General features: G+C 53.3%; 4 protein-coding genes across 5 annotated transcripts; 3 read left to right on the top strand and 1 right to left on the bottom strand.

Annotated features, from left to right (window-relative positions):
• Window positions 1-9609: 9609 nt before the first annotated feature.
• Window positions 9610-24123, top strand: MLYCD (malonyl-CoA decarboxylase). Its single transcript, XM_045818699.1, has 5 exons — window positions 9610-10204; window positions 16710-16822; window positions 17843-17999; window positions 20676-20825; window positions 22891-24123. Exons 1-5 carry the CDS (start codon window positions 9665-9667, stop codon window positions 23422-23424), a joined length of 1494 nt encoding a protein of 497 aa, XP_045674655.1. The 5' UTR covers window positions 9610-9664; the 3' UTR covers window positions 23425-24123.
• A 35292-nt stretch (window positions 24124-59415) lies between these two features.
• On the top strand, window positions 59416-69236 carry OSGIN1 (oxidative stress induced growth inhibitor 1). The gene is made up of 6 exons (XM_045819205.1): window positions 59416-59548; window positions 62942-63046; window positions 64294-64430; window positions 65224-65415; window positions 65657-65748; window positions 67941-69236. The coding sequence occupies exons 2-6, from the start codon at window positions 62980-62982 to the stop codon at window positions 68887-68889; spliced, it is 1437 nt and encodes a 478-aa protein (XP_045675161.1). The 5' UTR covers window positions 59416-59548; window positions 62942-62979; the 3' UTR covers window positions 68890-69236.
• Window positions 69237-70527: 1291 nt separating this feature from the next.
• NECAB2 (N-terminal EF-hand calcium binding protein 2) lies at window positions 70528-99189 on the top strand. Of its 2 annotated transcripts, XM_045818865.1 has the most exons (13): window positions 70528-70761; window positions 73324-73348; window positions 77006-77114; window positions 79224-79249; window positions 79373-79470; window positions 87551-87687; window positions 90120-90238; window positions 90446-90525; window positions 93599-93652; window positions 94268-94380; window positions 97042-97119; window positions 97743-97834; window positions 98599-99189. In XM_045818865.1, exons 1-13 carry the CDS (start codon window positions 70528-70530, stop codon window positions 98625-98627), a joined length of 1194 nt encoding a protein of 397 aa, XP_045674821.1. In that variant the 3' UTR covers window positions 98628-99189. The 2 variants fall into 2 exon arrangements, with proteins under 2 accessions (XP_045674821.1, XP_045674822.1); XM_045818866.1 differs by lacking the exon at window positions 79224-79249 and having other exon boundaries at window positions 70676-70761.
• A 5994-nt stretch (window positions 99190-105183) lies between these two features.
• Window positions 105184-131245, bottom strand: SLC38A8 (solute carrier family 38 member 8). Its single transcript, XM_045819176.1, has 11 exons — window positions 131189-131245; window positions 130598-130782; window positions 127150-127348; window positions 117904-118045; window positions 116915-117016; window positions 113992-114049; window positions 110363-110477; window positions 108682-108829; window positions 108050-108258; window positions 106666-106717; window positions 105184-105277 (listed from the first exon to the last, which is right to left on the bottom strand). Exons 2-11 carry the CDS (start codon window positions 130778-130780, stop codon window positions 105184-105186), a joined length of 1302 nt encoding a protein of 433 aa, XP_045675132.1. The 5' UTR covers window positions 130781-130782; window positions 131189-131245.
• Window positions 131246-139941: the final 8696 nt, after the last annotated feature.

Here is a 139941-nt window from a genome sequence, read left to right as displayed (position 1 = left end):
AGGTGGGACGGAGCCTGGGGGAGAGGCCAAGTGTGACTAGGGCCTCGGACTCCAGGAGAGCTGCAGGAGATGCGGTTGTGGAACTAGACAGCGGTCAGAACACAGCTTGGAGAGCAGGTTTCCTTTTGAATGCAGCCAGCATTAAGCTGGCGAAGAATTATGTGTCTCATGAAGATTTGTGCCTTGTGGGGGGAGGGGTTAGGGAAAGGTCATCTATGGTTACTCAGGTTTCCTACTTTTTCTTGGTCAATTTTCTAAAAAATTTTTGATGCAAAATGTGTACAAAGAGGTGAACCTATCATGATGAGTTTTCAGTAAATGAACACATCTCTGCGTGTTCCAGATGAAGAAACACAACATCACTGCCCTCCCCGAAATGCCCTCGTGTCCCATCCCCCACCCTTGAGAAACCAGCGTCCTGACTTCCAACAGCAGAGACTGGTTTTCACAATTCCTGAACTCGATGTAACGGAGTCACACAGCATGTACTCTCTGTGTCTGGCTTCTTTTGCTTTGTGCTGTTTGGAGATTCACCCACATTGTTGCATGAGGTTGAGAATGCTCCTTGTCACTGCTGTAGAACAGTCCACACTTCATTCACCCATTCTACTGTTGATGCGTGTAGTGAACAGTGTCTGATGTGGCTCCCAGGATTCCCACCTCCTGGCATTCATGTCTCGTGTGGTCCCGCTCTGTGATAGTGGACCAGGCCCATGACTCGATTCCAGCCAATAGTATTCTGCAAGGGTAATGGAAGTCACGTCCATGAATACATTAGGTAGCATTGCAACCTCCATCCTGCAAGGAGACTCTCTCCCTTACTGGCTTTGAGCAGTTCCCTGTGGCGAGGAACTGAGGGCAGCCCCCAGCTGACAGCCAGGAGGAAACTGAGGTCCTGAGTGTTAGGGCCACAAAGACTGAAATGCTGCCAACAACCACATGAGCTTGGAAAGGACCCTTCCCCAGGCAAACCGTGAAATGAGACCACTGCCTGGCAGACACCTGTATTGCACCTTTTGGGGATTCTGAAGTAAAGTCCATGTCCAAAGTCCTGATTCACAGCAACTGTGAATGAATTAATTTAAGCCACTAGTTTTGTGGCAGTGTGTTATGCAGTGACAGAAAATAAATGTAATGAACATTTGGGTAGTACCCAGGGCTGGGTTTTCAAAACCCTGGGCCCCTTTGAGCTTTCTAGTTCACACCTTGTGGTGAGCCCCTCAGCGTGGTCTGTACCTGGAAGGGAAGTGCTGGGTTGTGGGGAATGTGTGTGTCCAGCTTTAGTAGATTCCGCTCACAGTTTTACAAACTAAACTGTATTTACTTTGGTAAAGATGGGATTCAAACCCAGGTACACCCAGCTCAAAAATCTTTGTGTTTTCAATGATCGTATTTGCTTCCTAAGCTAAATGATATGACCCTTGCAACAAGAAAACAAATGTGCTGCTTCTTAGTAGTTTTAAGTGAGCAAAGCTTCCGTGTATATTTGAGGGCAATAAAACTCTCTCATCTTCATATCTCATTGAATTCCCTTAACAGTCCCTTAGAGGAGGCACTACTATGATTATCCCCCATTTACAGAGGAGCCTTAGCCCAGCCAAGATTAAAGCTTTTCCTGACACCAGGCAGCCCACAGGTGTCGGAAGCTGCCGGTAGATCTCCTCACTCCTGGGTTCAGAACCACCTGCCGCCCTAGGCCTCTTTTTTCCTCTCCCTTCCTTTCTCTGTTCTTTCTTTTCATTTCTTCCTTCTGAAGGATATCATAGCCTGTGTCAGAATTTGGGGTGGGCCCAGGAGATGCAAGAACAACCTTTCCTTCCTTAGTATCATTGGCATACACCTTTACAACTGTGTAGACACTGGTCAGGAGACAATACCTTGTGATCATTGTTTCTGCTTATTTGACATTGGGGATTTCCTCATTTAGAGGTTCATAGCTCATGATTTTAATCCAGGTCTTAGAAGTACCTTCTGGTTCTCTTTGAAAGGTATCTTAGAATGGATCCTCATCAGAATTTAATTACAAAGTGTTTTCAATTGCTACACAGTTATTTCTAGGCAGCTCAGAACTCATTCATATTTATCATCTTCCTGAGTGTACAAAGCAGTAACAAAATGTGTATCAAACACCTACTATGTGCCAAGCTCTCAGAGAGTAGCAACGACACTTTAGTATTGTGAAAAATGGCAGGCCCCAGGCTCACTTCCCTCTCTCCACAGTGTGGGGGCGCCACTTATCTATTGCTGAGGAACACATCTGCCCAAAACGCTGTGACTTGAAAAAAATGACAAAAACTGTCTCTTGTAATCTCAGTGGGCTGGGAATTCGGGCAGTTCTGACTGAGGGTCTCTCATGTGGCTTCAGTCCATGACAGAGCTGGAACAGCAGGGCACTGGAGTAAATGGTGGTTGACCATACATATATGTGTGTGTGTGTGTGTGTGTGTGTGTGTGTGTGTGTGTGTATCCTCTGATGTAGTCTTAGGGCCACTCCCTGTGGCCTAGTCTGGGTTTCCTCACAACGTAGTGGCCTCAGGTTTTTAACCTGCTTACAAGGCTTCAAGAGCAAGTGTTTCAGTGATGAAATGTGAATGCCACCTCACCTTTTATACCCCAGTCCCAGGAGTCATACAGTGACGCTTCCACCACATTCTGTTGGTTATAAGACAGCAAGCACTAGGTGGTGCCAGATGCGTCCCTGGGAAGTGGATGCCCAGGCAGAGCTGGGAGTACAAGAGGTTCATTGGGGGTAATGCCTGAGAAGGAACAGGGAGAAGAAGCAGGACGGGGCAGGGAAAGTGTGGATCTGACCCCTGTGAAGGGAAGGGCAGGTGCAAGAAGGGGCAGGAAGTGCCTCAGATGGCAATGCAGACTGGACAGTGGTGGCCCAACCAACCTCATGCTCTGGAGCAAAGACTGTCCACTAAAGACTGCCCAGGTTGGACAGAAGTGGCCAAGACTTGGACCCCAGCCCTGCTGAGTCATTGGTGGGGCTGCCCCAGCAGGGTATGGCCTTAGCGTGAGCACTGAGGTACACACTGCAGGTGCCAACAGTGCCAGGCAGCAGCTGCCCGCATTCCCTGCAGCAGACACTAATTTCTTTCTCGAAGGGAGATCTGAGAAGTGAACGACCTGGCTGCTACAAGCCCACTCAGATTCAAGGGGAGGAAAATAGGCTTTACCCCCAAATGGAGAATCAGTAAGGTACTAGAAAAACATGGGGAATGGGAATTATTATTGCAGCCATCTTTGGGACATACAGGCTGCTGCAGCCCATGAAACATACGATGCACACAGGCAAGTGGTGTGGTGTCTGGGTGAGCATCTAATGCCTGGAAATCAGCCCACAGTGGGTTCAGATCTTGGCACTTCACTGACTAGCTGTGTGACTGTGGGTAAGTTACATAACCTGTCGGGATCGTCTGAGAATTAAATGAGATCAAACTCATGAAAGGCTTAGCCTGTGGTCCGTGCTCAGAGGATACACATATCCTCATTACTATTACTGAGTGGCAAGAAAAACTGAACAGCCTAAGGCCACTGAGTGTGAGGAGTAAGCGACCCCACGTGTTGCAGGAGCCCCCAGGAACATGATGAAAATGCCGTAAAAAATGAATTTATCCTCACAAAGCACTTCACAATAGCGGAGGTCTCGGTGAGAACACTGAGTTATCAAGAAGAGATGGAGTTGTATTTAATATAGTTATCACGGCAGAGAACGTGAGACGGTTACCAACCCCAGCGGCGATGGCCCGCACGGGCGCGCTCCGGAAGCAGGAGGTGCGCTCTATCCGTCTCTGCCGCCAGGGCCCAGAGCGGCTCCGGGGGAGACGCTCTCCAACTGTTCACCGCATCGGATCACCTCCAGTAAAGGGTGCAGCGTAGCTTTCTGGGGGAGGCACCAATTATGAAGCTGGATAAATATAGATTCTTTTTTTCCCATTCAATATGGAAATGGAGGAAATGTGGCTTTTTCATGTTAATAAAAATCCCACGTGCTCATTGTAATAAAAAAAATTGGGCAACTCAAAATATATATCTAAAAGGCAGTTTTTTAAAAAAGAAATACCATCATCCAAAAATAACTACTATTAAGATATTGGCGATCTTTTCCAGAATGCTTCTTTTTTTTCATAATGGCATAGTGGTGTTTGGTACCTGGATATTTTCTCCATGGCAATGTACCAGATCGGCAGGGGCTGCTGTGTGCACCACGGGGACTGGAAGCAGGAGGACAGGGACAGCCACTGGACCTGGAGCAGCCACTTTTCTCTCGCCTTTTGCACCACCACCTCTGTGTAAGCCGTGCAAGGGCCTTGCAGGCTCTGTCGAAGCTCCGGCTGCCCATCCTCTGTCCTAAGAGATGCCTGGTTCTCTGGCCACAGGCCCACCCCTGTCCTGCTCAGCCCTTCCCTCTGGGTCCCTGTCAGCCAGTGCTTCTCACAGGGGCCCTTCTTGCCCCCTCCACACCCACCAGCATCCCTGGGATCCTCCCTCCTGTCTGGGGCAAGAAGAAGGACTGACACCCCCTGAGTTCCTTGAGTCCCCAGCACTATGCCAAGGCTTCGCACACATTGTCCTGATCCATTTCCATAACTGTTCTATGAGCAGGGACAGTCACCCCTGCACCCATTTTACAGATGAGACAGTTGAGGCCAGGGAGGCTGTAACTTGAATACTGTTATAAGAAGCAAATGGTGGCCCTAGGACCTGAACACAGGAACTCAAACTCAGTGTCTCTCTCTTAACCACTTAGTGGTAGTTATACCATCCTGCATTTTAGAACCAGGGAGGGGCAAGAAATGGAAATACATAGGTGAGTGATTTCTCATACTTTTCCTCATGTCACCAAAATGCCAGTCCTGTAAGGTAGAGGTTAAGTAACTGGCCAGGAGTCTCACAGTGGGTAAGCCACAGAACCATGATGTCAACTCTCGCCTGCCCAATAGAGAAGTTTGTTTGCTCTGCAGTCACACAAGCTGGCTCCTCAACACAGTTGTCCCGGTGGTTATACCCTGCCACCTGTCGAGAAGGGCGGCGGTCCTAACCAGAAAGAAACTGACCTTTGAGTAACCACTCACACACGTGGCAGTGTGTTCCATGGACTCTGGAGTGAGACTGCTTGGGCACCCTTAAACAAGACACTTCACCTCTCTGTGTCTCAGTCCACCTTATCAGTAAATTCAGATACAAGCGGAACCTAGCTCTCAGAGTTGTCGTGAGGGTTAAAGCAATGAGTTCATGTGATATGCATAGGATAATGTCTGGCACCTAGCATGTTCAATAGTAAGCTTTTGCTATTCTTATTCATAAAGACCAGAGTTGGATACAAAACATACTTTTTCCCATTGCACTTTCTTTCATCGCAAACAAAGCAAACCCTGGAAGGTGTGTAAATTTCCTATTGCTGCTGTAACAGGTGACCACAAACTTAGTGGCTTAAAACAACACAGATTTATTTTCTTACAGTTTGGAGGTTCTAAGTCCACCCTGAGTCTCATGGAGCTAAAACCACACAGGGCTGGTTCCCCCTGGAGGCTCCAGAGATTTTTTTCCCTGCCTTTTTCAGCTTCTAGAGGCCACTTGCATTCCTTGGCCTGTGGCTCCTTCCTCCATCTTCAGATCTCTCTCTGATTCTAACTCTTCTGCCTCCTCTTCCACCTGGGTAACCCAGATGGCCTCCCCATCTCAAGGTCAACTCATTGGCAACTAAATGAGCTGTGACCTCATTCTACCTGCTACCTCAACTCCTTTTTGCCATGTAACACCCGCAGGTTCCAGTGATGAAGATACAGACATATTTGGGGGGACAGCGTTTTGCTGATCACGGAATGGTACCTAGGAGTCCCTTCACCCCAGTCTCCATCCAACTTCTCTCTGCTCACACCTCCACATCCCAGGCCTGACTCCTTTCTACCAGCACCTCACAGTCCCTCTTTCCTGGCACCACCCCCCCCAACCCTGCTTCAGATAGCGGGGAGTCCTCAGAGGCATCAGAATGAAGCATCTGCAAATCCTCACACTTGGGGACATTGACCACCTTTCTTAGCTCGACACTGGGGAGTGTGTTAGAGGCTCCGTGGGGGTGCTGACTCCCATGTCCAGGCACTTACTTCTGCTTCTCTCCGTCTCAGCTGCAACAACAAGGTCATTTTCAATTGCAGCACAATTATAACTCATTCCCAATCATTCAACAACAAATATACATTAAGCAGCTACTGTGTGCCAACTACTGTGTTAGGCAACAGTTATCTGAAGACAAATGAGGCAGACCCTGCCCGCACTGAGCTCAGTGCTGGAGCAGGGGTGGGGGAGGAAGGCAGACATCAGTGAAAGACAAGGTGGTAGGAAACAGCTTTCCATTTCTCAGTAAAGTGGGGCCCTGCAGCCCAGCAGTTCTCCTCACAGGCATTTACCCCAATGTTTAAATGTAACTGCACATTAGACTCACCTAAGGCGAGTCTAAAATCCCAGTGCCCAGGCCCCATTCCAGACCAATTAAATCAGAACCTCTGGGTTGTGGGCCAGACATCAGAATTTCTTAGAGCTCCCAGGTGATTCCAATGTGCAGGCATTGTGAGAACCAGTGCCAACAGTATGCCCCAGGGGTTCTGATTTAATTGAACTGGCTACAATGTGGACATGGGACATGGAAGATTTTAAAATCTCCCCCGCCACACCACTATGTGATTCTAAAGTGCACCAAAGCTCGAGAACCATTGTTACCTGCCTTCCTCCCACATCCCTGCCTCCACCACGGAGCTCAGGGATGGCAGGGCCTAGAGCAGTGGTTCTCAATGGTGGGAGGGCTGCTTTGTTCCCCACAGGACACTTGGCAATGTCTGGAGATATTTTTCATTGTTGCAAGTGGGATATGCTACTGGCATCTAAGTAGAGGTTAGGGATGCTGCTAAACATCTCACAGTGCACAGGACAGCACCTCTCACAAAGAATGACCTATCCCAAAATGTCTAGTGTGTTAACATTGAGAAACTGGTCTAGAGAGACCCTTGCAAGTGTACCCCAGGACGGAAAGACGTATCTAAGGATGTTCAAAGTAGCACTGTAACAGCAAAAACCAACCAACCTGATCAACCCAAATTAAGAGATAATCTGCATTAGTATATTCAGAGCAGAGATGACTTCATTGAACTACTGGTGGGGAGAGAGGCATAAACACACAGTGAGAACAGAGACCTTCCCGGGGGGAGGAGGAAGTCCCCCGGAATTGTGACTGCATTCCCAGCTAGCTCCGTGAGTTTATGAGTCTCGTTTCTTTCTAGGTTTGTTGTTAGTTTGATATTTCATTGGGGAAAATATATCCCATTTGGTCTTCTAAAGAAATTTAGGAAACTCCAGTAAAGAAAAAAATCAGTATGCATGAAAGCATTTTTTGTGGTATGAATACACACACACACACACACACACACACACACACACACAGATATCCAACAAAAAAATTTAAATCATGTTAATATCTAGAAATGGCAAAGTGATTAAAAGATTATGGTACATCAACTCAGTTGAGTGTTATGCAGCCATTAAAAAGGGTAATTTGAAAGTGATTTGGAAACATGAGAAATGTCTATGATATGATGGAAAGTGAAAACAACAGGAAATAGACAAACAGTGATTACAACTCAAAAAAATATGTTGGCCTGTGTACAAATACTGGAAGGATTTGCAGGAATAAATACTGTTGTAAATAAGATGCCAGAATTATGGGTGATTTTTTTCCCAATATTTTCTTTAATGCTATTTTTTTCTACTTAGACATTTATTGGAACAACTGTCTAACCCATCCCTCTCTCTCTCTGAATACTCTGTCTCCACCCAAAAGGATGACTCTCCCTTGGCCCTGTTTGGTTCAGGTGACCTTATACCCCAGCCTGGGTACCTGATCCAAGCTAGACCAATCAGATTCTACTGAGTAAGTAGAGCAATGCCAATCATTCTGGAGCAGTCTATTTTGCTTTGTTTTTCTTAGATAAAATTTACATAATAAAATTCACCATTTTAGCCATTTAAAAGTGTGTAGTTCAGTGGTTTTTAGTACATTCACAATGTTGTACAATTTTCAGCACTAATTCCAAATAGTTTCATCACTGAAAAGAAACCCCACAGCTATTTTCATTCATTCCCAATTCTCCCCTTTGCAAGTGCTAAGCAACCATTAACCTATTTTGTCTCTATGGATTTGCCCATTCTGGATATTTCATATAAATGGAATCATACAATATGTGGTCCTTTGTTACCCAGCTTCTTTCACTTGGCATAATGTTTTCAAGGTTCATCCATGTTGTAATGTGTATCAGTATTTCATTGTTTTTTATAGATGAATAATATTCCATTGTATAGGTATGCAGCATTCGGCTTATCCCATTTATCAGTTCATTGACATTTTGTTTTTTTCTGCTTCTTGGCTATTACAAATAATGCTGCTATGAAAATTCATGTGCAAGGTTTTCTGTGACTGTATGGTTACAATTCTCTTGTGTACCTAGGAGTGGAATGGCTGGGTCATTTGGTAACTCTATGTGTAACTTCTCCAGGTACTGTTGAAATGATTTCCAGGATGGCTGCACCGCTTTACCTTCCCTTCCCATCAACAGTGTATGAAAGTTCCATTTTCTCAACATCTCACCAACACTCACTTCCCTTTTTAAAAATGTATTATCATCATCATCATCATCATCAGGTCCTACATTAAATGTCACCTTTTCAGAGAAGCCTTCCTGATGACCCTGTCCACAGCAGGAAATCCACCCTGGCCCTGCAATATTATAATATTCCACCCTGTTTATTTTCTTTATAGCACTTGTTACAGTTTTTAGTTATCATTTGTCTCCTTCATTAGACTGTAAACCCCATGGAGCACGATCAGGTCTGTCTGGTTCATTATTTTATTCCTGTGCCTAACCACATACTAGGTGGTTAATAAACATTCTGATGAATGAATGAACGAACGAACGAATACTAAGGGAAGAGGAACAGATTGGGAACAAGGTGCTCAGCAAAGCCCCATTCACCTCACCCATGAAAAGCTCTCTAGCAGGCAGCAGGAAGCTGAGTCCAGGGACCAGGAGAGAGAAGGGCTGCAGCTCTGGGAGTAACTTGGACAATCAGACACTGAGAACGAACTGAGCACCTAGGCTACCTAGTCAGAGAACAACCACCATGAAACTTCTTTAAGCACGCAGAGTCCTGGGCTCCACCCCAGCCACACTGGATCAGAGCCTCTGGGACTGGGTTCCAGGAATCTGCATGCGTAACACGTTCCACAGGTGACTTTGATGCACCTTGAGGTTGGAGAGTTTGGCTCTAGAGAATGGGAGACGCAGAAGAGACGAGGGGCCAAGGCGATGACAACTAGTGACCAGGTGACAGGTCACGAGAGGGGCGTCTGAGGCCGCAGGCAGCCCTCCGGCACTATCAAGACCTTTGATCTCACTTGGTCTCGGGCCGCGCCCCGCCCCGTCTCGCCCCGCCCTCACCAGCCCCGCCCCGTAGCGCCCCGCCCCACACCAGCCCCACAGCTACGCCTTCCGATTGGCTGCTCCCGCCCCCGTCTCCGGGCCTCGGCCAATGGGGTCGGCGTGCGCCGGAAGACGGAAGCACGGCGGCAGTGGTGAAGGTATCTTCTGGATAGTTGCCACCTGTCGCCATGCGAGGCTTTGGGCCAGGTCTAGTGGCGCGGCGACTCCTCCCGCTACGGTTCCCCCGGCAGCCGCGGCGGCCGCTTGGACCCCGGCTGTCGAGCGGGCCAGCGGCGGCGGGCGCTCTGGAGCGGGCCATGGATGAGCTGCTGCAGCGCGCCGTGCCCTCAGTGCCGGCCTACGAGCTTCGCGAGAAGACGCCGGCCCCAGCCGAGGGCCAGTGCGCGGACTTCGTTAGCTTCTACGGCGGCCTGGCCGAGGTGGCCGAACGCGCCGAGCTGCTGGGCCGTCTGGCGCAGGGCTTCGGAGTGGACCACGGCCAAGTGGCCGAACAGAGCGCCAGTGTGCTCCAGCTGCGCGAGCAGCCGCGGGAGGCGGCCGTGCTACTGCAGGCTGAGGACCGGCTGCGCTACGCCCTGGTTCCGCGATACCGCGGCCTCTTCCACCACATCAGCAAGCTGGACGGCGGCGTGCGCTTCCTGGTGCAGCTGCGGGCTGACCTGCTCGAGGCGCAGGCCCTCAAGCTGGTGGAGGGGCCGCACGTCCGGGTAAGGCCCCGCCCGGGCCGCCCCGAACCCCTGGGAGTAAGGGAAAGCCCGGGTCGCCCCCCGCTTTGCGCCCAGGTCCGTGGGCCCTTGGCAGTCCCTATATAGCCCTCACTGCCCCTCAAGCCCCAAACGCTCCGCCTTCCCTCCCTGAAGCCGTTCACACTTCACCACGAGTTACAGAGCCCCAAACCCTGTCCCCATCCTTCCAGGGTTTTCTGAATCCTTATCTCCGTCTAGTCATATCTTGCCCTAGTCCATACCATGTAGTGTTTATTAGATAAGGCAATCGCCTACCTTTAAGATGACTGTCATGCCCCATTCGTGATTAGTATACTTCACAAAGACTTACTATTTTAGCCGAGAGGTCTCCCCTATGTGGTGTACTTGAACAAGTGTCAAAGTCAGCATCAGGCAGCCTTTCTGAAAAACCTGGATTGTGTCCGAAAGTTAACTGTGCACCCACTAGGTGTAAGCCATTGCCATAAGAAACCCTGTCAAACGTACAGAAATGACTAGAACTTGTCTCAGATTCTGGGTGCCTTCTGGAACTTGACTCTTACTGCATAGAAATCTAGAGAATTAGGTAGAATGTTAGCTGTCTCAGAATGAAATCATTCACCTGTCCATCCATCCTTCGACATGCAACATCCAGCGTTTATCTTGTATGGGGCATGCTCTAGGCTCCCAGGTCACTTGGTCCAGGGGCTTTGGATCTAGAATGAGAAGAGTTAAGTAGAGGCATGGTGGTTGGTAAGCGCTTGTCATACATTTGCTCATTTCATCCTCAGCAAGTGATAGGGAACTGTGTTACAGATGAGGTGATTAAAGCTCGTTGAGGTTAAGTGCAATGCCCAGAGCAGAGAGTTGGTAAGAGGGCCACAACTCAAGCCAGTCTCAATGGTTCCACAGCTGAGTACTTCATCACTACACAGTGACTCCTGAAGTTGACTATTTTACTAGATCTAAAATGGATTTGTTCTCTTAGAATTTACCTTTTTCTCTAAAGTGGAGGGCAGACAAAACACTCCAGTTAATTGGTGGCTTTGTTTTATTTAGTTTTACTGAATCAGGAGTTCAGTATTCTCTAGTTGTGACTGTACTTACTTTCTGTGCAAGCTTCTGTCTTACCAGCAGTCTCAGTGCCAGTCTTTCTCTAAAATCACAGGTCAGTCTTGACTCCCTTTTGAAAAACCACCAAGCATCACATGGCAGCAGGATCGCATTTAGTGTCTGTCCTTTGTCATTTACGATGCACACCAAACCATCCTGGACAACATTCCCATCTTTAGTCTCCATTACTTACTCCTCTCCATAGACTCACCTCCAGCCAAGCTGACTCTTGGATAGAAAGTCCCGGAACCCACATCCCTGTGTGATTTCCACTTGGGAGGCCAGTAGAATAAGAGATGCGCCCACCCTTAGCTCATTCACTCAGCTTTTCCAGGCACTCCAGTTCAAAGCCATCTCACTCAGTTTTGAGCTTCCATGGCATACATTTTTATCTGCACCCCTCACTTAGATGTTATACATCAACCACAGAATTTAGTGTTTGAAATGTATATTCCCCCTACCCCCAAATAGATGATCAGCTCCTTGAAAGCTGGGAACCTTGTCTTAAATTTCTTGCATAGTAAAATGATGAATGACACATTAAGATAGACTCCTGGGTGCCCTGCTATAAGACAAAGTCAGCACACTAATCATTCCCATTTGTCTTGATGTCAGATTGCTCTACCCTCAGAATTCTGAGCCTGGAAGGAAGCCCAGAGGGCCTGGGAGGTTTCTGCACAGCCAAGAGAGACATCATGTCAGACATTCAGACTGCCCGTGGCAGATTTCAGCAAGTGTTGGCCCTGGGTGATTTCTAATGCCTCAACCAGTTCTAAAGCCTCTGATTCTCTGACATGTTACTGACTGTGTCCCCTTGCTATTGCCCACATGAGAAAACACGTGGTTCTTGGGCAATGGAAAAGGAATAGTGTGGCAGCTGAAAGCTGTGACATTGAGACTTGGAAGAGAAGAACTCGCCCCAGGGAAATCCAGAGCTGCCAGCAAACCAGATGTTCTCAGATGTTCAGGGTTCCCTTGTTCTTTTAACCAACTGTTCACACACATGGGGGAAAGAAGTTGTATACCTACAGGCAAAAAGCCACATGGAGTAAAGATGTTTTTTGAAGAAAGCATAAATAACCATAGCCTGGCCTTTGCCTCTGCACATGGTCTGGACACATTAGGTCCAAAAGCCTGTTTTAGTGTCTATCATGCCTCTTCCGTTTCCTCTCCCTAGAAAATTTTTCCTTATATTTAGTGTGCTTGTTAGTGGTTGGTGATTCCCTTCTCTTTTGGTCTACATAGTTGCATCACTTTTTAAAAACTCCCTATCATTGAAATCACTCAGAGAATAGTTCTTTTTAAATCCATAGACGTTGTCACTGGGATCTGATATTGTACTCTATCACCAGAGTCACCTAGTGTCTATCTTGATTCTTTTCTACCAAATTCCTGATTTTGCATCCGAGTTAAAGAGGTGACACAGCCAGAACTTTTTGCTTTTAGGAAATCAGTGTTAGGAACCGCCAGAAGTTTGGCATGTGAAGCTTTGGAGCAGGAGTCCCAAGGGGCCTGCGATGCCCCTGATGCTGGGGAAGTGGGGAACCCCTCTGCGTTTGTCCCAGGTGTCAGCACCCCTTCCTGTGTGCACGCAGCAGGTGCCCTGGCACAGACATGCGGGCCCCATTGACCTTAGGACTCGCTGGCACATGCAGGTGAAGACGCCCTGGTTTTCATGAGCTGCTGTGGCCTTGGTCCTGAGCATTCACCTCCGAATGGATTCGGTCCACTGTGTGTATGGCAGGGGTTCTTGCTTACCAGAGCCAGTGGGGTGCAAAGGCACTTTAGAATAACAGCAATGTGAGGCCCAGCGTGCTGATTCAGGGCCTTTGAGCAGACAGTGAGTAGAGCGCAAGAGGCACTGGGTGGGGAGATAGGAGGCAGGTTCTCAGGCCTGTCTCTGCCATCCCCTGGTTAGAGACATGATTTTAGGTGATCTTAACCAGGTCACTCTCCCTGGGCCAGTTGGCTCTGCACTGAGGTGAGATTGTCAGCTGGTAGTTCATTTGCTCAAGGTCAGTCTGCTTCTCTGCTAAGAAACGCCCTAAAGGATGTGGTGGAGCTTTGCTAAGAATTCGTTTTACAAATGAGGGGAGGTTTGTCGAGACCTTGGCTCTGACAGAGGGCTGTGATGATTGGAACTGTGGGAAGAATCTGGGAGGCTGGCACCTCCATTTCAAGTGTAGCCCAGCGTGAAGACCAAAGGCGTGAGGCTAGGCCCGTGTCTCTCTCTCTCCTGAGGTATTTTAAGTCAGACAGGTCTGTTTTCTCTCCCATGGCATCTTAGTCCTTTTTGATAAGTTCAGAGTCAGTTTCAAGTCTCTGCTGGGAACATACAAGTGCTACCTGAAGAAAGTTTTTACAGCCTGCAAAGGTCAAAAATCTGTGTTGTTTCTTGAGACAGCAGATCCAACACACGGATGCTTCCTGAACAGAATGCCCTGTGACCTTGCAGGTGTGCGCCCAGCTGTGCTCATGGGATGGTCAGGGGAGGGCATATGGTTTCTGTGTGTTGGTTTATAGGCTTTTTTTTTCTCCAGAGAAATTCCCAAAGGCACACTTGGGTTGCACAGTTCGGTTTCTTAGATAAAATGCCCAATGGAACTGAATTGACCCCCATTATAGCAGGAGGTCTGAGCACTATTTGGCTATTGGTTGACACCAGAGGGAAGTCAGCATTTAGAAAATGGAAGGGTTTCTTGAGGGGCAATTTAAGCACAGAAATGATGGTGAAATGAGAGGTGTGCAAGCCTTCAAGCAGTGTGGATGGAATCTAAGAGAAGGGACTAAATATGTGTCAGACTGCGGCCAGCATCCCCGCTGTTGCATGCGCAGCCCTGGCAGACACTGTTGCCCAGTCTTTTCTGGTGGCTCGTCCTGCTTTTAAGTTAGTATAGTGGTCATTCTTGGTTCTAAAGTTTGTGTTTAGCTAGACCTAAAAAGGTCTGCTCTGTGGGTAGGAAGTGTGCCCCAGCCGCCTGTGGGGCAGCAGCTTGCACGAGCTGGAACTGCACCTAAAATGTAACCTCGGCACCAGGGCCCTTTCTGATAGCTTTCATTGCCCTTCCCCGGGGCTTCTGAGTGATGGAAAGTAACTCTTCACACACCAAAACTGGGAAGATCTTGATAGCCAAAAACTCCCAAGGAGAGTGTGGGAGACAGCCTTTCATCTGCTGAGAGAGAGAGAGAGTTGGCTGGCCTCCTCAGCAGTGTCATCCAGGATCACTAGAACCGGCAGCACGGGAAAAACAGACCTGATACCTACTTTGGCGCCACCCCAGTATTGCTAGCAGTTGTATTTAGGAGCCTTGGATGGTTGATAAATGACTGCAGGATTAATGGACAGAAAGCATAGTGATTTCTTTCGCTCCTTTTCTCTGTGATCCAGTAACCTTGCTACGTGGGTGGCTAATTCCAGCCTGAACAGCTGTGGAGACGTGTAACCTTTAACCCAGATTCCCAGTTCTTGTGACCAGTGTCACATTTTATAGCTGTCAATAGCCCAAAATAGAATGAAGAGACTTTCAGACAGGGAGCTTTCATCAGCCAAACCATTTCTTTAATAATTAATACTGAATTAATACTGAAACTAGATAGTTCCAGCTTTTCTATTATGAATGTAATAGAGATGCCAGTACACCTTACATGGAACTGGACTAATCTATTTCTAACCATTTAGTGCAGAGGTTCCTAAGCCCGGGGTCCATGAACCCCTGGGGATGACCCAAAAATGTATTTCAAAGGCTCTATGAACTGCAGGCAGTTGCATGCAAAATTTAATTAATGTATTTAGCACCTACCTAAGAGGATGTGCAGACCCCAGGAAGATTAAGAACCATTGTAGTCAAATGCAGTAAATAGTTTTGTAAGGGGCCATTCTGTATTTCCTAGCAAATGAATGACATCTCGTATCTCCCTTCCTGCTACTTCCTAATCCCCATTCTCCAGTTTTTCTTCTTTTTCTTTTTTTTAAGATTTTATTTATTTATTTTTAGAGAGGAGAAGGGAGAAAGAGAGGGAAAGAAACATCAATGTGTGGTTGCCTCTCATGCCTCCCACCACTGGGGATCTGGCCTGCAACCCAGGCATTTGCCTTGACTGGGAATCGAACCAGCGACCCTCTTTGGTTCACATCCACTGAGCGTTCAATCCACTGAGCCACACCAGCCAGGGCTCTTCTATTTTTCATTTGCTGTCTATTAGCCATCTTCCACATGGAAGGTCCCACTGAATGCTTTGGAAACTAGGGAACTAAAGTAGAAATGACCTCTGCCCTTACAGAGCTTAGAGCCGAGTAAAGGAAACTAGATTATGGAATCCATCGAGAGTTCAAAGGCATTGCAAAGGTAATTCTGTCCAACCACTATCAGATACTTAAGTCATTTTTAAAACAGCTTCACCAAGTTCTTGTTGACCCTGTGCTCGGTCACTTCCCACAGGGAGGGTCACACTCTCCCAGGATGAATGACATCTGGCTATTCAGAAGCTCTTGAAGTTCAGTCCGAGTCTGACTCTGTGTCTCTCCCCGTCGGTCCTAGAGCCACCCCCTCTCCTCACCACTCTGGTGACGAAAGGCCTACTGCTGTTGCACGTTCAGCGTGGGCACAGCAGGCAGGCTAACCCAAGGTGGTTCTGCCCCTGTCCTATCCTTGAGCATTTTCAAGCTCTTCTTGCTCGAAAGGTTTCAGTGCAAATGTATCTTGATGGTAAAGCTGACTCAATTTTCAGAAATAGACTAGATATAAGTAAATGAAGTGAAATTAGAATAATTTTATCAAATCTGAGTGCACTGATTGCCAGATACAATATTCCTTTGTGTCCTATTAAGGGAGAGGAAAAAAAAACGCTACCAGGTAAATGGTGACCTGCCATCATTTGAGAGATGCGTCCTGACTTCAGAGATGCTAAAATGCAAAAATGGGCACCTTAGAGCGGATGAAGTGTGGCACCCGGCCCCCGTACTTGCTTCTCCTGGGAGACCAGGAGTGACGTTGTGGCGTATCCAGAATGGTTCCTGCCGGGTGGGGACTTGAGCTCGGTGCGGTCTGTGCCGGTGCTTCCTGAGTACCGTTCATCATTGTGTTCACTTTGGGCATTCAGTTGTGTTCGCTGCGGTGGACGAACTGGACCATGGGATTTCATGTGGGAGACTTCATTCACATTGACTGTTCCCTCTCGGGTATCTTACAGGTTGAAGTAGTAAAGTCTGAATGGAGCTCTGAACTCAGTGTAACTTGATTGAGATACGAGCTCAGTAGCGATATCTCAGAGAAGGCCCTTTAGAGAAGCATCTTGCACAGCCTCCTTTGATCTCACCTCTTGGTGCTTTAACTCAGTGAGCTGAGGATGCAGAGGTGGGCTTGGAAAAGCTGACACTTTCTCCTCTCCCTTCCAGGAAATGAACGGCGTGCTGAAGGGCATGCTCACCGAGTGGTTTTCCTCAGGGTTCCTAAACCTGGAACGGGTGACCTGGCATTCACCGTGTGAAGTGCTGCAGAAAGTCAGTGAGTAAGTCTCAGGTTTTCACCTTCCTGATCTTTTAGCTGCAGGCCAGCCCCCTTTCACACGTCCATTCTGTCCCAAGCCTACGCAGCATTCACAAACACTGTGGCTGTCCTAGCAGGTGATGTCGAGATCGTGGGGGAGGAAAGGTCACAGACAGAAACTGGTCCTTCTGCCGGCACACATGCACACACAGGGTCTCATTTACACCCTCACATTTAAAGCTCGTGGCCCCCTTTTTCCCAGGACCCCATTATCGGAGTTGTAATAATTCACTGGACCAAGTGTTTGCACTAGTCATCCAGACAGCATCTATCTCATCATGAGGTTTAACAACCTCATCTAGTTGTTAAAATTTCTCCCTTGGATACAATCTCTGAATTACCAATATCGTGCATAATTCCCCCATGTCCCACACACAGTGAAGTGCAGGCTAGCACGTCACAGTTGTTCTCACCAGTAGGGGGAGCCCTTTCCACCTCAGGGTCTTCACAGTCCCTTGTCCTACACAGCCAAAGGTTGGGAAACGTGGCAGTATCTGCAGTGTGACCGATTTGAGGGGCCGATGGTGCCGGCTGCCGTTGTGTGTGCTGGAAACAAACAGTGACTGGCTGAGGCTGCTAGTCAAATGGAACCAAGAGATGGTGTCTGCAACATTGACTTCAAACTGCGGAGATTTAAAGGAAATAAAAGACATAGAATGTTCAACCACTAAGCATCTGGTTAGGCCTCTGCGTTACGGCCTGCTGCCTAACTGCTTCCCCCGGGCCTCGCAAACCAGTCTTAAGACCAGGTATTAAAAATTAGAGCACAAATTTGTGTGTAAAATGGTCATTAATTGTAGTTCCTTTCAGGCAGTACCGTTTTGCATTAAAATGATTTTCTTTAAATTTTCCTGAGGAGGCAATTGAAGCTGTACTTAAAGGATTTATTTGACTTGAGTGAATAATATGAATCAGAATCAGCAATGGCTATTTAACGTGTAAATTGAACATTTGTCTTACCTCTTTGTAATCTTCTCACCAGGTCTGAGGCTGTGCATCCTATAAAGAACTGGATGGATATAAAACGGCGTGTCGGGCCATACCGAAGGTGTTACTTCTTTTCTCACTGCGTGAACCCGGAGGAGCCCCTGGTGGTCCTGCACGTGGCGCTGACCAGTGACATCTCCAGCAACATCCAGGTACCTGCGGGCGCCGGTCAAGGGCAAGGCGGGCTCCTGCGGAGTTCCTCAAGGTTTTTTAAACTTGGTTCTATGCCCCCTTTTCAGAAGCTTTAGGCTTTTGTGGATTTTTGAATTGGCTATATAAAATCTCTAGCGTTACAGCTACGCAACGTAGAGGTGTGGTATATGGGCAGTTTTTAAATGAGGAGAGCATTCATCTGGGTTCCTGACTTCAAGTGGAGTCAGGGTTGAAGTCTGTTACAGAATGTTTCTGTGAGGCGGAAGGGTTGTGAGGGCAGAAGAGAAGGAAGGGCGCATGGTTCAACTTTTCCTCGTTTGTGAAGAGCCCGTGGGCAGTTTTGAGTGGAACGGGACTGAGAAAGAGACTCACACTGTGGCCTCTGCCCAGTGAGCAGAAGCCATGGGAGCCAGGTGGACAGGCCTGCCTGTGGCACACGCGGCTGGCTGTCCCCGAGGAGTCGGCGAGAATGTCCGAAACATTCCTGCAGGCTCGTGGGAGGCAGCAGAGCCAGGGCAGGGACTGGGAGTGGGAGAGCAGATCGCAAGGAAGGTTAAGACAGGTGAGGGGACACAGGGACACCTGGGTCACAATGGGTTTGCTCAAACCAGGAGGCTGAGGTGGACGAGGACTTTGGCCTGGGAGCGGCCTGTGTGGCAGCTGGAGAGAGGATAGCAGGTCGCAGGACGGGCCTTCGGGGCAGCGTGCCTACTGTCAGAAGGGGGAGAAGTCGGGCAGGTGGGCAAACAGATGCTATCGATAACCAGGGAGAAACCCCTTATGATTTTGTGTTTGAAAGAGTCGGCACACTGTCACACCAGAATTCATTAAAGCCTTTCTGAGGACAGCTTGCTGATATCTGTTAAACTATTCAATGTGCATTCCTTTGACCTAAAAATGTCATTCTTGGGGATTTATCCTAGAGAGATACTCAGACCTAAGAGTTCAGGAGATTGCAGCGCTGTCTATAGTTTTGGAAGGCTAGAAATAATAACCTAGGTGTCCATCAGGAGGGGACGTGTTAAAGAAGTGAGGGCGTGTACATCTGGTACATCCTCCCATGCATTAGATTTCTATGAATGTATTTAAGTGTTGATGTAGTTTTATATTTTTGACATGGACTAGTGCAAAGTGAGTGCATAAAAAATCAACTTACAGGATAGCATGTATAGTATGATCCTATTGATAATGTTAGTAATATCAATTAAGCATTTGCTCTGTGTCCATTAGTCTGCGAATCACGTTCCATGTATTACTGCTTATTGCAATAGCCAATGAGACAGACCAAAAAGGTGTTTGTCAAATGACTCCTGTGACTCCTGAAGGAGGACTTGGGGTTAGGTTTTGGAATAATCCGTCATTTCTTCTTCATGCAATTATTTTTGCCTCGCACATTATGCATATCTCATTTGCATAACCAAAGAAAGATTCATTTTTATTTTTGAAAACTTAAAAAAAAAGATTTGCTGGAAATTTTTTAATAAGGAACCACAGGTAACCTGCAGACTTCTTGAAAAACCAAGGTGACCATTCACCGAGATGAAGACGGTAGTGACGGCAGCTGAGCCCTGCCCTCTGAGGCTCAGAGTTCTTCCATGGGTGCCGGTGCGGGGGCAGGGCCAGCACGGCCGGCAGGGGTCGCTCAGCCTGGGACGGTGTCTGTCTCGCCGTCTAGCCTGCTACCTTACAGCCGCAGTTCCTAACTTTTCAGGAGTCAGGGAAAAGACCCTGTGAGCATGTGAAGAGGATGAAAGCTGAGGGCGTTTCCCCCAGGGGATGTGCGCAGAGCCGCGCATTCCATCCACAGTTTCAGAGAGTGTGTGGGCTCCCAGACCTCGTCGTGGGTTCTGGGCCAACCACCACAACCTCAAGAAGCCCATGGAGCCGGTGGAAGTCAGAGTAGTGTAAGTGTGCTCTTCAGAAGCAAGCCGGCGTGCCCACATCAAAGCGAACTGAAAGGTAACCACCTGCTACTCCACGATTGGCAAGTGACCTGCCGAGTATTAAGGTTCAGAAACCCTGCAGTCAAAACTGAGAGCTAATAAAATCAGACTTGACTAAGGGACTTCCAGTGCAAGTCCTATCTTAGGTTGCTTTGTGGGTGTGTATTTTCACTGAGGAAAAACAAGAATGTGGGACAAAATCAAAAAGGTACATGGAAAAGTCAGGAAAAGGTAAGCTCCCTCACAGAAAACAGTATATAGGACTCTCAGGTCTCCTGAGAAATCTAAGAATAGGGTTCAGAGAAAAGGACTGAAAATAACTGAAGGGGAGCAAACAGGCCTTTGCAGAGAGTGGAGCCCTGTGGCCTGGACAAGGGGTGGGGGTTCTCTCTGGGGGTCGAAGGGAGAGGAGCAGTCAAGTTTCAGTTTGCACAAAGGCCTGAAGGAGACAAAAGGGACATAAATGCCGCTCACCAAGTTTGCAGAGACCGTCAAAGGGGTGGACATGACACAGCACTGAGCAATCCACCCAGAGGAGTTGTGCTGGTGCCGTCTGCAGGGAGGTCTCAGCACAGACCAGGCAGTGTTTGTAGCCTGGTCCCTGAGCAGGGGGGACGCGGAGGGCTTTCAGCTCCCACCCTGGGAGGGTTTTCTCGTGGCCCGAAGTGAAAGCGTGAGGTGCAAGGACGAGAGCACCCAAGCCCGCTCACCACCGGCATTCATGTTTTGCAGGCGATAGTGAAGGATTATCCTCCCTCGGAAACAGAGGAGAAGAACAAAATTGCCGCTGCCATCTTTTATTCCATCAGCCTGACCCAGCAAGGCCTGCAGGGGGTGGAGCTGGGGACCTTCCTCATAAAGCGGGTGGTGAAGGAGCTGCAGGTGAGTGAGGTGCCACTGTGGGACCACTGGGTCCAAGCCCCTGCTGACCCTGCTGCTGCAGTGCAGTCGGTCACCGGGTTTCAGGGTCGGCAGTGACGGTTTGAACTGAGAGGAAGAAGGACAGGAGAGAAAAGTTCCAGAGGCACTTCCAGGGGCCCTGAGATCGCTCAAGGGAGGAGAAAAGGGCGTCAGGAAAGCAGCTTCTCAGGCACAAATGCAGGGGTTTGGAGGCCTTCAGCTTCCCCGGGGGCCTTGCTCTCCGACCTGCCCGTGTTGTCGCAGCGTAATTGTGGGGAGAGCCGCCTTTCCTTCTCACCCGTCCCAGTTTGGATGATACTTTTGTGTCATTCCAGCCACACCACCCCCCATCCACCCCTGCCCACCCTCTCCAGGTTTCTGGCCCCTATGGTTCATCAGCTTGGGCTTTCTCCTCATTTGAGGGAGTGTCGAGGTCAGACCAGGTAGCTTTAAAGACTGGCTTTTTAAAATGCATATACAACTTTCTTCTCATTGCCCTGGGAGGAACACTTAAACCATTCTGCAGCAACAATGTTGAGGTTCACTCTAGGTCTAGATCCTTTGAAACCATCTTATAAAGGGCTAGGCTAAACTGTAATAAGTAGAATCTAATTATTAGGTAAAATAATTAGATTGTTAATAATTGGTTCTGAGACTGATATTCTCTGCTTTGGGTAGTTTCAACACAGCTGCAGCCAAAGTTCTTCCTTAGAGTGACAGAGTGGAATTAAAATATTTATGTGCTTTGTATTAAATTCATAATCAATTTTCAGTTTGAGAGCTCGAGATTCAGTTGGATATCAGCTTTATTAGAACCACTCTCTGCCCCTTTCCCCAGAGGCAGTAAGAAGCCACGTCTAATTAGTTACCAGCTTCTCCTTGTCTCCTCCTCCTTTGCTAAAGGTGCAGATGAACTGGGCAGAGAGAGGGTGAGCGTGTGGCAGGTGATCCCAGGGGAGTGGAACCGGGGCTCTGGGCCACTCACCCGCGGGCTGTGTTTCTCAGTCAGAGTGGCCCCTGGGCCCGGCGGCCATCCAGACGGCTGGGCTACAAGCCAGGAGATCATCACAGAGAACTCAGAGGGCGTGCAGCCCTCTCTTGCACGGAAGCGTCTGTGGGGGTCTGTAAAGCCAACACTAGCAGCCACGTTCAATGTCCACTGCAAAGAACATGATTAGGAAAACAATGGTATAGTCTCATCTTTAGATACTACTCTGTTAAAGTTGTTTCTGAATTTTAGTGATAATGAGGAAATGGTCATGATACAAGTTCCTGACAGGATATAAAATAAATGTCTCACCCATGTAAAAACTGCCTGGAGAAAGACCAGAAGGAGTTATACTTTAGCAAACTATTCAAAGCAGTTATCTCAGAGTAGAGGAGTGTTATGGTTTTCTTTGCTTCTGTCATAAATCTTTAAACATTGTTCCTATAGGGAGCATATGTATTACATATATAAACCAAAAACCCTGGATTTTTAAAAATGAGCACTGAGAGCTCTGTAATTTGAATAATAATGATTGAGCTGATATGGAGGAAGACCCATTGCCTCCCCTTCTATCCCATCCTCTGCACTCACTGCTTTATAGCTGGGCAGTCAGTTATTCATTCAACAAACAGCCACTGGGCACCTGTGTGCCTGGCACCAAACCAGACTGTGTGGCTGCAAAGATGCCCCTGGGAGGGGAACGGTGTGCCAGAAAGACAAGATCTGTCGTCAGAAGACGGCAAGTCGAGTCCTGCCAGCAGCGGCGCGGTCCGCTGCCTCTGATCAGCAGTGCGAGTGGAGCCTCTGCCGGAAGGGGCTTGCCTCGGGGCCTCAGGGTGCCTCCAGGGCCTGGCACACATCAGAGTCTTTCTAAATGTTCCTTGAAAGAAGAAAAATTAATGCATCTCAAATATCACCTTGTGAAGCAGCATGCACAGTTTAATGACACATAGATGATACATGGAGAGGTGTTCTGTGTCCGTGACTCACCTGTTGAATTGTTTCTCTGTGTGTGTGTTCTCCCCGCCTTCCTTCCCCGACCCAAACTGTGCCTTACAGAAAGAGTTTCCTCACCTGGAGACATTTTCCAGCCTGTCTCCTATCCCCGGCTTCACCAAGTGGCTCCTGGGGCTCCTGAACTCACAAGCAAAGGATCATGGGAGGAATGAATTATTTACAGATTCTGAGTGTAAAGAAATCTCTGAGATCACAGGGGGTTCTACTAATGAGACCCTCAAAGCCTTTCTCAGCAGCAATGAATGGGTGAAGTCTGAAAAGCTGGTCAGGGCCCTCCAGGCCCCCTTGATGCGGCTCTGTGCCTGGTACCTGTACGGAGAGAAGCATCGGGGCTACGCCCTGAACCCCGTGGCAAACTTCCACCTGCAGAACGGGGCTGTGATGTGGCGCATCAACTGGATGGCTGACCTCAGCCTCAAGGGCATCACCAGCTCGTGCGGCCTGATGGTCAACTACCGGTACTACCTGGAGGAGACCGCCACCAACAGCACCAGCTACCTTAGCTCCAAGAACATCAAAGCCTCTGAGCAGGTCCTCAGCCTGGTGGCCCAGTTCCAGAAGAACAGCAAACTCTAAACCTCTCCTGAAGCAGACAGCGATGTCCCTGGCCCGGAAAAACATAACTCTCTGGATGAGTCAGGGGTGATGGGTCAGAAGGAGCTCTCTGGTAAAGCAGTCACACTGCGTTCTCTGCCGCAGCAGGGCCACGCGGGCAGGCCGGGCCGCAGAGTTCGTCGTGCACCAAAAGGTGTGATACCTGGCCATAAGGCGGGGGCAGGTAAGGCGGACACAGACTGGGTGGGGAGGCAGTGCTCTCTCCAGAAGATTCTGTTGTTGCCTTCAGCCTGGCTGCCTGCCCAGGGTCGGCGCTATGGCGCCTCTGTGTTCCGAAAGCCCCGGATCCCCAGCCGGCTGTCATCCCACGTGGGTCGGGCAGCCTCACGGGGACCGGGCAGACAGCCCAGGTGCACATGGATTTTCCTTCGAGCCCAGAACATAGTTCAGCTGTGGCGACTCTCGCCGTTGCTCTCCAGCCACTGCAAAGGGACAGAGGGCTCTGCTCCGTTTTACTGGTCGCATTCTGGAGATCACAAATGTGTGAAATGGTTCGTGACTTTACACACAGTTTTCTGTGCGAAATCACTGCACACAGAAAGTTGCTTAGGGCTTCAATTCAGTTATGGACTTTTAAATTTTTAGTGATTCAAGTTCGTAATGGACTTAATAGTAAAGAACAAGTCTGTTCTGTGAAGCATTAAACACATGGTTATTTAAGATGGCTTGGTGGTTGTCTTTAAGACCTGAGACCTCACAAGCTGGAACCCGCTCTGAAATGCCAGCTGCACCTTGGGCCCCCGGCCCACCTGCACACACGTTTGGGTGCCCCGTGGAGAAGGCCCAAAGCATGCTGCCTTCGTCAGAGACCAGGGGAGGAGCAACGCTGCGGTTAGGGGAAGTGGGGGGATGCACGTGTCTCTGCGTGTCTGCTCACTGTGCTTGCACTGTCCTCAGTTCAGCAGCCAGGTCACCTGGCATTCTTTGGTTTTCATCCTCCACACTCGTCTCCTGGTCCTTCTCTGCCGTCTCCTGCATGTGACTTGTGGCCCGACAACAATCAGCACAGCGGCGATCAGTAGTGGAACTTCTGCTTTTTCTGAATCCTGGTCAAAGCTGTCCCATGCTTCTTCGCAGTGTGTCAAGCTAATTCTGAAAGCCCTTGGGCTCTGGAGTTACTGCAGGACTCTGGTCAGCAGCCCTGGCCTCCTGTTGGGCCCCTTTTACAGACAGAATTCCTCCTGGTGGGTGACATGGCCTGCTAATGTCCCAGGCCCTTTGGGTCTCTGACCTCTACCATGCCAGGGCCTCCACCTGTGCCAGGTGCCCCCCACCCCCTCCTTGGCTCTAGGACCACCTGCCTCTCTGCAGTAGGCATGCCTTAGAGAGGGTGGGTAGGTGTGTATGGTTCTGTAGTCTGAATGTGCTTCCCCCAAAAGTTTACTCGTTGAAATCCTAACCCCCGGAGATAATGGCATCAATGGAAAGGAGCTTTGAGAGGTGATAGCTCATAAGGGTGGAACCATCATGAATGGAAGTAGTGCCCTTATAAAAGAGACCCTTCCAAGTTCCCTCCCCCTGCCCAACCATGGGAGGGTACAGCAAGGAGTCTGCAGCCCAGGAGAGGGCCCTCACCCAATCGTGGTGGCGCCTTGATCTCTAATTTCCAGCCTCCAGAACTGTGAGCAGTGAATCTGCTGTTTATAAGTGCCCCAATCCGGGTGTTTTACAGCAGCCTGAATGGACTGAGGCTGACGGGTGAGGACGAGTGGGTCTCCCTCCCCCGTGCCTCAGCCCGGTCGCTGAAGGGACAGAGTTCTCTCTGATGCCACCCTCATCCTGCACTGAGTGGGAATTGCCCTACTCACAGAGGTTGCAGGGGGCCCCTCATTGCTTGCTTCCCACGCTTGGCCTACAGCTGGTAGAAGGCGGAATGTGGCCGAATGGCCTGGCTCCCACTCCTCTGAGGGATGACGTTGTCTTTTGCGCAGTGCTCACTGCAGAGTGGGAGTCAGCATCGGGCAGCGGCCGGGTCTGGAGGCAGCAAGAAAGTCTCCTCACCGGATCTTAGTGTTGGGAACCTCCATCCTACAGGAGATCACTACACCCTGCCCAGGTGACATCCTCACACGGGGGACCCAGTAGCTGTGGGTGCAGGCACTGTCTCCCAGGCCTGACTTTCATCCCATTTGCTCTTAGGGACCCTGGCAATCACTCTGACCACAGTAGCGTCCTCTGGGAAATGCCCCACAGTGTGGTGGGCTCACAGTAGGTGCTCCATAAATTGTCGTCAATAGTGGTTTCCATAGCTCCCCAGGTTCAAGGCTGAAGTGGTGGTCCATTACCACGGCCACCCCATGGGCCCATGGAGCCTGTTCCTTCTCGAAGTCTCCCACCCACCACCACAACTGTCCTCAACACTCGCTGCTTCAGTATCTGTCATTTAGACAGACCCAGATCTTTATCCCTTCTGGGGAGTTGCACTGGAGGCAGAGTCCTGGGCTCTGCTGGAATGCGGAATAATTCTGATTCAAGGGGTGCTAATGGACTTGGGGCCGGCCTGCTCCGACCAGGTCATGGGTCCCTTTTTGTTCAGAAGGGCAATGTGTGGCATAATGGTTGAGGCCACCAACTTCGGCTGCAGCCAGTGCTGGAGCCAAACCCCAGCCCCACCACTTCCCAGCTGGGTGGCCAGCGGCAAGCCGCCTGCTCTCGCTCTGCCTGAGTTTTCCCATCTGTAAATGTGGGTGGACCACAGCACCGGCCTCAGGGGCTGCTGAGAGGCGCAAAGGAGACAACGTACACAAAGTGCGTAAATTGCGCCAGTTACTGCGCTTATTACAAATGTTCCTACATCTGGGCTTTTGCCTGGGGACTGTGTTGCCCTTACCTTAATGTAGGTTCTGGAACCTGTCATCCCCTTCCTTGGCAGTTAGAGTGTTTGGCAGTTTTCTGGCCCCTGTTCACAATTTCTACAAGGTGACTAAGTGGAGTAATTCATTCCCAAGAGTTTCTACTCTGTGCACTGCATGAGTGCCTGAGGCAGGCTCCCCACCCCCTGATAATGAAGCAGCACCCCACTTCCAGTTGAGGAGCACCAGATTAAACAGCATGGCCCAAGCTCTCCCAGCTGGTACCTTGTCCAACAAGTGCCCAACCAGCTCTGCCTCCCTGGTTGGAGTCATTCTGATACCTGCCTTCCGGTCCCCGCCCCCCCACCCCCCCCCCCTTCCTCCATCTCTCCCCTCCTCTCAGAGGGCTGGATCTTCACCTCCTCCACATGCCTGGCAGCTAAGGGTTGTGTAGCTCTGCCCTCTCTTGGTCACCTGAGGGCATTACACTCCTGCAAGCAGAGGCCACTTTCTCCTTGTTCTGTGTGTGGTTTAAAAGAGGTTGGGGTGTCTCTTTAACATTTTGCAAGCATTGGCTTATTCTGGGCTTTGTTTGAAATTAAGCATAAGGTGCACTTAAGACTTAAATGGAGTGAACATCTCTTTCTGATTTTTAATTGGATTCTAAGACACTCACTGGAATATGAAATCCATTCTTATCTATTCTTAGACAGAAACAAAAGCCTCCCTGTGGTTTCGTTCACCACAGAAATTTCTGCATTATGTGCAGTTTAGCAAATTGATAGAGGTGAACCCAAGTCTCTTTCTCGCCTTTGCTTGTCTTTTTTTTCTGAGTTACATTTGCATTTCTCGAATACCTAATATTTAAAGATCAAGGAAAGAACAAAGAAACAGCATGTGTCTCTGCTCTGGGCTGAATGTTTTCCACACTGAAGTCTGAGGAAGCGTGTTTCTCACTGACAGGTGCGGAGACTGGGGCTCAGAGAGGGCAGAACAGCCGGCAAGGGTGGCCCAGCACCTGGGCATGCTTTGCCCCCACAGGGACCTGCCTCCCACCCAGAGGGCCGGCAGAGCTGCAGAGGAGGAGCCCAAAGGGACTGGCTCAGGAGCTCCTGCCCTCACACAGCTGCTGTGTGACCTGAGGCCTATCAGGGAAGTTCCCTTCAAACATAAAAAAGGGGAAGTTAAAAGGCCACACTTCCAGTCTCACTTACACTTCCCCCAAGCTAGACAGTGTCCCCAACTCGTCCCCAGGTTAAGTGGGGCTCCCCCCTGGCTATGAATGCAGGTCTGAAGCCTCACGTGGTGACTCCTGCACAGCAGGTGACTCCTTGGGTGGTGACAGTACCTTGGCTGGAGAGACCAGGAACTTGCAAATCCCCCTGTTGCATAGGGCCTCTGTCGCACAGGGTCAGAGACTCGTTCTGATGCTAAAAATGTTCTGAGTAGGAACTGGATCTGGAACTGCCATCATGGGCGCTGTCCAACCCATTTGCCACTAGATGGCAGTGTTGTCTGTTCCTTTCCTCACCTTGGAGGTTAACCTAAGTTCTTAACAAGTAACAAAGCGACCTTGGTATTAAACCTGTTGCCCAGATCCCACATGTCAGGCTCCCCCTTGGTTCCCAAGGGCAGGGATCAGAGCTGCCTGCCCAAGCCTGGCTTTCACATAACTCCCCCACAAGTTCCCTGGGGGCTTCCCTAGCCAGAGCCACAAATTCAAAAGGTCCTCAAAAGAGTTTTGAAAGAACAGGAACTGGAAAAGGATGAAATGAGATGACCAGTTTGTCCAAGAGCCACCAGACTAGCACACATCCCACAGGGGAGACACTTTGAAGGGTCTGTCTCTGGGCACACGAAGTGAATTTTCCCCCTGCGCTTCTGCGGCGGGTTCTTCAGACACGTTCTCAGGAGCCCAGCAGTAAGTCCAAGGACCAGCCAGAAAGCTATCTGCAGACAGAACTCAGAACCAGTGTCCTGGCCTGGGGAGCTGCTCTGGGTGGCCAGGAGGTGGTGGCTTCCCCGTGTGACCTGGCAACTGCTTGGCATGGTGATATTGGGGGCCTGGCTGGCCTCCTGGGCCTTCTGGAGCCCCACAAATAGTGTATTAAGCTCTCATATAAAAATTGTATTTGTAACTATTTAACTGCAGTGAAAACAATGTATTCATCAGTGTGATGAATCAAAATATCCATACATTGGCACCACCAACCTATCAGCTTGCGGTACAAGCTGATCTCAACTTCCGCCCTCAGAATACCCCGGCTTCTCCCCAAATCATTGAGCCGAAGCACACTGAGAGACTGCATAAGACTATGACACTGGGCAGCTTGTAATCAGCGTGACTCAGAGCTCGCTCTCTGTCCTGTGCAGTCACGGTGTGATCAGCTTGTCGAAACAAGCACCGGACATCCCAAACCCCTCATTTCCAACCTTTGCTATTTTCAAAACAGCTTCATTGCTGAAAGTTAAAATTTTTACCCAAGATGTCAGGATCATGCAGCCTCCACCTGAGAGCTGAACCTCTGACAAGGAGTGTGATGTATTAAAAACAACGTGGTCCGAGTCCTGGCCTTAGACCTGGGCAGGAGGGGGCCTCACACACCACCAAACACACAGGAGAGAAGCTGATTAACAAGCATGTGATGCCTTTGTCCCTGCAAACGAAATCTCCACTCACGCACCAACGTCAGTCAGGGCCAGAGAACACTCTCCACATCCCTTGCTTTACATCCTTGAATCAAAGGCCCAGGTGCCCAAACATGGGGGAACCTGTGCTGCTGCCATCGGACCCCAGGAGACAGGACACTGCTCCAGGGCAGAGGCGGGATTGGAATGTCCGAAGAGGTTAGGTGAGTGGGAAGTCACATCCATTCAGCCGTCAGGTCCTTCCTTTCTGTGAGAGGTAATCCGAGGAATTCTTTTTTTTTTTTAAGATTTTATTTACTCATTTTTAGAGAGAGGAGAAGGGAGGGAGAAAGAGAGGGAGAGAAACATCAGTGTGTGGTTGCCTCTCACATGGCCCCCACTGAGGACCTGGCCTGAAACCCAGGCATGTGCCCTGACTGGGAATTGAATTGGCGATTCTTTTGTTCACAGCCCGAGCTCAATCCACTGAGCTACACCAGCCAGGGCAATCTGAAGAATTCTTATGAGACAAAGCACAGCCTCCCCTGTAGCCAGTACAGTTGACGAGCTGTGCATGCCTGTGCTTTTTTACTCACCCGGACGCCCCGGCCCAGCCTCTGAACCCCAGACGTGACACTAGTCAGTCATCGTCATTGTATTGACGGCCTTCAGACATACAGACACCGTAGCTTTCACACAGTTGTTTTCAATTTTGTCATTCTAAAGGACTACTTGTTTTTTATTATATTTTATTGATTATGATATTACAGTTGTCCCAATGTTTTTCCCTTTGCCCCCTCCACCCAGCTCCCCCCACGCACACTCCCTCAGGCAATCCCCACACCATTGTTCATGTCCATGGGTCATGTGTATAAGTTCTTTGGCTTCTCTATTTCCTGTACTGTACTTTACTTCCCCTCTGTAACTACCTGTCTATACTTCTTAGTCCCCTCATCTCTCCATTCTCTCCCCCATAACCCCCTCCCATCTGGCAACCACCAAAATGCTCTCTGTATCCATGATTGTCTCTGTTCTTGTTTGCTTAGTTTGTTTTTTAGATTCAATTGTTGATAGATTTGTATTTGTCACCATTTTATTGTTCCTAGTTTTGATTTTCTTCTTTTTCTTAAATAAGTCCCTTTAACATTTCATATAGTAATGGTTTGGTGATGATGAACTCCTTTAGTCTGTTCTCTAGGAAGCTCTTTATCTGCCCTTCCATTCTAAATGATGTCTTTGCTGGGTATAGCAATATTGGGTCCCCACTTTTTGTGACTTTGAATATTTCTTGTCAATCCCTTCTAGCCTACAAAGTTTCTTTTGAGAAATCAGATGACAGTCTTATGGGAATACCCCTGTAGGTAACTAACTGCTTTTTTTCTTCCTGCTTTTAAGATTCTTTATTTATCTTTAACCTTTGACATTTTCATTATGATGTGTCTTGGAGTGGGTCTCTTTGCATACATCATGTTTGGGACACTCTGTGCTTTGTGGACTTTCCTTCACCAAATTAGGGAAGTTTTCTTTCATTATTTTTTCAAATAGGTTTCCAATCTCTTGCTCTTTCTCGTCTCCATCTGTCACCCCTATGATGCGAATGTTGGAACACTTGAAGTTGTCCCAGAGGCTGCTTACACTATCCTCATTTTTTTCTATTCTTTTCTCTTCTTGTTGTTGATTTGTTGTTTTTTGCTTCCTAATGTTCCAAATCAGTCAGTTACCTACTGGGGATTCTCAGCTTCATCCACTCTACTGTTGGTTCCCTGTAAATTGTTCTTTATTTTAATTAGTGTATCCTTCATTTCTGACTGGATCTTTTTTATGCTGCTGAGGTCCTCACTAAGTTCCTTGAGCACCCTTATAACCAGTGTTTTGAACTCTGCATCTGATAGACTTCTTATCTCCATTTTGTTTAGTTTTTTTTCTGGAGTTTTAATCTGTTCTTTCATTTGGGCCATGTTTCTTTGTCTCCTCATTTTGGCAGCTTCCTGGTGTTTGTTTCTATGTATTAGGTAGAGCTGCTATGACTCCCCATCGTCGTAGCATGGCCTAATGTAGTAGGTGTCCTGTAGGGTCTGGTGCACAGCCTCCCCTATCACCCAAGCTGGGTACTCAAGGTGCACCCTTCATGTGGTCTGAGTACCTCCTCCTCTTGTAGTTGAGCCTTGGTTGCTGTTGGCAGATCAATGGGAGGGATTTACTCAGGCCAGTCAGCTGCAAGGACTGGCTGTGACCAGCGACCACCAACCTCTACCCTCTGTGGAGGATCAGCTGTGCAGGGGCAGGGTGGTGGTGCTCTAACGCAGTCTGTAGCTGTCCACTGGGTGCACTGGCTCTGGGGTTTCCCGGGTGGTGTGGGCCAAGGTCAGCCCCCACCTGTGTTGCCTGGGGCCACCCTGCCTGAGCTATAAAGCAATCTGAGATGGCTGCTACTTGTGCTGGGCTTGGTGGCTTCCAGGTGAAACCAAGCTGTGAACTTAGGCTGGCTGCTGCTAGCACTGTACCTGGGGCCACTTAGCAAGAAGTACAGGGGCTGGGGGCTGGCTCAGGACTACTTGTTATGAATGAGGCCCGGACATATTTTATTTAAACCCAGATATGGATTCTAATCATGGTGTCATTACTTACAAGCTGTGTGGCCATTACTTAATTTGCAATAAGTAAATGTATTTATTTTAATTTATAAAATTGATATAAATCAGTAAAATAATTTTTTTAATTTAGAATTCTTCATATTGGCACTCCCAAGTGAGATTTTTTTTTTGTTTATTAAAAGCTTCTGTAGCCCTGGCTGGTGTTGCTCAGTGGATTGAGTGCCAGCCTGTGAACCAAAAGGTTGCAGGTTCAATTCCTGGTCAGGGCACATGCCTGGGTTGTGGGCCAGGTCCCAGTAGGGGGCACACAATGGACAACCACACATTGATGTTTCTCTCCCTCTTTGTCCTTCCCTTCTCTCTAAAAATAAATAAAATCTTGAAAAAATAAGTAAATAAAAAATTTTTAAAAGCCTCTGCAGTTGCTGGGGGAACAAGTTTTAAAATGTTGGACGAGATACTTTGCAGGCCCTTCTGAATGGTAGCAGCGACCCTGCCCTCTGGGCACCTCCTCCCCATGCCCAGCCTGTTCTCACTTCTGCCCTTGAGGCAGCTGCTGGCTCCCGCCTGCTTTTGGAATGCTCGGTGATCTTGTTCTCCGCTGCAACCCTATCCAGAAAGCTCCGGTAAATAGAGAATGGAACCTGCCCTGTTGCAGGTGGGGAGGGCACATAGGCCTGGCATCCTGAGTACAGTCCCATGGGACAGATGAGGAGCCTGCACCTCGCAGAGGTGCAGACCCTGACCCCAGGCCACACCACAAGGAGGCGGTGGCACTGGCTGCCCCCAGTAACGCCTGTCCCCAGGCCGGAGTTCTGAGCACCCAGTTGCAGGGCCTCTCACCAGGCAACCTCTTGCCTTGGGCTCAACTTGGCATGGTGTGCCCACTTTCAAGGTGCCCCCACAGAGTTTGAGTGCTCTGGTGGAGCCACTGTGGGGGGCGGGGCTGGGGCTGGCCAGGCCCCTAGGGCAGAGCCTCTCTGACCCTTCCCCCTCCTGACCCCCAGCCAGACCAGGGCAGGACTTTGTGATGCGACAAACAGCCTGGCCTCCTGGCCCGCACCCCCTTACCCTCCAGCCCCCTCACCACCACCCCCTTTCCTGTTGCCACATCCCAGTGGGGGGGTCCCCTGGGGGCTGGACAGCTCCACTGTGCCCGCTCCTCTCCATCTGGCACTGGTCACCTGTCAGCCCTACAGCACCGGCCTGTTTGTTACCAGGTAAGGAGGGGGCCAGAGGTATGGAGGGGCAGGGCCTTCTTCGGGGGACCTGTGGGGTCTGGTGTGGGGGCCTGATGGGCAGAGAGGAGGAGGGTCTCCAGAGAGGTGGCCCTCTGGCCCTGGAGTGATGAGGGTTAAGCATGTGGGCCGTGGAGTCAGGGAGCCTGGGTGGGAACCCCAGCACCACGCTTGCCATCCTGTGATCTTGGGAAAGTGCTGTGACCCCTGAGCCTCAGTCTCCCCAGTAGTTCAGAGGGCTAACTCTGGTTTCCCCCCTCAAAGTGCTGCCTGAAGGGCGAAGGGCGCCCCTCCCCGGGAGGCCCCAGCATGTGCCCCATACAGAAGGTGCTGGAAACCTGCCATCGGCCATTGTCATCAGGCCACATAAGTGACTCCACTCCCTCCTGCTGCAGCTGGAGTGGAGGCTTTCAGCACACCAGGCCCAGCACCACAGCCTGCTGAGGGGCAGCCCTCCCCAGTGTCCTGCCCACCTGCCACCCTGAGGCCCGCGTGAGAGGGCGGTGCTCCCCTCTGCCCTGGGTTAGGCTGACCAAGATAGGCCATAGGTTTTCTGACTCCACTGGGAGCTTCCAGGGTAGGGCCAGAGCCTGACAGATGGCAAACAGTGAAGGAGCCACCCCCAGCTCCTCGTCACACGCCCCACCCCTACCCCACCTGCAACCTGTGCTTCACAGAGCAGGCCTCTAGTCCTGCAGAGGAGCAGCGGACCTGGCAGAGATGCCAAGGCCCCAGCCCGCCTCTCTACCCCGCCTCGCTGCAGCCGCACTGAGCTTCTAGTTCTCAAAGGCTCACACCTAACCTTTGCTCAGCTGTTCCCCCAGCCCAGGCTTCTCTGTCCATCTAACCCCACTCAAGGCTCATCCCAGGCCCCACTTCCCCCATCCTTCGAATGAGGGTGGGGCTACAGTTTGAACCCTGATTTCTCTGGGTCCTCCACAACCCCGGTTGCTCATGAGAATCACCTGGAACTCAGCTGCCACCCCCAGACCCGAGTCAGAGTCCCTCCCAGCCTTGTCACCCCAGGCTCCCCCAGGAGAACACACAGTAGGCTGGGTAGTGGCCCTGTCCCTGTGGGGTCACTCCAGCCCCACTCCCACCCCTCCCAACCTTGGCCACTGCTCCCCCTGAACCCTTGGCCTCTGCTGTCCCACCCCAGGCCCTGGGCTTGGTCAAGAGCCCTTCTCATGCCTTCTCAGCTACCCTGCCAAGATCAGGCTCCTCGGGGTTCTGAGCCCAGCCCTGCCACTCACACACCTTGGGAAGGAAGCTGAGATGCCCTGTCTTGTAATGCATGTGATGTGCTAAGCTCCATGGGCAGGGTGAATGCTCCGTACATAAACGGTGCCCCCATTTCTCACCCCTGGCCTTGCAGCACCCTCCCACCACCTTCCCAGGGAGCAGCACGGCCCCTGGGATACTGGGGTTCAGCCAGGAGCTGGGCGCCTCCCCCATAATTAGTAGGACTGCACTCTCCTGTGATCTGTTTTCCTGCTTTAAACGGCCTCCAGGACTGACAGCAAAACTTCTGGGCTTCCAGGCCACAGTCACTGGCAGACAAGGTCAAGGGAAGCCAGGCTGCCCCTCACAAGCTCCTCTGTGTGCCCTGGCCCCGTGCAACTCCTCCTTGGGCAAACTCAAAGCCAGGCTCTGGGCGGGAAGGGGCACCTCGCTGCAGGGAACCTCAGGAGGAACCTCCTCCTCTGCCTGTGGGTGCACCACGCCTCCCCAGCTCCCAGGAGGGGGAGCAGGGTGCACAGCTGGGCGGCAACCACACTTAAGCCCAAACCTGAAACTTGGAAGGAAAGGTAACTCTAAACAAGATCACCTTGCAGTCAGGTTTTAATCCCTCTGCAATCCTTCCTGTAGGAGGGTCCTGGGGCTGCTGTCACAGATGGCCGCAGACAGAGCTTAAACAACAAACATTTATTCTCCCTCAGTCTAGAGGCCGGAACATCCTACATCAAGGTGTGGGCAGGGCTGTGCCCTCTCCAGAGGCTCCAGGGAGGAGCCTCCCACCTCTTCCAGCTCCTGGTGGCCCCAGGCTTTCTGGCTTGTGACCGCTTCTCTCCCATCTCTGCAGCCTTCCCTGTGCCTCCAGCCTCCCTCTCTCTGATAGGGACCCTGAACTCAATTGTGTCTGCAAAGACCCTCTTTCCCAATAAGGTCACACTCACAGGTTCCTGGGGTTAGGGCTTCCACGTATCTTTTGAGGGCCACCATTCAGCCCAGTGCTCCCCGTCGTCTCCTCTCCAAGATGTAAGGGTGTCTGAACCCCGGCCAGGAGCCGCATAGGGTTTCAGTGTAACAGTTCACATGGCTAAGCTTACACTGTTACCAGTAATTCTGATTACACACCCCCACCGCTCCCCTAGACACTTGATGCCAGAAAGGGGCAGAGGTGGAAAGTCCCTTGGAGAGAACCCAGGCCAGCTCTGCCGTCCCCGCCCCTCCCAGGAGGCGGTCTTCCTCTCCTCCGGCTCTCTTTGGCGTATGCCTCCGAGTCTTTCCTCTGCACTCCTGCAGAAAGTGTCTCAGCTCTGCTAGCTGGGTCAGAGTCTTCCTCGTTTGTTTTGTATTTGCCTTTTCCTGGTCGCAGTCCCCTTCCCCATCTGTGAGCTTCCCCGACATTGCCTCTGGTTTTATCCCTGACGCTGCCTGAGCAGAGCACTAGTCTTGCTAGCTGGCTGGACGACATGGGACCTGCCCAACAGCGGCCAGCAAGAAGTCCAGCTCCCCGCTCTGGGTTCCCACTCTCGCCGTCTCCTGGGCCTCTGCTGGAGGGAGAGCCAGGGCTTGGAAGGCACCCTCTGACATTGTGTCACCAGGGACAGAAAGGCCAGTCCCAGAGGAAGGAGCCCAGGGAATGTGGTCCCAGTGGTGTCTTGCTTAAGGAATGTACCGATGGCTCAATTCATGGAATAGTATTTGTTGAGCAGCTACTAGGTGTCAGGCCCTATACTAGACTTGCGATGGGCCAGGAAACAGAACTGAAAATAGCCTTTCCTCTGGGAACTTGCACCCCAGTGTGGGGATTCAAACACCGAACAAGTAAGCGTGCAGTCTGTAAAGTGGGGGTAGGGGCCACGCAGGAATGCGGCTGGCTCAGGAGGGTGCTCTGGCCACTGAGAATTCATTTGGGCACAGACCTGAGTGAACAGAGGAATGAGTCGCATGGCAGTCTGGGGGAAGAGCAGTCTAGGCCCAGGGAACAGCACAGGCCATGCCCTGTGGTGGAGTGTTTGGGCGCAGCGAGGGGCCCAGGAAGACCAAGGTGGGAGGGGTCAGACCGGACAGGTTTACACCCTGGGTGAGAGGGAAGTCAGTCACTGCAGGACCAGGGACACCACCAGCTCCCCGTGGTCACCCCAGCGGCTGCCTGGAAGGTCGGCTGAGGATGGGAGGCCTTGCAGCAACCCAGGGCCAACCATGGCAGCAGCAGGGTGGTGCAGAGGGTCACATTCCAGATACCCGTGCACGTGGTCAGTGTGGTCTGCTGCTGGGCTGGGATGTGAAGGAAGAAGAGTCACGGCTGCTTCTCTGAGCAGCTGGGAGAAAGGAAGAGCGATTCCGGGGGCCAGCTTTGGCACTCAGACAGAAGCAGGCTTCCTGGTGCAAGGAGTGGAGGCACCTGGCAGGCCCTGCCTCCCAGTCCCCCCTTCTCCTCCTGGCCGCATCTTCCCTCTGCCAGTTGCTGCCTGCCCTGAGCCAACAGGTCAGGCCAGGGAGTCAGGCACCTACCCAGCGTTCAGCCCCACCCAGTGCCTGTGGAGCTCAGAGGATCATGCAAAGGGGCACCATGTTCCTGAGCACCTGGGAGGCCTCCCCACAGCCCCAGAGCCCCAGCAAGGCCCCCAGGGCCCCTTAGCCATCATGCCGCCAGCGCACAGCCTGGGGCCACTCTCCAGCTCCTTCCCACTCAGAGTGGGAGGTGGTGCCTGCCAGGGCACTGGTGGATAAGCACACCAAGCCCTCTTTCCAGGAATGTGGTCATAGTATTAGAGACACAGAAGCTCCCAATTAGGGGCTTGGACAGCATCCAGACCCTGGACCTCAGCCAGCTGTACACTATTCCAAATTGGGGCGTGTGCAGGGAGAGGTGGGAAGGAGCAGTCAGAATGGAAAAAACACAGAACCCTGAGCCAGGTGACTTGGTTTCTAGGCCTGGCTCTGTCTGATGGGATCCTCCATTAATAATAATAATAATAATAATAATAATAATAATAATAATAATGGCAGCTAGCATTTCTCCAGAGCTTACCATGCACCAGGCACAGTTCTCAGTGTGATGCATCATTCCCAATCCTGTGCAGTGGTCTTGCATCCCCATTTCACCCCTGAGCAAACTAAGGCCCAGATCAGTGAAGTCACTTGTCTGAGGTCACACAGCTGGGAAGTGGCTTCTGAGGCAAGTTCCTCACCCCACTGCCTATCAAAGCCCTGTGCGGTCATCCTTCTGTCTACCTTTTCAACTCCCCCCACATCCTCATCCCCGGAGTTTAGAACCCTGGGCCCCGCTGCCATCTCACACACACCCGCCCTTCCAGCCCCAGGGCCTTTGCCCATGCTGTTCTCTCTGTCGGGAATGCTCTTCCCATTGCTGGCTTCTCACCCATTCTTCAGGTCTCAGTGGAAAGGTCACTTCTTCTGATCAGCCTTCCCTGACCACCCCAGGCCCAAACCCACACCTCCTCCACTTCTCCCACACCCCAGGCGTTCGGGGATCCCCGGCTCCGGGAGCTAGGAATGCAGCAGTGAGCAGCAGAGCGGCCCCCTCGTCCAGCCTGTGCGGGGAAGCAAACTCCACCCCCATCCTGACATCCTGCCTTCGCTCGGGACCACAGAGCACCTCTCGTGTCATTATGTAAAGAGTGGCTGCAAAATGTTCCATTTAAGAATGTGTCAGAACCTAGTTAATGAGTCTCTTTATGATTGACACTGGATTGTATTTGTTTTCAGCTCTCCTAAACAGGACTGTAATGAATAACTTTAGGCAGACATCATTTCACACGGTGTGAGTCAGTCTCTAAGACAAAGAGCTCACGAGGCATTGTCAGGCCCAAGGCCATGTGCACTGTGATCATGACCGATGAGGCCATAGCACCTCCCAACATGGCCATGCCTGCCGGCCATGCCTGGGGTGCAGTCACCTTTGCGGAGTACCTTTGTCTTCCAGAATCCGCCATGCCCCTGTGGTTTTCCGGTCTCAGAATCATTCCTTCCAGTGGCATCTTCTGCAGAAGGCTGATAAGTGAAAGAGAGTGGGAGCGGGCATCTGCTCTGCTGTCCCCCACTCCGGGACACCAGCTTTGGGTTGCCCAACAAAGGAACAAGGAGTGCCCTTGAGGCACACTGGGGACAGCACAGCAGGAAGCCAGGTCTGCCCAGGCAGGGGGGAGGCGGGGGGGAGGGGGGGAGAACGTGCCAGCAGAGCCGGTGCCAGGCTGCCCTGGGTGGGGAGGAGTCACAGGGCTGGAGCAGGCGCAGAGATCCCCCAGATAGGACAGCTAGGGCACCCGGCCCGGTGGGGTGCCCAAACAGGCTCCTGCCCACTTGCAAAAGCTGACTGTTGGCGTTTCGGGAGTTTTGTGAGCCAGTTGTTAAACACACCCCTTACTAAAAATTAAATTATGTAAACTTATAATTAATAAATTATATTCAAAACAAAGATAATACTCAAAAGTCATCACTCAGTGATTTTGCTGATTTTCTACTGGCCATGGTCACGAGGCTATCCGTATCTATGCGTCCGTGTGGTGGAAATACTTCTGCGCATCTATTCACACCACAGGGCTGGGCAAACACGAAAATCAGGACTTTCCACAACCCTCCCTCGAACCAGGTTGTTAAAAGTTTGCGGGCACGCCACTGTACTGACCACCCTATCCTCCTGCCCTCTGACCCCTGCCACTGTCTCCCGTTGATCAAACCCAACCAGGAGCCAGCTGGCCAAGGCACCAGCCTCCCTGAGCTCAGAATGGGGCTGGGACGGCAGGACCTCCCTTTGTGTGGGGCAGGCATCTGTGCTGGGCTCCATCAGCCCTGGCCCGGGTGGTCGGTCAGGACCTAGCTGGGCACCGCAGAGGCCCAAGCAGGTGATCAGATTACGGACCAGACCACGTCAGCCCCGTGTACTGGAGCTGCTCCAAGTTCTTTAGAGCAAGGATGGCACACGTCTGTCTAAAGAAAGTGATGTTCCCATTTTGATTGATTCATCACCATCCTGTTCCTTCTCATATTCTGAGTCAGTCGTTCTCACACTCGAACTGCATCCGAACCCCTGGGGGTTTTGTGGGGCACATTTGCCAGGCCCCACCCCCCAAGTTTCTGATTCAGCGAGTGTGATATTGTCATGTAATAAGAATACGTATTTTGGTCACCATCCCCAGCTCCTGGCCAGAGCTCCAAAAATCTTTATAACTTCCTAAATGATCAAGGTGCTTGGAGCATCTTTTATTCTAATAGTTGATATCAGACCCCAGCTCCTAACACACAGCTCCTAAATCCCTTAGAATTTCCTGGTGACCGTGTCTTTCATTCTAATGATGTGGCTGGTGGGCTCGCAGACCATGGTTAGACACGTAGTACTTTCAGCCCCACTTCCCAGCCTCCAGGGAGGGAGGCCGGAGACTGAGTAACAACCAAGTGTGCCCCCACGGTGAAGCCTCCGTAAACACCCCTGACACCTGAGCTTTGGAGAGCGTCCAGGCTGGCGAGCAGACGGAAGCGGCGGGCGGGTGGTGAGCACCAAGTCTGCCCGCAGGGACAGGCGCTCCTGTGCTCAGGCCCTCGCCCTGTGTATCTTTATCTAGCTGCTCATTTGTATCCTTCCAAATACCCTTTGTTGTAAATCAACAATAGCAAGTAAACTGTCTTCTTCCGCTCTGTGAGCCACTCTATAGCAAATGAGTGACCCTGAGGACAGGGTCATGGGAACCTCCAATTTAAAGCCGAGTTGGACAGAAGTGTGGGTAACCTGGGGACCCACCACCTGTGCAGGCACTTGAAGTGGAGATGGTTGTTAAACACCCACAAGGCCTGTGCCAACTCCAGCTAGGGTCAGAGCTGGTTGCAGGACACCCAGCTGGTGTCTGAAACTTGGTCAGCGTGGGAAAACAGCCACACTTCGGATTGCAGAAGAATTGTGAGTGTGAATGTAAATGAAAGAAACACCGAGTTTTTTCTAGACAGTCTGGGGTGGAGCTCAACAACTTGCATTGCTAAGTTCCCAGGTGGTGCCGAGGCTGCCAGCCCAGGCTCCCCACTTTAAGAACTCAGTGTTCAGATGTGCTGGCCTGCGAGCCCCACCCCCTGCAATAAACATAAAGAGTCTCACTGTGCTCTCACACCAACCAGCCTGCAGGTGAGGGCAGGTGGACCAGGGTGACAGAAAGGCTAAGCGATTATGAAGAGGAGACACGGGGAGGCATAGAGAACAAGGCGGTCCCGGCCCAGTGCTGGGCCGTCTGTCAGCAGGACTGGGACAGTGCCACGGCTCAGGCCCCCTGCATTTCAAGAATAACTTGCTGATAGCAGGAAGAGGTTAAGCCTGCACCTGGGCTGAGGACAGAAACAAGAAGTGGGAAGAGAAGTCTTGGCAGAGAGAGGGAAATGCTCACTCAGGGGTTATCAGAGACACCAGCCACCGAGGCAGAGGTGTCGGCCCAGGCTGTGCCTCTCTGAGCAGGAGTCTGGAACGAGCAAAGAGAGCACCTGTGCGACGCCTTTCAGAGCAAGTTCAAGAGCAGGCAGCACTAATCAGGGACAAAGATCAGAGCGAGAGCTGGACGTTCCCGTGTCTGGACCTGGTGGCAGTCACACCAGCATGCGCATCTGCACAACCTCACCAGGCCGCACACCTAAGATGCCTGGGCCCTGCCATGCGGGGGCCACCCCTCTGCATGTGTCCCCTGCACTCAGCCTCTCTGATTCACTTCTCGCACACCCACCAAGGCTTCCTGTGGGCGAGGCATCTGCTAGGCTATGTGGACAAGGCTGGGAGAAAGAGCCCCCATTCCTGCCTGGCGTACAGACCTCTCTGCCACAGTGCAGACCAGGTGCGCTCGGGAGAGCCCTAGCAAAGACAGCTTAGCGGGGATGGATGCATGGGGACCTGAGGACACAGGTCAGGGCCTGGGAGGCGTCAGCAGGTCACCAAGATGTGACAGGAGGCCGTCCCCAGGAGGGGGTGGAGCAACGTGTGCTCCAGACAGGAAGGACAGCTCATGCAGAAGGACAGAGCTGATGTGTGTTCAGTTGTGGACCTTCAATATGGCTGGGATGTGAGGTTCACGAGGAAGACAGCCAGAGATGTGGTTGAGAGACAGCAGGACTGCTGGTAGAGGGCCCGGAGGCGCTGCTGGGTTTGACCGTTTCCCCAGAAGGCGGGGGCTGCCTTCAGAGCCTGGAGGGGCCAGCCAGGAGGGGGAGGCTACAGAAACCCAGACGGGGGCGGGGCGCACGCCTCTGGAAGGCCGTGCGCAGTTTCTCGTAAACGCACACACTTGCCTTCCCGTGACCTGGCAGTCCTACCTCTAGGCATTTACTCGAAGTAAATGATAGCAGATGTGCACACAAAGCAACACGATGGAAGCAGCCACACGTCCAGGAAACGGGTAAACACGCTGTGGTGCTGGCGGACGGCAGACTCTGCTGAGTAAGGAAAGGGAGGGGAGCCCCCCGCACGGCGACACGGCAGTCCCAGCGCCACAATGGCAAGCAAAAGATCCTGACACAAGAGAGTGTTCTGTATGATCCCTTCGACCTCAAGATCAAGAGCAAGCAACATGTTAGTATGGGGACAAAGGTCAGGATAAGAGGTGGCTGGGGAGACAGTGTGTTCTGTTTCCACTTGGGTGTGTTCACATGGCGTGCATATTTGTACACTTAGGGGGTGTGCACTGTAACCCTGACCGGTGTGGCTCAGTGGGCTGGGCATCTTCCCACAGAGCGCAAGGTCACCAGGTCGATTCCCTGTCAGGGCACAGGCCTGGGTTGCGGGTTTGGTCCCCAGTTGGGGCACGTGCAGAGGCAACCAACCGGTGTTTCTCTGTCACATTGATGTTTCTCTCCCTTTCTTTCTCCCTCCCTTCTCCCCTCTAAAAAAATAAAAATAAAAATAAAATCTTTAAAAAAGAGATATGCCCTATACTCTACATAAGTTACAAATTGTGCCTCATTTATTCAATGATGATGTTAATGCAGGCAAGAGATGAAGGGTCCTCAGGGAGCAGACGGATGGAGGGGGGTGGAGGCTGAGGAAGCAATAGGACTTTGTGCTCCACTGGGGGAGGGCTGCCTGGCAGCAGTGCGTCCAGCCACTGAGTCCCAGGCCCCCGAACCGCACTGTGCTGGGGAAGATGCCCAGTGAGCGCTCTGGGCTGGGTGGAGGTGGGAGGCTGCTGAGGAGAGGCCATGGAAAGCTGGTGCTGGGGGTGCTCAGCCAAGGCCGGCACGGAGTCAGGCCCAGCGTGTCTCCAGTGCCAGGGCCTCAGCGGGTTGTAGTGCCCAGCAGGAGCTCGGAACGTGAATGAATGAATGAGCAAATGAATGAATGAGAGAAGGAGGTTGGGGCCATTTTCACTGGCTGTGAGGCATTTCCTGCCCTAAAAATTACTTCCTGGCAGGTGCCTCTACATGGGCTCCGGCCCGGGCCGGCTCCGCCATTTGCGGCTCTGCGGTGAGCTTGTCACCTGCCCCAGTACACACACATACACATGTACACATGTACACACACATACATACACACACACACATGTACATATATACACATGTACACACATACACATGGAACATCCTGGAATCTGGCCTGTCCCAAATGGAGCATCTTCCTAGGGACAAGAAGTGGCCATGGCCTTGATGCTTTCTTGGGACAGCTGCCACAGCCCCTGACCCACGCTTGCCCACATCCTCCCCACCGTCTTTCAAGATGCAGGTCTGACCCTGTCACCCTCCTCTGCTGTCTTCCCTTTGCTCTTGGGAGAAAAGACCCACTTCTTCCCCGGCCACCGAGTCTCGGCGATCCGGCCGCTGTGGGGCTCTCCAGCCTCAGAGGGAGCCCCGGCTCAGGCCCTCGCCCCTTCCCATTGCTCAGGTTCCCACCAACTTCGGGGCCTGCACTCCTGCTGTTGGCCTCACCTGAAAGGCCTTTTCTTGTAAAGTCAGTCCAGACCTGCCATCCATCCCAGCCCAGTTGTCTCTCAGAATGGGAGGTCCCCAACATGACCACACAGTTGGTTAGTGACAGTACGTTATTCAAGTGCTTGTTCGCTCATCTCCCCCCATCATCATCTTGAGGGGACCTTTGTCTTTTTCTCCACCATCGTATGCTCACCTCCTAGCACGGTGCCAGGGCATCACTTCCTGCTGACTGAGGCACAGAAGAGGGGAGTTTGAGCCCCCTCCACACAGATCACAGCTGTTTCAAGGGGGGCAGCAGGGGGCTGCATTTCAAGGCATGTTCCTACGTGTGACCCTGGACGAACCACCTCTCCTCGCTGGACCTCAGCTTCCCCACCTAGGAAACGGGGCGCCGGGCTGCTGGGACACCTCCCTGCCAGTGCAGATGACCTCGTGCCCAGGATCCTGGGCCTGATCGTTCTGGAAAAGTCTAGGTCCCAAGCAGATCGCAGAGACCCCAGGACAGGAACAGCACAGGAGCAGGTGAAGGTCTGGCCCTGCCCCCGGCTGGGGAGACAGGGACGGCCCACCCTGGTCTCGCGCCAGGAGGAAGAAGCTGGGGTGCTGGAAGGAGGAAGAAAGCCACGGAGGCCCGGCGTCAGGTCTGGACCCCTCGGTGGCACGCGGCGGACCAGCCTATCCTTGCACAGACTTTCGAGCCCACCTCGGATGCCACCACCTCGGATGCCACCATTCAAGTGTCGTCGCCTGTAGGGCAGGAACTGCCCTGAGATGGGGATGGCTGGGGACCCCTGCTCGTGAGGCAGCCACATCACAGCAACTCTTCAGTCAGGCTGCTCCTCCGCCTGCACTCACGCCCCAAACACGCAGGGCCACCAAGGCCCTGCCCGGGCCTGACTGTGCACCGGCAGCACCCCAGCCCCACAGAGGGCAGGCAGCAGCAGGGGTCTGCCGGCGGGCTGCCCAGCACGTCGAGAGAAGTCAGCCAAAGGGCCCCGGGCCCATCAGGCCCCGCTGGTGCAGCCCAGTGAGCGAGGCGGGGCCCTTGTCTACTCCGACAGACACCCCCTTGTCCCGGCCAGCCCCTCACCTGGCGCTCGTCACAGTGCCTCTGTGCCAGCGTCAGACTGCCCTGCCCTACAGATGCACAAGTGGCATTTGGTCATAGCGGAACGCTTGGAAACACAGACAAGGAACAGCCCCCTATTATCCTACTATCCAGTGATGCTGCTGATGAAGATGCTGATGATGAAGATGAGGATGATGTGATGATGGCAACTAACCAGAAGCTAGCTGTGGTTCCGGCTGGGCTCAACTCAGGGCAGGATCAAGGGAAACCGACTAGGTGCCATTTCCTCAGAAACCAAAACCGCTCACAATGGTGGCTCTGTCTCATGTTAGGAGAGAAATTTGGGAAAACCGGTAAGAGAGGCGGCAGGGGGCGCTGCCAGGCCACTGCCTGACTGGGCCCCTCGCTGTCCCTTCATTTTCTCATCTGTAAACACGCTGATAGTACTCCCTGCCTCTGAGAAAGATGCGAACATCAATTTTACACAGAGTGCTGAGCACAGGCCTGGCCTTCGGTTAGGATGCAGTCAGTCATAACCATAACTACCGTCATTATCATTTTTGTTCCAGCCTCTCCATTCTCCCTGGCTCACCCACTGTCTGCCGGAGGTCCCAGTCCTCCCTCCCTCCCTGGGCTGCTGGCCCCGTCTCACCTTGGCCCCAAGCCAGTGGGGCCTCTGAACTGTTTTGCAAGATCCTCACTGGGTCTGCCTGTGGTCCAGATGGCTCCAGAGTCAAAAAGAAAAGGGGGAGGTCGCCACCCTGTGAAAATGCAGCCGCTCGCTCGGCAGTGCCAGGCTCCTGCGGGGAGCAGGACTGCCCCTCACAGGTCCCGCTGTGTGAGCACACAGGCAGGCTGTTGGGGTGAAGCCATTTCTCTCGGCTGTGTCCTGGCCTCTTCCCTCCTCCTCCTCCTCTTCCTCCTCCTTTTCTTTCTCCTCTTCCTCCTCCTCCTCTTCTTCTTTCTCCTCCTCTTCCTCCTCCTCCTCTGATCCCCACACTTGCAACATCATCTCTTTGCCAGCAGCTCTCACACTTATATCCCAGCCAGGACACCTTGGTCCCCACACCCCAACCTCTGTACCCAGCTAGAGAGATCTACAGGCATCTGTTGACCCCGGTGGCTTGAAATCCATTGTGGAAGGAATATTTACACCTCAGAAATTGGCAGATGGTACAAATCAGGGCTCTTGTTTTGGGGGAGTCAGTCAGTTGTTTCACATTTAGCAGGACATCGCTGCCCACTCTCCAATTTCAATGTCTCATCAAGTCCCATTGATGCCAGCCCCAAAATGAGACAAGAACACCTCTTCACCCTCTGCCTAAACCACCAGCATCTGGGTCCAAGGTGCTGCCAACTCCTGCTGAACAGCCACCATGCCTGCCACCTCTCTCTGTGTCACTCTGCCCAGTCCCCCGCGCCTGCAGCTAAGGCCCTGCAGGGCTCCCACCACAGCCCGATAACACCCAAGGCTGTCTCTCGGCCTCCACATCTCTGCGGGACCCAGGCTGAGCCAGCCCCTCGGAGATCCATCCACACCCCTTCCCTCCTTCCTCCACTTCCTCAAGGAAAAAGCCTCCTGTTCCTGCCCTGGCTGGGGCCTCCTACCCAGTGCTGTGAGTGTCTGCCCTGTTCTCCCTCACCTCCCCACCCCATCTCTCAGGGGATCGAGCCCACCTGAGCTGAAGTGCCACCCCACTGGAAGGGCTTCTGTGACACCCATCATCCCGAACCCCCTCTTATTTTTTCACTCTAACTCAAGACATTGGGTGTTAAGCACTTGTTGTTTCGTCTGGTCTTGTTCGTGGAGACAAGGGCCCCCTTTGTTAACCAAGAATATGCTTATAAAGCCCTTAGTATAAGCCCAGCACACAGTAGGGCTCGGGAAATGCAAGATCCACATCTGGACAACAGAGAATCAGAGACGGATCTAGAGAGTTCTGCCCAGACACAGGAAAGCAAGGCAGGGTGTTGCAGGCAGAGCAGGGAGGCGGCAGGTAAGGATGGCTTCGTGTGCTCGGGCACCTGGAGGAGGCTGATGAGCGTCCGATGGGAGATGCCCTTCAGGTCAGCTCCTGCGGGGCCTGTCAGGAACCTGATGGCAGAGGGGAAGGCCCTGGAGGTGGGCTGGCAGGGAGTGCAGGGTCTACGTTGCAATCTACGTGTTTGGAAGAGACCCTGGAGGCATGTAGGGCCTCAGGAGGAAAGGACAGGGCTCTGGAATCCTGCCGCTCGTGACAACAGGACCCAAGGCCTTTCAGAGCCCTCTTCCTGGGACTTCACTGCTGGGCACAGGTGCTGGTCCTGCTGCTGGGGAAAGGCATGACTCACGTGCCACTGGATTAGCTCACTGAGACCCTGACCCCACGTGCCCCAAAAGTCAAGGCCTGCAAGGTTTATAAAACTAGATAACAGTGGCAAACGGCCTTTTTTAAAAGTAGATTGTAGGGCAAATAAACAAAGAAAGGGGTGCCCCTGCTCCCAGGACCGAGAAATAACAGCTCCGATGTCAGGAAGTAGCTCAGCAACCCCAGGGCTGCTCCTGGCCTCTCTGTTGAGGGCATTGAACTTGGAGTAGACAACATACCTCTTAGAAGGGCCTGGAAGCAGGGGCTGATCAGACCTCCTGGCAGCCTGGAGTCTGCAGAACTCCTTGTGCTGCAAAACTACCTCTGAGTGCTGAGGGGCCTAGGACGAGCCCTCAGAGGAACCACAGGTCCGGGAAGGGTCTGCCATGCTGTGCTGCAGGGCTGTCTTCAGCCTTGGCCACTTCAAAATTGTCACCCAAGATTTCAGTATATGGGAGGCATGCCAATCCATATGCATGTGATACAGAGCCAAGAGGGGCCATTCGTGATCAACGCTGTCTTAAGAGTCTGTCAAGGCAGTTAAAAAACAGCAGGAGTGATCCACTCATTCAGTTAGTATTTATTGAGCCACTACTGTGTCCCAGGCCCTGGGCTGGGCATTTGCGGTATATCAGTGAACAGAACATGGAAAAATCCTGGTCTCGAATTGTTTTTACTTATGATCATTATTTTGTTTATCATATGAAGATATGGAGGTTAGAATTTTAAAAATCCAACTTAAAAAAAAAATTCTGGGCCCCGGCAATCATTCCAGCTTCCTTTTTTTTTTTTTTCTTTTTCTGATCCCCTTCCATTTCCTGCCCACAGGCCCATTCATCAAGCACGCATCCCCATAATCTCGTAATCTGCTTCCCTCATTTCTGTCCTAAAGAGTTTCCACCTCGCCACCTGGCTCTGCCACGGCCATTTCCAAAGGCTGCAGAACAGTCCTGCCTGAGCACTTACCATCCTTTCCTGAATAGTTCTCAGTAGCCGGGCATGGAAGTCGCAGAGCTTGTAGAACTGAGTCGGGGAAACCTAGGAACAGTCAATGAGCAAGATGACATCAAGGTCCGCCTAGTTAGTCGAGTTGATTATGCTTTGGGCTTCTCCTGAGACCCCCACCAGGGGGCCACTGCTGGCCCAGTAGTCTGGCTTTTCTGAAGATATATTTCTCTTTTTTCTTTTTTTATTCTTGTTTATTCTATTACATTTGTCTCTATTTTTTTCTCCCTTTGCCCTCCTCCATCCAGCCCACCTGCCTGCTCCCACAGTCCATGCCCGCACAGCTGTCCATGTCCATGGGTCATTCACACATGTTCTTCGATTAGTCTCTTCCTCTTCTTTCTACTATTATCCCCACCCCCCACCCCCGGCCACTGTCAGTCTGTTCCATGTTTCCATGCCTCTGGTTCAGTTTTGCTCATTAGTTTATTTTGTTCATTGGATTCCTCTTATAGGTGAGATCATACGGTATTTGTCTTTCACCGCCTGGCTTATTTCACTGTGTAATAGTCTCCAGCTCCATCCATGCTGTCATAAAAGGTAGGAATTCCTTCCTCTCTCTTTTTGCTCTGCAATATTTCATTGTGTAAGTGAACCAGTTTTTTGATCCATTCATCTACCAATGGGTACTTAAGCTGTTTCCAACACTTGGCTATTGTATATAGTGCTGCTATGAACATTGGGGTGCGTAGGTTCTTTTGAATTGATGTTTTAGGATTCTTAGGGTATATGCCCAGCAGTGGAATCACTGGGTCAAAAGGCAGTTCCATTTTTAGTTTTTTGAGGAAATTCCATACTGTTTTCCATAGTGGCTGCACCAGTCTGCATTCCCACCAACAGTACATTAGGGTTCTCTTATCTCCACATCCTTGCCACCACTTGTTTGTTGATTTATTAATGATAGCCATTCTGACCAGTGTGAGGTGATATCTCATTGTGGTTTTAATTTGCATCTCTCTGATGGCTAGTGATTTTTCATATGCCTGTGGGCCATCTGTACATCCTCCTTGGAGAAGTGTCTATTCAGGTCCTTTGACCATTTTTTAACTGGATTGTTTATCTTCCTGGTGTTGAACTGTATGAGTTCTTTACATATGTTGAAGATCAAACCCTTGTCCACTGTAGCATTGGCAAATACGTTGTCCCATATAGCCAGTTCATTTTTCCTTTTGATGCTGGTTTCTTTAGCCATGCAGATGCTTTTTAATTTGATATAGTGTTGTTTTATTTTTTTTCCTTTATTTCCCTTGCCCTAGGAAATATACTGGCAAAAATATTGCTGTGTAGGCTATCTGAAATTTTACTGCCTATGTTATTCACTAAGACTTTTGTGGTATCGTGACTTATATTTGTCTTTTATCCATTTTGAGTTTATTCTGGTCTATGGTGTAAGTTGGTGGTCTAGTTTCTTTTTCTTTTTCTTTTCTTTGGCATGTACCAGTCCAGTTCTCCCAACACCATTTATTGGAGAGGCTATTTTTGCTCCATTTTACACTTGTACCCCTTTGTCAAATATTAATTGACAACAGAGATATGGGTTTATTTCTGGGCTCCCTGTTTTGTTCCATTGATCTATGTGCTTGTTCTTATGCCAGTACCACACTGTTTTTGATTACAGTGGCCTTGTAGTATAGTCTGATATCAGGTATTGGGATCCCTCCTACTTTGTTCTTCTTCCCCAAGATTTCTGTGGCTCATGGGGTCTTTTTGGGTTCCATACAAATTTTTTAATATATTTTATTGATTATGCTATCATAATTGTCCCATTTTTTTCTCCCCTTTATTCCCCTCCTCCTTGTGCCCCTGCTCCCACCATTATTCCCCTACCTTAGTTCATGTCTATGGGTCATATATATAAGTTCTTTGGCTTCTGCATTTCCCATACTATTCTTGACCTTCCCCTGTCTATTTTGTACCTGCCATTTATGTTTCTTATTCCCCGTACCTCTTCCCCCATTCTCCCCCCCCTTTCCCTTCCTGTTGGTAACCCTCCACATGATCTCCATTTCTGTGATTCTGTTCCTGTTCTAGTTGTTTACTGAGTTTTGGTTTTGGTTTTTTAGGTTCAGTTGTTGATAGTTGTGAGTTTGTTATCATTTTACTGTTCATAGTTTTGATCTTTTTCTTAGATAAGTTCTTTTAACATTTCATATAACAAGGGCTTGGTGATGATGAACTCCTTTAACTTGACCTTATCTGGGAAGCACTTTATCTTCCTTTCCATCCTAAATCATAGCTTTGCTGGATAGAGGAATCTTGGATGTAGGTCCTTGCCTTTCATGACTTCGAATACTTCTTTCTAGCCCCTTCTTGCCTTTAAGATTTCTATTGAGAAATCAACTCAATGGGAACTCCTTTGTAGGTAACTGTCTCCTTTTCTCTTGCTGCTTTTAAAATTCTCTCCTTATCTTTAATCTTGGCTAATGTCATCATGATGTGCCTTGGTGTGTGCTTCCTTGGATCCAACTTCTTTGGGACTCTCTGATCTTCCTGGACTTCCTGGAAGTCTATTTTCTTTGCCAGATTAGGGAAGTTCTTCTTCATTATGTTTTCAAATAAGTTTTAAATTTCTTGCTCTTCCTTTTCTCCTTCTGGCACCCCCTATGATTCAGATATTGGAACATTTAAAGTTGTCCCACAGGTTCTTAAGCTTCTCCTCATTTTTTGTTTTCTGTTTTTTGTGGGGTTTTTTTGAATTCTTGTTTCTCCATTCTGCTCTGGTTGAACGTTTATTTCTTCCTTTTGCTCCAAACCATTGATTTGAGTCCCAGTTTCCTATCTTCGCTGTTGGTTCCCTGAACATTTTCCTTTATTTCACTTTTCATAGCCTTCACTTTTTCTTCTATTTTGTGACCATACTCAACCATTTCTGTGAGCATCCTGATTACCAGTGTTTTGAACTCTGCGTCTGGTAGGTTAGTTATCTCTTCATTGCCTAGTTGTATTTTTTCTGGAGCTTTGATCTGTTCTTTCATTTGAGCCATATTTTTTTGTCTCAGTATGCCTGTTACGTAGTAAGAGGTAGACCCTTAGGTATTCACCAGAGTAGGGCAACTCACATCGCTGCGTTGTGATATGTGGGGGAGGGGTCCAAGAGGGAACAATGCTGTTTGCTCGGCTTTCAACCAGCTTTCAGTCACTTCCTCCACTACCCACAAGCAAATTGGGCCCTTCTAATGCTGATTCCTCAGTAGATGGTTTTGTGTACATTCTAGGACCCTGTGAGTCTCTCCAATGAACTCTCCTCTGAGGCTGGGAGTTTTTCCTGCTGCCTCAACACCTACAGATTTTTCCAGTCTGAGGTTTTCAGACTTTATTTCCCTGCACTGGAACTGTGGGATGCAAGGTCTGCCTCCCTTTTCAATTGTTCCTCCCAGTTTAACCACACACAAATGTGGGACCACCCATTCTTCCAGCTGCCACCTCCCTCACCCTGGCCCTCCAGCCACTGCCTTGCCATGAGTCCTCTCTGCCTCAGCTGCCCGTCTCCACCCCTCCTAATGGTCCAGATCACAGGTGGCAAACACAAGGCCTGTGGGCTGAATCTGGCCTGGCACCTTGTTTCTACCCATCAGCAGCACCATGTACTCACTTAACTGTTAAGGATTAGTTACATTTATACAGTCCTACAATTACATTCAACCCTTTGAAGGCAACTGCAAGGCTGATATAGTCTCTGGTGAAAATGAATTTGACACCCCTGGTCTGGATGAATATTTCTTCTTTAACTCCTTGGCTGTTGGACTTCCATACAGTTCGATTTCCTAGCAATTTTGGTTATTTTTTGTATTTAAATTTGTTATTGCCCTTTTGGTTGTGCAAGGAGGCTAAGTGTATCTACCTATGCCTTCATGTTGGCCAGAAGCCTGGTGCCGTGTAAATATTTGAAGTATTTGTTCTAGATCTATGAAATACGCCCTTGGTATTTTAATAGTAATTGTGTTGAATCCATAGATTACTTTGAGTACTATGGACATATTAATGATATCAATTCTTCCAAACCATGAACAGAGTATGTGCTTCCATTTATTTGTATCTTTCTCCATTTCTTTCTTCAGTGTTCTATAGGTTTGTGAGTACAGGTCTTTTACCTCCTTGGTTAAATTTATTCCTAGGTACTTTTTAATTTTTTGCTGCTATAGTAAATGGGATTTTTTTCTTAGTTTCTCTTTCTGATAGTTCATTGTTGATATACAAAAATGTCATCAATTTCTAAATATTGACTTTGTGTCCCGCTACTTTGCCGAATTCACTTATTAGGTCAAGTGGTTTTTTGGTGGAGCCTATAGGGTTTTCTATATACACTATCATGTCACCTACAAATAATGACAGTTAGTTCCTCCTTTCCAATTTGGATGCCTCTTATTTCTTCTTCTTGTCTGATCACTATGGCTAGGACTTCCAGTACTATATTGAGTAAGAATGGTGAAAGCGGACACCCTCGTCTTGTTCCTGATCTTAAGGGAAACACTTTTAGTTTTTGCCCATTGAGTATGATGTTGGAAGTAGGATTTTCATATATGGCCTTTATTATGTTGAAGTATACTCCCTCTATTTCCATTTTGCTGAGTGTTTTTATCATAAATGGGTTCTGTGTCTTATCAAATGCTTTTTCTGCATCTATTGTTATGATCATGTGATTTTTGTCTTTCATTTTGTTAGTGGTGTATTATGTTTATTGATTTGCTAGTATTGTGCCATACTTACATCTGTGGATAAATCTTACTCAATCATGGTGTATGATCTTTTTGATGTATTGTTGGATTCAGCTTACTAGTATTTTGTTGTGAATTTTAGCATCTGTGTTCATCAGCGATATTGGCCTATAGTTTTCTTTCTTGTGTCTTTAACTAGTTTAGGGGTTAGGATAATACTGGCCTAGTAAAAAGAGTTTGGGAGTCTTCCCTCCTCTTGAATTTTATTAAATAATTTAAGAAGGAGAGTCGTCAGTTCTTCTTTGAATGTTTGGTAAAATTCACCTGTGAAGCCATCTGGACCAGGGCTTTTGTGTGCCAGGAGATTTTTTATTACTGCTTCAATTTTGCTAGTTGTTATTGGTCTATTAAGGTTTTCTGCTTCTTCCTGCTTCAGTTTTGGAAGATTGTATGTTTCTAGAAATGTATCCATTTCACCCAGGTTGTCCAATTTCTTGGCATATACTATAGTTGTTCACAGTAATTTCTTACAATCCTTTGTATTTCTGTGGTTTCAGCTGTTACTTCTCCTTCATTTCTGATTTTATTTATTTGGGTCCTCTCTCTTTTTTTCTTGACAAGTCTGGTTAATAGTTTGTTAATTTTGTTTATCTTTAAAAAAAACAGCTCCTGCATTCATCAATCCTGCGAATTGTTTTTTCAGTCTCTATGTCATTTAATTCAACTCTGATCTTGATTATTTCCTTTCTTCTGCTTGCTCTGGGCTTTGTTGTTGTTTCTCTTGTTCTTATAGATGTAGGGTTAAGTTGTTTGAGATTTTTCTGTCTTCTTTAGGTAAGCCTGAATTGCTATGAACTTCCCTCTCAGGACTGCCTTCTCTGTGTCCCATAGGTTTTGGGTTGTTGTATGTTCATTTTCATTTGTTTACAGATACCTTTTGATTTCTTTCTTGGTCTCATTGTTAACCCATTCATTATTTAATAACATGTTATTCAGCCTCCATGTATTTGAATGTTTTGGGGTTTTTTCCCCCTTGAGGTTGGTCTCTAGTATAAAGCCATTATGATATGAGAAGATGCTTGGTATGGATTCAGTTTTCTTGAATTTGTTAAGGCTTGTTTCATGTCCTACCCTGTAGTCTAGCTTTGAGAATGATCCATGTGCATTTCAGAAGAATGTGTATTTTTCCTTCTTTGGAGTGAAATGTTCTATAAATATCAATTATGTCCATTTGATCTAGAGTGTCATTCAATTCCGCGATATTTTTATTGGTTTTTTTGTTTGGAAGATCTATCCATTGTTGACAGTAGGATGTTAAAATCCCCTATAGTGACTGGATTGCACCTATCTTTTTCTTAAAGTCCTCCAAGACTTTCTTTATATATTTAGGTGCACCTATATTGGGTGCATATGTTTACAAGAGTTATAACCTCTTGTTGGAATACTTTCTTAAGTATTATGTAGTCTCTTTGCCTCCTATTATGGCCTTTGTTTTGAAGCCTATTTTGTCTGATGGAAGTATTGCTACGCTTTCTTTTTTTGCATGTCCATTTGCATGGAATATTTTTTTCCATCCCTTCACTTTCAGACTATGTAGGTCTTTTGTTCAGAAGTGGGTCTCTTGTTGACAGTATATATGTGGGTCATCTTTTCTTATCCATTTAGCTACCTTATGTCTTTTGATTGGAGCATTTAATCCATTTACAGTAAGGTTATTATTGATAGGTACTTATTCACTGCCATTTTCCCCCTTTGTACCTATTTCCTCTCTCTCTCTTTTCTTCCCATTCTTAAAGCAGTCCCTTTAGCATGTCTTGCAATGCTGGCTTGGTGGAGGGGTATTCTCTTAGCCTTCTTTTATCTGGGAAGCTCCTTATTTCACCTTCCATTTTAATTGAGAGCCTTGCTGGATAGAGTAGTCTTAGTTGCAGGCCTTTGCTTTTCATTACTTGGAGTATTTCTTGCCATTCGTTTCTGGTTTGTAGTGTTTCTGTTGAGAAATTAGCTGCTAGTCTTAACGAGGCTCCCTTGTATGTTATTAGCTGTTTTTCCCTTGCTCCCTTTAAGATTCTCTCTTTGTCTTTAAATGTGGCCATTTTGATTGTAATGTGTCTTGGAGTAGGCCTATTTAGGTTCATCTTGATTGGGAACTTCTGTGCTTCTTGGACTTGGTGACATTTACCCTCACCAAGGTAGGGAAGTTTTCTGTCATTATTTTTTCAAACAGGTTTCTATTCCTTGTTCCTTTTCTAAAGACATCTTTGTCTTTTAGACCTCATGACTGTCTTGTAACAGCATCAAGAATGTGGTTCACAAAAAGACAGGCTGCTGTAATGGAAAGGGGTCTAATGTACTGGGCATCTCCGTGGGCTATGTGGTTTCCACACTGTATCTCAGTTCATCCTTCCAATAGCCTGCATCTCTGCAGCCAGTGATGTCAAAATCTCTGGGACTGGGGCCTGGATGTTAGCGTATCTTCAAATACTTCCCCAAATTCTGCTATGCAGCAGGGAAGAGAAGCACTGCTCTACCATTATCCACACCTCACATAGAAGAAAATCCTGGAAGCTCAGAGAAGTTAGGTCACTTGCCCAGAGTCACACAGCTGAAGGTGATGGAGCAGAATCTTGCTTTGTCTAATGTTAAAGTGACAGGCTTTCACACACCCCAGGCAGGACTCTCTGTTCACCCTGACTGTCGGACAGGCACATTCACGCTCAGGAGAAACTTTCCCCGTGGTTTTAAGGAAAAATTGGAATCCAGAAACAGACAATGTGGCTGGAACACCTTCAAACTTACCCCCATGCGGATGGCCCTCTCAGGGCCTATCCCACACCCCCTGTTTAACTCCTGGCCTTCCTTCTCTCTCCGTGGGGGACCAGGGCACAGGCCTTTCCCAGCATTGACACTGTCTCCCCAGGGGTCTACAGTAACTCCGCAGTCATGAACTTGGACTGAGCCTGGCCACATGCCATCATCCTGGAGCGGCATGTGTGGGCTCAGCACAGGCGAACTGTAGTCCAAGTCTCCTCCCTCAGTTCATGGCTGTGTGGCCTTGGGCAAGGTGCTCTGGGTTTCTTCATCTGCAAACTAAACTTGTTACTGAAAATATTTGCCCACCTCTCTGGTTGTTGGTAAGATCGGTGAAGTCAAGTGAAATAGCAAGACTGTAAACAATGAGGCACAGGGCAAATATTAGTCCTCCTGTCGTATACTGGAAGGGTCTGGTCTTGTCATGCCAGGGCACTGAGCAGAGTCTGGTCACAGACCCAGCTTAGCCACACGCCATGACCTGAAGCCACATCTCACACTCTCAGGCCTCAGTTTCCTCACTTGTAGAATGAGAGAATAATAACCCTGCATGTTCCTTACTGGACTGGTGTATGGATCAAATGCAGGGATCCCTGAAATGCCTTACAGTGTGGATACCTCGTAAAGGGTGGCTGTGGGGATAGGCAGGTGCCTCAGGAGAGTTCCTGGGCCTGACACTGCACCTGAGACAAGTGGAGCGTTGTTCCTTAGTTAGTCCCTTGTCTTCCTTTTTCTTGAAGGTCCCCAGACTCTGCAGTAGCAGCCCTGGATTTGAGCCCCAGATCTGCTGCTTGTGCTGTGTGACCTCAGGCTCAAGACTGGCTTCTGGGCCTCATCTGTGTATAAAACTTCTGTGCACAGTGCTCAGCTCCTGGAGGTGCCCAGCAAATGACAGAACTGCGGGAGCCACCAAAGGGAGAAGAGATGAGGAGGACAGGCCGGAGGAGTGGCCTGGAGTGCTTCTAGGATTTCTTAGGGAGTGAGGAATGGCTATTTCCACACAGGGGCAGGGGAGAGCCATTTCAGTACCAGGAGCCCCAGAGAAGCTCCCTGAGGCCACTCTACCTTCCCTTCCCCTGGCTCCCCAGCTGGTTGCAGGAGGGCAGGGGGAAGCCTGGAGAGTGCAGGGGGAGGCACCATTACTGAGCAGGGCAGACTGCTGAATCTGCCAGGTCCCTTCCCTCAGCCACACCTTGCAAGCTCCACATTGGCGATACCAGTGCACAGATGGGGAAACTGAGGCTCACAAGGGAAGCATTACACTGTCCAGCCCCTTGCAGTGCTCCCAGGGGATTCTCCAGGACTGAGTGGGTTCTGGGACCCCAGGGAGCCTTTCAGTGCCAGCCCCGGTTGGTGTAAGCAGCCGGAGGCAGGTGCCAGCACCAGGGGAAACCTAGTGAGAGGGGATGCATAACTAAACGTCCCAGGAGCCATGTTAAACAAATTTTAAAAATTGGGTGACATCAAAATTTAATAGTATATCTTATTTAAGCCCAGATGTCCAAAATATTTTCACTTCAACATGTAATCCATGTAAAAATTACTAGTGAGACATTTGTACCTTCTTCCCTTTTTTGTTGCACTACTTCTTTGAAATCTAGTGTGTGTTTAGCACTTACAGCTAAATTTGCCAAATAAAATGCAGGCTGCCCAGGTAACTTTTAATTTCCAATCAATTATGAAAAAAATAGTATAAGTATATCCCAAATACTGCATGAGATATATTCATGCTAAAAGTTTATTTCTTTTTTTTCTGAAGTTCTGTGTTACCTGGGCCCCTGTATTTTTATTTGCTGTATCTGCCACCCTACTTTCATTACATCTGAATTCAGAGGCTCACATTTCAGGGGTTTCACAGTCACTTGAACTCATGGTGGAGAAGGGGACAGAGCAGGGCTGGAGGAACTGGGGTGCCCAGTGGGGTCCAGGAGCACAAGTCCCCCAGCTCCTCCCCTTTCCATGGCCCCTCTTCAGCCACCACCCCTTTGTCTGTCTGTGACATTATCTGTCTTGGTCTTGGTTGACCTTTCTGGAAGCAGTTCAACACATTCTATTTCCGATAATCTCCTGGCCAGTACACAGGTGGTAGGGGAGAAAGTCCACATCTTGCCCCCAGTTCTCTGTGTCAGCAAATTTTCAAAATCCAGAAGAGTGGTCAGGGCCAGCGTGGGTGGCTGGGCAGGTCAGGGAGGAAACATAGGCCCGAGCCCCTCCATCCTGGGCTCCCCACTCTGGACCTCCATCTTCAGGCCTCCCCAAGCCTCACCCCCCCTCCAGTGGGAGTCTCTGACCCTGGGGTGTCTCTCTCTGCCTCAGTTTCCACACCCAAAGCACCGGGCAGTTGCAGACCAGATCCTGGGATGGGGAAGCGGAGCCGGAGAGGCGGCTGCTGGGGGAAGATGCAGCCTGCATCGGAGGTACGTCACCAAAGCTAGACATTTCCCTCTCTCGGGGCTCCCCATGTGGTCAGACCCCCACTGGGTCTTGGTCTGCATGTGGGGTGTGGGTTCAGAGTGTCAAATAGTGGCAGTTGGCAACAAGGCCATGGCTGGAACAGAGGCCCAAAGAGGTATACCCCTGGCCCAAGGCCACACAGAACACCTTCAGCAGAGCTGAGGCTGGAGCAAGGGGCTTCCCTCTAACTGCCCCCCCACACACACTATGTGTCCCCAGGGGTCACTGCTACCAAGGGCCCCGGGGGAAAGGACTATGAGTGCCATTTTCCCCTGGATAACATGAAGCTCCAAGAAGGCAGTACCTCCCTGAGCTCACCCACCCCGTAGGGTAGCCCAGAAACCAACCCTCACATCCTGCACCCTGACATAACGGCAGGTGCTGCCCAGCCTGGACCCATCACGAGATGTGTGGGGCCCAGAGCAAAATAACAATATGGGACTGCTTGTTCAAAAATTGTTAAGGATTTTAAGGTGATGACAACAGTGCATTAAACCAAGTGCAGGGTCCTTCTGAGAGTGAGGTCCTGGACACAAGGCATATATACCGAGGGCCCCAGGGGACAGGGCAGGCGGAAGGGTGTGGTCTGAAGCAGGCCTGGCTCTGTGCCAGCCGCCCCCCCACTCATCTCCCCAGCCCCTGAGACCCCTGGCCGTGGGCCCAACTGGGCCTGACATCTTCGCCAAGCCCAGGACTGCACTTGTCACCCCAGCTGCTCGTGCTGCCCGCACCCCTCTGTGTGCCGTGGGCTCACGCCCAGCGGCCGCCCCTCCCTGGGCCGGCACCCCGCTCCTCTCCCTCCCTCCCTCTCTGTCTTTCTCCCTCCCCCTCCCCCCATCTCCAGGTCCCAGCAGATCTCTGCATCCTCAGAGGTGCCCTACCCCCATCCCTGAAAGAACCCTGCAGTCACACCTGGTCCCCTGTCACCACCAGCACCAGGACAAGGAGAGAAATATCACCTCTGGCACAAAATGCAAGGGGCATCCCATAATCAAGAAACATAGTGCCCATGCAATATTTCTAAAAATCAAAAGTAATGCCCAATGCAGGGTGAGTGGAATAGCGAAGCTGCAAACAAAGACAGCGTCAGTGTTCTGATTGCTTGCCGCAGGCTTCCGTGTGGCTCAGCGCGGCCCTGCTCCAGACCCTGTCTTTATCTGGACTTCTAATACTTTGTTTATCATCAGTTGTATTGCATTAATTGTGACTTTTTAAAATTTGCATTAAGATATTTTCTTGATCTCTCAGTGTTTTGGGCACCTCCTTGAGTTTTGCATGCAAAGTGAGTGCTTCACTGGCCACCCACAGGCCCCTGTCCACTGGGCAGGGCTGGTGAGAAAGTTCCCAGATAAGAGGACAACACATGGGGGACAATGAAAATAACTGCTAATGTGCACACTGAGGTCTACGGACCAAACACTGCCCCAACTCACTCCCTCCCTCTCTCCCTCCCTCCCTCCCCACTTTCCCACCTTCTCAAGTGGCTGCTATATGCTGAGCACTGTCAGAGACTCAGGATAAAACAGACAAAGTTACACTTCCCTACCCACACAGAACCCACATCCTGGTTTGAGGAGAGAGACAATAAAATAAGCAAGAATCAGCAAAATGTGAAGTGTACACTGCTACGTGCCGAGGAAAAGAACCGGAGGAAAAAGAACCAGAGAGCAGGCTTCGAGGTCCAGGCCAGGGAACCAAGAGTGAGGTCACTCCCACCCCAAGCAGAAGAGTCTGTTACTTGACCCCCTTTTTCAGATGAAGAAACTGAGGCAGCTTGCCCAGGACGAGTCAGAGCTGGGTTCTCAGCTTGGACAGCGCGGTGCCAGAGGGCGTGTTGTGGGAGGGGGAGCAGACGCAGGCACCAGTGGAACCAGGTAGGGTGAAGGAATGGGACTCTCCACGTAAAGGTGCTGCTCTACATTGGGTAGGTCTGTCTCCTCCTCCCTAAGGGAAAGGTCCAGGTCGGCTTGTTCAGGGGGTCCTGGTTCCTCCATTCACTGACTGAGCCCCAAGGGTAGGGCCAGCCTGGTCACCCCCAGTGCCTCTGCCACACAGACCACCCCGTGGGTGGACCCCTTTAAGGCTGGCCCTGGGGCAGGCAGGATGACTGCCAAGTTCATTCATCCAGGGGCCCCTGCTGACTCATGCTTATGAAAGTGATTTTCCTGGCCCCGCCCACCGCCCGCCTCTTTCCAACCCTTGAAATACCCTCGCTTGCCGGGGCCTTTCACAGCTTCTGAGATCCCCAAGGGGTAATGGTGGACCTCCCTCAGCGGGCACCCCGACTTCCTGGCCCTCATAGTGTCTGACCAGGCCAAGCTTCCTGGTCTCCTTCATCCCCTGCTCGTCAGGTGAGTGGCCTCGGCAAGGCACGGAGATTGGGAGCGGAACGGTGGCACGTCCTGAGTAGGGGAGGCAGGCAGAGTCCTGGAACTGGGCAAGGGAAACCCCCAGGTGGTCCTGGGAGGAGGCCTGCCCTGGCTTCCCAGGCTGGCATGATTCTCCGCGCCCCCCCGCCAGGTTCCCCCTCTGCGCCATGCCTGTCTCCAGGTGCCTGGCAACCTCAGCCGGACAGCTGTCCCGCTGCCCGCTGTCAGGACACACCCTGGCCACGTGACGCTGCTCTTGGCAGGAGAGAGGGAGGTGTGGCTACCCCAGGCACGCTGCCCAGTGGGCTCCAAAGCCAGACTAAGTGCTTCCCTTGGGGCCCCCACCTCTCCTGTTCGAGTGGGGCAAAACTCCGCCCCGCCCCCCGCCCGATGCCTGAGCAGCCAGCGCCGTGAGTCCCAAGGACTCGGCTTCTCACGGAAGGCTAGGGTGCGGAGATCAGGGTGTCCGGGAAACCTCAGGGCTCGCAGGGCTCCCGGTGCGGGAGGCTGGGTTGGCACAGTGCCTCTTCATCCTCCCCTGCCACAGCCTCATGTCACTGTCACTTTCTTGGTGGACTGACAGGTATCAAGGGGAAGGATTTTTGCTTGTGGGCGTGGTCTCACGGTCATGGGCAACCAGCAAGCCACCTCCTCCCTCCTGACCTCCGGTCCTCCCTCTGGTGAGGAAAGCCCATGAGCAAGGGGCCACCGGAGGCCCTGAACCCTGCAGCCGCGCAGGCATCCCAGAGACTTAGAGCAGTTTGAGGCTTAGTGGCCTCAGAAGCACCAACTGGGCTCATGCAGAGGGAGCGTCGTTCAAAGAGCGATCATTTCCGTTTTGCTTATGCTTATCTGCTTTTGTGAATTTGAATCCGTTTTTAATATTAACTTTCCTTAGATGACATTTTCCATCTTCAACCAGAGGGGCTGAAACAAACAGCATTGAAAATGGACTGCTTTGGCTCCGTGAAACTAAGTGTAAAAGAAGTGGGAACAAAAACTTCCAAAGTGTCTGTTGCAGTTTGGCAGTGGGCCCTCCTCTTAGGCTATACGGCCCTCAGCTGCTCAGGGCTTCGGGCGGCCGTATCATTGCACAGGAAATGACCTTTTCCAGTTGGCTCTGGGTGGTAACCTCATGTGCATGACATCCAGAAGCTTTTGGGAGTGAGCACTGGACCTGGAGTCCAAAAGTCCTGGTGGTAAACGGGGCCCCTAAGCCCCCTGTGCAGCATAACGAGAGGCCACCAGTTCTGATCCCTCACCTGTCAGGGAGCAAGTTGGCATGCTTACCTGGGGGGACATGGATGTCTCAGTAGTCCCAGCCCACAGGGATCAAATGCTAGCTCCAGAGGTATGGCCTCACCTCCCCCAGCCTCAGTGTTCTCATCTGTAAAGTAGGTTACTGTGAGGTTTAAAGGAGCTAATGCTCAGGGGGCATTTAGCAAGGACATCACACATGTCCCCTTTGCTGTTCCTCCTGGGGACAGTGAGGACAAGGAATGGGTGCCCCGGGCTGTTTGAAGGTACCAGGAGAATGAGGAGAAGGGCTCTGGGAGCTGCAGTCCTGTTCACAAGGGCCGCTGGTGGTTACTGAGAAACTGTCGTATCCCAGCTGGGATTTCCACCCCCTGGCTGCACACCCCCCCACCCCTCCACCCCCGCCCCCAGCGCTGGGGCACAGCCTAGGGTGAGTGGATGAGCTGGAGGGACCGATGCTTGTGCTGCACTCAGCTGGGCGGGAAGGGCCTCTGGCAGGGAGCTCTCGCAGCCTGTCACACTGCACTCCAGAAAGTGGCCTGGGCGCACTCCAGCTCAGCCCGTGCAAGCCAGGGCAAAACTCCTCGCACACCGCACGGGGCCATAGGAAGCTTGCTGGGCCTCAGTTTCCCCATCTGTAACATGTCAATGATTGTAAGACTACCTATAACAACCCAGTTAGATAAAATTAAATTAGCTAATGTACATGGAGTGTTTAGGACATACTTGGCACCCAGCCAACTCCACAGAAGAACAGAAATGTTAGCTGGTTGTAGTGAGTGGTGGTGGTGAACCCCAAAATCCTCTCCTCAGGCACACAGCACAGGCCTCCCCCTGCAGGGAGCCAGGCCCGAGACTGTGCACCCCGATGTCAGCGGATGCCACCTTTTGTTTCCTCAGAGAGATGCTGGAGGACACAGGTTCACCTCAACAAGAGAGGGGGGCTGTCCCGGGGCCTAGGCCCCGCCGAAGTGAGGAGCCCTGCCTGCCGAGTGGCATGGCCCCAGGCAAGGCCTTGGCACCAGCTAGCTCTGCGCTTAACAGCCTGCTGCATGACACGGAGGAGCTTGTGTGGCCTCCCTGAGCCCTAGTTTATACATTGTCAAATGGGACGGTAGCATTAACAGTACTCTCTGCACCCAGTCAGTGTGAGGAGGACTTGAGGAAAGGATGTTAGATACCCAGTAGATAGTGAGCGCTGAGTGCCCACCCATTCCTCACACAATCACGTGGGCGTTGCCTTGTGGCCTTCAGGATGGCAGGGCTGCTGTACAGTGGGTAAGGCCGGGCCCTGTTAGCGGGGTTGGGGGTGTGGAGAATGTGGGTCTGGACTCTCCAGCAGCAGCTACTCGGTTAAAAACAGGGTTTGGGTCCCTTCAAGTGATCTTGGCCTATGGCCAGCAGGGGGCGCAGGTGCTCCAGAAATGAGCAGGTTTACAGGCATTCTCCCCAAATCTAGTTACTCCAGGTTTCCAAAGTCCCCCCAAGTCCATGTGTTCCTGCCCAGCTCCCAGGGCAGGCAGTGAACTCAGACCTTTCCCTGTGGCTCCAGGCAGGTGCTTCACATATATGACCTCACTGTCCCCAGCAGCCCTACGGGGTTAGGGACATTATTCCCATTTACAGATGAGTAAACAGAGACCCAGGGATGTCCAGAAATGGGCCCACGGTCACCAACTGGGAAACACCTCAGTGGGGCCAGGCGATGGCTCCAAAGTCCACCAGACTACACCCAAGACCTGAGGTCTGGCGCGATGGCTGGCACAGCCCTGCTGAGCAGGCCTTGCCTTCTGGGTTGGGCAGTGGAGGCCCCATGGAAGGTGACTAATAGGCTTGGGGTATTACTCCCGCCCCACTGGTGAGATGGGGAGAATGACCCAGGCTCAGAGAGACAGAGGTGACCAGGCCGGGGACCCTGAATGACTGGAGGAGGGGGAGGGCCTGACTGGAATGGAGCAGGTGTGAGGAAGCAAGAAGGGAGAGGTCAGGTCTCCTTATATGCCTCAGGGAGGACCTTGGGCTTGACCCCAAGGGACACAGGAGGACATCCTGTGTGAGGTAAGGGACCGCATGACACCCAAGGCTCACCCGGTGGCCCTTCTTTCCCTGTGCCTCCAGGTCAGCTACCAGCACCAAGCCCTCCGCCAGCTGCAGCCATGAGCAAGTGGAGGAAGGACCACCTCAGCACCAGCAGCCCGGAGCCCCTGGAGGTCGTCATTATCGGTGAGTGACGCCCTGGGCGGGGGAGAGCTGCATTGGGCTCTCCAGGGTGCCCCTGGGGTCAGAGATCAGGGGCCAGGCAAGACCCAACCTGGGCTTTTTGTCTTTAAAATAGGTCGCTGAGTGTTCACTATGTGCCCAGGGCTACACTTACAGTGTATGCAACATTGTTTAATGTAACCCTTCCAAGAACCAGCAAAGGAAGAGCAGCCAGGCGCAGGCCCGGACCAGTCTGGGTGGCCCCGTGCACTCCCTGTGCCTGGCACCCTGCTGGGTACCTGAGGGATGGGCTAGCTGATGCTTTCGGTCCTGCCCTCAGGTCTGCCAAGATGGGGGACAGATGGCCCCTCCTCCACACAAGCATCAGATCGAACCACATGACATGTGGTTCATTTTTATAAGTCCAAACGGTTGAACATCAGCAGTTTTATGTGGTTCATTCTTTTATAGTGCTGTACAATGGGTAATATTCTAAATGGCACAAGATAAAGAAAGAAGAGATGATAAGAATAGAAGCAATGTCATGAGGTTAATTGCCCAAGAAATGACACAGATAAGTTGTGTGACTCATTCAGACGTGGGGGCAGGACGCCCACAGGTGGTTTAGCACCCCTCCCGAGCACCCCTCCCGAGGCCCCAAGATTCACCCCCCCAAACACACAGCAATCTGTGCCACCATATTTCGCTCCTCCATCTGACCAACCAGGCTGTCAGCTCTGGAAGGACAGGACTCATTCTAAATTAGCTCAGACTCTCTGAGTAGCTGTATGGACCACCAGCAAGTTAATTAACATCTCTGTGCCCCAGTTTCCTCCAGTATAAAAGGAGGAAGAGAGGAGCAGGTGCTTGCTGCAGTTACTGGGGAAGCTCAGTGGGACAACCAGGGCACTCAAGGGCCTAGCATGACAGCCGGAGCTGTCGGCTTATGATTAATTTATTATTAACATCCCTTGACACAAAGCTTGGCACACAGTAAGCACTCAATAAATGTCAGCGGTTACTACCACAAAGTTGTCGTTTCAGTAATACAGCTCCTGGCACCTCGTAAGCTCTCAGCGATTGTTCATTGCTTTTTTAGTGATTGTTAGTATATACAGAGCCTGGCACGTGCTAAGGGCTTTTAATAGATGTTTTATTTTTATGAATGAAGAGTAATTCAATGACCGAGTCAGGTCAAGAACAAAGCCCTAGGCAGCTGTGGTCTCCTGCACCTCAAAGTGCTGTCCTCTGACCCCGCCCTCTCTCCCCAGGTAACGGGCCTTCGGGCATCTGCCTGTCCTACCTGCTGTCTGGCTACACCCCTTACATGAAGCCGGATGCCATCCACCCACATCCCCTGCTGCAGAGGAAGCTCCTGGAGGCACCGGGGGTCTCCATCCTGGACCAGGTGGGTCAAAGCTCCAGAAACCTAAGTGGGCATTTGTTAGAAACAGGACCAAACAGGGACAGGAGAGGCCACAGAATCAGCCACGAGAACTGAAAGAGAAACCGGGACTCTCTCTTGAGATCTGCAAGTGCCACATCAGCTTGTCCGGCCCCCCCTGGACCCGTGGCTCTAAACTGGGGACCCTTGGCAGCCCCTGTAGACAATGTCAGTTGTCACAGCTGGAGAGGTGCTGCCACTGGCCAAGAGGGTGGCAGCCAGGGGTGCTGTTCAACGTCCTGCAATGCACCAGACCTCACCAGCCACAGAGAGCACCCAGCCCAGAGGTCAGGGGTGCCCGGGCTGAGCCCCCCACCCTCAGTCCCCAGTTCCACTGCCTCCTGCCCAGCCAGGCTCACGGAGCCCCCGCGCCACGCCCCTCGCCTCCCCAGAGGCCATCCATGGCGCGCCTCCCCTCCAGGCAGCCTCCGTCCTCCGGGTCGCCAACCACCCCCCAGTTGGTGGATGAGGAAGTAAGCCACGTTCGGTCCAGATCAGCAGTTTTCAAAACCCTTTCCACAGAACACTAGTTCCTCAGTTAATACGCTGAGAAAATGCTCCTACTCCAGTCCGAGCAATGCTGGCTTGGCAAAATTAAACCTCTGCAGGCCTCGTAGGAACCTTTAACATGCCACTGGGTACTGTCTCCTTCTGGGAGGCAGCCTTCCCCCGCCCCTCTGACCCCCGACATTAGGATGGGAAAGCAGGATGGGGCAGCCTGCCCCTGGCGGCCCCTCTGACCTGCGCCCCCCTGCAGGACCTGGACTACCTGTCTGAAGGCCTCGAAGGCCGGAGCCAAAGCCCTGTGGCCCTGCTCTTCGATGCCCTCCTGCGCCCAGACACAGACTTTGGGGGAGACATGGAGTCTGTGCTCACCTGGAAGCTCCAGAAGGAGCGAGCCATCCCCCACGTGGTCCTGGGCCGGAACCTGCCTGGGGGAGCCTGGCACGTAAGTGGGCCCGGAAGGGGTGCGAGGGGATTTGGGCCGAGCCTACACAAAGTCTTGGGGAGACCGCCTCCCTAACTCAGGGTTCGGACCGTTGCGTCTCCTGCCTGTCCCTATTCACTGCCCCTCCACTCCCCCCTCCCTCTCCCATTTCTCTGCGTGAGCTCAGGCTTCCTGTACCCTCTGGCCCAAGCGGGCTGGGGGCTAGCAGAGGCCTGGACCAACAGACCGCTTTTCCACACAGTCCATTGAAGGCTCCATGGTGACCCTGAGCCAAGGCCAGTGGATGGGGCTGCCAGACCTGCAGGTCAAGGACTGGATGCGCAAAAAGCGCAGGTGAGACGGCCCTGGGAAGCCCAGAGTGGGCGGGGAGCACCCAGGCCCGCCCTCTACCCTGAGCCCAGGAGCCAGAGGTCAAGGGGTTTCAAGGCTCATCTGGTCTGCCTTTCTCGGACCCCGAGGGGAAACTCAGGCTCTGATGGGGAAGGGACTTGCGCAGGCCCACACCAGAAGTGCTCAGCAGAGCTGGGCTGACCCAGGTCTCTAGTCCAGTGCCCCCTCCTCCTCTCACATGACCGGCCCTCCCCCTGCTTCCCAGTCCTCGGGCCTCCCTGCTGCCCCTCCCCCAGTCTGAGCCCAGCCTAGAACAATCTCTTTCCCTCTAGGTCAGCTAAAAGGATCCACTTCCTTCCTTCCTTTAGTTATGTCTAATGCTTTTGCATTAGGAACACAACCACACTATAGAAAACTGAAAATTGAGAAAGGAAAGACGACTCACCCCAGCCCCACACATCTTGGGGTATTTTCTTCCCGTCTTGTTTCCTGCCCCTTAACGGCCTCGCTGCGCACCACCGGCTGCCCTGGAGAAACAGATCGCTGAGTAAATGCACCCCAGCCTCTGCTCACCCTGGGGCTCGAGGCGTGGGGTTGCCCAGTGGTCCAGGCAGAGGGTCCCCGCCCCCGTGTGGTTGTCTGCCCTGTTTCCTCCACCCTTGGGGGCTGTGACAGGGGACACGCCACCCCCACCCGGCAGGCACCCCGCCTCTCCAAGGCTCACTGTCCGTCTCTCTGATGTTCGTCTCTGCAGGCTTGGTAGGAAAACGTCCCACACGCAGCTGTGTGTTTACAGGCAGGAACTCGTATCTCACTGGCAGACATTACCCTTCTATATCCAATTTCTAAAATTTACCATTATGTCCCAGCATTTCACGTGGTGGTGGCAGCATTTGCAACCACCTTTTTCAAGGCCACGTAATATTCCCCAGGGAGGGCGAATGACTCCACAGCCTACTTCCTGTGTCCCAGGCCCTGCGCTCTGACACTGGAGCCAGAAACCAGGCAGATGCACTCCCTACCCTCGAGGTACTGCCGCGGATCCTAAGTCACTGCCCCATCTCAGAGCTTTCCTCCTTTCTAACGAGCCATTTCTATAAGTGATACTGAGGTGACATCTTAGCACAGGTCTTTAAAGAAGAAAAGGTGGGTGAGAAGCCCAGAATGATTTCCAGAGTTCCAGTTTCAGTAGCAGACTGCCAGCTTCAGTAGGAGGCTGACTGCAGTGGCCCTGGGGGATGTGTCTGTGTGTCACTTAGGATTCCCGTTAAGTGAGTTCATCTCCAACACTATGTCCCCAGCTGGGGACAGTGCCTTCCCCGAGGGCACCCGGGCAGACGCAGGGAGGGACGGGAGGGTGCCGCAGCCTGCACCCCTGCGCCAGCCACTCTGGCCCTCGGCCGAGCCAGGGGTGACAGTGGGGTGACGATGGGTGGTCCCGGCTGGTCCTGCGTGTGCTGGGGACCAGGCTAGTGCGTGCTCTGCAGGGGTTCCTTTTGTAGTCAGCCCCTCAGTGAAATACACCATGCGTATAGAAAAGTCCGCAACGCCTATGTGTGCAGGTGGATGAAATTTCTCAAAGTGGACACACCTGGGTCCAGCCACCCAGACTCAGGAAATAGATCCCCCCCTCCGCAGAACCCCCCAGGCCCCTCCCAGTGCCCACCCCCCTCTCCTCCCCAGAGGCAACCACAGTCTGGACCTCTAACTGCACAGACTAGTTTTGCCTGTTTCTGAATTTATGAAAATGGAATCCTACCATATTTATGTTTGACACTGTTTCATCCTTAGAAGTAATGTTAACAGTGGCCAAGCCTTTCATGTCACTTACTGGATGTCAGGCTCTCTTCTAAGCTCTTCATTCATATAGCCATCATCATCCTCACTCTGCGATGAGGAAACTGAGGCAGAGGGTTTCAGGAAACCGCTCACTGGGACAGGGGCAGGGTACGAACCCAGGGCACCCGCCTCTAGAGGCCGCCCCGAGAAGGTACTCATATGGCCCCATTTTGCAGAGGAGAAGACTGGGGCTCCGGAGAGGTGCCACCACTGGCCAAGTGTCCAGGCTGGTGGGCGCACAGCCGGGGTTGGCTCCAGGGCCTGGTGCCAGCCTGGTCATTCCCTGTCCTGCGTGATCACGCCCCCCACCCCAGGTCCACTCTCTGTCACTCACCCCTCCATGTCCTCCTCCACAGAGGTCTTCGTAACAGCCGCGCCACGGCTGGGGACATCGCTCACTATTACGTGGACTATGTGAGCAAGAAGGGCCTGGGCCACAACTTCGTGTCTGGCGCTGTGGTCACCGCTGTGGCACGGAGGATGCCCGAGCCCGGTGTTGCTGGGGCCCGAGACCCCAGCCCCCTCTTCCAGGTGAGCGGCTTCCTGATTGCCGAGGACCAGAGCCGGCAGCCCTTCTCCCTCTGCGCCCGCAACGTGGTCCTGGCCACAGGCACGTCGGACAGTCCGGCCCGGCTGGGCATCCCCGGGGAGACCCTACCCTTTGTCCACTATGAACTGTCAGCCCTGGAGCTGGCCATCCGAGCAGGAACACTGACTCCGGCCTCGGACCCCATCCTCATCGTCGGCGCAGGGCTGTCAGCGGCCGACGCGGTCCTCTACGCCCGTCACTACAACATCCCCGTGATCCATGCCTTCCGCCGGCCCGTGGATGACCCCGGCCTGGTCTTCAACCAGCTGCCCAAGATGCTGTACCCTGAGTACCACAAGGTGCACCAGATGATGCGGGAGCAGTCCATTCTGTCGCCCAGCCCCTACGAGGGCTACCGCAGCCTCCCTGAGCACCAGCTGCTGTTCTTCAAGGAGGACCTCCAGGCTGTGTTCCAGGACCCCAACGGCCTCCAGAAGGTCTTTGGCATCTCCCTGGTGCTGGTCCTCATTGGCTCCCACCCCAACCTGTCCTTCCTCCCTGGAGCGGGCGCTGACCTCGCCGTGGACCCTGAGCAGCCGCTGAGCACCAAGAGGAACCCCATCGACGTGGACCCCTTCACCTACCAGAGCACGCAGCAGCAGGGCCTGTATGCTGTGGGGCCGCTGGCCGGGGACAACTTCGTGCGGTTCGTGCAGGGTGGAGCCCTGGCCGTGGCCAGCTCCCTGCTGAGAAAGGAAGCCAGGAAGCCACCCTAGCACCCTGCCTGACACCCTCACACCTAGGCCCTAAAGAGGAGAGGAGGTCACCACAGCCCTGGTGGACACACAGTGCCCAGTAAGGGAGTGGGGCCTTTCCTGGCTCACGCAGCAGTTTTCTCGGATGAAGAGGAACAGGAGCCCGGGCTGCCTGGATACGGGGCAGTGCCCGGGCTGGGAGTGGGAGTGGTGGCTGCAGCTCTGTGGAGACCCAGACCTGCATTTGGGGGGTGGAGGGAAAGGTGCCAGTGTGAGCGGGGTCACTAGGGTCGGCTGGGCGCTGACCCAGGACTCCAGGCCCACTCCTTCCAGAGTCGGGTTCCAAATAAAGCCAGCACCTGCCTTTCTCCCCGTGTCTGAGAACTCTGTGTTTGGGGAAGGGCCCAGTGCCCGGGAGGCTGCTCTAGGAGCTGGGGGTGGGGGTGAGGGAGCAGCATAGGGCCATGTGGGAGGAGGGCCTTGGGCTGGGGGTTGGGAGACACGGGACAGTGCCCCAGGTGTGGCAGATAAGGCAGTGTGTTCCAGAAGCGAAGGGAGGGTGTGTGAGGAATGGAGTGCTGGGGAGGCTTCCCAAGGCCCCTCCCACTCTCCCTTGTAGCATATTGTTGCCTTTCAACCCTCAGGCTCACCATGCTTCCTGCACCTGGCCCAGGGCCTTTGCTCAGCAGCCTCAAGCCCAGTTCCCCTCCTTTCTTTAACCCTTCCTCCTCTTTCCACTCTCTCAGCATAGAATCACTTGCTCAAGGAAGCTTCTTCTGGTACCAACCCCTCCTCGAGCATCAGGGCAAATTCCCAGCTCGTGGCCCAAGGTGCCACCTCTTCATAGCAGTTCCGTTCTAAAGGTTCATTCATTTGTGGAATCTGTCCACTTTCTGGCTCTGTCCACTCGGATGTAAGCTCCAGGAGGCCAAGTCCCCCTTTTGCCCATTATTGGGACCCAGGGCCTAGCACCAGCTTTGCTCCTTATCGCATCCGCTGGAGAGTCAGGGAAAGAAGGTGATGGGGGTGAAGACCGGTTCTGGGAGGAGAGGTCTGAGGGAGCCTCATGCCCGTAGGAGCGAAGGATGGGCGCCCGCGGGAGTGGCGGTGGAAGCCCGGAGAGCGGGCACCGACGCCTGGGGCTGGGGCACTCCATACTCGGCAGAGGGCGCTCCGTACTCGCCGGACACCGCGCTCCGGCCCCTGCGGGGGCGCCATGGGCGGGGTAGGGGGCGTCCTTGGTGGGGGGGAGTGGGAGACTTTCAGGGGAAGGGGGAAACTCCCAGGGGCGCCTCCGCCCGCGCGCAGCCAGACCCCCACCAACCCAGAGCCTACTGGGCAGCCCCCTCCCAGGCTGAATCGAGGTTCAGCCCCCAGATCAGCACCCCGGCGGGCAGCCCTCAGCCGCCGCGCGCGGTCGCCAGGGGAGGTGGGGCGGTGGAGACCAGGCACGTGGCTCGGGGTCCGGGCGGAGCGCACACCCCTCCCCGCCTGGTCCCCGGCGCCGGCCCGTCCCCGCGGTGGCCGCGGCCGTGGGGGCAGAAGGAGGGAGGGCGGGGCGGCGCCGGCGGCAGCGCCGGGGAGGGGGTCGCGCGGGGGCGGGCCGCGGGCTGGCGGGCGGGGGTCGGCGGGCTTCCGGGCGGCGGCGGGCGCGGCGCGATGTGCGAGCGGGCGGCGCGCCTGTGCAGGGCCGGCGCGCACAGGCTGCTGCGGGAGCCGCCGCAGCAGGGCCGGGCACTGGGCGGGCTGCTGCGCTGGGTGGGCGCCAGGATGGGCGAGCCCCGGGTGCCGTTGGTCCCCGCCGCCCCCGACGCCCCCGACGCCCCCGCCATAGACCCCGGCCCCTGCCCGGGCCCCGCCTCGCTGCGTGGGGGCACCGCTGTCATCCTGGACGTGAGTACGCTCGGGCCGGGACCCCAAGACCCCTCCTCCCATGGCAAGAACCCCCCAACGCCACCCTCCTTCGTCCTCGCCGGGACCCCCGAGGCCCCCTCCTCCCTGAGCAGGGGACCCCTGGCCCATCCCCCTCGGCAGCTCGGAGCAGGACCCGCACCCGGCCCCTCTGCATCCCAGAGCGCGAGCCCCCAACCCTTCCACGTTCGGATCGGTCCCGATCTCGGTCCAGTCTCATCTTTTGACCCAGACAAACCCCTCCTCCCGTCCCCTCCCTCAGCTTCTCGGGATTCCCATCTCTCGGAACCGGGATCCTGGAGCCCCCTCGACCCGGCCACCGCCCCCTTACTTTTGTCCTGGCCAAATTCCCGTGTTTTTCCAGTCCTGCACGCCAACCTCTACCCTCGCTCCTGCTCCGGGCAGGAGCCCCTGACGCCCCCAGCCCCTCCTCCTCTCCATCCTGGGGCCCCGCTTGAGTTGCTACTTTCCTAAGACCACCTTTCCCTTCCTGAGCCCTGTATTCTCATCCTCGATCCAAGACCCTTTCGCCCTGCCACCCTCTGTTTGAGAGCGAAGCCCCCGGCCCCCCTCCTCCTTTGCCTCTCCTTTCCGTACAGCCGGAACCACCCCCATGGGTCCTGAGTCTGGACCCCCGGCTCCCCCATCACCACCCCCACCCACTCTGAGTCTCCTCTGCTCTCCATTCCCTCCCCCACCCCACCCTCACCTTCCATCCCTACTCACCCCCCCGCCATCCTCTCTGGAACCCAGACTGCCCACCTCTGGGAAGCCAGCTCCACCTCCTCCTCCCCAGTGGGAGGGAGACCCTGCAGGGTGGGTGGCAGGGGATGGGGGCCTTGCCCTGTGGAGGGCTAGGGGAAAGTGGAGGGGCTTCATCCTGCCCACCCCTCGCCCCCACTGACAGACTGCAGGGCGGTGGGACATGCATGTCCCAGTGAGGGTCCTGCCTGGTGGGTGGTCCCAGGGGTGGGAGTGTTTCGAGTGTGTGTGGTGGTTGTCTGGGGTGTGTGTGTGTGTGTGTTCTGCACATCTCTGTGAGTGTAGGGGAGCGTGGATTTTCTCTTCTTTCCTGGAACCCCCAAGCTGGCTGGGAGCAGAGAGGTCTGGGCAGGGCAGGGAAGGTGGAGCTTTGCTGGGAGTGCTGGCGGTCCTAGTGCCCCCCATACCCGCACACATGCACAGCTGGACACACAGGGAACCCTCCCTCCCAAGACCCCAGCAGAGTTCACAGCGGACAGCCCTGGGCCCACCCGTGCAGGGAAGCCAGTCCAGACGCTTGGTTCTCTTCTCTAGCGGTACAGGAGTGGGGCTCCCCGTCCCGGAGTGCCGCGAGAGGGCTCTGAGACTCCTTTTCCTCATCTGTGAAGTGGGGTGATGAGCGGAGGTGGGGGCTCAGGGCTCGTGCAGCCTCCCGGAGCCACATCATGTGGCGTGTCATTCACTTAACACCCAGGCCCCGGAGCAGGCACCTGAGGGTGGGACCCCAGCCTTGAGGAACCTTGTCACCAGGAGCACAGGTGTGGGGTGCCCGGGCTGACGCTTTGAGGAGGGTCTGGAATGCTCTGATGTCTGCTCCCCTTCCTGCCCCAGCCACGGAGGCTCCTGCCCAGTGCCCTGGAATCAGGTTCAGCTAAGGAAGGGGGTGACGTCCTTCCCAAGGAGAAGCCCTCCCAAGCTGCTGCTTCAGTTTGTCACAGCCCCGGGTGCCTGGTAATGGGTACCTGCGCTGCCACTTGGAGGGGAGGGGCAGCTGTCTTTTATCCCAGGGAAGGACTAAAGGCAGGATGGCTAGAGGGGCCAGTGCCGCCTCCTCCTCCCTCCATGATGGCTTACCTGGTCCCAAAATACCAGGAGGAGGAGGAGGAGTCTGGTCTCCAATCTCAAGCTGTGGTTGGGGTGGGGGCGTGGACCATCCCTCCCCATCCCTGCCTGATGCAGCACCTGGGTTTCTGAGCTCCCAGCGCACTTGCGCACCCAGAAAAATCCCATCCTGCTGTGGCTGGTCCAGGTGCCAAGCCTCAGGGTTCCCTTAGCAGACACCCCTGTTCAGATTTACCCCAACCTCCCTGAAGGAAACTGCGGCCCCAAGGGTTTCTGGGAGGGGTGTGAGGGTGTAAAGCCTCTGGCTGCGTCCATGGGACACACATTCTGAGGGTGCGACTGAACGTGCAACAGGGGTGAAGCCACGTGGACTGACGGCTCTGGGAGTGCACCACAAAGCATGTGGACGGCGTGAGCCTGAGTCTCCACATGCGTGTGCGTGTGTTTGTCAGCGTGGCTGTGGGCAGGCTGGCGGCACAGAAGGGAGGGTGGGCGGCTGCTTCCGCTAGGGTGGCTGGGAGGGCCTCTGCCTGCAGCATCCTTCCCCAGCCCGACCCGGGATCCCAGCCAGCCAGGGCTCCTCCTGGGGAGGGACAAGTGGGGGCTCTGCTTCCCAAGCCACGTGGGGAGTAGTGGGATATCTGTGTCAGGTCAGGAGCCGCCGGAGGGCGCCTGCTCCCCTGGCCCAGAGCTGACTCAACCAACCTCTCTTCTCTGCAGATTTTCCGCCGTGCGGACAAAAATGGTGAGTTTCCCTCCCAGGCTGGCTCCTGAATGAGGACCTGCTCTTTTTCAGGGCAAAGGATCAGAGGTAGGGACTGGACAACCTTGAACCTAAAGGTGAAGAGTACAGGTCTCTGGAGTCTGAAGGCCACATCATGGTTCTGCTCTGTGCCTCAGTTTCCCCTCTAGGACTCCCATATAGTTCCTACAGAGCAGGGACGCCAGGAGGGTTCTGTGAGTTGATGTCTGTGAAGCCAGGACGGCTGTGGTAAACACTCGGTGTGTCAACCCTTATGCAGCTGGGCTGGGCCAGGACGGCCCAGGCGGGGGGCCTAGAAACCGCCACTTAAGGAAGCCCCCGGCCTCACTCAAGGCCCCTCATGGGCCCTGGCACACTTCCCTCCTCACAGCGGCCTGATGCAGTCGGTGCTGAGTCCTCTGCTCTGTCAGCTCCGTGCTGGCCGAGAGGTTACGCGCCTTGCCCTAGGCAGCCCAGCTCGTGAAGGCAGGCGAGGCGCTGAGCACAGCTGCGGGCCCTCAGTTTCATCCCCGCAGCCCCCGCCGAGGCCCAGCCCACACTCCTCGTGGGGCCTCAAGTCTTCCCAGCCGCCACCGAGCAGCCACGGGGGTTGTCACCAGGGTTAATGTGTGTGGGGGGTACAGAGCCTGTGGGGGAGAGGCGGGGCCCTCCTCAGGCACAGAGGCCACCTGGGTCAAAGCCCTCCCTCAGCCGCTTCCCAGCTTTGTGACTTCAGGCCGGTCACCAAACTCTCGGGCCTCAGTTTCCTCATCTGTAAGTGGGGGGATTGAATCTGGTGCGAGGCTCAGAGGGCTGTCATGAGGATGGAGAGTGGATGGAGCCCTGGCCACTGAGCCCCTCAGCTGGGCAGGGCCAGACGTTCCGATTCAGCCCAGCACGGTTTGAAAATGTCGTGTGGGCAGGGGCTGGAGGTAGTGCCCACGTGCGGGTGAGAGTGGGTGTAGACACAGGCAGAGACACACAGAGGCACGTGCACGCACTTGCTGAACACAAGCATTTGCTGCTCTCCCCAGGCATCCTTGGGAGTGCAGGGCACCGGGGGGCGGGGGGCGGCTGCTCAGAAGACGGGAGTGTGGTCTCAAGCTGGGCCCTGGGCGGAGGGTGGGAAGGAGACAGGCCCGAGGGGTTACAGGGGCACCGGTGGCCTCTGGCTGCCCTCCCTGAACCCAGACTTCTCCACAGAGACTGCATTTCTCTCCAGCAATAGACTCCTGGCATTTGAAAGGTCACTGTCAGAAGAGGCTGAGCTCATGCTAATTAGGGAAGACACCTGCAAGTGGCCCACTGGGGCGGAGGTGCCAGGCCTGCTGGCCTAATTGGGTAGGGGCCTGGCGGGGCCGGAGAGGTCGCTTCTCTTATTAGCTGATCTGGGTTCATTAGGGCTGTGGTGGGACATTCATGGTAAATGTCAGCTGGGAAGGCTTTGTGCTCTGGAGGCCTGGCAGTCTCTCCTGCCTGCCTTCCTGGTTTCAGACTGGACAGAGGCACAGAGAGGCAGGAGGATGCGGGTGGGGGCAGGGAGACTGCCAGCCAAGCCCGGGCAGACATGAGTGGTCAGTCATAGCGCACGTGCCCGGACTTGGCTCCAGACTTCCATGGGGCCCTGGGGCTGGAGGTCTCCCACGAGACCCTGCGCCATGTTGGGTTGAGAGCATGGACTCGGGAGCCAGATGGCCTGCGCTGGACTCCAGCTGTGGGGCCTGTGCAAGTCGCTTAACTGCTCTGCCTCAGTTTACGGCTCTGTAAAACAGGGGTGGTGGTGCTACCATGCCATGGGGGGCGCTGAAGCCTAAATGAGTGAACACACAGTAAGAGCCGCATGTGTCTGCCCTGATTCTACACTGTGATTCCTGGTTTTCATCACGGATCTTGCCAAAGGGAACTTGGAAAGTCTCCTCATGCCCAGACTACAAAGAACCATAGCTTAGAGTTTTCATTTTTCACAGTATCTCATACTATTCATGGTAGGTTTCTGAATCTTCCAGGTGGGTGTATTGGGGTAGGGGGCTCTTGCATTTGAAAGTTACAAACTCCTTCTCCCTCTGTGTCACTGAAGCCTGAGCTTCGAGGGCGAAGGTGTCCTGGGACCTCGCCCCCAGCCCCCCATGCACGCACCTCACATTAGTGTCCTCACTCTTTCCCAGCCCCTGATACTGTGTGACAGGTGGAAGGAAGTCTCCAGAGGGCGAGGGTCTCCCTGCCCTGAGCTTGTCCTTTTGCCTGACTCTGAGCCCACACAGAGCTGCTGGGAGCAGAGGTAGAAGCTCTAGAGCATTTAAAATGTGGGAAGGACCTCGCTCAAGGAGTCTGGGCTCAAGGAGGTCTGCCAGGTCCAGTGGGGCAGGCTGTGTCCGGCACAAGGGCATCTCCCTGAAGGATGTGAGGGCCTCAGGTCCAGCCTGCACGCCGGCTCCCAACCCATCCCCCACCCCCAACCAGGAAAGGATGCCTCCTTCTAATCCACAGAGAGGTGCCTTGTGGGCTTGCAGGGGCTTTGACTGCAGCCTAGCTGGAAGTCAAGGAAGGGGGTCTGCATAGAGGGGCCGAGCTGTGCAGTGCAGTGCCATGGGCTTTCCATTCTCCCTGGCTTCCACTGCCTCCCATGGACACGGCTCCTTTAAGGAGCAGGACTGATCCTGGAGGAGGGGGTGATGGTTGCAGGGGGCCGGAGATCAGCCTGCTGGAGGTTGGTCCACAGGTGTGCTCAGGTGGGTGGAGCCAAGGGTGGAAACTTGAGGACTTTTTCCCCTGGAGGCCCTGGGGTTCTGCAGTGAGCCCTTCCCTCAGTGGCTCTTCTGCGCCCAACCCTGAGAGCTTCAGCAGTTGTGCCAGGGTGACTGCAGGTGGAGGGAGAAGTGGTGAGACAGGGGAGGGGAATTCAGGAGGGGCAGGTGGCACGCATCAGCTGCGGTGCTCTCTTACAGATCCTATCCCCTGCCCCCGCCATTGCAGAACCACAGCACCCACGCCCAGCCCCGAGGAGGGCGGTCCAGCACTGGGCTCAGGCCAGCCACCTCCTTTCCTCATGATTTGGCATCTTGATGGTTGCATCTGTGCCAACGGTGACAACCGTCACACCTCAGACCATGCAAAGGCTTGCCGGGTGGATGTGGCAGAACAGAGAGGGGTCAATCCCTCTCCCCAAATCAGGACATGGGTGCTGGCATTGGAGATAATTTAAGTGTGGGGAGATTATTTGGGTATTTGGAAGAGAGAGAGAGGGGGATCATCAGACTTCCGGCTTTGGACGTACCTCTTACAGGCGTGGTGCTGCCGTAAACAGTGCCTGCCCCTGGGCGATTAGGTGGATCACAGGAGGGAAGAGTGCCTGGCAGTGAGTAGGTGCTCGCTGTTGAATTCATGCAGACTGGGCCCCTGGCAGGCTAGCTACTTCTTGTTCCTTGGCTTGAGGATTATCTCTAAGTAGGTGTTGGTCTGTTGGTTTGGGAATTTGCTGAATGAAGCACTAGCTCTCTGTGAGCTGGAGTTTACTGGTTCATTTGGGGATTAGCCTGCAGGCGGGGATTAGCTGCTGGGGTTTGGGGTTTATCTGTTCGGTAGTTTGGGAGTTGTCTGGATTTGGGGATATCCTATGGCTCAGACACCAGGCACTCTTCCTCCTTCCTCCTTTCTTTGCAGACGATGGGAAGTTGTCCTTGGAGGAATTCCAGCTCTTCTTTGCAGATGGCGTCCTCAATGAGACGGAGCTGGAGGATCTCTTCCACACCATCGACTCTGATGACACCAAGTGAGCTGAGCCCTGGCTGCTGGAGCGGGGTGCCCAGTGGGTCTGGGAGGGATCTTCCTTCTCCCCCAGGGGCCAGCCTCCACTGTCCACCATCCTGGAGGTGCAGGTGCCCTGCAGTCCCCCAACTCGTTAATCCAGAAGTCAGAGCCCCCCACCCTGCTACTGGGGTGACCCAGGGAGCGGGCGGTTGCTACCGCTTTGGCAAGTTGGTCTTTACTGAGCACACGTGGCCGAGTGGAGAGACCCTAGATTCTGCAGAACGTACACAGGCTGGTGAAGCAGGAAGCTGGCAGTCACATCACCCTTCTGCTAACTCCACCCAGCTCTGACCCAGCGCCTGGGGTTTCTTCCTGGACCCAGAAGTAGTGCTGTCATTTTGACCTCAGGGGACCCCATCTGAAATCAAACCTCACCCCAGTGCTAAGCCTAACTCTGCTTACTTTTTTCTTGACATTAGTTTACTTTCAGTACTACTTTGTATTGGGTTCAGGTGTACAGCAGAGTGATTCGATGATCACATACTGTAATTTCCTTGGGGCTCCCCAAGCAGGATGAGCCCCCTTCTCCACCCGATAGATACCTGGCCACCTTCCTCAGGCCCCCTCCGGGGAAGACGACCACGGTTCCTGGGAGGGTGCCTGGGGCAGATTTGATAGGTTGGGATCCCCTGACACAGGCTGGAGAGGGCTCGAACAAGGAGCTGCCACCAGGCCTGTAGGTGGCAAGGGCCCCGGCACAGTGGTGGCCTGGGCCAGAGGTTGGGGCTGAGAGTGTTCTGGAGGTGGGGGGTGGGTGCTGGGGACCAGGGCGGGACAGATGGAGCAGGCGTGGTGATCCAGGGACGGCCACTTGAAAGCAAGAGCTTCCCCCTGCTGGCTGCAGGCTTTGTGTCTGGAGGTCTTTGAGAAGCTCCTGCAGCCCCTGCTTTGAAAGGGCTGGTGCCTATTGGTTTTTCATTCTCATTTGGTGCCTTTTGTGGTGGGCCAGATGGGTGGGCGAGAAAGAGGTGCTGGTTTGAGAATTTAGCCAGGACAGCAGACAGGTGGGGGTGGGGGTGGGGAGGGCTCACCAATGCACAGAAGGTCAAAACTCAGAGACCTTTAGGAATACTTCCTTCAATGCTCCCCCGGTCGAAACTGTAAAGATGTGCTCCTGGGATGCTGAATAGGCTTTCCGTCCAAAACAGCGCACACGGATCAGAGCGATCGGTGAAATGCTAGTTCAAACACAGTTAAACAGGCTTCCTTTCTGCAACACTTGTCGGAACTTTGACTGTGACATGCAAATGAGGGGAACCCCCGAGACAGCTTGCAAAGCCTCTGAACCGGTTAATTGGCCACAGGAGCCTTGTCCCAGAGGCACCTGGTTGAAACCTGGGTGGTGCGGAGCTCACTGTCACAGGCCAGGCCCTCCTCTCTCAGTGAGGACACTGGGGCCCAGAAAATGAAGGTTTGGAACCTGCACAGACACTTGGGGACCCTGGGCGCCCACCAAGCACACGCCAGAGTCACACATCTCTGTCCTGAGCCCGCTTCGCTACACGCACCTTCACGGGCAGACCTGGCTTTTGGCTCAGCCTCCTCTGAGGAAGGATGGGATCCTCTCCCTGCAGGCTGTGGGAAGGGGTTGCAGAGCCCGGGGCTAGGGTGAGATCGAGGAGGCAGTCCCAGGCCCAGGACCCAGAAGGCAGAATGCCCAGGGGCAGCAAGTCTCTGGAGGGTTTTGTCTTGGCCTGGCCTGTAGTGGCCATGCCCCCTCATCCCTTTCCCCTCCCTGTCCTGGGCCCTGCCTCAGCCCCATCCCTTGGTCCCAGCTGCTCATAATGCTTTCGGCAGACTTTGGGAGAGAAAACGGGATGGGTGGTGTGGGAGGGGTCAGATGGACAGAGGGGCAGACGTGAATCCCTGCTCCGTCCTTTGGAGGGGGTGGGGCCATTTATCTGCTGCACCCTCACCTGTACAGTGGGGTTCACGGTGCCAGAGAACGGAATGAGGGGAGAAGGCACGCGGGTGTTGTACCAGCTGCATGGGCTGTGCACACTGCAGAGGGAGGTCAGGGGGATGGGACAGAGCGGCTTCTGAGTCCCCCTCTCCTTTGTTCTCTGTACAGCCACGTGGACACCAAGGAGCTGTGCGGTAGGTACCCAGCTAGGCCCTGCAGGGACCGAGAGGTGTCGGGGGAGGGAGGGGCACAGGTGGGATTGGTGAGAGGGGCAGGGTCCTCCTATGATGCCTGATCTTTGCTTCCTCTTCCCCCAGATTACTTTGTGGACCACATGGGGGACTATGAGGACGTCCTGGCCTCCCTGGAGACCTTGAATCATTCTGTCTTGAAGGCCATGGGCTACACCAAGAAGGTCAGCAGGTGTGGGTGGCCTCTGGGGGTCCAGGCTTTGATTCCAGATTTTCTCTGAGGCATCCACACCCAAGGGTGCCTAGATTTGTGGTAAGTGTTGGGTGGGCCTGGCTCTGGGTGGCCTTTGCTTGGGGCTCCAAGAGGGAGCAGAGGTAAACTGTGAAGTGAGTGGAGCAGCTCCGTGAATGGCCCTGCCCCCCATGTCTGGTGTCCGGTTCGGAGGGTGAGACCCTTTCCCAGAACTGTGCACAGGCCTGGGACGGAGTCCTGGATAGGGAGCAGCAGGTAGGCCAGGCCTCTGGGGTCCCGGACAAGTGTTCATACCTGCCAGTCTCATTCCCTGCTGCAGCAGGGTTATGAGGCAGGAAGGGGAAGGGCAGGTTCACGCATGTGAGCTGGACTGAGGAATCGGGTGGTGTCTGGTATGAGAACGCCTGTCCAGGCCTGAAGCCGTGGGCTGGGCAGTGGAACCATCAGGAGTACAGGGACTCCCTGCGTGTCCTGGAGAGAGGTCTCCGCCTGTGGTCCTGTCTCCTCCTCGTTTGCATTGATGACCTGGAAAAAGACAGAAGGCTGGGAGATAAGGCCAGGTGGTGGTGGGGGAGTGGTGATTGCACCTTCTCCATTGCAGCTCGGGTGAGCGTAAACAGCCCACCCCAAGCTTCATTTCCTGCCCCTGGCTCTGTACCCCACTGGGCTGGCAGCTCCCAGAGGGGGCAAGCAAGCTGTGTTCTTCCTCTGCATCCATGGAGAAGAGGTACAGTGAATTTCCTGAGGCTCAGAAGGGTGAACTCTGCAGAGTTGTAGCCAGACAGCCATATCTGCTGGCTGAAACAAGAGGGGAAACTGAGTCAAGGACCTGTCAGGAGGTAGAGAGCACAGCATGGGACTTCAAGCCTGCCCAGGAGTGACCGGCGTGTCAGTCAGCTGGGAGTAGGGGCAGCCTCTTGGGCACATCAACTAAGGCACCCTGGGAGTGGGCTGTGCTGTCAGGGACACCTAGACACCCAAGGGCTTGCAGCCACCGTGGGAGCTCAGAAAAGGCCAGCACCATCTGCTGGGTGAGGACAGGGAGCTAGGCTGTTGAAGTTGATGCAGACTCTGGCCCTCGGGGTCCGTGTGTTGTGGCTACAACGAACAAATTCACACGGACTGCAGAAGTCCTGTGGAGAAAAAGGGACGGCATGGCCACTCTCTACGTGAGCGGGTCGCAACCCCTGCCTGGACAGGCTTTTTTTGTTTTTTGGGGGGTACATTACATCGAGGATGGTCCTCATTTACTATGCACAGGTTCGCTTTAGGTGGTTACCTTTTACAGGTAACAAAGGAAAGAATGTTGCTACTAATTACTTCAAAGAGAAGGATATTGCAGATCAAGGGGAAAAGTGGTTGAACTGGTTACACTCCATACTTGAGAGATTTAGGACAGATTTTAGGAAGTTACTTTAAAGATATGCAGTAAACATTTGCCACCTCAATCCAGGGTGAGGGAGTTTTAGCAAAAGCAAGCCTCATAGCAGCCTAGGTACAATGAAGACCTGGTTCCCCATGGGAGAACTGATCTGTGGGTTTGGCTCCTGTGTGCCAACGTCGCTCCCCGTCGGTTTTTCGAATCGGGGGCTGGGCTACATTTGTCACTGCCACATGGACAGGTTCCCTGTAGAAGTCAGCCAGGCCTGACTGAAGGACCCAGAGCCAGTCACTTCCCTTTCTGAGCCTCGGTTCCTCCATCTGTGGAATGGGAGCATTCACTTTGTGGGATCCTCATGAGGATTGAATGAAGGTCTCTGAGCTGCTTAGCACAGGGCCTGGCACAGAGCAAAGGCAACCACTAGTTTTTATGATTAGGCTTCTCTTGCATGCCTAGGCACGGGTAAGACTAGATCTGTACATTTTTTCAAATGCTACTCAGCTACTGCTCTGCAGTGCATCAGAGGACTTTCTTCCCATACCCTGAAATAGCTGAGCCGCACCCTGAGCCTCCACCACCCACATTTCCAGTGTCATGCTGTTTTGAGTCTTGGTGTTTTAAAGTCTCTTTTAGTAACATGTAAAACACACTCCCTTGCCTCATTCATCCTGTAGACTGTTTGCTATTTGGAAGTCCAAGGCAGGCAGTGGGTTACAGCGGAGTGGGGAAGACCCAGACTCTAGAATCTGAGTCACCTTGTCAAGGGTGTTGGCCCCAGATCTGCTCCCAGCATGCTGTGCAAGGTGCACCATCGCCCACTCGGGTCTCCTCAGGGTTGAAACCACCTCCTTGAGCCTCTGTTTCCTCATCTTTCAATGGGGCCACTTCTCGGCAGTGTGGTCCCAAGCTGTTGATAACATCTGTAGTTGCTTCTGGGTTTTGGTCGTAAACGTTTCCAAGATGTGCTCTGAGTCTTCGCTCAGCACAGGACGTTGCCATCTACCAGTGCAGCGTGGACTCTTGGGAGATTCTGCTCTCAGTCATCATGCACGTTTGATGCTCAGTACGGCCTGTGGAGTGTTGTTAGCGGTGGTGACAGTAGGTTGTTGCCACGGCGACTGGCATTTCTTGCATATTTCCTAACCAATTTTGGGGTGTAGAAATGCAGAATTCCTTTCATGGATTATCTCACATGCATCTCTTGCATCTGTTGGGTTCGGATGACTTGTTTGCTTTTGTCCATACGGAGCCAGGTCATCAGCTGTGAGCGGCAGCAGCCATCTCCTCGTTTCTCCGGGTTCCTCCTAGTTCTCACTGTGGCCCTCGCACTGCCCTGGATCCTGAGCACCACCGTGGTGCTGGGCCGGGTGTCCCTGTTCTGCCTCTGATCTTCAAGTGCATCTCTCTAGTATTTCTCCACTAATTATAATATTAGTGCCAGCTCTTAATTTAGGATCCACTTCAGCCTGCTCAAAAATTATTTTTGCATTCCTTTTGTTAAATTTTGTCTTTGAAGGTGGTAGTGAAATTTTTCAAATGCCTTTTTGGTCTTTGTAAAACAATCCTATGAGTTTTCTGAAGCTATTGATGGGGGGGATTCTATTATTAGATTCGCTCCGATTGAACAGCCCTTTAGCTTGCTGTGATAAACCCTAATTGGGGCATTATTCTTTCATCACATTGCTGAGTCCTTGTCACCAGCTGAGCGTTTTATCTCTGTCTCAGATCGGGCCCCGAAAATCGATGACACTCTGGGAATGAATTGTAGGTGGCCTTGAATATTTTCTGCGTGTGAATCAATCTCTCTAACAGGATTACTTTTCTGTTCAAAAATAGAAAGAATTTATCTATGCAGGTTGGGTCAGGTATCAAACGGGGGGGAGATTATTTTAATAGTTATTTTAAGGTCAATCCTAGTTCTAGTTAAATTTTTTTACTTTTTCTGTCCATTTTAGTATAGTTTTTAAAAACTCTCATGGACATGATCAGTTTTATGATCAATTATAAAAAATTTTTTTAAAAATTTAGAATGATACAAAAGTCACTTAAAGCACACTAAGTTCAATAAAACACTCCGTATAGCTCAGTTCTTGTTTTAATTTTTGTGCTCTTTTGCTACATTTTAAGAACTTATATTTGGCAGAGTTTTGCTCATTGTTCTAATATCAAGCTCCTGACACATTTATTTAAATTTCACGATGTTTCCTCTGTACTTCTAGTCTTTATCATTCTTATTTTTTCTTCTTCCTGTTTCCTTCGGTTTATTGTTGTTGCTCTTCTTCTTTCACGTGTGAACTAGAATGCTTAAGGTTTTTATAATAACGTTTGATTTCACGCATTTACCTTTGAACGACACGTTCCCTGCAACCGCAGATTTTTTTTTTAAGATTTTATTTATTTATTTTTAGAGAGGGAAGGGAGGGAGATAGAGAGAGAGAGAGAGAGAGAGAGAGAGAAACATCAATGTGTGGTTGCTGGGGGTTATGGCCTGCAACCCAGGCATGTACCCTGACTGGGAATCAAACCTGGGACACTTTGGTTCCCAGCCCGCGCAACCGCAGATTTTAACGTCACTGTCCAACAGTCTCTGCCCTCGGCCGTCCCTGAGGTCACGCTGTTGGGGTGACCCCAGTGACCGGGAAGTCTCCCACTCTGTTTTTTAAAATGTGTTGTGATTTCTTCATGACATATTATTTCATTTATTTTATAAGTATCTCATGGGTGCTTGAGAAGATGTGGACCATATTTTCAGAATGTAAAATTTAAAAACAGCTATTTCATTGTTATGAAACCTATGCTGTTAAAAGACAACTTTGCAAAAAGGTAAAACCGTGTCCCTCGGACAAATGTAAAATGCACATATATCCGCGATCTCCTTTAACTCCCTCATTAACGTGAGAACCAGTAAGATGTTGCACCTGGCGCAGAGGGGACTCCAAAGCACACAGGCCGTGCATGTGGGCAACCGGGAGAGGGTCAAGAGTCTGTGAGTAGATGCCCTGTCCGCAGGGCGCGATCCGTCGCGTGCTGCCCAACACAATTCTGATGCATTTCTGTGGATGAGAAGTATTTGCATCGTTACCAATTTTTTTGTCTTCAAGTTTTAAAAGGAGCTCCAACATGAGGAAGATGTAGATAACCCAGGAGGGTGTACTAGACAGGAAACCCAGTAATCTTCTCAGCCCATTTTAAAGACTTCCACACTTTTTCCTCAAGATGTCTTTTGCCCTTTTGTTTAATTTATCTGTCCACGGGACAATGATGAGCTAATTTCTCACACTGAACTGTGGTTTGCAATTTATGTTTTTAATGTTTTTTTCTTATATTTTTAGCCATGTAGTTTGATAACTATAGACCTTTGGTATCATATTTTTATTATTTCAGTGGTACATATTCAACATGTAAATTTCAGGAAATAGAGAAAAGTATAAAGAAAAATTTTGATTCACTCCAATTCCCACTGTCCCTAACTACTACTCACATTCTAGTTTATTACCTCGGAGCCTTTTTCCCATGTGCATTTCTTTAATATAGTCAGTATTGTTCTGTGAGCAAAAATTTGTTTTCTGCTTTTTTCCCTAAGATTTTTAACCCTTTTCCCCTTAAAACTGTTCAGAAGCATCAATTTAAATAATATGATTTAAGTTTACTTCCTATGCCTCTTTTGTTGGGTATATTAGATTTCCAGATTTTTGCTGTTGAATAACACCAGGTCATAAATATGTGTCCACATTTTGCATTATCTCTTTTTTTAATAAGACTTTTATGTCTTTTTAAGATTTTTATTCATTTTTAGAGAGAAACAAAGGGAGGGAGAAAGAGAGAAACATCAATGTGTGGTTGCCTCTCATGCATCCCCCACTGGGGACCTGGCCTGCAACCCAGGCATGTGCACTGACTGGGCATTGAACCAGTGACCCTTTGGTTCACAGCCCCATGCTCAATCCACTGAACTACATCAGCCAGGGCTGCATTATCTCTTAAGGAGACATTGTCAAAAGTGGGGAATTACTGGGTCAAAGAACATGAGCAGCACCAGGCTCTTGATAGAAGGCGGAACTGCTTTATGAGTGGCCATGCCCATCTGGGCCCCCTGAGCCGTGTTCAGCGATACCCTCTCCCCTGCCCACTTCTTCCCCACATGAAGATGTATTAACATCAGGCCCTTATTACTCGTTGTACCTTTTGTCATTACATTGTCACCCTTTGCATGTAACACCTCGTTCCCATTCTACCGTGAGGGTGGCACTGCATCTCACCCTGCTCCCCTGATCAAAGTTGGTTGTGGACTCTGCAGGCTCTTCTCCGTCAGTTCTCCGGTTTGCAGGTGCCTGCAGCTGCGTCTCTCCATCGGGAGTCCGGGCCGTGTTCCCTCATTGCTGCGGTCCGAGTGGTCTGGCCTGACTGCTGTCATTACCTCCCTCTCCCCAGGTGCTCGTGCTTCCTCCCTTGGACAGTCTGTCTATCTTCTGGTGGTCGGTGTGGTTCATAGCACTGATCATAATTTCGAAGATGAACATTCCAGTTTTCATTCCACTAGTGACTTCTAAAACATACGTTGTTAACATTCATAATTCTGTTTTTAAACCTAGCGAATAAAAATACTTCCTATTCCCTTTTGTGGAGTTAAAGAGGTTTTTGAGAGTTCCGGTTATTTTTCCAAACTTTCACACGCTATTGATTTAATTTGGTGTAGTTAAAATTTAACATTAGTGATTAATATTTTTTATTTCCTGACCTCTGCAACCTCAATACTCCCCGTGGGCAGTTGCCGTCACTTCCCAACTTTCCTGTTCAAGAATCCCTCTCGGGCTTACCACCCCAGACAATTCAGGAGAAACTCCTAGGCATTCTTTGCAGGAACGGTGCTCATTCGGGAAAATTTCATAGGTTTGCAGATTTCTGAATATCTCCCTGTTACACTGCAAATGAGTAATTTGCCCATGAGATGCAGAATTCCTAGATCTGATTCTTTTCCTCTGGAATCTGTGGAGCTGGCTTTAGCTGAGGCAGCGATAGTGGTGGAAGAGAAATCTGTAAAAGCTGCACTTTGACTCCTTTGAAAATAACTTGTCTTTCTGGAAGTTAACTAACCAGCTATACTCACTGACCCCTGAGCAGACACACCCTCACTCACTGACCTGGGCACTTGTAACCCACTGACTTGAGCTCACTTTCCTGCTCCATGGCCTCTAGCGGCCTTTCTCTTTGTGCTTAATTTTTTTTTCACCACCAAGGATCTTGTTCATTTTTGGCCATCGTTTGTCCAGAGCCCGTTGGTCACTGGACTGTGTGTGAGTTCACCTGTCTGCCAGGAAGGATAGCTGACCTTGCAGGGCGTCGGGCTCCCAGGAGCCCGCAGATTCATTCTCCCCCCAGCACGCCCTGTCTGGTGGTCAGCCCAACTCATTCCCCTTCACAGCGCCTCGTCCGGATGCCCCCCGCTTCAGCCTCACTGCACCCCACCCCTCTGCCCCGGCTCCCCACCCCTGCCTCCATTTCTCTGTCTAGCCATGTTTCCCATAGTGTAATTATTTCTAATTAATTCCCAGTCAGAGTGATGGATGGTTTAATTTGATTTCCTTGAGAGCCCTGTGTTCCCTTGCCTCGCCCGAGACTGGGCAGAATTCCAGAATTCCCCGGGGCAGGTGGCTGTGGAAGGTCAGGCCTGGCGGGGGAGGCAGGAGAGCAGCGCAGGGCTTTGGGACCGGCATCTCCCAGCACCGCGGCATGTTGATTGCCCTCATCCTTCAGTGCCCCGGCTAAACCAGAGCCCTCTCCCTTCCGCTGTGAAGTCTTGGGCAGCCAAGAGAGACTCGGGGCTCCAGAAACCTGAAGAAATGTCTTTGCTGCAGACTCTTAACAAAGGGGACATTCTGTCTCAGGTCTCCAGAGCAAACCTTACAGAAATCCCTCTTCGTCCATCTTTTCCCCAGAGTCCTCTCCTCCTGGCCTCTGCTCTCCCTCATTTCCCCGCAGGTCCCCCTCCGGCCCCTCCCTCTGAGCTCCGAGTCTCTGGCACTCTCCTGGGGAGCAGTGCAAGCTCTCGGCTGCTTTTCATTCTCCCTCATTTGTCTGACTGGCAGGTGTGAAGGCCCAGGAGCCCGAAGTCCTCCCTGGAGGGGCAGGAGGAGGAGGTTGTGAATTCTCCCCAAATACTTTACCCCGTTCACAGCCACCTCAGGAGCAGCCCCACTGATCCCCCTCCCCACCACCATCGTCATCACTTCATCATAACCACGGCGACCACCACCGTCTTCATTAACGTCACCACCCCTTCCGTCGTGTCACTGTCTACACTGTCACCCCGTCACCATCTTTACTGTCGTTACCACCGTCATCTTTATCACAGCAGCGGCTGTTTGTTCATTTGCCACATGACAGGCCCTGTGCTGAGCATTTTACATGTATGTGTATTTTGCCATTTAATCCTCACTGTGACTTTGAAAGGTGGACACTGCAGTGACTGCTGGTCTGGCCATAGAAGTCCCCGAGCCAGTAATCGGTGAAGCCAGCATTCAGACCTTGGTCCCTAAGTCCATGGGAAATAGCGGGTTGGGCCCCGCTTCCCACAGACCTCGGGTCTTCCCCCAACTCTGTCCAACCCCATACCCAAGTTTCCTTCCCAGCCCTTTCACCACCCCCTGTGTTCCTTCTTCCCCCGCCACAGGTGTACGAGGGTGGGAGCAACGTGGATCAGTTCGTGACCCGCTTCCTCCTGAAGGAGACAGCCAATCAGATCCAGTCGCTGCTGAGCTCCGTGGAGAGTGCCGTGGAGGCCATTGAAGAGCAGACAAGCCAGATCCGGTGCGTCCAGGGGACCTCGCAGGGTCACTCGGGGGGCATGCCATGCACATACACGTGCCAACCTACTGCTTGGGGCAGGGGTGTCTCTGTGCCTGAGAAACACAGCTGGGTGGCCGTGGGCAAGCTGCTGCACTTGCTGTGCCTCCACCTGTGAAATGGAGACGGTTCTGTACCTACCTCCTCAGTGCCCGTGAGGACCGAACAAGGTACCTGGGGTGCAGGCGGTGCCCAGGGTGCAGGCAGCATGACCTACAACGAGTATGTACAGTTACTGCTATTTCCTAGACGCTAATCAGTTTGCCACAACCCCACACCACGCACATTATTTTTACTTGACTATTCTGTTACGTGACTTATTTTTGAAAACTGGCAATGAATTTTGGAAACGGTATGTGGTTACCACAACTAGAAAACAAGCATCACGGGCCGTGGACGAAGTCACTGTAAAACTCGGCACCTGCTGTCCGCGGGCGTCCTGAGGCCGCTCCCTCTTTGTCGGACAGAGACGGGGGCCCGGACCTCAGCGTTTCGGGCAGATCAGCAGCAAGTCAGACCTTCTCAGAGGGCTGAAGAGAAGTGACGTGGAGCGGTTTTCTCAGTGTTATTTAGTGCTAAGGCCTTGTCTGCGTGCCCTGGAAGCCACGGGACAGCTCCTGGGGTCCCCCCTCTGCCTGGAACACGGTGGCGGAGGCGAGCCTTGTGTCTAGGCAGGGATGATTGTGGCTCAGCAGTGCCAGCTCTGGGGGGCCACGAGCCCTCGCATTTACTGTCCCGAGATGAGACCAACTTCTCCCCGCCTGTTCTTTCCAGAACACCTGATGTGCCTGGCATAAGGGGGGAATAAAGATAGACAGGAGCAAGAGCCAGGTGTGTGGGTCAAGCATTACTGATGTTTGAGTTTCTGTGTGTGGCTGCAGGTTTCCCAGGCAGAGGCCGGGCATGGCAGGGTGCCGGTTGCTGTGGGGTGGGGGTGGGGGGGTGTTTTCAGTAGCTGAGGGGCTTGGTCGCAGTCAGATGTGGGAGGGGCTTGGCCGTAGTCAGATGTGGCTGCAAAGTGCTGGATGATACTGTTCTGAGCGCCTGCAGCCCAGTCCCCTGGGAAATGGGAAAGGCAGATCCCTGGGGCCCCCAGCTGTGCTGCCTGGATTGGATCCCTGGGGGCAGAGCCCAGAGCTCTGCATCCGTGATAGGTCTTGTGATTCCGAGGGTCCCCAAAGTTCGCCACAGCTCTGGAAGCTGACAGAGATTGCCTTCCTTTTTTGTCACTATCCTGATTCAAAACTTGCCATTTTTATCCTGCGGTAGAACAGATAAGATGGCTGCAGGATTTTCGCAGCTGATTTCCTATCCTTTCCTAATTCTATTGCATGTCCGCCCCCACACTGGGACCTGACTTAGGGAGGCTGGTGGCAGAGGGAGGCCACCCCAAATCTCAGCTGTTTTGGCTCCCCTGGGCTGCAGGTCCCCTTAGGCCAGGCCCTGTTTCCAGGCCCTGAGGGTGCTATGTTCCGGGCACAAGTGGTGGATCAAACCCCGCCGCCCCAGGGACTCCCACTGCCCCCGGTCATGGTCACATTTAATTTGCTGCTGGTTTGTAGTAGAGCCGCCGGGATGGACACCTCAAAGACTCCACGTCCTCCTGGTACTGTGGGGCAGCTGGGCTTGCCCTCTGCACGGGGAAACTCGTGAGCTCTCGGGTTCACAGATTCCAGAATGCACAAGGCAGCGCTGCCCGGAAGTGGAAGAGGGCGGGGCCGTGCACATTGGAGTGTTTGTGTGTTGTACGTAGACACGCATGTCAGTGCGTATTTGTATGTTTATGCTCAGTTTTCCAGCATCTCTTTGCACGGGGGTGTTCAGACATTCACTGAGCATTGGCTGAGCCCCTGCTGTCGTGCCAGGCACAGTGCTCGGTGAGCTGAGTGTGCCTGTTGGGGGCCGTGCACGTGTGGGCACAGCAGTGCGCGGGGTGGGGGTGGGGTCAGGCCATCAGGCCCGGCCCTTCTCTCTAGGGCCTGGCTGAGGTCAGAATCACAGGTTTTGTTGTCTCATCACGTGCCTACTCTGGACCCTGTCTTTAGGCTTCCTTTTTTCGAAAGGGTGCAAACCCAGCCCCCGCCTTCCCCCCCCCCACCCCCCAGGGCACTGAATGGACTCCTAGTGAGGCAGCCAGGGTCCGGCTGCTGTGAGCCATTCGGCGGGGGCAAGGGCCTGGAACCGAACCTCCCTGGAATGGGGCATGGGCTGAGTCCCTATCCTGCCCTGCCCCACTTGGCTGCATGGTCTCGGCCTTCACAGGGATGGGCTCCATGGAGTAAACAGAGCACATTTCAGCGCACAGTGGGTGCTTAATGTCGGTCAGAGCTGCACAGAGAGGGCAGGGCGCTACGGCCTCCCTCACGGTGTGTGTGTGCCTCCCGCTCCCACTGCAGCCAGAACCACAGCAAGCCCGGCCCTGGCGTGGTGCAGACCTGGCACGGGAGCCCCACTGCCCCCTGTGCCCCCGGCCGCAAGCTCATGGCCACGGGACAAGAGAAGAGCCCGCCTTCTGGTAAGAGTTCATGGTGGCCCAGGCTCGGGGGGCACTGGGTGGGGGTCCTGGGGGGAATTCTGACAATGGCCCACGTGGGACCTGGGCCTTCAAGTGGGACCACGACTGGGAGGGAGAGGGCAGGGCTCAGCCCCCAGGGAGGCCGAGAGCTCCCATCCCAGAGGCCTGGGCCCCTCCGACATCAAGGTCTCTGTTCCTCTTTTCCAGTCACCTCGGAGCCCAAGGAGGAGGGCCTAGAAGCCCAGATCAGCCGTCTGGCAGAGCTGATAGGACGGCTGGAGACCAAGGTAGGGTTGCTCACCCCCACCTCCGCCTCTCCACAGTCCCAGCCCCCAGGGAGGGCTGATAGGCCAGGAGTTTGGGACAGAAGTCAGGGAGCCTTGGAAAGGCATCACCCAGTGGGGTGTGGGAAAGGGTATGACACGGACAGACCCCGGAACTACGTCCCTTGTACAGGCTCAAGGAGAGCTGCCTAGGGGACGATGGGGCCCTGGAGAGATGGACGGGCGGCCAGGGAGGGGGTCTCGAGGAGCAGATGGTAGCCAGCAAGATTGTGGGAGGCAAGGGGACAGAGCTTGAAGGGGCTGGAAGGGGCCTGGGCCAGGACAGCTAAGACACGGCATGGTAGTGAGGAGGGATGGTGACATCCAGGAAGGATGAGTCACAGCCTGAGTGACCAGCAGCCTGCAGCCTTTGAAATACGAAATGGCATGTCTACAGGTAATAGACAATGACCCAGCCTGTACAGAATCATGTTATCTGTGACAGCTCGTGCAGTAGGTACCCACAGTAAGGCCGTGTCCGTTTCCCAGGGCTGCCATCACCACTTACCCACCACTTAACCGTACACAGGCCAGGGCTTCATCAACATCCATTCCCTCACAGCTCCAGGCTGGCAGTCTGAGATCAGGGTGTGGGCGGGGCTGGTTCCTTCTGAGCCCTCCCACCGTGGCTTGCAGACAGCTGTCTGCTCCCTGTGTCCTCACCCGGTGTTCCTTCCATGTCTGTGTCCTAATCTCTTCTGATAAGGCCACCAGGCAAATGGGATTAGGGCCCGCCCCTGTGACTTCATTTTAATTTAAATACTTCTTCAAAGGCCATATCTCCAAATGTAGTCATATTCTGGGGTATGGGGGCTTGGTACTTCAGTTGGGGGAAAACACAACTCAGCCCATAACAGTGATGATTTCTTGGAATAAAGAAAACTGGTTGCCTTAAAGTTTCCAAACAGACTTAGGCATCGGACTGCACTCTTTGAATCCTGGCCATACCACTTAACAGCTGTGTGACCTTGAGCCAGTGACTTACCCTCTCTTAGCCTCAGATGCTTCCTGTTAACAATAGAGGGGAAAACAAGGACTATTACTGTTCCCAGGGTTGTTGTGAGGAGTAAATAATGTCGTAATGGCTTAGCACAGAGCCTGCTGTGAAGTTAGCATTTAACATTAGCAGTGTTAACAATTATTATTAGACATTCTGGTGCCAAAAACTATACAGATGTGTGTACCATATTTGTATACCTACATAAACCAAGTATCTCCAAGCCCTGAGTTGCAGCAATTTTACATTTCTCTGACTTTTCTCAATTTCATACATCTTTTGCAAAAGGGCAAAAAAAAAAAAGTACTTTGATGGGTTTGGGGGTTGGTTCTGAGGTATTTGATCGGTTGGGGAGAGGGGGAGACTTGGAGGGAAGTGGCAGTGATCCCTCCTGCAGGGCTGAGGCCAAGGTGGGATCACCCCTTCTGAGAGCCGCTGCTGGGTGGAGCAGTTCGTGGACCCGATGGCCCGGTTGTCATAACAACTCCACCGGAGCCTGCAGAGGGAGGCTCTTTGAAGCTTATTTTTAGCGCCCTGGTCGCCTTAACAACCGGCTGGCTGGCAACTGTGAGCACCTGGGCGTCCTGGAGATGGGGCGGGGCCCTACTCGCCAGCCTCTGATTGGCCCAATGCTGGACTGGCTCCGGGCCCCGCCCCCCACAGGCCAACCTGAGCCATTCCTGGCTCCGCCTGGGGCTGGAGGACGGAGATCTGGGGTCGCCAGGCTGCTAGCAGGTACCAGGGTACCATTGTGACTCCCCCATCTTCCCCTCATCCTCATCCTCCTATGGCCCTGCCAGCCAGAAGAAGCCAAGGGACCCAGTTACAACCCCTGCTCTCTAGGAGACTACCTACAGGGTTGTAAAACAATGGTAACAGACTTGCCTCTGGCAAACACACCTTGGCTCTTTACCTACAAAGCAGGTGTACCAGCTGTGTAATTTACAGGGTCTAGTGCAAAATGAGCACGCAGGGCCCCTTGTTCAAACATTATTAAGAAATTTAAGGGGGTGACTGCACAGGTCACAGGCCAATACATCTGCCAGGCTGTTTTCCTTAAAAACGAGTCGGTGGGCCACACACATGGTCTGTGGGAGCAGAAAGACCTGGGTGCATGATTGCAGCAGAGACCCAGGCTGTCCTCGGGAAAGACAGACAGGGCTGGGCACGGAGGTGGCATTTATTGGGGGAGTCTCCACGTTATAGTGGGGAGAACCAGGATTCTGTGTCAGGAGGAGAGAAGCCCCCGGGTGAAACCCAGGCTCCCTTTGTGGCCTTTGGAACCTCGGTTTCCCTGCTGAAGTAGTGCCCACTGAGCATTCATGAGATCCTGGGCCCTGTTCTGGACACCAGCCTGTGGTCATAAACATCTTGCAAGGGTCCCTGCTCCCTCGAGCTTACAGTGGGGCACACCGACCTCAGGGAGTCTGGAAAGTTAACTAAGGTGTATTGGTAAAGCATTTAGCCCAGGACCTGTAGAAGGCCAGGGAAAACAGACACCCCGTTCAGACTGTTAGATTTAAGGGGCACAGGGGTTGAGACTGAAGTGATTTGTAAGTTGATGTGGACTTGCAGTGACGTTGCCGACAGTTACAGTGAAGGACCAGCATCCTGGATTCAGGACTCTAGTGTCCCAATTGCTGCATCTCTCCAGACCTGCCTGCCACCTGCCCCCCGAAACATGGAGCTTCCTTCATGGCTTCTGCAGTAGGTCCGCTTGGTCTCTCTGGCTCCCAGTGTCCCCAGATGCCAGGGCCAGAAGGGGTCCCCACCACTTCAGATATGGTTGGCCTCCCAGCCTGGCTTCCCAGGTGCCCTCTGAGCCAGCACTGCGCACACAGGGTGGGCTGAGCCCTGTCCAGCGAGGCTTGGTCCCTGGGGAGCTCCCTCTAGCCTGGGGAACTCCCTAGGACCTTGGCGCAGATGGGCTGGAGCTCTGTGCTGGCCCGGGGTGCTCTGCCGTCGTTGTGGTAGTCCTGGAGGCCTCTCGGGTGGAGGTGGCCTTTGTGTCCAGCATCGCTTCCTGCTTTGTTCTTCCAGACCCTCTGGTTTGACCTGCAGCAGCGCCTCTCGGATGAAGAAGGCACCAGCACGGTGAGGGCCCCTCCCCTGAGGCCTCGCTTCTCCTCCTGTGGCCCCGTCCCTGCCTGAGCCCAGGACTCAAGATTCAGATGGCTCGATGGCCATGCCACCCCACCCCCAGGGACCACCATGTGGGGAGATGGAGCCCCAGCACTTGGTCACCCTCCCCTTCCATGGTGTTCTTTGAGACACCAGGGCTTTGATCGAAAAAAGGCTGGCCTGGAACAGAGTGATCAACAAGACGCTGACAGCACAGCGTGCATTCACTCAGAAATGAGCTTCCCTGGTCACTGGCTTTGTCACGTCTCAGACCCGACGCCTTGCAGGCAGCTCTGGACCCCACAGAGCCTCTTTAAACACCCTTGTCCATTTTTCAGCATTTGTGGGGCTACTACCTACATTTGCCTTTTTAAGGTCTTATTCTTTTTAGCCAATGTTCGTGTGTAAGAATGAAAAATGTGTGCACACGGGCTTTTATTTATTTTGACCAAATTGTCGTGTTTTCTCTGGTGGGAGGTCCAGGGAGGCTGGGTCTTGGGCTCTACCCACGAGGTAGGGGTTGTGCGGGGGAGGGTGCCGTCAGGGAGCTGGCAAGGGCTCACCCCGCCAACCCCCATGGCCCCACAGCATCTGCAGCTGGTCAGGCAGGAGATGGCCGTGTGCCCCGAGCAGCTGAGTGAATTCCTGGACTCCCTGCGCCAGTACCTGCGAGGCACTGCTGGAGCCAGGAACTGCTTCCAGTGAGTAGTTGTGGGGCTGGGTGGTGGTCAGGAACTCAGCCTGGGGGTGGTGGACAGGGCAGGACCACCCCTGAGGACAACCTGTACCCCAGGGAAGCGCCTAGCAAGGGTGGTTAGGAAAGCGGGGTTCAAGTCCTAGGGCAGGCTCTTCTCCACTGAGCAAACGTGGCGAGTGAGGTCATCTCAGCGGGCCCACCTGTGGAGTGGGACCACTGGCTGGACCTCCTCCCAGGGGTTGCTGGAGCCGCGAACGGAAGACCAGGTGTGAAGGGCCTAGGCCAGGGCCTGGAGCGCAGAGCTTGCTCAGTGTCAGCTGCGGATCTCACTGTGCGGCCACCCCTCAGTGTGTCACCTTCCAGTCCCAGCTAATGAGGCCTGCACTGCTTCTTGGAAAAGCTGAACCAGGTGGCCCTGGCCCCACCAGATTGGGTCACAAAAGATGACAGCCCTCACCCTCACTGAGGGTGGTCTCCAAGGGCTGTAGGCTCCGGCTGCTAGACCCTCTCCCCTCCCGTCCCTGCTCAGGGCAGTAGCCATGGCCTCTGTGCCGTTCTCTGCCTCAATTCGCTCTCCAGTTTGCTTTTTCCACCTTGAGAGCTCGTGTGCCTTCACCGTCTCCCTGGGGGCGGGGCCCTGCGGATGCAGCTGTGAATCAGGTGGCTGCTCTTGCCGGAGCTTTATTGTAGGCGGTGGAAGAGGAGCAGATGAAGAGATGATTCTGAAGGGTGGTAGGTGCTGGGGAGGCCCCGAAGCAGGGCCCTTCCAGGGAAGGAGGGGGCTGTGGGGAGGGAAGAGGCTGCCTATCACTGGGCCCTGAGGACCCAGACCACAGAATCTGAGTAAGGGCAGTCGGGGCGGGACAGGGGTGACACCGGGGCTGGCAGGCAGGACCCACTCGCCTCTGCCCTGCTTGTTCGGAGTGCAGTGGACCCTACTGCAGATGCCGTAGGCAGGAGGGAGACGTGGTCTGGTCTCCTCTGTGTGCAGGAGGGCTGGGTGGCAGCGGGGCACAGTGGAGTGGCCAGGGAGGGAGAGGCCCTGCTGCCACCTGGGGAGGGGCCCGCCCTCGGCGAGACGTGGTTAGAGCTGAGATCTGTCTTGGAGTGTGTATCTGACTGGACTTGCTGGTGGCTGGAGAAGGGGTGTGGGAGGAGGAGACAAGGCATCTGGAATCTGAGCTGCCCTGGCTTGGGAAACCGGACAGAAGCTGGTGCCGCACACTGACCTAGGAATCGGGACGGTCGGGCGCGTTGGTGCGCAGGAGTCACACAGGCCACACAGGAGTTGGGGCCACGTTAAATTAGCAGTGCCAGGCAGGGCGCAGACACAGGAGTGCGGAGGTCCTGGGAGAGAGTGGCCGGGGAGTGGTGGGCGTGCAGATGGCACCGAAAGCCACAGTGGCTGGTGGCGTAAACACCGTGGGGGAGGGAGGGCCAGGCTGGGTGGGGTAGAGTGGTGAGGGGCCTTGCCACCCCTCCTCTGCACGCAAGAGCACACAGTAGGGCCTCATAGTATGTCCTCCCTCTACCCCATGCCTGCCTACTGTGTCTTCCTTCCCACCCAGAGGCACCCGCCACCAAAAAAGAAAAAAAAGTCAGTGCCTCATCAGCTGAGCAAATTCAATCACCAGGATGGCTTTTATCTTCTGCAGTTACCACACTTAGAGGCCCCAAATTGCTCCAATGACCTTTGTCTGTCGCGGAGAGAAGGGCCCCTGAGCAGCCCCTTCTGACTCTGGCAAAGGGCCGTGGCTCTATCTGATCAGTGGGCGGCTCGCGTCCGCGGTCCCCCGTCCTCTCATTGAATTACCAGCCCACAGCTCTGCCTGTAATTTCAGCTAGAGCGTAATGAACTAATGACGCTATTAGCAGCCTTGTTTCCCCGCTTCTATCCTGCTGGCAAAACCTGGAATTGCCTGTAATCACACAGCAGCCCCCACCCACGGCAGGGCTCTCCCCCCAAGCAAGGCTCGGGGGCTCTGTTCTGCTGAGCTCGTGAAAGAGGAGCAGCCGAGCAGCCGGGCGAGTGGGCGAGCGGCCAGAGGGGCAGTGTTACAGATGACCTACTCTTGGAGGTCAGCCCTCAGTCCCCCCAGGCCTGCCCCATTCTTGGAAGCACCACCTTGCCTTGTCTCGAGGTCCAGGTAGCACCAGTCCTGTTTAAATCAAGGCGAGTGGCCTGTCAGTGTCACACAGGTGACACAGGAGTGACCTGGGACCTGCAGGACCACCCACCCAGGGCACGGCCCTCCCCCAGCCTCAGTGAGCCAATTCTGACCCCCTGGATTGTTTCAAGGATTCAATGAAGTGACAGTTGTGAAGGCGATCATGACAGAAGAAAATGAATATTAGACCTTTAAAATGACATTTCATTATAATTCATTCAACAAACACGTATTGGCCACGATCTGGGGCCAGGCCTTGCTCCGGGCAGTGGGGTACATGCTGAACCGATCGGATTCTGTGGCTGGTCTGGGAGGCTGTGGGTCATTTCCAACAGAAAGGCAGCAGCGTGTGGGTCACGGCCTTGGGCTGGCGACAAACTGGTTGCCTGTCCTGGAACAGCCCCGGGTGCCCCAGCCTCTGCCAGGCTCACAGTTCGGGGGCAGCCCCGGGCGGCACAGGGTAGTCCGCTGATCCTGCCTCTCCTCTCCCCGTGCAGCATTGCCGCCGGGAGGCTGGCAGACGGCTTCACCTTCGTGGTCTACGAGTTCTGGGAGACCGAGGAGGAGTGGAAGAGGTACGCACCGCCGTGTCCGCGGGCCCCAGGCCTGCAGCGGTTGGTTGAGTGATGGGAGGCACGGGGAGGTGGGGCTGCCCGGCTCCCCAGCCCTTGCCCCAGACAGTGTGGGAGGGGATGAAGGGGGAAGAGAGGGGAGGGGAGTACTGAGCCCAGGTTCCAGCAGCATCCGTGACCCAGAATGCTGGCCTCATTGGCCAAAGCGGGCCCCTGGGCCAGTGGGAGGAAGCGCTTCTCAGCCTGGGGCGCACCTTCCCTCCTCCCACTCAGCTGGGCTCCGAATCCAGGTTCCTGGCCCTGGGATCTGAGGCCAAGGCCATTCCTGTTTGAAAACTGCTGCCCCAGAGGATAAAACCCAGAAAACTCATCCCATGGAAGACACAAACAGGGAGGCAAGAAACAAGCTCTTCTTCCCCCAAACCTGCCGTGCGCTCGGAGGGGGCCCAGATCGGCCTCCCCATCTTCCCTTCACATGACGGCTCTGAACCCTGACATCGGCTGACTGGGGTTTAGGCCCCCATCCCTGGCAGAGCCGGGATTAGAACTGGACCGCAGCCCCAGAGCCTGTCCCAGAGGCTCCCCTGCCCAGCCCCAAGGGCTCACCGGCGCCCCCTGCGTTGCAGGCACCTGCAGAGCCCCGTGTGCAAGGCCTTCCGGCACGTCAAGGTGGACACGCTGAGCCAGCCTGAGGCCCTCTCCAGGATCTCGGTGCCAGGTAGAGGGCAGGTGGGGAGGGGCCTGGACCAGCAGTGCCAATGCCGCCAGTCCCTGGTTCCCACAGGCTCAGTGGCCATCACCAGGCCCCGATGCTGAGCTGGGGGAAGGCCAAGGCCCGAATCTTCCAATGACCCTTTATGCTGCTCCCTTAGCTGCCAGGAATCAGAGTCCACAAGGGAGTGCTCAACGTCAGTGCCAGTGTGCAGAGAGGGTCCGAGAGGGGAGGAGGCCAGGAACAGGGGTGCCAGCCACCCCCCAAAGCCCCAAAGTGGAAGGATGGGGTGGGAGACGTAACTTGGCCCTACAACCTCAGAACAAAAGGAGAGGCGGCAGAAACGGCCTCAGACGAGACCGAAGGCCCAGAGCACCAAGAGGGGCCCTTAGCTCAATGTGGTGCATCTGGGCCAGGGGCTCAGAAAGTGGCCCCCAGGCCAGGGCAGCCCAACCAACGTCACCTCCACCTGCATGGGGTGTGCCACCAAGCCAGCCAGCAAGCACCTTTGCACCCCACCCCCCCGAAAGAGCCCAAAGCCTTCCTCCATGCAGCCTCCCCTGCACTGGCGGGCGGCCCAGCCGGCACCACACAGTGGGCCTGGCTGGCGCAGAGGTGTGGGTGCAGGTGCCGCTCTCCCGCCCTGAGCCCCGGTCCAAGCAAGGCTTGGGGAAGGGAGGGGTGCCCTGCCCCTCAGTGCAGCCCTATGGGATGAGGGGGAGGTGCTGCGGGTCCCCAACAACGTTCTCTCTCTCCTGCCCTGTCACTAGCTGCCTGGTGCACCGTGGGCCGAGACTGACTGGCCCCAACACACGCCCTGTGGATGAGCCTGGCACCCTGCCCTCCCTTCTTCTAAAGGACGTCCCGTCTTTTCTAGAGACTTTGGTACATGTGCTGTCTTTTCAATATACTTCCAAACAAGAATGTATTTTCCCACTGTTTGACGTGAAGGCGAACCCCTTTCCCCTTCCCATGTGTGGGTCACCCTTTCCCCAGTGTCCCCCACCCGCGCTGTGTGAGCGGCTGGGGCCCTGCTGAAGCCAGAGCCCGAGGGGATGGGGAGGCTTCCTGGAGCCAGCACCCTCGCCCCTCGCCCCAACCAAACGGCCACGCATGCCCAGCCCCCCACCACACGGGCCTCCTCTGGCCTCAGCAAGACTCACCCCCTCTGCAGCCCCCGCCTCTCCCTCCATCTCTCCCACTCCTGTTGACCTTCCTCTCCCTGATAGGAGCCAAGACCCCGTAGTGCCCAACCGAGGCCTGTGCCGAGTCCCCCGCGGCAGCAGAGCCCACGTAGCCAGTGCCGTGCTAGGCACACCGCTGCCACTGCGACAAGCGCCAAATAAACTCCGGTTGGGAACGACCGCACGCCGTGTGTTTGCTTCCCACGTCCCAGGTGCTGACCGCTGGGGGAGTGAGGCCGTCGGGGTGCAGGGGCCCTGGGCCCCCAGTTAGCCATGAAACCTGGACCAGGTCACCAGAGCCTCAGCTTTCTTCACTGTAAAGTGGAGGTGATAACCAGGAGGTACATATTTTAACAAATACCTTTGCGCCTATTTCAAAGTTCAGAGTCCCCAAGACCATCCTCAGTTTCAATAACCCACTAGAAGGACTCACAGGACTCATCAAGGCCACCGTACGCATGGTCACAGATGATGGCAGCAGAAGGGTGCAGACCGAAGTCAGCAGAGGGGAGAAGAGGTGGGCCGTGATGTGGGTTGGGTCCCCGAGGCGCCCGTTTGCAGCCTGGAGCTGTCCCCTCCCAGTGGAGTGCTACAGAGGCAGCCCTTTCTCCAGGTAGTAATGGGTGACACGATGCATGGAGCATCGCACACCAGGGGTGCTCACCAGAGCCTTGATGGAGAGTTTTCATTGCAGTTGGTCATGCAGACATGGCTGACCTTGACCTCCAGCCCCTCTGAAGGTTGGGCTGGTCCCAGTTGGCCCAAGGGCCCCAGGTAAACAAAGATACTCGTATCAGGAAGGACAGGTCAAGGTCGCAGAGCTCACCTCCCAGGAGTCTGGGCACAGCTCCTCCTCCTCACACACCTGTCCGTGAGCTCTTCCCACCAGAGAGGACACCAAGACCCCAGCCCCGAAATAATGTTTAAATCCTGTTCTGGAACCTTTGTGACATCCCCGCTTCTGTCTCCCTGTCTCGATGAGCAGGAAGAATGTCACACAAAAATCCCAAGGGACAAAGGCGAGAGCCATGGGTCCCTCCCGTAAGGCGGGCTGGAGAGGGAGCGGGTGCGGGCAGGTACTAAGAGCAGCACAGGCCTGGGGAGGAGGAAGGAAGGTGGCGGGCAGCAGTGCGCCGGGCACAGCGGGAGCCCTGTGCAGGGGGGCAGGGCCACGGATGTGGGTTTCCCACCTGCTCTGAGCCTGGAGCAGCCAGCCTGGGAAATGTGGTTGTTACTAAAGCCATCACATTGGGCAAGGTCTCTGCCCACCCTGCCCTGCCCCCTCTGGCTGCCTGCAACCTGGCCCACCCTGCCCTCTGAGGCAGGTCCTTCCTGCCTGGGGTCCCGCCACTCCCAGCCACCTCCTTACCAGGCTTCATGCTGGCCGCTCACACAAAACCAGTGAAACAACGCAGGCTTCTGAGAAGAGTAAAAGGCAGACTCAAGTCCCAGCGGTGCATCTCTGAGCCAACTTCCCTTGTACCCAGCCTCTCAGGGCCTCCCTTCCTTGTCTGTAAAGTGGGGAGGAGACCCCTACTTTTGACGGTCAGCAACTGAGAACAGCACTTGCCTGGGTCCTGCTGGAGGCATCAGCACATAAGCGTGGCCGCCCCCACCCCCCTACCCTGAAGCTGGTGCGGTCCCAATTGTCTCAGCTCTTTCAAAAGTACTGTTCACAGAGGCTGAGGCTCTGGGGTGCCACTGAGGAGCACCAGCAGCTGGGCAGGGTGCACTCCTGCAACACAGCACACCCGCCTGCCCCCGCTGCCGCATCTGCGATCGCAGCCCACAGGCAACTTAGAGCCGCCTTGATTCTGAGTGGGTGGAAACAGGCTCTGAAGAGAACAAATTTCAACCCTAAAAGGTACGAGCATGACTGCTTAATTTACACTATGGAGCCGGGCATGGGGCCAGGCACTCGGAAGGTGCTGTCTCCCTCAGTGCCACCTGTGCCATCCTGTGATCAACAGGTAGGGAAGTGGAGACACAGGGCAAGTCACTCACCAGGGGTCACACACAAGTGGCGCCACACATCCAGACCCAGAGCTATGTGCCCCCAAGCCTGTGCCCTAACCACTGTGGCACACAGCATAGATACGTGGGGGAAAAACAGCTGCAGACTGATGCACTGACATCCCAATGCATGTGCGTCCTCAGACAGTGAAAGGCAGAATTACTGCGTGACTCAGCAAGTCCACTCCTGGGTACGTCTGTGTGTACTAAGTCCAAAAGAATTGAAAAGACTCGTTGAAGCAAATGTGCCGACGTTCATAGCAGCACTATCCCCAGTGGCCAAAGACAGGAACAACCCAAATGTCCACCAGCTGATGGACAAACACAATGTGCTCTGTCCACACAATGGAATGTGACTCAGCCGTACAAAGGAACGGAGCTCTGACACACGCGATGACATGGGTGAGCCTTGGACATGTGGTTCTGAGTGAAAGAAGCCGGACACAGTGGACCACATGTGTATGATTGCATTCATACAAAGAGTCCAGAATAGTTCGAGTGACAGACACAAAGATTCTCGGTCGCCAGGGGCTGGCAGAAGAGAAAGGAGGGAGTAACTGCCGACGGGTGTGCAGTTTCTCGGGGGCGATGAGAATGTTTTGGGACCAGGTGGAGGTGGGGGTCACACAGCACTGTGAATGTGCTAAATGCCACCGAACGGCACACTGACGTTACATAATTTCATCTCAATGAACAACAACAGAAGTCTCAACTCACCTGCCTGAACAGAGGAGTTGACCACCTGCATCCAGGGGCTGGTCCACACCTCTGCCACGTCCAGGTCAAAGCCCAAACCTCCCTTGGGAGGCGTGCAGGGCAGTCCAGTGTGAGAGGAGGCACTGGGGGCCAGCAGCCCCCTGGGCTGGTGTCCCTGCACAGTTACCTGGGGGCACCTGAGCCAGTGGAAAGGGGCTTCTTCAGGAAACTTGGGGGCCCCTGCAGCGCATGCTGCTCAGAGCAGCACAAGTCACTGAAGACAACAAGATGTCACTCAGCCACGTTCACGTTCGTTAAATGGGACGTTTAGGCCTCTCCGTTCAAACACCACTGTCACCATTGACCAGGACCTGGTGCCAGGCCAGGCTCTGCGCCGCGGGCTTTGCAGGTACATCTCAGCTCCTCCTCTCGGCCACCCTGGGAGGGAGGGGCTGTCCTCAGCATTGCATTATAGGAGAATGAAGAGGACCTAGGCCAACGTCCCAGAAGAAGAAGGAAGAGGGTGGCCACTCACCTAGGACTGAGGAAGGGTGCCCAGGCAAAGGAAAGCCGTAGCATCCTGAGGACAGAGGGCTGTTCAGAGGGGGACAGGCCTGGCTAAGCGGGTAAGTGGCAGGCAGAGTGGGCTCTGCAGACCCAGACCTTCCAGACCCAGAGCCAGTGCTTGAAGTCCAAGGATGCACGTCAGCCCTTCATTCATCTTGTGGCTGTCGAAAACTTGAGGGAACCAGTTAGTACTGGAGCAGGGCCATCCAAGGCAGAGTGCAGACCTTCCTTTAGTAGGTCGGACGTCTGCGGTGACATCCCAGCGGCACTGCTTTGGCTGCATTATGTTTTGCATTATGATGGTTGATTTGAGGCTCAGTCCTATGAGGATCACATCTGTACCTGTCACATAAGGAGATGGAAACTGCTGTCCCCAGTGGTGATATTTGTCACCCCTTAAAGAACACCACCTCATGGCTTTTTAGCATTTCGTGCCACCCACTTCCTTCCTGGTGTGCTGATTAGGGGTGAGAATTAGTGTCCGCATATGTCCCTGCTTTCCTTGGCTGCCAGGAAGCTCAGTGTTTACTTGCTAATGTCAACCTAGGTTTTCTGGAAATAGATCTATTGTTTGGCTCCCCCGCTAGTTGCTGTAGATACATTACCACCTTTAATTCTCCCAGGGAGACCACATCACATCATACACAATAAGCCTGCTCCAGTTTGCTGGTAGAAAAACGGATTCTTGGAAGAATTTGTAAACTTCTCAAATCTTCAGGTAGCAAACAGTAGAGCCAGAGTTCCACGCCAGTAGTCCAACTCCAAAGCCAGTTCGCACACCGCCGGCTTCTCTGGCACAACCCTTCCCCATAGTGCTTCGTTCTTCTCTCTGGCTCCCTGTGAACGGCCATGCACAGTCCCAGCCTCCCCGGACAGCGCCAGGGCGCCTTCAGGGAGCACCCAGGGCACAACTAGTAAATGACTGTCCATCTTCACTGCCGGCGCTGGGGTGGTAAGTGCTCCGGTGAAGCAATTCTGCCCCAACACATATCCCTGTCTGGAAAGATGCCGTGGCCATCGAACACAGTGTGGGCCTGGGCACAGGGTCCCTCGTCCCCCTCACTGGGTCAGAGTCCACGCCTGCAGCCACAGCCTCTCGCCTCCACCAGCAGCCAGGGTGGAGGAGAGCAGGGGTACCTCCCTGCCCTGGGGCCCAGGCACACCAGTTCCCACCCCCTTGGCCACCCGAAGAGTGGAGTGTGAGGTGGAAGGGAGACAGACGAGGAAATGTAACCCCAAATCGGTCCCGTCTCTAACTCTGTACCTCTTGGAACAGGTGGCCTTGATTTTCCCGAGCCTCAGTTGCCTTGCCTGTAAAATGGACAGGTTTGAAAACATGCTAAGTCAGAGAAGCCGAATGAAAAGGGCACGTGGCGTATGTGTCCATGTACAGGAGACATCCAGAAGAGGCAGCTCATGGAGACAGCGGCAGATCCGTGGGTGGCAGGGGGTGGGGAGTGACTGCGAATGGGTGCGAGGCTGCTTGGGGCCGAGATTCTGGAATTAGGTACCGGGGACGGCTCCACATCTCTGTGCATTGACTAACACCTACTGGACTATATCCTTTAAAAGGATGATTTCTTTGGTATGTGAATTATAGCTCAAAAAAAATAATGCACGTGGACAAGCAGAGAAAGGAAAACAGAATATGGTTCTATCGCCACCATCCTCACACGGCCACATACATGTCACACAACGTAACACAAAGAACCTGCCCGCAGGGAGGAGTCCTGGAATGCCACCCGTCCCGAGAGAGGCCTGAATCCAGCGATACCCAGGACGTCCCCAGGCCTGCGCAGGGTCCGTGCTGACAAGCACAGCAACGCGGGGGAGCAGCTGTACCCCACCCACCTCCACACCCCTTCTCCCCACCCCCATCTCTTCCCCTGCCCAGCCCTGGGGCGGGCCTTGGTGCCTTCAACTGCACTGCCAGTGTGACCCCTCACTGCAGCATTGTTTGGGGGGCGGCAGCAAATCCAGGGCAAACAGTCCACTTGGCTTCCAGGCTCTTTGCGTCCAGCCAGTGGAGGGAAAGGGGGCTGCCTGCAGGGTGCCCCCACTGGAGCGTGGGCCAGAGGCTAGGTTGTGTGTCCAGATCTGGGCACCCATCTCCTTGGGCACCTCGAAGTCATGAGCAGGATTTCTGCATTTCCTGTGCCCTGGCCAAGGACCAGCCTGCGACCCCTCCTTCCCCAGGGGACACCACCTGAAGTCCCTTTCTGGGCGCTCTTCCACTATACACTACCCTCACCCCAAGTGTCTGATCCCAGCACCCCAAAGCAGGGCTCTCTGGGCCTCAGCACCTACAGTTGTATTGTGTACCCCAGAAATATTAAGTCATACCCCCTGGAACCTGAGTGTGACCTTATTTGGAAACAGGATCTTTGCAGACCCTACTTGAGTAACTTAAAGTGAAGTCATAAGGAATTAGGCTGGGCCCGAATCCAAGCACTGTGTCCTTATAGGAAGAGGGGGAAGTGGCCGCAGACACAGAGGGAGGAAGGCCATGCAGAGATAAAAGCAGAGACTAGAGAGATGTACCTATAAGCCAAGGAGCACCAAGGAGCGCCAGCAACCCCAGGAGCTAGAAGAGGCAGGAAGGGTCCTCCCCCAGAGCCTCCGGAGGGAGCGTGGCCAGCTGACACCTCGACCTCTGACTCCTAGCCCCCAGGACGCTGAGGGACTAAATCCTGCTGTGTTAAGCCACCAGTCTGTGGTCATTTGTTAGCATTCTGCTTGCCATTGTACCAGAAGCCCTTTGCACCAGCAGAAGCCCCAGTGAGCAGCCTAGGAAGGCAAAGGCGTTGGTTTCTCCAGCATCTTTATGATGGAATCACGCTGGTCCCGCAGCAGGGAGGCCCGTGGTGGCCCCTGCTGCGCAGGTGCAACCGCCCCTCACAAGAGCTCCAGAACAGCTGCCACCGTGCTCTGCCCGAAGATGAAGGTGCCGACGAGCACGGACACCACTCCCCAGACCTCCAGGCAGCACCTGCCGAGTCAACAAAGGCACGTCAACACGCACGTTCCTGGAGTTTCCCACAGATGAGCCAAGCACAAGCAGAAAACGTGTCATCTAAAGCCCAGGGAGTCACCGATTTGGAAAAAAATTCAGGGCATCCTCCCTGACCTGTGGGGATGGGTTTCTGAAACAACAGGAACGAAAGTGCCCGAGGTGATTTAAAAACCTCTGCCGTTTCATAACCTATTCCCGTCCCCTATTTCATCAAAGCCAAAGAAATGGGAGGAGGAAGACACTAATTCCAAACTCCCTTTCCGAACCATGTTCCTTCTGGAGTCGGAGCGACGAAGCCCCTGAAAATAAGGGAGAAGGAGGAAGCCCTCAGTCACATACGGCCGGCACAGTGGCAAGGGGATGAGCACGCAGGAGACAGGTGGCTGGACTGGGGGCCACCATGGCCCTGTCCGGAGCTTCATAATGTAACCAGAGGAGACGGTGCAGACAGACAGTGAGACGAGAGGGATGATGATAAGATGCCCACATCAGGGCAGGACTGGCAGAGGTATTTCTGGCCCCATTCACGAAGGCCACAAGGACCCCTTGTCACAGAAAGGTGATCTCTAGCCCAGCAGCAGCCCAGAGTGGCAGCGCACAGTGAGCCGCAGCGCGCAGTGAGCACCCACCCACGAGAAACGGGAAAGCGAGGCGAACGTGGCCCGGGACTGCAGCGCTCCTGGGAGTGCTGGTGGGTCGGGAGGCCCCACTGCAGTTCTAGAATGAGCAATGTCTTGCAAGCCCATCACTAAAACTACTGGGAGCTGGGAGCCCAGAAGGAAAGCATCAGGACTTCAAACAGTGCTCCAGGGGGTGAACCACCAGACAACTGGCCCTGTGAGCCCAAGGCCAGTCTAGAGGCCTCCAGAAAATCCCTTCCCAGCCCAGAAGGGAACCCAGCCAAGCCTGCTGTGTCGGGAAAACCAGGCCTGGGAAGTGGGAGACCAGACCCGGCCTGCAGGGGCAACCCAAGTCCATGGATGCTATAACTTAGGAACATCTGTACTGGGCTGAACGGTGGTCCCCAAAATTCACATCTCCCTGGGACCTGTGAATACGACCTTACTTGGAAATAGGGTCTTCATCAGAAAGACCCTCAAGTCCACATGGTGCTCCAACCACAGGCCACAACCCTCAGAGCTGAATGGAGGGCCGCGCACACAGCCGCACCATGGTGCCACTGGCCTGGGTTCAAGTCCCAGCTCAGACTCCCTCTCGCTGCATGCACGTGGCCCCAGGCTGTAGCCAGCAGGCTTCTCCTCTGCAGGATGACAGGATCTCCATGGCCCCCACAGCATTTACCAGCTCCTCAGTCGGAGCCCCGTCGAAGGCCCAAGTTGCTGCCCTGACTTGGGGACACCTACCTGGCCCATGGTCCTATCGGCTCGGTGCTGATGGCACAGATGAGGCACAGACCTGCAAAGGGGATGAGGTCACCCTGGCTCTTCACCGTGGAACCCAGCACAGCCCTGGGCTTGCAAGAGCCCAGCCAGCACGCAGCAGTCCCCAGGGGCCCACGAGGCCTGCAAGGCCTTGGTTCCGTGGCCCCCTGGCTGGCCCTGCTTGTGGCTCAGTGGCATGGTGCAGCGGCTAAGGGCCTGACTGATGTGGGGTCCCAGCTCAACCTCTCCCTGAAGCCCTGGCCTCTCTGAGCCCCGGTCTCACAGGTGACAGTGACAGCACACCTGCACACCTGGGTGATGAGGTGTTCAGGGCCAGACACCTGGGATGAATTCAGGAGCTGGCAGCTGCCATTGTGACCTTTTCCTTTCTTTCTTCTTTCCTTTGTTTTTTTAAAATAATTCTTCTGGGATTTGAAGCCACACAGCTCTGCCTAAAGCCCCATGGCATGTCCACCCCTCAAACCTGTCCCAACCAGTCCTCCACCTAAACAGCTGGAGCGGATGCACCACCCAGGACACGGCACTGAACCGAACCTAATGTGTGTGTCAGACGCCCAGTGAGTGTGGCCAACGTGGCGGCCCTGGGACGGGGGGATGAGAAGGCTCACTGACCTCAGTACTGTCATTTGAAAGCACTTCCCAGAGCCGGACAGAGGAGCTGGGGTGTCCCCCTAAGCACCAGCAGCCCCTCCAGGGCTCCTCCTTGGAGACAGAAGGGTCTTCCAAGTTGCTGAAAGTGTGGCTGTGAGGCCTTGGCCTCCTCGGAGTCCCAGCCCCAGTAACCCCAGGACAGGCCAACATTCACTAACACTGGGAAGGGGTCTGAAGAAACTGTCAGAAACGGTGTTTGCCTCCCAGGTCAGGGACAAGGGGGAGCGAAGATTTCATGGGGTGCCTTTGAGCCATATGAACTTCAAGTAATTGAATGCATTTTTACATTTCATGTCATTGAAAACATTTTAAAAAAATAAAACAAAATCCTGCAAAGAGTGGCAGCCGTGGGAGGTGGGGTACACTCTGAGGTTGACTCAGGCCTGCTACTCGCTCGCCCTGCCCCCCGCCCCCAGGGGCCTCTGCTCATTGGTGTCCTAGCTGCAGGTGGGGCAGTAGCGGGGCTGTCCTCAGCTGTGCCCTCAGCTGCACCCATTGAGGATGCGGAGATGTTCAATGAGGGAAGGTCCACAAGGCCCCCTGGCCCATGCCTGGCCAGTAAACGGGGCTGGGAGCCACCCTGCCTCCTCGGGGCTCCCACCCTCGGACCCTCTGGCCCCCCACGCAGGGGTTCCCTGCTAAGAGGAGTGAGGAAGGACGAGCAGGCGGCAGGCCCTGGAGGCGGGCGCCTCACCTGGGAAGATGAAGATGAAGAAGGAGCTGATGCCGCCGATGATGCCGATGATCTCGCTGAGGTCTGGCAGGAACAGGGCCATGGCGAGCGTCACGGTGACCCACAGGACGGTCAGCAGCATCCGGACCCCTAGCCCTGAGGGGTCGGCCAGGGCCCGGGGCCCACATGCCTGGCAGCAGCTCCTCCTCCAGAAATCCTGCATCACCGACCTGGAGGCCACACCAGCACAGCACGCATGGGCTCCCGGGGCTCCAGCCCTGGCCACCCGCCTGTCACTGGGCACCCAGCAGTTCCCTCCCGATCGCCCTGCCCACCTGGCAGGGCTGCCCTCCTATACAGGGGGCTTCTTCCCCAGGCACCACGCCCGCCGTCAGGTGGGTCAGCCCCAGTCAGGCAGCCAACAGCGAGGGGCCACGTGGTGGGAGGCCGGGGCAGGCTGGAGACCAGGCCCCTGGCACTGCTACCTGGCGGTGCTGGGCCAGTTACCTAACCATCTGCCCCTGTGTACTCCTCGGTGAGCCCCAGATGACGGACGTCCCACCACACAGCAGCTCACAGCACCTGGCACATGCTGCACTGTGACAAATGTCAGTGACCTGCACCCAACGGCAGCCCCACTCAGCCAGCCTCACCTGCCCAGGAAGAGCACAATGGGGTAGACGGTCACAATGGAGACGGCGAAGAGGACTCGGGCAACGATGATGACTCCGTCGTCCCCCGGGTAGGACATCAAGATGTCAGCAGAAACTTCCGTCCCAAAGGTCAGGAAACCGTAAACGCCTGGCAGGTGGGAAGGGTGGGAGCCCGAAGAGCTGGTTAGAACATGCTGTTCCGCTCCCCACTCTGACCCACAGACGGCACCCGGCTCCACCACCCCTCAGGCCTTCCCTAGGAGATGACAGAACGTTCTGGAAGAGCTCCCTGTTCTGCCATTTCTTGAGGCTTTTCTGTCCTCAGCCCACGCACGTGACACTCTGTTCTTCTGATTCAAAACCCACGCTGGGCAAAGCTATGGCTAACCCTTCTTTCAGACAGCTCACCAGGGGCCTGTGCACAGAGTGGGTGCTGGCGGAAGCACCCAGCACTCTGAGAACTCTACTGCTGCCTTCCACACCCAGCCCATCCCACTCTGACAGCTAAAGACAGCCGCCAGCCCTGGTCGGTGGCTCAGCTGGTTGGAGCACTGTCCCGTACACTAAAATGTGGCAGGTTCGATCCCTGGTCAGGGTGCATATGAGAAGCAACCAGTCGATGTTTTTTTCTCACATTGGTGTTTCTCTCTCTCTAAAATCAATAAAGGTATCCTTGGTGTGGACTAAAAACAGAAAGCAGCTGGCAGTGCACCCATTTTCCTGATGGGGAAAGCCAAGACCCAGGGTGGCAGCAATTCCCAGAATACACAGATGGCTAGTTACCATGGTACCACGGCAAGTGCACCAGGCCCCTGGCCTGCGCCCAGTGCTGCCTCTCACATCCTCATCACCTGCCCTGTCCTGAGACACCCATCTCTAGCTAAGAGCTATGGCTCATTTTGGTCCCTTGATCCTGCTGACCCTGGACCTGAGCCATTTAGAGGTGACTCTCAGTGACCAGGTCATGGCTTTCCAACCCAGGGGCCACTGGCTGCCAAGTACCTTCCCTGCCTCAGAGTGGTCACCCAGCAAGTTTCTTGAAACCATGGTGACCAAGGCACCTGACACATTCTCTGTAGCCCAAGGGCTTCCCAAGTCAGAGGTCCGACAGGCAGATCAGAGAGTGACCCCCTGGGCTGGGGGAAGGTGCCCAGAAATCAGCCTGAGCCTGGGGCCTGGGCTGTGCTGGGGGCATGCTGTGTGACCTTGGGCTCATCACAGTCCCTCTCTGAGCCACACTTCCATCACCTCTGAAGACCCTTTTGCCTCAGCACAAGGTTTGTGAGCACCCAAATCCATCGAGTCTGTGAGAGCACTTTGAAATTGCTACCCAGATGTAGCGCTAATGATGACCGCTGTTGCTGTCATCCCATCAGACAGCGGCAGGCCAGGCACAGAGCAGGGGCTTTGGAGATAGCCAGGCCAGGGGGAGGGTCACAGCTTTGCCACGTCTAGTTTGGACATCTTGGCCAACCCAGGGAAGCCCTCAGAGCCTCAGACTCCTCATCTATGAAATGGGGACTTTCCTATGGGCTGTTAAGGATTGTGTGAGCGAGGGCACTCACACTTGCAGTGCTGTACCCAGCACACTGTAAGCTCTCTATAAATACTTGCTATTATTCCCATTTCTCCTGCCAACCCCTACCCAGCTCCTGGCGTTCCAGACAGGTCAGGGCCTTACCCGTCAGCGAGTAGACGAGGCAGCAGGCCAGCAGGGACAGCACGGAGACCAGGGCCCAGTGGGACAGGCTCTGGTTGCGCATGCTGCAGTAGATGGAGACAGCCGCTTCGTGACACTGTGAGACAGAGGGGGCCCAGCTGGGCCAGTGGGGCGTTAGAATCCCCGAGAACAATCTAACAAGTATCAGAGTCCCAAAATACAGGAAACCACCTGAATGCCCACCGACAGTAAAAGGTATAAGCAAATCACCAGATAGTCACACGGCAGAATATTACACAGCAATGAAAAAGGAAGAGCACACTATACACCTCAATAAGAACCTCACAGCTCTTGTGTTTTGCAAAGAAAGCCAGACACCAAAGAACATTGCCATATACCTAAGTTCAAATGGCAAGCCAGACCAGTCAGGCCAGGGCCGCCCTTTGCGTTGTGTGGTGTTGAGCAGCATCCCTGGCCTTGACCCTCTAGACGCCAGGAACACCCGCCCCCCGCTGTTACAACCAGCAGTGTCTCCAGACATTGCCAAATTGCCAATGGGGTGGGGCACAATTGTCCCCAGATGAGAACCAGCACTTGGGGTGACAGCAGCCAGAAGAGTGGTGTGGGTGGGGTGGGTGCCACTGAGTGGAATATGGCACAGGGAGCCTTCCAGGGGGGCTGCCAGCATTATACCTCCTGACTGGGGCAATGGTCATACGGGAGTGCACATCCTTATGGTTGTATATTCCACATGTACTGACTACGTTGTCATAAGAGAATTCAGTATAACGTACATCCAGCCGGTGCCAAGAGCCCTCCTGCAATGGGGACATTATTGATCTGGGGCAGGTCCTAGGCAGGGGAGTCTCACACATGCCGGGAGACCCTGATGGGCAGGCAGGTTGAGAGGCGCCCCCAGATCTGCGTGTACCCTTAGGGTTCTGGGATCTTCCCAGGCTCCTGGGGCAGGGCCCCCACTACTATGTCCACTCGCTCACTCACTTCTGATCAAAACCAGCCGTGCTTATCTGCTCCTACCCACACTCCAGGCTCCTCGAGGGCCACGCTCCTCCCCCTCACTGAGCTCAGTCCCCTCTGTCCCTTGCACTTCCTAGGCCTGCAGCCACCAGGGTGATACATGCATACCTTCTAGGACCGATGAGCCTCAGGGCACCAGTGTGTCTTGGGCTTTCTGCCCAGGGACTTCCCTGACCTCAGAGGAGCCCACTGGCCTGCAGCCCCAGGGACCCTCAACCAAGGGGCAGCGGAGCCCCATGGGTCAAGGCTCCCACATCCCCTCTCCCAGACTCAGAAATGGGGAAAATGCTTGGAGGTGGCTGGATGGAGCCCTGCCCTTCTTCCTCTGTCCTAAGACTCCTGGGTGAGTTTCTCTCGGGTTTGTGAGGAGAATATAGCCCGTCCCCTGAGGGCAGGGCTACCCTGCTCGAGCGGCCTGGGGGACAGGGGCTGGCTGTGTGCAGGCTCCCTACTCACTTAGAGAGGGGTGCAGGGCAGAGGTGCACATACCGACTTAGAAGTGGAGGCAATGCGGGTGTCCGCCAGCTGAGGAACCGCAAGCTAACCGTGGCCTGTTCCTGCAGTGGACTATGACGCAGCCATAGAAGGGGACACACGCTACAACATGGATGAACCTCAAGAACACGATGCCGAGTGAAAGGAGCTGTCTCGGAGGACCATGAATCGTAGGAGTCCATTTATGTGGACTGCCCACAACAGGCAGATCCAGAGGCAGAGCGGAGGATCGTGGTTGCCGGTCGGAGGGAGGGGTGGGGCGGGGAGTGACTGGTGATGAACAGGCGCCTGTTTCCTGTGGGGCGGTAGGAGTTTCTGAAGCTGACCACGGTGAGGGCTGCCCAGCTCTGTCACCACACGGAACACCACCGGCCTTCACACCTCAGATGGGCGAGGTGCATATGGCGATGGGAGTTGTATCGCAATGAAACTGTTTTTAAAAAACCAACACCCGAGGAGTCTCGAGTGCAGCCAGGGTGGCTGGGAGCAGAGCCCAGCTCCCGCCTCTGCTCCCCCAGACTCCTCTGACCCACTCTGTGCAGGCTGGGGGGGGGCTGTTGTGAAATGTGGGTGTGGGGTTTGAACCAGGTCAGAGCTCCGGATGACAAAGCAACGCCCCGCCCCGCCCCGCCCCCGCACAGCCCCTCCAGCCTTGCCCCACTGCTCAGCCCACCCCCTGCTCATCGTCTGCATCTGCTCTCCCCCAGCCCGGATGCCTTCTCTCCACACCACACCCCTGCATCCCGGCCTCTGACCCCGGCCCCACCCCCACCTGCACCTGCGATTCACGTCTTTTCCCAGCTTCCCATCACTGCATACCTGTCCCTGGAAACCTCAGCCCAGGCCTCAGCTGCCGGGAGAATTGAATTGGGGAGCCAAGGCAAAGGTGGGGGGCACCCCCTGCTAAGCATCTGAAAAGCAGCCCCCCAGTGCGAGCCTGTCACACCATATGGTGCTCAGCACTGGAGAGAGGGGTGGTGAAAGCCACATCCCAACAGTTGTCAGCAAAATCACTGCCTCAGATCTTTCAAAATATTGGGTGCGCAGGAAAAGACACGAGGAATTCCTGTAAACGGCTTGCTAAGCCCCAGCAGCGATACCATCAGCTCATTTATAAGGAAGAGAAATGGAAATGTTTCAGGAGTTTTTTCAAAAATGTTTCTCCAAGAAAATGAGGAACAGAAACTGGAGCTAGCTGATGGATAAGGGGAGATAAAAAACTCAGGTAGGAAGCTGAGATATTGTCACTCCTGAACCACCTTCCCCTGGGGACCTGACTGTGCTTCGGGGTGGTTTTGTCATTGGTGTGGTGGTAGATGTTTGAGAGCAGGGCAACTGTCTCCTGAAGTGGACAGTGGAAGCACGGAGTCAGCTGCCACCGGCTGAGACAGACAGCCTGGAAGGCAGGGAGCAGAGCCCACACTAGCTCTCACCCTCGTCTCCAGCGCCCATGGGGCACCCACCTAGCAGAGCCCTCTACAGCTCTGCAGCCCCACCACGCACACTCTCCCCTCCCTGAGTCACCCATGCTGCCCTCTCCAGCTGGACCATCCTCCCTTCACCTGGCCGCCTCCCACCTATCCTTCAGGGCTAGATCAGAAGCCCCTCAGATGGGCTGCACTCGCTGAACCCATTCTCACTCCATGACTTCCTATTGAAAATTCTGTACATCCTGCCCCGGACCTGCCACACAGCCACCTGCACACCTCGCAGCCCTCCTGGCCCCCAGCCTCCCGCAGCAGGCTCTCTCCTCCCCAAAGCCCTGGAGCAGAATCCACCTGGCGTCCTGCACGAGGAAGAGGGCAGGCCCAGGCGTGCAGGCCTGCGAGGATGCTGCGGAGGAAGGGACAGTTGCCGAACCCCCATCCCCCATTCTATCCTGGACCCAACACATCTGCTGCAACTGTCGGCTGCTGGTCGGGTTCCCAAGTTCAACAGCAATTCACAGGCACTGAGCCCAGATCTGCACCCACATGCCCAGTCTCTGAAGACAGCCTGTCTCAGCCTAGGACAAGTCTTCACACCACTCTCCTGACAGGGAGGCCACCCTCTCCCACGGGAGCAGGGAGCCCCCACAGCCTGCGAAGGCCACTCCCCGCCACAGACACGAAGGTTACCTGAAATCCAAAGCAGATGGTGGGGAAGACACTAAACACGGAGGCCCAGGAGGAAGGACTGCAAACAGAGGAGAACAGGTGGTGATTACAAAAAGTTCGACTCAAGACAACCTCCGACTTGGAGATGAGTTTCAAACAATGCCAGGAGGGTGTGACGACACATGACTGTAAAATATGCTTTTACGTTGTGTCCACTGCCAGCTTTGGGGAGATGGGAAAGGATGCGTGTTCACAGCTGCACTTTCCAAATGCGTTTCTGCCGACACTTTGGCGACTTGACCTTCTCTGTGCGGGCAGAAGTGGAACAGGGCATGGCGAGCAGGTGCTCCCAGCATCCCTCTGAGGCTGCCTGTCCCCAGGGAGGTTCGGGGCCGGGGGTGCAGGCCCCGTCCAGCCAGTGTCCACCAGGCAGACACCCAGCAGTGCCAGGACGCTTGGACCTCTGTCCAAGCTGCCAGAAAGGCCTGAGGTGTGCGTGGGGTGGAGTTTTCAGGATGGTGGCCCTCCCGCTTCCTTTGACCAGCGGCTCTAGGTGCCAGCGTCCAGCACCTTTGGGGACATACGGTGGGGTGGGCCATAAACAACTCCTGCTACAGAGTCAGGGTTTCCTGGTCGTGCCAGAATAGTGGCCCCCAAGGGGTCCGTGCCCTTCTCCAGGGACCTGTGCACATGCGACCTGACGGGACAAAAGGCACGCTGCAGGTGTGATTAATGGTGAGGACTTTGCAGCGGGAGGTGATCCCGCATCACCTAGGCCCAGTGTGTCACACGAATGCATGAAGTCAGAGAGCCCCGTCCGGCTGTGATCAGAGGGAGCGGTGACTATGGAGACGACAGAGAAAAGGGGTGTTGCTGGCTTTAAAGATGGAGGCAGGGCAGCCAGCCAGGCATGTGGGTGTCACCTAGACGCTGAAAAAGGCCAAGACACAGGCTGTCGCCTGGAGTTTCCAAAAGCACAGCCCTGCAAACACCTTGCCTCTAGCCAGGGGAGACTCATGGAGGACTCCTGACCTCCGGAACTGAGACGGGAAATCCGTGTTGTTTCAGGCCCCCCAGGTTGGTGGTGACTTGTTATGGCAGCCAGGGGACCCTGACACGGGGGTGTCTCCCGTTCTGCGCTTGGTCTGGCTGACTTCACCCTGGACGCCGCGCCTGGCGCCTGCCCACGCAGCAGGGTTTCCCTGATCATCCTCACCAGCACTGTCACCTGACGCCCAGTTCCTGCTCAGACCAGGAGCAGAGAGCCCACGCCTGCACTGCGCCCTCTGTCTGCCTGGGACCTCTGGGCCCCCGAGTGCTGTCCCTTCCTGCCTCTGTGGGAGAGACAGTCTGAGCCCCAGTCTCAGTCCGAGTCCCCAGAGCACAGGACCCTCCCCCGCTCCCGGCCCCTGGCTCCAGGCTGTAGATCAGCAGTGAGCCTGGTCCTCTCCTCCCCGGCTTTTCCTTCTCTAAGGGGTTGCCCATTGGCATCAACAGGGGCTGGGGAGGGCTCTGTCCCCCTCAGCGCCTGCCCATTCCTCTCCTCCTCTCCTCAGAAGAACTGCTTCCTGCCTCCTTCTGTCTCTCATGAGCCCAATCCACCTGGGCCTTCGCCCCTCTCCTGCCCTGACCAGGTAATACCACCAGCGGCTTCCACGGCCACATCGATGCCCGGGACTCAGTCCCATGTGACCCAGGAGCAGCATTCAGCAACGATCATGCCAACCTTCTAGAAATTTTGTTCACTGACATCTGAGACCCACCTTCCATCATCCTCTGTCCTGGCTGAATGGTGCTCCCCAAATTCACGCCCCCTGGGAGCCTCAGAACAAAGCCTTATCTGGGAGCAGGGCCTCCATAGATGTAATTAGTTAAACTAAGGCGAGGTCGTGCAGGAGCAGGTTGGGTGCCAATGCAAGGACTGGTGTCCGGTAGGAAGAGAAAACAGACACCCAGCGGGGGCCGTGGGATGAGGGTGGCAGAGGCTGTGTGAGGCAGCCATCCTTCAGCCAGGGGCCACTGGCAACTGCCAGGAGCTCAGACAGGCAGGAAGGGTGCTCCCCTAGAACTGCGGAAGCGCTCGGCCCTGCTCACAGCTTGATTTTCCACTCCTGGCCTCCAGAGCCGAGAGGACACATGCCTGCTGTGTGAAGCCACCAGGTCTGTGGACAGTTGTCACGGCAGCCCCAGGAGGCTAGCACCTCTCCTGACTCCCCACTCCTCCCCATCCTTCCCCTGCTCCTCCTCCTCCTCCACTGGCCTCCTGGGCTGGGCAGAGCCTGTGGGTCCCAAGTACAGTTCTCACTGGGCGCCTGGCCTTACATACCATGTCTGGGCTTGACGCCAACCACCTTTTCCCCTCCAGGCCAGGCCTCTCTCTCTGAACTGCAGACACATGGCTCTGACAAGCTGGCTGCCCCACACCTTCGTTTAGAAGTTTCAAAGCCGACTCCAGCATTGCCCCTCCCACCAGCCCCTCTCCCTGTGCTCCAAACTCTGCAGTGGCTTCCCAGCAAAACCGATGTCCTCGCTGAGGCTCCGCATCCCCACAGGACACCCCTGCCCCCTCCCCTGGCCTTGCTCAGGCTGGTAGGGCCACACTGGCCTCTTACACCCCTGTACCCTCTGCCCCAGTGCCAGCACCTTGCCAACCAGTTCTACTGCCTCCAGGCTGTGGGGACACTTCTGCAGAAGCCTAGCAGCCCCATGGTGGTATGGCACTTAGTGTTTTGTGTCCCTCGGCCAGTCTCAGGTCCTTATGAACAACAGCTGAGTCCATTCTGAAGCAGGGAAGGGGCCTTTGCTGGGCCCTAGGGTGTTGAAGACGCCAAGGGGTTCACAGAGAGCAGCCAGGGCTCTGTGCAAATCAGGGGGAGAAGTGTCCGTGCTTCAGGGATCCCCCACAGCACCCCGGGAGGTCAGAAAGGCCATTCCCTCAACTCACCTCAGGGCAGGGCGGGGCTCCCGCACCAGGGCCTGGGCCCCGAGGTAGTACTGCGCCACGATGACCAGGGCCAGGTAGCAGGCGGCCAGGGTGCCTAGGAAGCTGACACACAGACAACGCATAACCATAAACACCAGGGGCCACCGGCCCCACCAGGGAGGGCCGGGGAGCCACACAGAGTGCGGACTGAATGCCAGCTCTGCCCACACCAGCACGGTGTCTACAAAGTTCTCCTTGCTCTGAGCCTTGATTTCCTCATCTGCACCCCGGGGCCAGCAGCAGGCACTTCAGGACAGCTCTGGCAGGACAGCTCTCAGGCCCAGAGGTCAGGCGGGCACACACCCGTGAGGCTGGGATGGTCCCTGGTATCCCCATCTCTCCAGCGACAGCCACACAGACACTCAGATTTGGCATCTGAGTCAGGACACCGGCTGCGGTGGAGGAGGACCCCTACCTACCTCAGCCAGGCTTGACAAAAGAGACTGTCGAGGGTCAGGGGGCACCTGGGGGGCTCAAAGTCTCTGCCCACGTTTCTCTGTTTCCGAGGTGTAAAGTCCATGGTTGCTCTGAACTCAACAGGGAAACACAGGTTGCAAGTCTGTACGGGTACTTTTGCCAGACTTAACTCTTTCAAAGACATACGTAAAACCACACGGACCACAAAAGGAAGAGAAGGATGTGCATGCTGTGTCTCCGTCTGTGCTATGTTTACATGCACACGTGTGTGCGTATAAAGTCTGTACTAATTAAATAAAACATTGCAACAGTTTATGCCATCATGGCAGTTTTCTTTGTTGCTTCTCTACATTTTCTCTCACACATAGATGTTACCTGTGTAATTTTTAATTTTTTTTTCCTTGTCCAAATGGGAAGGCCAATGTTAAGAGCTGCCCTGTCAGAGGTGGACGGAAACCCCTGCAACAAACACCGCCCGTGGTGGGGACCAGTCAAAGCCACTGCCCAGCCAGGGAGCGTCTGCAGCCACATACCTTGTGAATTTCTGGAACCCGATCTCCCTCGGGGCAGACAGGGGCAGGATGACCAGCACGGAGAGCAGGGTCAAGGTGAAGCGCTGGTCGACGTACCAGGGCGGCAGGGCCAGCAGAGCACCGGGCAGGAGGAAGTCACACACTGGCGGGAAGGTGGGGAGGGGCTGCAGTGAGCCCTGCACGGCTCTCACCCAGCAGTCACAGCCCTGGCTGTGGGCTCCCAGCCTTAAGGGTCCCTGGTAGGGTTTGTCCTGGGCACTAAGTCAGCCCTGCAAGTCTAAAGGGACAAGTGTGATGGGGACCCTATCACGTGCCACCACGAGGGAAGGAATCTAGCTGCAGGAATTCATTCAACAGATGTGCACTGAGCTCAGCTCTTAGTGCTGGAATCCGGCAACAAATGAGGCACAACGACCCACTGTTGAGGCACCTGGGTCCTTCATAAAAGACCTTTTTTTTCCTGCTCTGGAGCTCAGTGGCATGGTGTGCAGCATCCAGCTGGGGCCTGGCGTGGCATTTTGGTGCAGGTGCCAGGCAGAGCCACTGTTCTCTGTTGCTGCTGCATAACAAGCTGCCCCAGTGGCCTGGAGTGGCCACTTGTGTTCTGCGTGGGCCTGGTGGGGGTTCTCTAGGGAGTACTCAGCTGCTAGGAGGGCTGGTCTGGAGGGTTCTCGATGGCTCTCCCCACACCAGGGGCCTGGTGGGGACACCTGGACTCAGCTGGACCTTCCCTGCAGCCTCCTCCACTGGGACCCCCCAGCAGCCTAGTCCATGGCAGCTGGGAGCTCCCGGAGACCACGGTGGAAATGGCCTGTCTTCTTGAAGGCCAAGCCTGGAATTGGCATGGTGTCACATCTGCCATACTGTCCTGGACCATGCTGTCACAGACCCTACCCTGATCCAGGGCAGGGGACACAGACCCCACCAACCTCTCAGTGTGAGGAACACCAGAGAACCGGAAACCATTTCACTCCGCCACACACAGTAAGAAGGGGAATTTTGAGTTGGAATCAGGAAAGATGGATGGGGGACAGGAGAGCAGAGCGGAGAAGGCAAGATGGCTTGAGGCTGGAACCCATGGGGAGGTGGCTCCTGCAGCCCCACTGAGGGGTGGCTGGGAGCTGAGCACTGCACTGCCCTTTCTTTGTTCTCGCCAAATGCTCCGCAAAGCCAGCCAGGCAAAGAAAGAAATGCCTCGTGAGAATAGCTTGTTTCTACTGAAGTGGCACAAGCAGCCAGTCCCATGTCATGGTCACTGCACAGAGGCACCCAGGCAGCTGGCAGAAGCAGGCATTCTGGGCCAGATGTGCCAAGAGAAGGTACGCACCCAGGCTGCACCGAGATCTTGGTGAGTGTCAGACCGCGCACGGGTGTGGCATGAGGTGCAGGCCCTTCTATCCCTCTGACCTCCTGCAGCCAGGAAACCCCGCTCTGGTAGCAGGGCTGTCCTTCCTGACCCTGCACTTGCTAAGACATTCCTCGATGTCCTCAGTACCAGTCACTTATAGTCAACTCATCCCTCCCCAGGACATTCGGTGACTTCCCCCACCTCCACTTAGTCCCCCTCCTAAGAAGCCTGGACTTGCCTACAGAAAGACCTAGCCAGAAACACACAAACCAAACTCTCTCCATCCCAGTCAGTTCACCCAGAGCCAGGGTGGTCTGCATCCTAGTCAATGCTCTGACCACTCTGAGTGCTCGACTACTGAGCCTAAATGTGGCTTCAGAACCCTTCTCTACACAGCAGCACCGCCAGCTGACCAGAGCTGAAACTGATCCAACCTCTGCTTGCCACATGGAAACAGGGCATCTTGTACCCATTTGCCGACTGCAAGGTTCAGATCTACCAGCCTTAATGCTTCTTGGGATAACAGTTTTTAATTTCATTACCCCCAAGTCAGGGGCCCTTTCATTCGTGGGTCAAGTGACAGAACAAACCAAAGAAACAGTAAAATGGTGAACTAAAACCTAACCATATCAATAATTACATTCCAGAAAAATCAAAATTGTTGAGGAGTAAGTAGAAGCGACACTAACCTCCTCCCAGGACCAATCTGGAGAATCCTAAATTATGGAGAAATCATCCTGAATAACCAACTGAATTCTAGCTGGACAGAAGTCTTATTACCAAGGACAGACTGAAGAAACCACTTTACCACACACAATGTGGCTGGTAGGGAGTGCAGAGAAGGTGCAAGTGGGCTGGCTGGGCTCCCACAGGAGGCAGCTGAAGCTCTGAAGGGATATTTCAGCAGCCAGGGGGTTCTCCCTGAGAAGTGTGGGGTCTAAACCCCAGGCTGGTCTCCCCAGCCTACAGCACCAGAGCCAGAAGGGAACCCAGATAACATCCAGCTACGAAAAAGCAGCAGCGTTTCTGTCTGCTAAGGAGATACAGCTGGAGATGCAGAGAGCCTCTTAAAGGGCCAACACACAAAATTTCATTTGCAGCCACCTACCCTGGGCTCTGGCAGAGGGAGGGCAGAGTGGAATAGAGGCTCTTGAGGAGAGTCTGGTGTTGGTGCTCTGGGGAGAGAACTGAAGGAACAGCCACCAGGATCCCCATGCTGGGCCATTCCCCATGCTTCAGAAGCCATCTCTCTCAGGCAGAGTATTCTTCACCCTGAACCTGAGCGCAGCAATGGCCCTGCCCACAGGAATTACTCTGCCCCATCCTGTAGTGTGTATGCCAGGCCGCTTAAAGTTTGATTAGTTTAACAACTCATCAATTTAACAGCTAAGGGAGAAAATACAAAGCAGCAGCCTAAATGGGAAGACAAAGAAATAGACCCCATGGACATGGATGACAGTGTGGTGATTGCTGGGGGGAGCAGGGTATAAGGGGACTAAATGGTAATGGAAAAAATACAATAAAGATTAAATTAAAAAAGAAAAAAAAAACAGACCCCAAATGAAAAAAAACAAGAGAATTCTCCAGAAGAACAACTAGATGAAGTAGAGGCAAGCAATTTATCAGATAGTTTAGAGTAATGATTATAAGGATACTCAACAACATGAAAAAAGACATAGAAACCACAAAAAAGGGCCAGTCAGAAAGAATGCAATATCTGAAATAAATTATATACTGGAAGGAATAAACAGTAGGTTAGAGGAAGCAGAGGATCAGATCAGTGATTTGGAAGACAAGGTAGAAAAAACACCCAGGCAGAGCAGCAAAAAGAAAAATTAATTTTAAAAAATGAGGAGCGTTTAAGAAACATTTTGGACAATATGAACCATAACAATATCCACATATCATGGGAACACCAGAAGGAAAAGAGCAAGCAAGGGATTGAGAAGCTATTTGAAGAAATAATGAGTGAAAACTTCCCTAATCTTGTGAAGGAAAGAGACGCAAAAGTCCAGGAAATTCAGGGAGTCCCAGAGAAGTTGAACTCAAAGAAGCCTACACTGAGACACATCATAATTAAAATGACAAGGCTTAAAGACAAGGAGAGAATCCTAAAAGCCACAAGAGAAAAGCAAGTAGTTACATGCAAGGGAGCATCAACTAGACTGGCACCTGATTTCTCTGCAAAAACATTTCAGGCCCGAAGGGAGTGGCATGAAATATTCAAGATGGTGAAATGCAAAGGCTTGCAACCAAGGCTACTTTACCCAGCAAGGCTATCACTTAAAATCAAAGGAGAAATAAGGAGCTTCCCAGACAGGAAAAAGCTAAAGGAGTTTGTTTAACACCAAACCAGTACTGCAACAAATGTTAAAGGGCTTATTTCAAGAAATAGAAAAAGAGAAAGAAAAAAAAACAGAGGAAAATAGTCTAAGAATGAAATGGAACTAAATATGTATCTATTGATAATCACCTTAATTGCAAATGGCTTAAAGTGTAAGCCTTAAATGCTCCAATCAAGAAACAAAGGGTAGCTGAGTGGATAAGAAAACAAGACCCACATATATGCTGCCTCCAAGAGACCCATCTCAGATCAAAATATACACACTGACTAAAAGTAAAGGAATGGAAAAAGATATTTCATGCAAATGGAAAGAGAAAAAAAAGCTGGGCTAGCAGTACTTATATCTGACAAAACAGACTTTAAAACCAAGGTTATAGTAGGAGACAAAGAAAGGCACTATATAATGATAATGGGAAAAATCCATCAAGAGGTATAACCCTAGTAAACATTCATGCACCCAACATAGGAGCACCTAAATATGTGAGGCAAATCTTGATGTATGTAAAGGGAGAGATCGACAGAAATACAGTCATAGTTGGGGATTTTAACACACCAGTGACTTCAATGGGTAGATCTTCCAGGCCAAAAATCAACAAGGAGACAGTGGCCTTAAATGACACACTAGCTCAAATAGATTTAATAGATATCTTTAGAACATTTCATCCCAGAGCAGCAGAATATACATCCTTTTCAAGAGCACAAGGAACATTGTCCAAGGTAGACCACATGTTGGGACACAAAACAAGTCTCAATAAATTTAAGAAGACTGAAACCATATCAAGCATCTTCTCTGACCACAGTGCTATATGAATCTAGAAATCAATCACAAGAAGAATACAAAAAACATACAGACATGGAAGCTAAATAACAGGTTATTAAACAATGAATGGGTTAACAATGAGATCAAGGAAGAAACCAAAAGGTACCTTGAAACAAATGAAAATGAGGACACAACAATCTAAAATCTGTGGGACACCGGAAAGCGATCCTAAGAGAGAAATTCATAGCATTACAGGCCTGTCTCCAAAAAAAAAACAAAAAACCAAAAACAAAAACAAGAAAAAGCTCACATAAACAATCTAACTAACTTCAAACTTAAAGGAACTTGAAAAAGAACAGCAAACAAAGCCCAAATTGAAGGACATAATAAAGATCAGAGCAGAAATAAATGAACTAGAGTCTTAAAAAATGATACAAAAGACAGACAAATCCAAGAGCTAGTTCTCTGAAGAGATAGACAAGATTGACAAACCTTTAACCAGACTCATCAAGAAAAAAAGAGAAAGGACCCAAATAAGCAAAATCAGAAATGAAAGAGGACAAATAACAACTGACACCAAAGATATACAAAGGATTGTAAGAAAGTATTATGAACAACTATATGCCAACAAACTGGACAACCTGAATGAAATGGATAAATTCCTAGAATCATGGACCCCCCAACAGCCTAGTCTGGAACGCACAATCTTCCAAAACTAATTCAGGAAGAATCAGAGAATCTGAATAGACAGATTACACCCAGTAAAATTGAAGCAGTAATCAAAAAACTCCCAACAAACAAAAGCCCTGGACTGGATGGCTTCACAGGTGAATTTTACCAAACATTCCAAGAAGAACTAACACCTCCCCTCCTCAAACTATTTCATAAATTTCAAGAGGAGGGAAGGTCCCGAACTCATTTTACGAAGTTAGCATTATCCTAATTGCAAAGCCATATAAAGACACTACAAAAAAGGAAAATTACTGGCCAATATCCTTGATGAACATAGATGCTAAAATCTTCAACAAAATATTAGCAAACCAAATAGAGCAATGCACCAAAAAGATCATACACCATGATCAAGTGGGATTTATTCCAAGAATATAAGTTTGGTACAATATTCACAAATCAATAAATGTGATTCACATATAAATAAAATGAAGGATAAAAACCACATGATCATATCAATAGATGCAAAAAATGCATTTGACAAAATCTAGCACCCATTTATGATAAAAACTCTCACCAAAGCAGGATTAGAGGGAATATACTAAACATAATAAAGGCCATATATGACGAACCCATTGCCAGCATCATACTCAATGGGCAAAAACTACAAGCATTCTCCTTATGATCAGGGAGACAGGGGTGCCCACTTTCACCTCTCTTCTTCAACATAGTACTGGAAGTCCTAGCCACAGCAATCAGACTTCCAACTTCTGGGAATCCCACTTCTGGGAATATATCTGAAGGAACCCAAAATGCTAATTCAAAAGAACATAAGTACCCCTATGTTCACTGCAGTGTTATTTACAATTGAAGTTGGAAAGGAAGAAGTAAAACTGTCATTATTTACAGATGACATGATACTGTACATAGAGAGCCCCAAGGATTCCACCAAGAAACTACTGGAACTTATAAATGAATTCAGCAAAGTAATTATCCAGAAATCAGTTGCATATTTACATGCTAATAATGAACTAACAGAAAGGGTAATTAAGAAAACAATCCCATTCACAATTGCTACAAAAAGAATAAAACACCTAGTAATAAACCTAACCAAGAATGTCAAAGACCTGTACTCAGAGAATTGCAAGACACTGAAGAAAGAAATTGCAGATGATATAAATAAGTGGAAGCACATACTATGTTCATGGATAGGAAGAATTAACTTCACTAAAATGCCCATACTACCCCCAAAGCAATCTATAGATTCAATGCACTTCCTATCAAGATTCCAATGGCATATTTCACAGAACTAGAACAAATATTCCAAAATTAATACAGAACCACAAAATGCCCACGTTAGCAACAGTGATCCTGAGAAAGAAGAACAAAGTTGGAGGAATCATGCTGCCTAATATGAAACTATACTCTAAGACCATAGTAATCAAAACAGCATGGTGCAGTCATAAAAATAGACACATAGATCAATGGAACAGAATAGAGAGTCCAGAAATAAACCTACAGCTTTATAGTTAATTAATATTCAACAGAGGAAGCAAGCACATACAATGAACTAAAAATAGTTAATTCAATAAATGGTGTTGGGGAAATTGGACAGATACATGCAGAAAAATGAAACTAGACCACACACAACGATAAATGCAAAATGGATCAAAGACTTAAATGTTAGATCCAAAACCATAAAAATCATAAGAAAACATAGGCAGCAAAATCGTGGACATTGCTTGTAGGAATATTTTATTGGATATATCTCCCCAGGCAAGGGAAACAAAAGAACAAAATAAACAATGGGACTACATCAAACTACAAAGTTTTTGCACAGCAGAGGAAATCATCAACAAAATAAAAAGACAACCCACAGAATGGGAGACCATGTTTGCCAATACACCTGATAGGGGTTAATATCCAAAATTTATAAAGAACTTACAAAACTCAATACCAAAAACACAAACAACCCAATTTTTAAAAAATGGTCAAAGGACCTGAATAGATACTTCTCCAAAGAGGACATGCAGATGGCCAATAGACATATGAAAAGATGCTCAATGTCACTAATCATTAGAGAAATGCAAATTAAACCCACAATGAGATACCACCTCACACCTGTCAGAATGGCTGTTGTCAATAAAACAACAAACAACAAGTGCTGGCGAGGATGTGGAGAAACAGGAACCCTAGTGCACTGTTGGGAATGCAGACTGGTGCATCCTCTGTGGAAAGCAGTATGGAGACACCTCAAAAAATTAAAAATGGATCTGTCTTCTGACCCAGCGATCCCACTTCTGGGAATATATCTGAAGGAACCCAAAACGCTAATTTGAAAAAACACAAGTACCCCTATGTTCATTGCAGTGTTATTTACAATCTCTAAGATATGGAAGCAGCCCAAGTGTCCATCAGTAGATGAGTGGATAAAACAACTATGGGACATTTACACGTTGGAATACTACTCAGCTATAAAAAGAAGAAAATTTTACCCTTTGTGACAGTATGTATGGACTTGGAGAATATTGTGCTAAGTGAAATAAGCCAGTCAGAGAAAGACAAATACCATATGATCTCACTCATATGTGGAATCTAATGAACAAAGTGAAGTAACAAGGAAAACGGGGACAGACTCATAGATGGAGAGCAGGATGACAGTTAAGGAGTGGGGGACGGTAGGGGTGGAGGGATCTGCAAAAAGGAAAAAGGACTCATGGACATGGACAACAGTTTGGTGGTTGTGGGGAGGAACAGGTATAAGGGGACTAAATGTTAATGCAAAAAATACAATAAAGATTAAATTAAAGAATAATCACATTCCAGCTAAAAGACTGTGTGAGCCCTGACCACTGTGGTTCAGCTGGTTGGGCACTGTCCTGCAAAAGGAAGGGTCATGGGTGAGATTCCCAGTCAGGGCACTGCCTGGGTTGCCGGTTCAGTTCCTAACTGGGGCACATACAAGAGGCAACCAATCTATGTTTCTTTCTCATGATGATGGATTTCTCCCTCTTGTTCTCCCTCCCTTCCTCTCTCTCTAAAAGTGAATAAAATCTTTTAAAAACAAAAAGCCTGTCTGAGATCATCATGATGATAAAGAAGCAAGAACCAGCCATATGCTATCTCCAAGAAATGTATTTTAAAACCCAGGTCACAGGTTCACCGTGAATGACTAGGAAGAGAAGTACTGCGTAAACACTAATCTTAAGACAGCTGGAGTGCCTATATTTATAGCAGAGAAGGTTGATTTAATGACAAAGTATTACCAGAGACAGAAAGGGATATATCATAATAATGAAAGGGTAATTCATAGGTGTGTGCCTAATGACAGAGCTTCAAAACCACAAGGAAAAAAATGGACAGAATTAAAGATAGATAAATCTGCAATCATAGTTGGAGATAGTATCGCCCCCTCTCTCAGACTGATAGAATAACTAGACCATAGAATCAGTGAGGCCGTGGACGAGCTGTGCAAAGCTGTGGCCCACCTTGAGCAGCGGCAGAACGCACATCCAGAAACGCTCACCAGACCGAACCTGCGGGGCCCACAGACAAGCTCCAAATGCCCACACACTGAAATCACAGAGTGTTCTCTGACCAGGATGCGGTTAAGGTAGAACCCCAAAATCTAAAAGAACTCCCAAATAATTAGAAATCAAGCCACACAACGCTAAACATCCCATGAGGCAAAGAAGAAAGCACAGCAAAATTTAGCAAATGTTTTCAATGGGACAAAAATGAAAAGAGAACATATCAGAATTGGTGGATGCAGCAAAAGCCACGCTTAGAGGGAAATCGTTAGTGGGGAACTCGAGGCCAACAAGTGCAGGGTCTCCAATGTCCCCAAATTCAAGGTGTCATTGGTTATCTCTCATAGGGGCTTCATTCAGTTGACTCACTAGACACCCCAACCACAGCCCTGCCCCCCACATGACTCTCCCTGCCCGGTAATTACTAATTCCCAGTCTCCCTTGTTCAGGACGTCAGGAACTCAGGGGCTGGTCTTGGTCTCTGCTGTTCCCCAGGATCCAGCTCAGTGTCCACGTCCTGCTTGTCAACCAGGAGATCCAGGGGCATAAGGAGGACCAAATCTGAGGCCACCCCACCTGCAGCCCAGGTACTTACGCTTGTCCAGCTGGTCCCCGATCACCCTGAGGAAGGCCACGGAGATCATGAGCAGGTTGACGATGAAGCAGGCCTCACACAGCTTCCCAATGGCTGGTCCACACAGCCTTCCAACCACACCCTGGTAGGTCGTCTGGCCACTGACGGAGGCGGCATAGCCCAGGATAACCAGCCCACTGATCAGGAAGGCCAAGGACACCTGCAGAGCAGGGCTGTGGGCCAGGGTGCTCCCATGAGCCACCACTGCAGCCACTGCCCCTGGGGACCTTGGTACGGCTCCCTCCACAGGCCTCTCACCTGCAGAGGTCACGGCTGCCTACCGCCTAGGGGCCCCTCCCCTGCCCAGAGCAGAGCAGGTAGATTGTTGAGGCCTCACTGGCCGTCAGTCTTTTACCTGGGATCCATACACACCATTCCGCCCAGTTGGGCAGACTCTGGGCATCAGAAACCCGGAGTCTACATGGCCGTGCTGAAGTCGCACAGGTTACCTGCATGAAAGTGCATCACCCAAAGGGATACAACAAGTGCACCTCTATCGAGATACAGAACATTCTACCACACCTCTGAAGTGCCCCCTGTCCCTTCCTGGTCACTTGCTGCCCCCATCCTGTCCCCAGAAGAAACTTCTTTGACTCTGCCACGCCTATGAAATCCAGCCACACTGGATGCATCAGATGCCGCTCTGGTTTCTGCAGTGTGCCACTCCACTGTATGGACACAGTCATGGCTGCTCCATCGTCCTGGTGACGGACACCTGGGTTGTTTTTTGGTTTTGGCCACTGTGATTAAAGCGCTGAGCCCTCCAGACCAAGTCATTTTAAGGACACTTTGTCCTCCTGGACATGCACTCGGGAGAAATGCTGGGTCATAAGGTAGACGTGTTTTTAACTCTAAGACATCACCGAACTGCTTTCCAAAGTGTCAATGCCACTGGATGCCCCCTCCATGCATGGGGGCCCCACTTGCTGCACAGAGTGCAATGGTTTTGAGTCTCTCCAGCACCGACGGCTACTGGCCTGCAAACCAAACTTGGTCTCCTGGCCTCAACACCCCTCCCTTGGTGCTGGGGAAGTAGCAATGCAAGAGATTGGCTGTGCTGAGCCCAGAGGCCTGGGGAAAACTAGGACAGCTGTCCTCAGACACAGTTCATGCCCCTGGATGAGCAGATCTGTTCTGTACTAGTCCAGAGGCCACAGCTACAGCTGCTGAGGAGAAGCATCTAACTGAACTGTGTGAAAGGAACTTGAACCTTCAGAGTCAGAAGGGACACAAGGCTCCCTCTGGCCACCGGACCCTGGTCCACCTGGTTCCTCCTCCTGGAACGCCCACCCGCTTCCACCACTTCCCCTCACCTAGGGAATGCTTGCTCTTCTTTCTCCTCCTCTGCAAGGTCATTCCCTCCAGAAAGCCTCCTGACACTTCACCCTGAGGGGCTCTCACGCCCCTACCCCAGAGCTGAGGCTCTGAGAGAACCTTGTGCCTGCACTGGGCTGCAGGGAGATGCCCCAGGAGACAGGCCTGCAGCCTCAGCGCCGGAGCCTGTGGGAGTGACTTACTGGGCAGTCTCTGCAGACGCAATGAGACGGAAAGGGGTCTTTCAGGTGTCCTTAAGGAGCCCGAGATGAGGTCACCCTGGACCTCTGGGTGACCCTGAAATCCAATGACAAGTGCCTCATAAGAGACAGAAGAGAAACCATAAAGAAGAAGACTGTGTGATGGTGGGACAGGGGTTGGAGGGATCTGGCCACCAGAAGCTGAAAGAGGCAGGGAGGACCCTCCAATGGAGCCCCCAGAGGGAGCTGAACCCCTGCTGGCACCTTGAGTTCAGACTCCCAGCGCCCAGGACCATGAGAGGACACATTTCTGCGGTTTTAAGCCACCCAGTGCATGGTGCTCAGACAAGCAGGGCTCTCTAATCTCTGTGAAGCCTGGGCTTCTGTTGTGTTTTGCTCACCAGTTAGTTCCCAGAGGAGTGCCTGAGGTGGAGCAGACACTCAGCAGGTATCTGCGGACAAAGGGAGGGGAGGTGGGGACAGAGAGACCCTGAGCCTCTGAGCAGCAGGACAGCAAAGAGCCCTCATCCCCCCAGGCCCAGGCTCCGCCTCTGCAGCTTCTGAGAGAGGGTCGAGGGTCACTGAATTTCAGTAATCTTCTAGTGCTAAAGGGGTCACGAGAGACCTACCACCTCGCACCACTGGCCTCCTGGTGGTGAGGTTTTAAATGCGCCCGCAGTTCGAGTTGGCACCTCGTAAAGGGGATAGGGCAGAAGTCTCGCTGGCTGAAAGGAGGGGAGAGGTGGGAAGGGCAGTGTGCCCAATACCCTTGTCCAGGGTTTCCATTATTCATGTCTTTAGACTGCACCGCACAATGCGCAAGCCCTACCAGCAGGCAGCAGCCTCGTCCCCTGGGCTCATCAGAAATGCATTCTCAGACCCTCCCAGTCCTGCTGAGTCGGCATCTGCATTTCAGCAAGGTGCCCAGGAGATGCTGCACACAGTGTGAGGAGTGGGGGCCCCACAGCGTTTCCTGCCCCCCTGGGACTGGCCACCTCTGTGCTAACCACACCCCCTCCCCTGCAGCCCCGTGGCTTTACAGCAGCTCTCATGGCTGGAGATGAAGCTCCTTCCTCACTGTTATGATAGGGCAGCCTTTCCACTGCACGAGTCCCAACACAGCTCTGCTGCCCCTCTCGTGCGCCTGGACAAGTTCTCCCATTTGCACCAGGGCCCAGCTCGACGGCACCTCCTCAGGTCGGCCTTCTCTGACCACCCGGGTCATGTCGCTCCACCCCGTCATATGACCCTCCTAACACTCCCCTCTGTCCGAAATACCTTATTTGACATTTTGTACCTAGCCTCATGTCTTAAAACAGAACAGGACCATTAGTAGCTGACTGCCATAAAAACAGATTTGGGGTGCCTGTCAAAGAGCTTACCACAAAACACAGGGATTCCTATCAGCCAGAAGGAATCTTTGCAAATAAAATAAAGTTGTGCTAGTCATTGGTTCTCCGCTAAAGGCACTCAGCCCCTGGAATTTCTGGAAAGGGAATTCAGGCTGGAATGCAGCCCACAGAAGCGGCTGAGGACCCCTGACACCACAGAGGGCCTGGCCCAGCTCAGAGTGGGGCTGTCACCGCCCGTCTGAGTCCTGGCCTGATCCGCAAGTGCACCGAAGCCCTAGTCACAGAGCTGAGACCAGCAGTCACTTGGTGGGGCGGCTGCTCAGACGCTGTGTTCTCAGCGCCCCCTCCCAGCCCTGGCTGGCAGCAGACCTGGGGATGTAGAGGACACTCTTGGCCCAGGTCCATAGTTATCTTCTCCCATCGTGTGCTCAGCAGGCAGAAAACCAACCCCACAGGTCTAGTTTCTAAGACAGGAGGCTCTGCAGATCCACACCCAAGGATCCCGCCTGGATTCTGCCCCCAAAATGCTTCCCAGGGGCTTACCAGCTCCACCAGGAAGGCAGGGGTCACCCCGCCGGCCTTGTGGAAGGCCCAGGGGAAGTTGAGCAGGCCAGCCCCTAGCGCCGATTTCAGGAGGATGAAGACAGCACCCAGTGAGGACAGACTGGGGCTGGCAGTCGCTGGCTTTGCCAAAAGGCCTCTGCGTGCAGGGCTCAGTCCCTCCATGTCTAGGAGCAGCAGGGGGTGGAGAGAGGGAACAGTGATCTCGAGTTCTTCCCAGTTCACAGATGGCATCCTTCTCTGGCTCTGACAGGTCTCTCTCCCCAGTTGTCAGAGCTACCGCATCTGGCACATCGTCCCCAAGCTGCCACCTGCCTCTTCCTGCACCTCCGCTCCCCCTTCACCCTATGCACTCCTGGGCCCACCCCCTCTGGGCCTCACTGCTTTTCACCTCAAGGAATGCTGCACCCACCCCTTCCCCTCTAGCTTTCTTCCCGTTATTGTCCCTCCTGCTCTCCCACTCAACCCAAGGCCACCAGACCCCTCCCCTCCCTTCTCTTCCGAACACCCAACTCCTTCCTGCCCATCACCGCCGTCACCCTCTCCCACCCCTCTGACAGACCTAGTCCTTACCACCAAATGCAAACTTCAAGGTGAGAGACCGTCCTTGGCCACCCACAGATGGACAGGGACTCGGGCTCACTCCAGGTGGTTCAGCTGCATTTCTTGGACCTGGAGGGGTGGAAGAAGGAAGAGTCTAGCGCTGCTGGGGTGGCTAATGAGTCCTGGACTGAGGGAGCCCTAAAGAGCATGTGTTCAGGTCATGTCCCCAAACTTAGCCAGACAGGGACATGAAGTCAGGGCCATCTGTCCCAAGAACTTGCAGCTTCTGAGACTTCTGGCCTGAGAAAGGGAATCTGAAGACTCCCTCCCCTCCCACACCCCAGTGCAGGCCCCTCCCTGGGGGCGGGGTTTTTCCAGGCTGGCAAGGGTGAGAGGGAGCTCCGCTGGGAGAGATCAAGGGCCCACACCTGCTCTCGTGCCCTGGAGGGGTCTGTTTCTCCATGCCTCCTCCCTCCATGCCTTCCTGAGACCCCCAGTCTCAGGGAAAGGCCTGGGAGCTCAGCGTCTGTCAGCCTAGCTTCCCATCTGCACCCGGGGGCCTGTGTGCCACCTCGAAGGGGGTGCGGGGAGCTGCAGACCGAGGCACGCAAAGGCAGCAGGTGCTTCGTTCAGATGCTCCCCAGCTGACCGTGCACAGAAGCACCTGGGGCTCCTGTTAACACGCAGATTCCTATCCATTCCACCTTGAGACTCCAAGTTGAGACTCCACATTTCCCACAAGCTTCAGGGAGGAAGGTGCTGCCCCCCACCACCACACTTTGCATAGAGACCACCAATCCAACCCCACCCGTTGTCAATTATTAAGATGGCAGCATTAAAAAAAAATGGTCCTCTTCTGGGAAATGCAGGCCTGTGGAGGCCAGGAATTCAGATGTGACTGTTTATCCCTGGCACCCAGGCTCAAAGTGCTCCCTGCCTTTTTTAAAGAGTTTATTTATTTTTAGAGAGAGGGGAAGGGAGGGAGGGAGAAAGAGAAACATCGATCAGTTGCCTCTTGCAGGACCCCAACTGGGGACCTGGCCTGCAATCCAGGCATGTGCCTGGACCAGGAATTGAACCAGCAACCTTACGGTTGGCAGGACATTGCTCAGTCCACTGAGCCACACCAGCCAGGGCTCAAGGGCCCTCTAGCGTATGTTTGAACACAGATCTCAGGGCCCCATCCCTTACATTTCTGATTCAGTGTGTCTGAGGTAGGGTCTGAGAATCTCCTTTTCTAACCAGCTCCCAGATGGTGTCTATGCTGCTGGGCCGGGAGCCCGCTTTGAGAACTGCTGCCTCGCGTTAAACACCTTCAATGCCCCGAGTCTCGCCCAATCAGCCCTTATCCATCCGCCAACGGCTCGGCCCCACCCTTTTACTCCCTGTGGTTTCTCAACCTCCAGGCTGTGTCACCACCTCCTTGCTGCCGGCCCTTTTCATATCTTTGCATGTGGTCCGTAAGTGCTTGACCTGCAGCGTGGCTGGCCTCCCAGCATGCAGTGGTGAGAAGGGAGCAGGACTGTGGCCGAAGAGCTCAGAGCTGGGCCAGGTGTCCGGCAGCGCTTATGCCGACACCTCGGGAGCAGCGCTCATTGTGAACCAGAGCTCACAGCAGTGCTGCGCATGCTCACACCCAATCCCAAGGGGGTGTCGCCTTAGTCAGACAGAGAGGGAACCGGGCTCAGGCAGGTGAAGCCAGTGGCTCAAAAGGTCATTCCTGGAAAGTGACAGGACTGGGATTCAGCCCCAAGTGTGTGTCATCTCAAAGTCTGCAAAGTCACGTTGTCTCCCTCCCCCTGCCCTGACTCTGTGAGTGCTCGGGATAGGGAGCACTGAATGAATGAGGGAATGAGTGAATGAATGAATGAATGGATGGATGGTGGGATGAATACACAGACTCCGGGGAAGAGAGAAATGAGAGAGTCGCATGGTTTCCCCCATGTGTCAACCTCCTGAGTCTGCTGTCACAAATAGCACGGGGCTTAGAACAACGGAAGTTCAGCCCTGGCTGAGGAGCCCAGTTGGTTAGAGCATCATCCTGATATTGCCAAGGTTGCAGGTTCTATCCCTGGTCAGGGCACATACAAGAATCAACTAATGAATGAATAAATATGTAGAACAACAAACCAGTCTCTCTTTCTCTCTCTCAAAATAAATGTAAAATGTTTTAAAACCCAGAAATTTGTTCTCCCAGGTCTGGAGGTTAGAAGTCTGCCGTCAATGTGTGGGCGGGGCTGTGCTGCCTCCGAAGGCTCTAGGGGAGGGGCCTCCCTGCCTCCTCCTGCTTCCAGTGCCTCCAGGCGTCTCTTAGCTAGTGGCCACATCACTCCAATCTCTGCCTCTGCCCTCACGTGGCCTTCTCCCTGTGTCTGTGCCCTCTCCTTTTCTTATACAGACAGTGGTCGTTAGATTTAGGCCCCTCGGATGTTCCAGGAAGATCTCATCTCAACATCCTTAATGACACCTGCAAAGCCCCTTTTCCTAAATAAGATTGCATTTATCGGCTCTGGGCCATGGGCTTATCTTTTAGGGGCCACGTTCAGCACAGTATCTCTGGGGTCTGACTGTGGTCACAATCACTCAATCAGTCATTCAACAAACACGGATTGATTGATCACCTACTGCATGTTAGGCCTTGGGGATTCAGAGGTGAAAGATAAAGTCTCTACTCTGGAGGGGGGACAGACAAATAACTGTGGTCCAATGGGAGAGGAGTAGACCCTGAGACTCAGGAGGGAGGGAAATCTGGAGGAGCTTCCTGGAGGAGGTGCGGGGAGCTGAGACCTCTATGCACCTTTGGGGAAAGGTGGCTGGGGGTGACATTCAGGGGAGTGGCAAGTCTCTGTTCAAAGGCTCAGCCCACAGGATAAGCCAGTGTTCCCAGGAAGGTTGAGGTGTTCCGGTGTTAGGGTCCCCTTGGTGGAGACCCAGGTCAGGGCCCCTGGGAAAGGATTTTCTTACAGTGAGGAGGGAGGGGTGGCAGGCAGGTGGAGCCTGAGCAGCAGCTGGCTAGGTGTAGGCTCTCAGTACCATCAGTGCAGCCCCACCATCTGCTTTCTCTCCCACAGCCGCCCCTAAGGCAGGGAGCAGGAATCAGCTGCGGCTTTGTACTCCTTCCTCTCAGCTCCTGGCACCTCTCTACCCCCGCCTGGGCCTCTCATTAGCCACCCATTAACACGCATGACTTAGAAATTGGCCACTGGGCTGTGAAACTCCACTCAATGGGAAAACCTCTTAATTCCGAGGGGCTTTGATATGCTCTCTCTGCCAACATCCCAGGGCCTGGTGACCTTTTCCTAGCAGCAGAGAGGCGCCCTGCGGGGCCCCATCTGTGTGGGTGGCGGGCGCTCTGGTACACAGGAAGGCAGTGAGGTGGCACACGGGTGGCCCTGGGGATGGGGCAGGTGGGGGCTTAGCCCAGCACTACACTCGGAAGCCAGCTCCTGTCTCCTGCGTCATCCTTCCAGGTGAGCAACTGTCACCAGGGGTCATCCTGTGGTCCCTCCTTTCCTCCTCCACAGAGTGTGGGTCACAAGACAGGTTAGGAATTCCAGGAGAAAGTGACCTCAGCTTGTTTCCCAAGAAGTGACAAAAAGTTCTGGAAGACAGATGAGGGCAGGTCTCAGGAGCCAGAGTGCCTGGGACTGAAGGGTGACCTCGGCACACACTGACCGTGACCTGGGCTCCCTGGAGTCACCTGTAAATGGGGTGGGCAGAGCTGCCACCCTGAGACGCTGTTAGGAGGAGGTGCAGGGAGAACACGTTCACGGCCCAGAAGTGAGCAGTGTGCGTTAGCTGTTGTTGAAACAAGGACACGTCAATTCCATTTCTGGCATTGATGTGTTTTTCCGTCTGCTTGATTCTGAGCTTCTGGAACAGCGTTCTGAACCTTGGCCACATGAGAATACCCAAGGGACTCTCCCAACTGCCAGTGCCGACCCACGCTCAGGGCTGCAGACGAACTTGGCCTAGTGCCGCCGGGTTTTGGATTTCTGTGAAGCTCCCAGGAGATGCTAACGTGCTTGGAGAACCGCAGCTCTAAGAGGGTAGGGATGGTGACTGACCCCCTGTCCCTGAGCCCAAGGCCCTCTTTCCCCCTGCAGCTTTCTGCCCCGGCCTGGCCCAGAGAAGGCAGCTTAATAAAATGCTGGGTGGAGTGACCCCGATGCTGAAGGGGCAAAGCCTCAAGGTCTTCAGATGACAGGAGCCGTGGACTTTTAAAGGTGGCTCCATCTGTGCCAGTTAACCAGGAGGGGCCCAAGTCCTCCTGTGAGAAATGGGTGATAGCTCAGGGACAGAGAAACCCGGTATGCTCAGCTGAACAATGGTCCCCAAAGGTCTCCTCAGACTAACTGCACGGCAAATGGGACTTTGCAAATGAGAATGAGTTAATGATCTTGAGATGGGGCGAGTACCCTGGGTGATCCGGGCGGCCCTAAGTGTGACCAAAATGTCCTTAAAGTAGGAACGTAGGAGAGGTCAGAGGTCAGAGGAGGAGGTGCTGTGATAACAGAAGCAGAGGTTGGAGATATAATAAAGGAAGTGGCCCTGAGCCAAGGAATTTGGGAAACCTCTGGAAGCTGGAAACGGCAGGGAAATGGACCTCCCCTGGAGCCTGCAGAGGGAACCAGTCCTGCTGACCCTGATTTTGGCCCCAGGAGACTGTTTCTGGACTTCCAACCCCTAGAACTGAGCAGGAGAATAAATGTGGTGTTTTGTGCAATGAATTTGTGGTGATTTGTCTCAGTAGCAACAAGAAAACAACACACCAGCACCCTGAGGTCTGAGTGCTGGAGCCCCAGGGGCCCCCCAGCTCTGGGGGCTCAGCAGCGGGGGGGTCTCTTCTGCAGAGCAGAGCCTGGAGACTCCAGGTGAGACATGGCCCAAGGGCACGGGCCTTGCCAAGTCCTGCTGTCCCCTCCCTGCGAGGAGGGGCTGGTGCCAGAGTTCTGCTCGGGGTGAAGGAAGGGGAATTGCATCTGGAAGGGAAAGGAAGCATCTTCAAAGTCGTTTTGCTGACCTTCCTCCTGCCACTGCATGGGAAGGCGGCTGCTCCGCACAGGTGTCAGCAGGAAGAGGGGCTGACCCCCAGAGAGCCCCTCCCAGTCTCCAAGCCGGGGGCTCCCACCTTGCCCGTTCACGAAAATCCCCTGGGGGAACTCGGTGGTTAAACTTATAGAACATAAAATTCACCATTTTAACCACTTTCAAGTGGACAGTTCAGGGGCACGTAGTATGTGTGAGATGCTGTGCAGCCATCACCGCCATTTGGCTCCAGCACACGTGCATCACGCCAGAAGGAAACCCACACCCTCAGCTCTTGCCGCTCCACTCCCCGCCCCCAGACCTAAGCGATCCGGATCTGCGGTCTCAGGATCTGCTTGTTCCCCCACAGGTGGACGCGTATGCTACATGGCCTTTTGTGTCTGGCTCCTCTGACTTGGCATGACGTCTTCAGTCCAGTCCACATCGCAGGTGAGCGCAGCAGACGCAGTGCGACAGCTGCTGTGACAGGTTCACCAAGGGTAGGGCCTGTTCCCGTCCCCTTGGGGTCACGGTGCATGGGGCCTGCTCCTGCAAGAGTGCAAGAAGGACAAGTGCACATGCAGGGAAGACCTCAGACCTGCGAGTCCCTTGCAGCGGGTGGGGCTGAGGGCGGTGCGGCACCCTCATGCTTCCCGCAGTCAGGGCCCTGCCTGACTCTCCAGGGACAGTGGTTAGGGATGAGTCCTGGGGCCCAGCCTCCACGCCCGGCCCCCCTTGGTCCCCCAGGGTTCCCACGGTCTCTCTGTGGTTGTGATGGGTTGGCCGCTTGTTTTTCTGATTTTTAAAAAAGATGTCATCATTCACTAGGACAATGAGAGTACACGCCACAAGAAGAAAAGGTTCCCTCAAAGCAGGGCGTTGGCCTGGCCGGGGCCACAGCCTTCGGGCACATCTGTCACTGTGACAGACCCCTGACCAGGGCTGATGTGACCAGGCGCTGGCCCTGCATCAGGCCCATGGCCGTGTGATGACAGCACATGGCCTGATGCGATGATCAAGGAAGGCCCGCAAGCAGGAGGTGGCCGGGCTGGAACTGGACCCCAGGGCCAGAGCCCCAGTTCAACATCTGTGCCCTGAATGGTGACATCCTTTCTAGAACATTCTTCCCACGAGGGTCCAGGTATCCCATGGCAGCCACTGAACAAGGCCTTTCTCCTTGGACAGCGCACCGCACACCCGACCCCGGCGGTCGAGTCTTCTGAGGGATTTTCTCCCCGCCATGGGAGCTCTCCCCACCGAGCCGCCCTCTCCGGCTCAATCCCAGCCGCTCCTTTGTCCAGCTCATTCTTCCCATGACTCTGTCCCAACAGCCCAATCAGTCATCCTCCCGGCTTGTCACGCTGTCCCTAAAGTGAGGCAGACACAGACATCATACAGACGCCAGCAGGAGGGGCGCAGGTTGGGCACAGGGCTTGTGCCGATCCGGCCTGCACTACTCCTTGTGTGATTCTGGAAGGTGCTGCCACTTCCTCTGTGCAATGGGGCCAGTGATGCCCACTCTCGAGTCTGTGTGCAGATGACACTAATGCACGTCCTAGACGTAGTGGCGAGCCTGGCACCCAGCTGCCAACAGTACCCTCTGGCTGCAGACAGGGGAGGCCCCACCTTCGTTTTGTTACAGCTCTGAGCACAGCCCCTTTGGCAGGCGCCCCACATTCCTGCCCTGTCTGGCACTCCTTTCTATGCCCGCAGGCGTCAGTACTGTGTAGACCTGCCCTTTATTCAAAGACCAACTGTAGTCTTTCTATGTTGTCACTGAACTTCATCTTGTTAGATCACCCCTCATATAAGTCCCTTTGTTGGAGCTGCAGTCACCACAGGTCCCTAAAAACCATGGTATATTAACAACTTTCTTCTGTTCTTGACTTAGCCTCACTCTCTGGGTGTCCATGCTTGTCCATCTCTGTCCTCTCCTGTCCCAACTACGTGACCCTACAAACATGCACCCTAACACTGCCGTGAGTGTGCTCGGTCCTGGGATGGGCAGGGCCACCCCATCTCAGCAGCAGGACCTGTCTCTGGAGAGAGCACATAGGGCAGCAAGCGGCCTCAACACAGGGAAGAGACGGTGTCAGGAGAGCCGGTCCTGAAGATGAGTGACACACATAGACACACACCTTGGGCAGAAAGGGGACGGTCCGGGTCGAAGTGCCGTCTTCTGGGGGTGAGGTGCCCAAGCTCCCAAGACACAGGTGAGCCTGAGGCTGCAGCCAGCGTGGAGACTAGACCCCCAGCTCACTGCACTGGGCCCAGAACTTCATTCTGCGGTCACCTCGTGTGCACACCGTTTGCCGGACTGCACAACAGAGACGGAGAAGCTTTGTCTAGTTTATGTAAAATGTTCTCTAATTCAATCATTTGTGGACATTAAAACTGGGAGATTTCACACTTCTCTAGAAAATCATGATGAGGCCCTGGATGGTGTTGCTTAGTGGATTGAGCACCAGCCTACAATCCAGAAGCTTCCTGGTTCGATTCTTGGTCAGGGCACATGCCTGGGTTGCAGGCCAGGTCTCCAGTTGGGGCCATGCAAAAGGCAACCAATGTTTCTCTTGCACATCAATGTTTCTCTCCCTCTCTCCCTCCCTTCTCATCTCTCTAAAATAAATAAAATCTATAAAAAAAAAAGAGAAAGAAAAACATGTTTCGAACCTGAGACAGGGCCTGGGCACTGCAGCATGTGCCAACCCTGCAACCTGCTGTTCTACGCTGGGGAAGGTCCTCATTCCCCTGTGGGACAAGGATGGGCCGTGACCTTGGCTTTCAGAGCACTGTGGAGTGGGTGGTGAGCAGTCCACAATGGTGGAGGGCAGGCAGGGGGACCAGAAGGCTCCATAACAAACAGTGCACAAGTTCCTTATTCTGAGACATCGAAGTGACACGCAGATCCACAGCCCGTCTCAGAGGACAGCATGCCACTGAGCCTAAATGCCTACGTTCTCAGGGTTGCGTGGGGCAGGGAGAGCTGCGTGGGGCCTGCAGCCCTGCCTCCACAGCCTCAAAGCGACAGCAGCCACAGAGCGCACTTAAAGTGCGAGGTCACCAACAGGACCTGCCAAGGGGAACCCCTCATAGCAGAGAACCCCTTAGTGGCTCCTCCCTCGTCCCTCGCCTGGGCCTTCCTCTCTCCCGGACTCCATCAGCACCCTGATCCCACGTGGCCTCTGCCATTTCCTCTCCAGTCGGTCCGTCCTCCGCTGCGATGTGAAGGCTGATGTGTGGCCAGGCAGCACATGGCCAAGAGACTGGTCAGGCAACGGTTAAAAACGAAGAGGCTGCATTCCTTAGAAATGACACCTAGTAGATGAAACGGACTTTACCAAAATGAAACCTTTTATGCTTCAGAAGAGACCATCAAGAAATGAAAAAGACAGCAGAATGAGAAAGTATTTCCAAGCCATGTACACGGTAAGAGGCTTACATCTAGGATATGTAAAAATCTCTTACAAGTCAGTAAAAAAAGGACAGCCCAATTAAAAAAACAGGCCAAGTCTCAGAACAGGCATTCCTCCAAAGAAGATACACAAATGGCCGGGAAGCGCACAAAAAGATACGCCACGTCACTAGTCCTTAGGAAAACGCAGATCAAACCGCAATGAGATGGCACCTCACTCCCACGGGAAGGCTGTGATCAAAAAGATGGGCAGCCCGGGCGCTGGCGAGGACACGGAGGAACCAGGACCCTCGCGCACGGCTGACGGACGTGTGGAACGAGGCAGCCACCTTGGAAACGA

The sequence above is a fragment of the Phyllostomus hastatus genome, unplaced genomic scaffold, assembly GCF_019186645.2.
Source record: "Phyllostomus hastatus isolate PE091 unplaced genomic scaffold, TTU_PhHast_1.1 phas_scaffold_345, whole genome shotgun sequence".
Lineage (NCBI taxonomy): Eukaryota > Metazoa > Chordata > Mammalia > Chiroptera > Phyllostomidae > Phyllostomus > Phyllostomus hastatus.
Note: the sequence above shows the minus strand (reverse complement) of the source record. Positions and strands in the feature narration are given on the sequence as shown.

What these genes read in the sequence shown, in the direction of transcription:
- OSGIN1 (XM_045819205.1), top strand. Translation starts at nt 62,980, where the DNA reads ATGAGCAAGTGGAGGAAGGACCACCTCAGCACCAGCAGCCCGGAGCCC. An exon ending in CCTGGAGGTCGTCATTATCG is followed by an intron (nt 63,047 to 64,293) that starts GTGAGTGACGCC and finishes CTCTCTCCCCAG; the next exon opens with GTAACGGGCCTTCGGGCATC. An exon ending in GGGTCTCCATCCTGGACCAG is followed by an intron (nt 64,431 to 65,223) that starts GTGGGTCAAAGC and finishes GCCCCCCTGCAG; the next exon opens with GACCTGGACTACCTGTCTGA.
- SLC38A8 (XM_045819176.1), bottom strand. Translation starts at nt 130,780, where the DNA reads ATGGAGGGACTGAGCCCTGCACGCAGAGGCCTTTTGGCAAAGCCAGCG. An exon ending in CGGGGACCAGCTGGACAAGC is followed by an intron (nt 118,046 to 127,149) that starts GTAAGTACCTGG and finishes CCTTCCCGCCAG; the next exon opens with TGTGTGACTTCCTCCTGCCC. An exon ending in CCGATAGGACCATGGGCCAG is followed by an intron (nt 105,278 to 106,665) that starts GTAGGTGTCCCC and finishes TTGACTCGGCAG; the next exon opens with GTGCTGCCTGGAGGTCTGGG.
- MLYCD (XM_045818699.1), top strand. Translation starts at nt 9,665, where the DNA reads ATGCGAGGCTTTGGGCCAGGTCTAGTGGCGCGGCGACTCCTCCCGCTA. An exon ending in TGGAGGGGCCGCACGTCCGG is followed by an intron (nt 10,205 to 16,709) that starts GTAAGGCCCCGC and finishes TCTCCCTTCCAG; the next exon opens with GAAATGAACGGCGTGCTGAA. An exon ending in ACATCTCCAGCAACATCCAG is followed by an intron (nt 18,000 to 20,675) that starts GTACCTGCGGGC and finishes CATGTTTTGCAG; the next exon opens with GCGATAGTGAAGGATTATCC.
- NECAB2 (XM_045818865.1), top strand. Translation starts at nt 70,528, where the DNA reads ATGTGCGAGCGGGCGGCGCGCCTGTGCAGGGCCGGCGCGCACAGGCTG. An exon ending in GAGCAGACAAGCCAGATCCG is followed by an intron (nt 87,688 to 90,119) that starts GTGCGTCCAGGG and finishes CTCCCACTGCAG; the next exon opens with CCAGAACCACAGCAAGCCCG. An exon ending in GGAGCCAGGAACTGCTTCCA is followed by an intron (nt 94,381 to 97,041) that starts GTGAGTAGTTGT and finishes CTCCCCGTGCAG; the next exon opens with CATTGCCGCCGGGAGGCTGG.